This window comes from Bos grunniens, chromosome 6 (assembly GCF_055505025.1).
Source record: "Bos grunniens cultivar Pamir isolate PY7600 chromosome 6, Bosgru_T2T1.0, whole genome shotgun sequence".
In the NCBI taxonomy this organism is placed as follows: domain Eukaryota; kingdom Metazoa; phylum Chordata; class Mammalia; order Artiodactyla; family Bovidae; genus Bos; species Bos grunniens.
In genome coordinates, this window is record NC_141170.1 from 90,769,368 (window position 1) to 90,913,546 (window position 144,179).

Consider the following 144,179-nt stretch of genomic DNA (forward strand, 5'->3'; position numbering starts at 1 on the left):
CATTATTAAGTTATAAATCTTTATTATTGCTCAACCATATATTTATTCAAATTTTGTTTTTGGCACTATGGTGAATCACTAATTACTTATTGCTGCATATATTTTCACATTTATATTGGTTGCTCTTTTATTATCTTAAGGTGTCTTTTGAAAAGGTAACTGTCTTAATTTTCATGAAGTTGAATTTTTCATTTTTTCTTTGTGGTTCATGCCTTTTATGTTCTATCTAAGAGAACAATAGCTAACAGAAATTTTCAAAGATTTTCCCTGCTTGAAGTTTTATATTTTTACCACTATAACTGTGAGGCATTTCAAGAGAACTTTTGTGTATTATATATGACATGGTTTAATGTTTTCTTTTTCTTCAGGGATATCCAGTGGTTCCAACACTATTTATTACAGATTTTTTTTTCCAGTCATTGAATTGCTTTGGGACCACTGACAAATATCAACTGATCATATATGCACAGATTTTCTTCTGGATTCACTATTCTGTTCTGTTAACCATTTGATATGTCTATCATTTCATCAGGGCCATTCTGTCTTGATTATTGTAGCTTCATTTATTGTTGTTCAGTTGCTAAGTCATGTCTACTCTTTGCCACACCATGAACTGCACCATGCCAGGCTTCCCTGTCTTTCACTGTTTCCAGAGTGAAACTCACTCAAACTCACATTCTCAAACTTGCTCAAACTCACATTCATTGAGTCAGTGATGCCATCCAACCACCTAATCCTCTGTCACACCCTTCTCCTCTTGCCTTCATTCTTTCCCAGCATTAGGGTCTTTTCCAATAAGTCAGCTCTTTGCATCAGGTGACCATGGTATTGGAGCTTCATAGCAAGTCTTAAAGTCAGGTAAGGTATGTCTTCTTTGTTCTTTTTAAAAGTGACTTTGGTTCTTATGAAACACTTGCACTTTCATAAATTTTCAAATCAACTTATTAATTGCTACCAAAAAATGCTAAGATTTTGATTGAGATTGGGTTAGTTCTATGGATGGATTTAAAGAAAATTAACATGTTAACAATGCTAACTCCTCCAACCCATGAACATAGTGAATATCTTTATTTAGGTCTTCTTTATTTTCTATCAGTAATACGTTATAGTTTTTAGTGTGTATAGCTTTGCTTATATTTTATTAAATCAATTACTTGTTGCATTATATTTTTGCACTATTTTAAACAGAATATTTAATTTTCCAATTGTTTTTCTTTGTTATATAACAATGCAAAAGTTTTTTTTTTTTTTTGAGTAGGCATTCTTTGTTTTTTTTTTTAAATTTTATTTTATTTTTAAACTTTACAATATTGTATTAGTTTTGCCAAATATCTAAATGAATCCGCCACAGGTATACCTGTGTTCCCCATCCTGAACCCTCCTCCCTCCTCCCTCCCCATACCCTCCCTCTGGGTCATCCCAGTGCACCAGCCCCAAGCTCTGTGGGAGAGGGAGAGGGTGGGGAGATATGGGAGAATGGCATTGAAACATGTATAATATCATGTATGAAACGAGTCGCCAGTCCAGGTTCGATGCACAATGCAAAAGTTTTATACATTAACCTTGTAACACTTTGATAAATTAACACATTACTTTTAGTAGCTATTTTGTTAAGTCCTTGAGGATTTCCTATGTAAACAATAATGTTTTACTGAAATATGAACTTTTATTACATAATTTTTGTTGACCATTATGCCTTTTTGATATTCTTTTCATTATTGTAATACCTAGGACCTCCAATATTAAAGTTGAATGGTAACAGGGAGGGCAGGCAGGCATCCTTGCTTTATTCCTAATCCTAGAGAGAAAATACCAAATATTCACCCTTAATTATGAGGCTAGCTGCAGATTTCCCATAGATGGCCCTTAGAAGTTTGTGGAAGTTCTCTTTTTGCATGTGGGTTAAAGTCTTAAAAATGACTTGGTGCTGAATTTTTTCAAATATACTTCTGCATCTATTGAAATGGTCATATTTTTTCTTCTTTATATTGTGAGTATGGTGGATTACACTGATTGATTTTAAATGTCAAACTAATCTTACATTATTGAGGTGAGTCCAACTTAGTAATGATGTACTGGACTTTATACATGTTACTGGATTTGATTTTGCTAATATTTTATTGAGGATTTTTGTGTGCATCCTTATAAAAAGTATTGGTCTATAACATTTACTTCTTGAAATGTATTTGTTGAGCTTTGATATTAGGTTAATAGTGACCTCATGAAATAAGTTGGAAATTATTTCCTCTTCTATTTTCCTGAAAGAGTTTGAATAGAATTGGCATTTATTTCCTTAAATGTTAGAGATAATTCATTATTAAAGCCATCTGGGACTGGACTATTCTTTATTGGAACATTTTATACTACTTTCCTGCTTTCTAAAATTGATGAACTTACAATGATCTCTCATATTAATATATATATGTACACACACATATTTAAATCAAAGAACGTTTTTAACTATGAACAACTTTGTCTTTAATTATGAGACATTTGCTGAAGGAAATTTGCTTTTCCTTCCAAGAACATAAAATATTCTCAAAGGCAGGGTCAATGGCATATTTGTATTTGTTCTCTAGTGCTTAACAAAGTGTTCTATGCAATAGTGTTTATTTAAATGAATGATAAATGAATTAATGAAAAGATTAGTGATAATACCCATGCTTTAATCTATTTAATCCTCTCAAAGTTATGGTTTTCTCATCCATAACATGAATGATTCTATATGGATATTATTTAAGTTCCAGGCAGTTTGAAACCCCCTGAAATATATTTATGTCTTACTAATTTGAATATAAGAAAAGGAGAATACAACAGCAATTACTTTTTCATTCATACCCCCAAGACTTCCCTGTGCACAGATTTCGGCTTTTCTCTCCCTTTTTATCTCTTCAAGTAATTTTTAGTATTGATATCTGTAAGTGTGTCTCTAAAATATTCTGGATCTGTGGTTATTTTCTATTTTGTGTTTTAATCACAAAGTTTAAATATAAAGGTACTAAGAGAACATCTAATCAAACCTAATCACTGAGCAAAACAATTAATTGAGTCTCAGAGAAAATAAGTGTTTTCTACATCTGTAAGTAACCTCTTGCTAAATGCAGAAGATAATAGAATAGAAAGTCTACTAAAGATGACAGTACTACTAAGGTATTTGAAGTTTCATTACTCTCTTCACCCCTCATGCTCACTGATCTGTCGGAACAGAAATATTAAGACCAAAAAAGATTTATAAAGTCACTGTTTGTGGCAGTCTTGAGGGTATAAACATGTCAAACTATGTAAAATGTTTAAAACCACTTATAGTTTCTCCCACCCCAACACTAGTTTTTCCACAATAAGATCAAACAGTATATTTTATAATCATCTCTTCTTTAGAATATTATTTTCTCAGTGCCAATCTCAGGATATCTAAGACCCCATATTTTTACAACTAATTCCCACAGTGAAGTTGTAATTATATAGTGCTGTGATTTTATACATATGTATGTATACAATACTCATACATAGAAGTATAGGTTTTAGTGTAAAAACTGTTTCATTTCCCCAGCACAAATAATAACTCCCTTCCTTGAGCCATAGACTTTTACAGTTAATACATCTATTTATCTTTGTTTCTCTCATTTCTATAAGAGGAAGCAAATAGATATGTACACTTTGTTAAAGCTAACCTGAGCCCCTGCCTTCAACATTAAATCATTTTCTAAACAACCCTTCAGCATTAAATCATTTTCTAAAACAAACTGATTTTACTTAAATCCCTCCATGATTAACTGAATACTCTTTTTGAGGGTTCATTCATAAACCAGGGAATATATTTCGGTTGTCCAGTAACTACGTTATTAGGAAACTGCGTCTTGAGATTCCACAGATAGAAATAATTGGATAGGCAGCTGTTTCTGTGGAACGGAAACTCACAACAGAGGCACACTGACAATACTGGTGGCAGATAATTAAATTGTTCAGTTTATGTTCATTTGGAACGTTGCCTATCTTTAATATCATCTGACAGTGCTTTTAGTTGTGTCACAGGCTAATTGAGAGTGGTTGGTGAAAAATAAAAGCTGACAAAACATCTTCTTAGTTTAATAAACAGTATTGTGTGTAAGCGGAATGCAAACAGAAGGGCAGAAGAAAATGAAAGGATGCATCTGATTTTTCATTTTATATATATTTTGTATATAAGTCTAATATTTCTGATTTTTACCTTAGGAAGGAAATAAAAACAGAATGGGACTAGCTTCTGGTTTTTGTGGTTGATATTTTTCTTAATATTCTAATTTTAAAAGTTATTTATGATGTTCACAGGACTTCTATTTCTAAGAAATGTTCTAGGAGTGTGCGTTTTCCTTTTTGCCCTGCCTCCATGTCAGATTATAGCTAAAAGAGAGAAGAGATGGAAAAATAAGAGATGAATTTTGAAGAATAGAAACAAGAGATTCAAATACATAAATTACTATGCATTCATTAATATCATAAAATTTAAAATTATTTTCATACTTTGAAATATTTAACCAGGCTTTATTATTCAAACTCAACTGTCTTTGGGTTTAAACCGGGCTCTTATTAATAAAATAGGTCTCTTGGAAAGTTATGTTAATGCTTTAAGTCAGTAGTATATTAAGTATATTATGGTAATGTCCCACATTGATAGAGAGGCACCATCTTGCCCACAGGCATGCAGATGGTGAGTGCAGCCTAGTTTTGTCTCAGGTAGTCTTGCTCCAAGTCTGTGCCCCCGTGATAACAATATGCTGCCTCTCACATTGCAGAAATATTTAACATTACCACTCTGGTTACGCTGCCATTAATTCCTTTCACATGAACTTATCTTGAGTTCTGCATGTGTTTGTGGCTGTAAACTTCTCATTTCTGTATTTTAATATATACCTTTGGGAAATCTGAAGAAATAAAAAAAAATAAGAAATTTAGATGTTCAGCCATCTTGCTGCTCCCCAATTATCTATAGTAGGGGAGAGGGATGTTGCTAAACATTAAATATAATCAATTGTTTCCATCTTATTAATTATCAAATTTAAAACTGTACCTTAAAAACAACACTCAAAACATATTTTCCATATTGAGTAAATGTATCCCCTATTTAGAAAATTACCCGAGTGAAATATGTACACAAAATTAATACTGTCAAAATTAATATAGTTCTTTGAACATGGAGGCTTGGTGATAGTAGTTCATTAGGAAAATAATGCAATTATTTGTAGTAGCATTAAGATGGATATTAAAAATTATATTTCTATTCCTGTGAAAAATATCTCCTGGAACTTTAATTATGAAAGTAGATAAATTCTATTCTAATATAATTTAGAGATACAGCCCCTTGAATGATATATCCATTGATGTTCCATGGCATAAAAAAAATTAACACATAAATCAATATTGAAAGAAGAGAACACTATTCCCTAAAGAAATAACACCAAGAGAATGTATGTTTGAAATCTTTCTGTAAGTGATTAAATTGCCTCTTTGGAATTTTTATTGAGAAATAATAAAAAAAACAGTCAAGGAATGGCTTAAAAGGATAAATAATATTGTGTGGAAAGTTATTCATAAATAGCTAGTTTTTTAATAATATATTCATAGCTTCCATATTTCTTTTATACATGAGATAATGTGTGTAAAATGTGTCATGCCTAGTTGAGACTCAATCAAATTAGCTTTAGCAGCTGATTGTTTCATCATTTTTAGAGTCTTCTACTGTTTTTATTTAAAATAACAAGTTTTTAAATTCACTGCTTATTTTGCCCTCCTGGAAGTCAGTTTGTTCAAAGCTGCTAATTGATTGGTCTATTTTGGTTGTTAAAGTTGCAGAGAGACATTTTACAATTTCATTAGGAAAACAGTATATTCTTTTCCAGAATATCAAAGTATTTACTTTTCTAACAATTTCTAAAAGCACCCCATAAAAGAGAGCTATCTAAATTATTTTGAGAAGTTATATACATACTGCTATTAGAAACATAGTCCTTATTGCAATAATTTTGATGTTACAATTCTGACATTATTCTGCTGTTCTATACAATCCCTACATGTTTTCAGAAAAAAAAAATTCAAATGCTAGGTCAAAATTGACCTAGAAATATATTTACAGGAAAGTGAGTTTGAATATAGCCAAATTTCAATCAGACAAGCTATAGAAATAAGATAATTAGATTCCTCCTCCTTCCTATCCACTTCAGCAATTATGAAAGCATGGTCCTTATTTTCAGTTATGATGTATCCACTTGACAATCTGCATTATTGTAATTCACTCGGTCATTACTCATCTTCATTGATTAGCACAATGTCTGCTACTTAAGAACAGGAGGGATTCCTGAGATTTGTAGAGCTTCTTTCCCACCTACTTTCTTGCTTCCTTAAGACATTTTATGTTCAATTGTAAGCTGGCACCTGCATATTTGAGCATGAACTCCTTGGTTTACAGTGAAATAGCACATCCATTGGGATAATATTGCTTTGGAAAGGAGATGACAGGAGTCCTGTTGGTTTGGCTTTGATATAAATTACAGCCCCTGAAACCTTCAGTTCATGGCACATTTGTGAGGTACCTGCCTATATTTTCTCAGGATAGATAAGAAAACTTATTCGGATTCTAAAGGAAAAATAAAAATACTAAGTTTAGTAAATGCTATTTTTCTATAATAGGAACATGAACATGTTCTTAGTAAAACTGCACTCTACATACAATACCAGCAAACTTCCTTGCTTGCTGCTCCAATAAATTTTCTAAAGCCTAAAATTTTTAATTCTTGGTGTCAGGACAATGACTGAGGAAAATGTTAAAAAAAAAAAAAAAAAAAAAAACGAAAGAGAGAAAGAAAAAAAATTAGTTTTCAGGCTTTTCTCTGGGGATTGGGAATAACAGTACTGATTTTGCACATCTTCATGGGATTTAACACATTGTACCTAGAAAAGTAACTGGTAGATATTTTAGGTGATTAGCAAAATGAGTGACAAAGAACTTCTTGGACTCCCGCATCCAATCATCTTTCCCGTTTATTGCTCCATTGTAGACACTAATTCAGAAAGTATTCACCTTTCCAACCTCTACAGATCTAGTCATGTGATTACTTTCTGGTAAGTGAAGCATAAGCAAAATATGCTCAATGGTTTCTAGGAAACCTTTTTATTTCCTGATAAAAGAGATGGACATCAGTGCTTCTCCTCTCCCTTGGTGCTCTGAATTACATGTAATACTTGCTACTGCAGGAGCCATTTTCTGAATGAGAGGAAGGCAAAGAAAGCCAGAGAGGACTTGTGTTGATATTTGAGGTAGACAAACGATGTACCGCCCATTACCCACTTCAAGGAAGAACTGGCTGCTAGGTGTGGAAAGTGGAATCAGCAGTGCATGCTGCTAAGTCGCTTCATTCACTTCTAACTCTTTGCAACACCATGGACTGTAGCCCTCCAGGCTCCTCTGTCCATGGGATGCTCCAGGCAAGAATACTGGAGTGGGTTGCCATGCCCTCCTCCAGGAGATAGTCCTGACCCAGGGATCAAACCCAAATCTCTCTGTCTCTTGCATTGGCAAGTGGGTTCTTTATCACTAGTGTCACCTGGGAAGCCCCAGAATCAGTAGACAGGAACCAAACATCAACTTTTCAGGGACTAATTCAGCTGCTGAAAGCTGTCTGGCTGAGGTCACACTCTTCCAGTCACAGAGTGAGATGGAGTTCACAACCTAAGACAGATCCAGCTCTTCCAGGCTAACACAAAACCCTTTTCTAGGCAGTGTTCTGTGAGAATGGCTGAGATTTTCTTGGGCACAAACATTTCAGGCTTTATCTGCCCAATCCTGTTTGCTCCCATTTTTTCCCCTTAGGTGTTGATCCCCACATTATAAAATGTGGGGATTTTATAACCCAAATTTCATCTCAAACTCTGCTCCAGAGAACTCAACTTTCAATCATGAAAACAATGATACTCATCTACTTTCAGATATTTTTCATGTGAGAAAACAATTTATTCAAATCACAGTTACAAAGTTCACAGTTACCTGCTGTCAAATCATTCCTCGTTGTTAGAAGATACTTCCAGAATTTCCTTGTTTTTCTTTAATTCTCACAATAAATAGTTTTTATAAAATCTTATAAACTGTACTAAGGAGGAACATCAAATATAATTCGATCTAAAGTCTTTATGTTACTAATAAGAAATCTGAGGTACAGGAATATGGATGAAAATTGCAGTAGATCCAAATCAAAAGATCCAAGAAAGTGGCCATGCTAAATGATTTATTTAGTGATTTTTTTCCCCTAGTATAATGCAGCTCCTTCATTGCTTCCCCATATTTTACACTATAATCTAGAGATGTTCTCAAGTGTGGTCTTTAAATTAGCAGGGTCAGCATAACAGGGAAACTCATTAGAAATTAAAGGCAAATTTGGGAAGTCCTTCTTTGAATATATTGAACCAAAAATTCTATCAGGGAGGAAGTGAAGTTCAGTAATCTGTGTGTTAATAAGAGTTTATTGGACAAAGAGAAGGTTGAAACATATCAAGATTTCTAGCAAAAGGCTTGTGATTGTATTAGTAAAGGTTCTCCAGAGAAACAAAACCTATTAGGGGTATGTGTGTATGTGTGTGTGTGAGAGAGAGAGGAGGGAGGGGGAGAGAGAGAGAGAGACAAAAAGATACTGAGAAAGAAAAAGAGATTGACTCCTAGAGGAAAACATAGGCAAAACACTCTATGACATAAATCACAGCAGGATCCTCTATGACCCACCTCCCAGAGTAAAGGAAATAAAAGCAAAAATAAACAAATGGGACCTAATTAAAATTAAAAGCTTTAGCACAATGGAGAAAATTATAAGCAAGGTGAAAAGACAGCCTTCAGAATGGGAGAAAATAATAGCAAACGAAGCAACTGACAAAGAATTAATCTCAAAAATACACAAGCAGTTCATGCAGCTCAATACCAGAAAAATAAATGACCCAATCAAAAAATGGGCCAAAGAACTAAACAGACATTTCTCCAAAAAAGACATACAGATGGCTAACAAACACATGAAAAGATGCTCAACATCACTCATTATCAGAGAAATGCAAATCAAAACCATAATAAGGTACCATTTCATGCCAGTCAGAATGGCTGCTATCTAAAAATTTACAAACAATAAATGCTGGAGAGAGTGTGGAGAAAAGGGAATCCTCTTACACAGTTAGTGGGAATGCAAACTAGTGCAGCCGCTATGGAGAACAGTGTGGAGATTACTTAAAAAACTGGAAATAGAGCTGCCATATGACCCAGCAATCCCACTGCTGGGCATACCCACCGAGGAAACCAGAATTGAACACATACCCCAATGTTCATCGCAACACTGTTTACAATAGGTAGGACATGGAAGCAACCTAGATGTCCACTGGCAGACGAATGGATAAGAAAGCTGTGGTAAATATACACAATGGACTCAGCTCCTAAAAAGAACACATTTGAGTCAGTTCTAATGAGATGGATGAAACTGGAGCCTATTAAACAGACTGAAGTAAGTCGGAAATAAAAACACCAATACGGTATATTAATGCATATATATGGAAGATGGTAACAATGATCCTATATACGAGACAGCAAAAGAGACACAGACAAAAAGAATAGACTTTTGGACTCTGTGGGAGAAGGCAAGGGTGGGATGATTTGAGAGAACAGCATTGAAACATGTATATTACCATATGCGAAACAGATCACTAGTCCAAGTTCAATTCCTGAAACAGGGCACTCAAAGCCGGTGCACTGGGACAACCCAGAGGGATGGAATGGGGAGGGAGGTGGTAGTGGGGTTCAGGATGGGGGACACATGTACACCCATGGCTGATTCATGTCAATGTATGGCAAAACCACTACAGTATTTAAAGTAATTCAGTTCAGTTGCTCAGTCATGTCTGACTCTTTGCAACCCCATGAGAACTGCAGTTCGCCAGGCCTTCCTGTTCATCACCAACTCCCGGAATCCACCCAAACCCATGTATGTTGAGTCAGTGATGCCATCCAACCATCTCATCCTCTGTCGTTCCCTTCTCCTCCTGCCCTCAATCTTTCCCAGCATCAGGGTCTTCTCAGATGAGTCAGCCCTTCGCATCAGGTGGCAAAAGTATTGGAGTTTCAGCTTCAACATCAGTCCTTCCAATTAAAGTAATTACCCTCCAATTAAAATAAACAAATTAATTTTTTTAAAAAAGGACGCAAACCTCAATACAAAGCCCAGTTTCTAGAATGTAATACTACTCTTTTCTTTTGATTTAATTAATTTTTGTGGTTAGTTTCTATTTATGGTATGTGATCTTGATCTTTAAATAAAAGTTAAACAGACTGAAGACAAATATTAAGGTAAGAGCTGTACCTAAGGGATGTTAATATGGTAAAAATAGTGAGGGTGAGATACTGAGTAAAATAAACTCTAAATGCTCTCCAGATTAAAGAAAGAGAGAGAGAGATTGAGAAATTTGTTTTAAAGAATTGGTTCAGGTGAAGACCAGCAAATCTAAAATTTGCAGAGCATGCTGGAGACCCAGGGAAGAGTTGATACTTCAGCTCAAGATCAAAGGCAGTCAGCAGGCAAAACTCTTCCTCAGAGATCTGATTTGTTTTTTTAAAAATGTAATGTCGTTGATTTAAATTGTTGTGTTTGCTGTATAGCCAAGTGAATCATTTATACACACAGTATATCCGCTTTTTTTAGATTCTTTTCCCAAAGACAGGAAACTGTATTACACAGGGAACTTTGCACAGTCTGTTTTCTTTCAGTGTCTTTGATTGCTTGGACACGGCTCACTCACATTATTGAGAGTAACCTACTGAATTAAAAAATATCTTCATCACATCTAAAAATATATCTTTACAGCAATATCCAGACTAGTGTTTGGCCAAATATCTTGTTACTGGCATCTAATCAAATGGACATAAACTTAACCATCACAGGACCCTTTGTTTGAATGAATGAAACATATAGAAATTTGTGAAATCAAAAAAGTTCAAAGGTTGAAGAAGGAGGAATTCTTAGAATTTTTACAAACTATCAATTTCCATCACTAAAGGATCTTGAAAAATCTGCAAAGATTTGCTGATACACCATTTTAAAACTACAGAATTTGCCCTGTATAATGGGGCAAATCCCAGCTTTCAAACAACTAATGTAAGAAGGTATTGCTAGGCAAGGTCCTGAAGACCTTTCCTATACTCCATATTTTTACAAATGTATAATTTGTCACTTGTCTAAATATGTGGCAAATTCCTGCTTATCAAATGCTTCCCTCTACTAAGAGCATGTTTATTAAATATAGCAATTTATTAAACGTAGCAATTGCCTACATACTTTTGTTGGGTTCTCAACTAGGTTTTGCACTGACAAATTTTTATTTTTATTTTTTTATTTTTTTACTTCATTAGTATTGTATTTATTTCATTAGTATTCATATTGTATTAGTATTTTTTTATTTTATTTTATTTTTAAACTTTACAATATTGTATTGGTTTTGCCAAATATCGAAATGAATCCGCCACAGGTATACATGTGTCCCCCATCCTGAACCTTCCTCCCTCCTGCCTCCCCATACCATCCCTCTGGGTCGTCCCAGTGCACCAGCCCCAAGCATCCAGTATCGTGCATCAAACCTGGACTGGCGACTCGTTTCATATATGATATTTAGAAAAACCTCAATACAAAAAAATAGCAAAGGTAAATTTTCACACAATCCACATGTAAATTTTTTCAGATTTCAAATAAATGAGGCAATAATCAGTACAACTTTAATACAACAGCATGGCATCTCTTAACATTATGGAAAATACTGAAGTTATAAGCCTTTAAGTTAAATCCAGCACTCCAGATACAGAAATCGGTCACTGTGGGATTAAATAGTAATAGTTTCTGAAATGAAACCCTCTGGTACTAGAATTTGAAAATCATCTGTTTTGTCTAAATCTATACAAAAGCAGCAACAAAATATCTGAGGACATTCATATAAAAAAGAAAATTATTTTTACCAATCATGAGCTTTTAAATGCATCTTACATGAGAATTCAAGGCACTGTAGAGATTAATCAAGAATTAAAAATAGGTTTGATTGCATTCTTTTGAAACATTTTAATGAAGCAGTAACTGCTGTGTATAGATTTTTTTAAAACTCAAGAGTAGTTTGAAGTTTATTAGATAATGAAGCTAAATTCTGCCACATTCTTTCTTATATTTCCTATAATTGTGATGAGATAATCTGATTTTTTCTAAAAGTGATGTCTAGATTAACATTTTACATTATCTCTAATGACAATACATGGTAAGTGCTCTTTCCTTTTATTACAGGTGAAGGAGCAGATATTCAAACAGCCAATATGGTGTTAAGGTCAAACAACTAGTAAGAGAAGGCTGGATTTGAAATCAGGTTTACTAAGAGTGTTTCTGGACCTGGTTCTCTTAAATGCCAGTAACAGAACACACAAATCAATGTCTCCTACCTGGGCAACAAAGGATATGGAAAGAAGAAATGAAGTCTCAAAAAGAGATGAAAAGGGTTAAATCAGGATAGCCAACTGAACATATCTGTCCACCTCACATTCACCTCGTATTTCCTTGGAATAAAATAAAACAAAAATTTAAAGAATGAGATTACAGGAACTCCATTTTCAAGATAACAAGGTGAAGAGCCCTGCAAACCCATTCCTCAGTGAAACAAGCAAAGCTAATGATAAGCATAAAACTTGAGAAAAAAAAAAAGTCTCTAGAAATCGTTCTAAGGACACACAGCAAATGGAAACAAAAATTGTTCAAGGATAAAGTGAGTTTTTACTTTTCTGAGTAAGAACAGTGAAAGACAAGGCATTTGAGTTACAATCCTCTGCTTTTCTCCACCCACCAAATTCAGCTTGAGGAAAGCTCCACTGTAGGCAGATCTGGCCTAAGAAGATGGGGTTCCCTTTTCCTTCAGCTCCCAGTCAAGTGTTACTGTATTTCACAGAGGTATAAGCCATCAGTACTCCTCATCTACTTTAATTGCAAGTTAAAATAGCTAATTCCTGGTGAATGCCAGCTAATAGTTGAAGGGCCCCTTTCCCACTCAGTTCCTATTCATATGACAGAAGCACTACCCTACGTGCAGCATGCTGAGACTACTGAGGCCCCTATGGCCCTAACCCTAGCTCCTTCCTAGAGCAGATTCCATTCTCCAAGAGGCAAGCCTAGAAAACTAGAGGGTACTGCCCACCCAGAGCCCAGAGTAGTGGCTCAGAGATGTCCCAGGTAAAGAGGCAGTCCATTAAGAAGAGAGCTCTGAAGCCTTATCTAAAGGAGTTACTTTAGGTTCTTTACTTGAAATGAGTTCAAGCCAAAGGATGCTCTCGAAAATAACAGTTTCTCTTAATTAAGAGTGACAAGCTAAACCACTGGCCATCTAATTTTCCAGTGACAAGCATGGAAAGAAACAGTTGAAAAGAGTCCTTCTGGGGAGAGGAAAAAAAAAAAAACCTTAAAGTTTGGTCTTAAAAATGATCACTGTCCAAATTAACTGGACCAGATTGTAGAGCAATTTATGCTGTAGGGTGATGCTAAAAACGATAACCAATGAGTGATTAATAAAGCCTTATGAGCAGGGTGTAATAACAAAGGAAGCAGATGGCTTATCAGAAAGATCAGAGAAAGACAGGCAAAGAGAACCCTGGTAAAAATCACTGTTATCCTAGGCATGGGCCACGTGCCCAATGTTATGTCCTCAAAGGACTGACACCAAAGTCAAAGGTGCAAGGAAAATACTATACCAAGGAGCCTAAACAAATATGAAGTCACAAAACAAATATGAATACTAACAACCACCAGAACAGCCCCAGAGAGTAGGGAGGAAAATCATCATCCAGAATTGCTACAATGTATTATGTAAAATGGCTGCTGCTGCTGCTGCTGCTAAGTCACTTCAGTCCTGTCTGTCTCTGTGCGACACCATAGACAGCAGCTCACCAGGCTCCCCCGCCCCTGGGATTCTCCAGGCAAGAACACTGGAGTGGGTTGCCATTTCCTTCTCCAATGCATGAAAGTGAAAAGTGAAAGTGAGGTCGCTCAGTCGTGTCCAACTCTTAGCAACCCCATGGACTGCAGCCTCCCAGGCTCCTCCATCCATGGGATTTTCCAGGCCGGAGTACTGGAATCAAGTAACAAAATAAATAATGAGACATGCAACACATGATGGAGAAGGCAATGGCACCCCACCTCAGTACTCTTGCCTGGAAAATCCCATGAACAGAGGAGCCTGGTAGGCTACAGTCCATGGGGTCGCTAACAGTCGGACACGACTGAGCGATTTCACTTTCACTTTTCACTTTCATGCGTTGGAGAAGGAAATGGCAACCCACTCCATTGTTCTTGCCTGGAGAATCCCAAGGATGGGGGAGCCTGGTGGGCTGCCGTCTATGGGGTCACACAGAGTCAGACACGACTGAAGTGACTTAGCAGCAGCAGCAGCAACACATGAACCAGACACAGGAAAAAAAAAGCCTATGAGAGGAACCAAACAGACACCACCAAAAATGATTAGAACTGATGAGAGTTAGATAAAGGAATTCAGTTGCAGGATACAAAATTAACACACAAAAATAGGTTGTGTTTCTATATACCTATAAAGAACTATCAGATAGAAATTTAGGGAAAAAAATCTCACAATTACATCAAAAAGACTTAAAATGACTAGGAACCTTAGGAGGTGAAAGACCTATACTCTGAAAACAGTAAGACACCGATGAAAATAATTGAAAACAATACAAACAAATGGAGAAGTATGCCAGTTCATGGACTTGAAAAATTAATATTTTTAAAATGACCATACTCTCTGCAACCCTATGAACTGTAGCCTGCCAGGTTTCTCTGTCCATGGGATTTTCCAGGCAAGAATACTGTAGTGGGTTGCCATTTCCTTCTCCAGGGGATATTCCTGGCCCAGGGATCAAAGCCCTGTTTCTTCTGTCTCCTGCATTTCAGGCAGATTCTTTACCCACTGAGCCATCAGGGAAGTCCTCTACTCCAGGGAATTTTCCCAATCAGGGACTGCACCTACATTTTCTGCGCATCTCCAGTATTGCAGGCAGATTCGTTACTGCTGAGTCACTGGGGAAGCCATATATAAATATCTATCTATCTAATTATCTATCTATCTATAAACACACACAAACGCACAATACAAGGAATATTACTCAACCATCAAAACAAATTCTGCCATTTGCAACATCATGGATGCATCTAGAGGGTATTATGCTAAGTGAAATAAATCAAAGACAAATACCATACAATCTCATTTATGTGCAGACTCTAAAAACAAATGAACATGCATAACAAGACAGAAACAGACTCACAGACACAGAGAGAAAAAGCTGGCAAGAGGTTGCCAGAGGGGAAAGGATCGGAGAGATTAGTGAAACAGACGAGGGAAATTAAGAGGTACAAGCTTCCAGTTAAAAAATAAATAAGTCATCAGGGTGAGATGTACACCATAGGATATACAGTCAATGATATTGTAATAACATTGTATGGTGACAGATGGTAACTGGACTTACAGTAATCATACTGTAATGTATTAAAAAGCGGGAATGACTGTACTGCACACTTGCAACTAACATAGTGTTATAAGTCAATTATATCTGAATAAAAAAATAAAGAGGGGCTTCCCTGGTGGTCCAGTGGTTGAGACTCTATGCTTCCACTGCAGGGAGCATGGGTTGGGTTCGTTCCCTGGTTGTGGAACTCTACCAAATGGCCAAAAAAAAAAAAGTAATGCAGCTGGATATATAACATTTCGGCAAAATTTGGATTTTTAAAATAATTTTAAAGTAATTACTATATTATTTTGAACTATAAATTCCAAACTGGGGAAGATTTCAAACTTTTGTTCATTAATTCATTTACATATTCATATGGTATGAAGGGTATAAAATTATATTTAATGAGATTCTTGCTTCAGAAGAGTTTTGAAATAAACCATGCACAGAGCCAATCTCATTGTGGTAACAGCTACATTCTGTGTCAGACTATGTGTTACAGAAAGTTTCTATTCTAATTCATAATCTATTTATAACTTTTAATAATATTAGAGTATTATTCTGGGTAACAAAAGAATGTCATATAAGGGATTTCAAAATAATTGAAGCAGGCATTTTTTTTTCCTTCAAAGACTTATAAGCATCTTTGCTTCATTATTTTACTTCACAATTTCAACAGTGTTATTAAAGAATATCAGTACTTCAATTAACTATTACTGTCCATATTCATATTTTGATGTTCTCTATACAAGGTCTAACTGCAATCAAGTGTAGTTCTGCATACAGGCCATAGCTAAAGAAACAAAGTACATATATAAAACTTTGCCACACCAAATTTAAGAGCTATACAACCATGAGAACCAAAGTGGATGAGAGAATTAGCTGCAACAACAATTAATTATTGAGTAAATTGAATCCCAGGTCTGTTCCAATGAGATACTTACAAACAATGCAGATTATTTCTTTCCTCCCCATTTTTCCTTTAGAAATGCACATATATTTATTGCTAAGTCAAAGATTTACTCTAACTACATTTAGATGTCCAAAGAAAATGCAATTTATTTTGTGTGTTACTGATATAAATTTATTTATAGTTTCACATTTTTCAGTTTAGTGGGGAAAAAAAAGTATAAATGTTAGTTCAGTTGGGTAAGCATTGGGAAAGGAATCATTTAAAGAGTCCTTTTAGGTAAATGCTTAACCTCTTTAAATAAAAACGCTCAGAGGTCTACCCTGCTCCTTCCCAAGGTGGAAGGGATCTGGTAACCATGCATAAATATGCTGTGCTCTAAACAACCTTTCAGAGAAGGCCATGGCACCCCACTCCAGTACTCTTGCCTGGAAAATCCCATGGATGGAGGGGCCTGGTGGGCTGCAGTCCATGAGGTCGCTAGGAGTCAGACACGACTGAGCGACTTCACTTTATTTTTTCACTTTCCTGCATTGGAGAAGGAAATGGCAACCCACTCCAGTGTTCTTGCCTGGAGAATCCCAGGGACGGGGGAGCCTGGTGGGCTGCTGTCTATGGGGTAGCACAGAGTCGGACACTACTGAAGCGACTTAGCAGCAGCAGCAGCAAACAACCTTTACGACTTCCCAGGTGGAGCAGTGATAAAGAATCCACCTGCCACTGCAGGAGACCCAAGAGATGCAGGTTCAATCTCTGGATCCAGAAGATCCCTTTGGAGGAAGAAATGGCAACCCACTCCAGTATCCTTGCCTAGAAAATCCTATGAACAGAGGAGCCCGGCAGGCCACAGTCCATGGGGTCACAAAGAGTCAAACATGACTGAGGGCACACACACATTTTTTTTTTTCCATTTCAAATAACCTTTGCATTTTTCCTAGGGGTGGCAGGTATGGGTTCCTCGATGAACTGTCAAAAGTAACTATGGCTGGCATCTGGAAGTCTGTGGCTGGTCCCAGGAAATGCCCTGAAGTCTGGTTGTGAGGACCATGAGTACCAGCCCTAGCAGGCAGCCCACTGTGAATCCTTTGTATAAGAAGACTTTGAAAATTATGTGGTGTCTGAAAAAAATCCCCAGCTTGAAACTTTTTTTTTTGCTTTAAACTATGAAAATTTATACAAACATGTATAAAATATAAACAAGTTGTGTGAAGAATGATTATAAACCAAACAGTAATGTACTCACCATCCAGGTTAAAAATTAGAACATTTCTAACAGCCTGGAAGCCTCTTTGTACCCCTACAAACATCTTCCTTTTCCAACTTCTAGAGGTAGCCACTACCAGAACCATTGTGACAGTTCATTTATTTTTTCCTGAACAGATATAACATCAAAGTATACATTCCTAAACAATATAATTTATAGCTTAGTGTCCTGCTGTATCTCACTGTTCACGGAACACAGGGTAAGCAAGGTGAGAGTGGGGAAACTGGAAGAAAAGGAACTGGAGACACGTTTATTCTCACCTGACTGGACAGCAGCCATAGCAGCAGACACGCTTCACTCTCTCCTGCCCTAGTTGGCCCACTGACCCAGCTGAGACACAGCCATAAGGTAGCAGCAAGGGCTTTTCAGGTGGAGCTTATACGTATTTACAGAGCAAAAGTGGCCCCTGACTGAGTGGGTGCATTGTGATATGCATTCACTGTGTTGTAAGTGATCTCAGCTGTTGCAATAACAACCACGTATTTGGGAAACGTGGGGCGAGAGAGCCTGACCGCACCATCTTGGCTAATTTGTTCTTTGTCTACACTAAGCTTTTACTCCCTTTAACTTTTTTGGGAAATCATAAGACAACACTTCTATTATGCCTCTTGCTCTTAATTACTATTTCAAAATCCATCTACCTTGTCACACATACCTCTGTGTTGTTGTTGTTTTTCAAACTGGATTATATCCTTTTCTGCGAACATATCAAATAAAACTCTTAGGTAAATTGTATTTTCCATGTTTGTACATATAGAATTCAATTTTAACTGTGGATGGGCTTTTTAATTTTTTCTCTCAATTTTGTGTCATTAAAAACGCCACTGCTAGAAGTTCTTTTTAATTACAATATGGTACACTTACGCACCAAGGCTACAATTCCTGGGGTCGCAAAGATTTGGAGAGTACTGAGCACACACACGCTTTTCAAAAGTAGTTGTGTCAGGTTATACTCCTCCTAGAGGCTATGAGAAGGCAATGGCAACCCACTCCAGTACTCTTGCCTAGAAAATTCCATGTACAGAGGAGCCTGGTGGGCTGAAGTCCATGGGGTCGTGAAGGTCGGACACGAATGAGCGACTTCACTTTCACTTTTCACTTTCATGCATTGGAGAAGGAAATGGCAACCCACTCCAGTGTTCTTGCCTGGAGAATCCCAGGGATGGCGGAGCCTGGTGGGCTGTCGTCTCTGAGGTTGCACAGAGTCGGACACGACTGAAGCGACTTAGCTTAGCAGAGGTTATGAATGTTTCTGGAAGTTCCAAAGAGGCACGACAGAGCATGAGAAAACAGTTGTTAGATTTCATAAATAAATGAATATCCACATTCCCGCCGCAGACCAAGAGAGGGCTGTCTATAAAACATGCTATACATAACATATATAATACAAATGTAAATAGAGAAGCATATAAATACACTTACATACATACGTCTCTGCAGAGTCTCCCAGCCCAGGCCGCTCTCACACCTGCATTCCGCACTGGCCTTGGAGCTTCCTGCAGATGTCGCGGTACGCCGGGGTGCGGGATGCTCTCAGCACTAGGACGTGCATGGGGACTTGCAGGTGCTGCCGCGTGTGAAGAGCCTGACGTCAACCCGCATGCGCAGTGGCTATGCTGTTGTGCAACCATTAGCAGCTGGACGAGCCGCTCAAGGGCTTGGCGTGCGGGTGTGGAGGTGCTGGGCTTGGTGGACTGGCTGTCTCCACGTCAGACATGCCCACCATGGCCAAGCCATAGCCAGGGCTGAACGTCCAGACCCTGCGCTCCGCCTGGGCACCGAATACTTTGTCAGCACACCACCTTCTGAGGATGGACAGCGGCCTCAGTGTGTTCATGACGAGGACAGTGAGGAGATAAGAACTTCAGACTTCTCAGACTCATGCATCCTCCAGAAGGGGCACCAGCCAAGGGCAGGGCCTGGTGACAGCTACCCTGAGGCTGCCGAAACATTCCCGTTGTTGTAGGCCTCCAAACCTCCCCTGGTGAACCTCACCAGCCACTCACGCCTGCCTCTTGAGTATCCAAGTTCTCTGCGGACACCTCAGCCCCAGCTCTGTCACCCTCATCACCTGACGTCCTGCGGGGGATGATGGGATCCGCAGCCGGAGCCCCGGTGAGGCCAGTGTGCCCTGGACTCCTAGTCCAGTGAGAGTTCTCTGCCACAGTCATTGTAGAGCTCCGGCTGTGGGGCAGTGACAGCAGCCAGGGCAAGGACAGTCAGCCTTTGGTGATATCACCTCTGTGTACATCCACACAGCCACCAGCCTTGATTCAAGCCCGCCGTGCCCTTCACCATCACCTGTATTCAATTTAGCTTGGCCGATTTAATTGCCTTTTGCCTGTGCCCAAAGGAACAGAAGTGTCTGTGTTTTGAAAGCTTTCCCTGTAACAAGGGAAGTAACAGAAGAACTGAATCTTCAGCTTCTTAATCCGTGATGCACTTCCTCCATTGTAGATGGTCCTCAGAAACTAGTGTCCAGTGGTCTTGGAGATGACCTTCTGACATCCTGTACTTTAAGGTAGGCCTCACAACCTTGACATTTAGCTTTTAAAAATTACCACCTCTCCTGTAACTATCTCACTACTTGCATCCCCTCTCTTAGCTCTCCTTATGCACAGTCACCCACTAGCCTTATGCAAGGCTTCTGCTAGGAGCTCCCAGTCCACCTCCCTACTTCCCAAACACACACCCTCAGAGATGTAGGCCTGTAAATCTGGGTTCTACCAGAGCTCTCTGGACCTTTCTAAAGGCCCCTCTCCCTGTCTCCACAGGTTTAGTACGAAAGGGTAGGGTGGGGTTGCCAGGACATGTGTCCCAGTTACCCGACATACTTGTTTTGCCTTTCTCTCCCTTCCCCCTTCAATCCCCCACAGTATTTCAGATTGGAAGTGCTGGATTCAGGCTTTTGGGCTTTCCCTTCCCGTAGTTCTGCCCTCTAATCCCTATGGTAGTAAACATAATACCCAAGTGAAAGTGCATTTTTTTTTCCCTTTACTTAAAAAAAAAAAAAATATATATATATATATGATTTAAATATTCCAGACTAAAGGAATTTAGAATGCTCCTACCTTCCATCCCTTAACAAGGCCTGTTTTCAGGGAATGGTATAGGTAGAAAGAAGGAGATACTGCTCTATTTTATCTTCCTACTGCTGCACATATACCTGTATATAACCTCACTTTTTTTTTTTTAAGTAAATTGAGAGGTCCTGTCTAGAGTACTGTTGCTTTAGATGAACATTTTTGTGAAGGCTATGCAAATTTCATATGATTTTTTAAAAATGTAATATATTAGACTTCAGAAATGAGAACAGCATGTTTATAACTATTTTACTATTTATATATAAAATATATTTTGATGCATAAGGGGTAACTTAGAATTAGGCATGTAGAGACATGTAAGGACATCCTATAACGCACTACATGAGACTTAGGGGATTGCTGTAGAAATGTCTCACAAATCTAGAGAGTAATGAATTCATTCCCTCAGGGGTTTTCTCTGTTGTAAATTGTGACAAAGCAACAACTGACAGCTTTGTAAATGCCTGAATTATTTACGCTATCTAAAACCAAATTTTACTATAATAAGCTACTACTCTGGAGTTTGGATTAAATGGAAATGCAGTAAAGAAAAAAGTCCAGATGGATTTAAGATGCGTATACCAATCTGAAGGAGGGAGTTGTAAGTGGACAAAATGCCCTTCCTCATTGACCAATCAGACAGGAACACTAATCTACTTTACATAAAAATAAAAAAACACTTGGGATTTCTACTTTCCTGACTGGTAGGGATAAAATAAAACACATGGGGTAGCTATATGTAAAAAAAAATATATATATATAGATAGATAGATAGATGTATGTAAAATATCATGAGAAGAGAAAATTGAATCTAATTTCTGCCTCCACAGTATATTCAGAACACAAATAATCATCAATATAATTAAAAAGATAAATTGGAACATGCAATGCATTTGAGATCAAGAGGCTAGGAAATATTTAGTGAACAGAGAGAACTTAATAATTGATACAATAGAGGAATTATGATGTGTGTACATATTTGAAAAAATAATCATTATTTTGGGAATATTTTGTTTATATTTGACAATGTTACATTTAATAAGATAACAAGAGTTGCTAACATGGAGCAAGGCCCGTCTAGTCAAAGCCATGGTTTTTCCAGTGGTCATGTATGGATGTGACAGTGGGACTATAAAGAAAGCTGAGCGCAGAAGCATTGATGCTTTTGAACTGTGGTGTTGGAGAAGACTCTTGAGAGTCCCTGGGACTGCAAGGAGATCCAACCAGTCCATCCTAAAGGAAATCAGTCCATAGTATTCATTGGAAGGACTGATGTTGAAGCTAAAACTCCAATACTTTGGCCACCTGATACAAAGAACTGACTCATTTGAGAAGACCCTGATGCTGGGAAAGATTGAAGGCAGGAGGAGAAGGGGGGACGACAGAGGATGAGATGGTTGGTTGGCATCACCAACTCAATAGACATGGGTTTGGGTGGACTCCGGGAGTTGCTGATGGATGAGGGGGCCTGGCGTACTGCAGTCCATGGGGTCAAAAAGAGTCAGGCACTACTGAGCAACTGAACTGAACTAGAAATTAATTACTTTAGGCAGGCCCATATGTCACAAAAGCATTGCACATTTTCTCCAAGCCTGGATTAGAAGGGGAAAGATTTATTCTGGGAAAACTTTTGAGATAGTAAAAGTGATGTTGATGCAAAAGTTTGAATCAAAAGTGACTGCAGAATCTTCAAGGCACAAAGTTGCATTAAGAACAAATAGATGAATTTTCTTCAGTACTTATTCACGTATTTAAATGCAACAATATCTAAAAGGTATTCCTTCAACAGCCAAAAGAGTTCTTGAAGTGCAACAGGAACCAAATTCCAACAAGGCATTACCAATTGAGTCTACACACCCATGTATTAGTTCAAGCTGGTATAAAGAAATGATTAGTAAGTCACAATCTTAGAGTGCATGTATGAGGTCTAAATGTAAGATATAACCCAAAATTTAGTTTTAGTGTGAAAGATTGAAAATCCCCAGTGTTTTATTTCTTAAATATTTTTCAGGGTTAATATTTTAGTCCTTTAAAATCACTGTTAATTTTTATATTGATATTATTTTCACTACTAAAATATATCATCAGATTTTAAATATACATTTTCACCTGGAGAATCAATAATAATATTTTTTAAAAATGAAATAATCAAAAGGAACCCAATACTTTTTTCCCCTCTAAATTGGTCCTTATGTAAGTCAGCCTTGGTTCTCCTAGGCTGGACAATATTACAACCCTGATTTCTAATTCTAATAACTTATTTTCTGGGATATATAGCCAGTGACATGACACCCATTTACCACATGAGACCTTTCTTTTGAGATGTTTCGTATTACAAAGGGTCCACATGTAGGGGGAAAACTTGAAGAACACCTTATATGTCTACAAGGACAGAGGCAAGTAATATTAATACATTAAACCAGTACAATTGCAGGAATAGACCAGAAATGTCTAGATTCATGGTAGACACACAATAGAGAATGATATGGATTGAAGAATGATATGGAATAATGTGGATTATTAAAAGTCTCAATTGTTGCCATACTGGTCAAAATCATAATTTTATGTGAAATTTCACAATATTTTAAATACTTAATATAATTTAATTTTTGGATATTTGATAATTGAAAATATTTAGATTAGTTGCAATTAATTGAATCAGTTCAGTTCAGTCGCTCAGTTGTGTCCAACTCTTTGTGACCCCCATGAACCGCAGCACGCCAGGCCTCCCTATCCATCACCAACTCCCAGGGTCCACTCAAACCCTGTACATTGAGTTGATGATGCCATCCAACTATCTCTTCCTCAGTTGTCCCCTTCTCCTCCTGCCCTCATTTTTTCCCAGCATCAGGGTCTTTTCAAATGAGTCAGCTGTTCACATCAGGTGGCCTAAGTATTGGAGTTTCAGCTTCAACATCAGTCCTTCCAGTGAACACCCAGGACTGATCTCCTTTAGAATAGACTGGTTGGATCTCCTTGCAGTCCAAGGGACTCTCAAGGGTCTTTTCCAACACCATAGTTCAAAAGCATCAATTTTTTGGTGCTCAGCTTTCTTTATAGTCCAACTCTCGAATCCATCCATGACCACTGGAAAAATCATAGCCTTGACTAGATGGACCTTTGTTGGCAAAGTAATGTCTCTGCTTTTGAATATACTATCTAGGTTGGTCATAACTTTCCTTCCAAGGAGTAAGCGTCTTTTAATTTCATGGCTGCAATCACCATCTGCAGAGATTTTGGAGCCCAGAAAAATAAAGTCAGCCAATGTTTTCACTGTTTATCCATCTATTTGCCATGAAGTGATGGGACTGGATACCATGATCTTAGTTTTCTGAATGTTGAACTTTAAGCCAACTTTTTCACTTTCCTCTTTCACTTTCATCAGGAGGCTTTTTAGTTCTTCACTTTCTGCCATAAGGGTGGTGTCATCTGCATGTCTGAGGTTATTGATATTTCTCCTGGCAATCTTGATTCCAGCTTGTGCTTCTTCCAGCCCAGTGTTTCTCATGATGTACTCTGCATAGAAGTTAAATAAGCAGGGTGACAATATATAGCCTTGACGTCCTCCTTTTCCTATTTGGAACCAGTCTGTTGTTCCATGTCCAGTTCTAACTGTTGCTTCCTGACCTACATATAGGTTTCTCAAGAGGCAGATCAGGTGGTCTGGTATTCCCATCACTTTAAGAATTTTCCACAGTTTGTTGTGATCCACACAATCAAAGGCTTTAGTTGCAATTAAATATCCAAACACAAAGAACAAGCAAAAGCATACACGTTTGGCCAAAACAAAAATATTTTAAAACTGAATTCAACATTCCATCAGACAGATGCAGACAGATGCTTGCACTGGACACTAAAAAAATACTTTTAGTGTCATCTGCTCTATGGGCAAAGAAGAGACTATTTTTGAACATTGCTGCTATTTTTACACTAAAATTCTCAGCATTTAATTTATATCAGAGTTGCCTGGATAAGTTTGTAGGATACAATGAAAGATGCCCAGTTAAATTTGAATTTGATAAAAACAGTGCATTTTTTTTTAGTATATGTCCCAAATATAGCATTGGACATACTAAAAATTAATCATTTTATCTGAAATTCCATTCAGGTGTGTGTAGTGTACATTCATTTTCTAAATTTGGCAATTGTGCACCTGAGGGGCTTGTTAAAACCTGGGTTGCTGATCCCATTTTAAGAATTTCTGATCCAGCAGGTCTGGAATAGGTGCTGAGAGTTTGCATTTCTCACAGATTTCCTAGGGGATATTGATACTGTCAGTTCTAGAAACACGCTTGGAGAACCAATGCCTTAAAATAACATTGAGTCCATTAAAAAAAAAAAATGGACTTAAAGTTATTTACATCTTACCTTTGAGTCAAACATTTTCTTATTATTTCAAATATGTAGATTTTTTTTCCTAATGACTCAAAGTTAGTTGTGAATCTATATTCATGATTTCATTTTACTTTAGAGTCAAGATCACCTCTCATGCTTCCAGAAATATCTGCTAGGATCTTTGCCCAGTACCTTTGTTTCCCCAGGCATCTTAATGCTTGACTATAAAGTTTTAGTAGCTGAATTTAGCCTGAAAAGAGAATGAGTTTCTTGGGACACTAAACCATGACATCTGCTATCCTATACCATCATCTTTTTCCCTTATAAAATGTAAATAAGATATGCTAGCTATATTTAAAGGGGTGGTAATACCTTGACATATATGAATCATGATTATATTAATTTGGCTAAGCTGCTAAGTCGCTTCAGTCGTGTCTGACTCTGTTCAACCCCATAGACAGCAGCCCACCAGGCTCCCCCGTCCCTGGGATTCTCCAGGCAAGAACACTGGAGTGGGTTGCCATTTCCCTCTCCAAAGCAGGAAAGTGAAAAGTGAAAGTGAAGTCGCTCAGTCGTGTCCAACTCTTTGCGACCCCATGGACTGCAGCCTACCAGGCTCCCCTGTCTATGGGATTTTCCAGGCAAGAGTACTGGAGTGGACTGCCATTGCCTTCTCCGAATTTTGCTAAACATGAATCAAAAACTTTCCAGGAGCTTTTCAAAATTTCATCTTTAAAATGCAGCTTGCAAACTATGTTACCCTTATGTTTCTAAATATGTACACACTTTTTTCATAAACTGCCTTGATTTTGACAGCCTCACATCTTCTCTAACCAGGTGTTTTTGCTGGCATCCATTTGGCTGAGGCCATTTTTCGTCCCTGGAAAGAGGGTAGGAGGAATATTAGACTCTTTTGTCACAGGAAGTCTACATATTATCATAACTATTGAAATGTTGCTTTATTTCTTTTTGTCCCCAACTTCTTGTCACCCCTCTCATCTAGATCCTTTCTTATAGGGAAGTTCTGGTCTATATTATATACTTTTTTTGTTCTGATCCTCTGGGGTATGACTCTTTGCTTGTTTCTTAGTCCATGTAAACATCTCTCTTTTCTCCTCTGCCAATCCCCACAGCTGGAGTCATTTTGTCACTACCTGTAGCACATCACAGGCCTTCATAACATGGCCCAGAACCAAAGTACTGTCTCTGAGCCTCAAGCCTCATGACCTGTCGCTGAGCCCGTCACCTCACCTCCATCTGTGTGCAGAACCTCTGAACTGCAGAGCTGCTAGACTGCTCCTTTATGCTGTGTCAACATGCATGCCCACCTCTTGAAAGCTGCAGGCCCAGTGCAACAAGAATAACACTGTATACTCCTGATACTACTCTGCATTGCCTTGATTATGTCCTTTTCTTGTATTATTCCCCAACAACAGGAGGACACACTTCATGGTATGGGTCCTGCACATAAAACAACATACTGGACTCATGGAAATAACATGTTTAGGAGTGCAAGAGCAAATTGTTTCCTTTCATTGTACACAATTTTTAAACACAAAGAACTGGAGATGACTAACCATAATATATTTTGATCAATTCTGTTAGACAATTATGAATTAAATGGGGCCCATCCCTATGGTAGTGGGCTTCCCCAGTGGCACAGTGTAAAGAATCCACCTGCCAATGCAGGAGAGGTAAGAGACATGGATTCATTCCCTGGGTCATTAAGATCCCCTAGAGGAGGAAATGGCAACCTACTCCAGTATTCTTGCCTGGAGAATCCCATGGTCAGAGGAGCCTGGGTCTTAAAGAGTTGCCCATGACTGAATGAGTGAGCACCACCACCACCAATCTCTATGGTGGGTGCTATAAGAAGTTTTTTTGAGTTTAGTATCTACCTTTGTAGAATTTTCAAGAAAGGTCATCAAGCATATTCTAACTAGGCCCACAAAAAACATGTTTTTTCTTATAATAAAGATGCTGCTAAATAGCAGGAACAAATACATTACTCACCAAAAGCATGTGTGCCTTGGGTGTCAGGCACATAGCAAACTCTGGAGAAAAGATGTCATAATGAACTACTCAGATTTTATTCAATTCTGGTGACCATAGTTTAGCCCAAACAACAAAGTTGCTCTAAGAAAACATGCAAGGGACGCCATAAAGTGTTGGCTCAGTAGTCACAGTTGATAACATTAACCACATACAGTTTCCTTACACATCTGAATCCTCATTGAATCTGGAACTATTTTGCTCATTATCAGTTATTTCTACTTTATATCCTAATGGTAATTTTTATGACCTCTTTATGACTTCCTCCCAAGTAGGCTGTTAGCTCTTGAGCATAAAAGCCAGGAGTTCTTTATTCTTGTGCCCTCTGTATCTAGCAAAATGTTTGAACATATGATGGATACTCTAGAAATGATGAATGACTAATGTGACCCTAATCCCAGTAGAGTTGACTCATTGGAAAAGACTCTGATGCTGGGAGGGATTGGGGGCAGGAGGAAAAGGGGACAACAGAGGATGAGATGGCTGGATGGCATCACCGACTCAATAGATGTGAGTGTAAGTGAACTCTGGGAGTTGGTGATGGACAGGGAGGCCTGGCGTGCTGCAATTTGTGGGGTCACAAAGAGTCGGACACGATTGAGTGACTGAGCTGAACTTAACTGAATCCCAGGACCCACATTTTCATTATTTTTGTCCAAAGATTATTCTGTCAACTGGATGAACGGCTGAATTCCTAAATTACGAGTGCTTTGTTATGGTCTTGTCAAATGTCTCAGTTCCTTTTGTCCTAGGTTCCTATCTTGCTCTCCTTTCTCCTCCAGGAAACTAGAGATCTGGCATCCCATGTCCTTAAAATTACTATGAAACTTCTGATGCAGCCCTTCATATGCTTCTACATTCCTCTACACAGGAATGTATACCTCTATATCCCTTTATTTACATGAATGTGTTCACACAAGTTTGTCATTGAGGCACTGACATCAGTTGAATCTCCACTATGTACCAGTCTTTCTCAGATATCATATTAGTTCATCATAGCTACCATACCCAAATAACACTGACGGGAGGCCTAAGCAACATAATACATTGTCTCGCAGGTCTAGAAGCTAGAAGTCCACCGAGGTATTGCAAGATTGGTTCCTTCTGAGAGCTGTGGAGGAGAATCTGTTCCATGCTTATATCCTACCTCTGATAGTTTGCTGGCAATCTCTGGTCTTCCTTGGCTTGTAAAAGACTGAAGGTATTTTCTGCCTTCATCTGCCTTTCTATAGGGACATCAGTCATTGGCATAATGGCCCTTTCTACTCCAGTATGGCCTCAGCTTAATTTAATTACATCTGCAACAACCCTAGTAAGATCACATTCTGAGGTACTGGGGGTTAGGACTCCAACATGAATTATAAGGGAACATAATTCAACCCATAGAAGGTGTTATATATACTTTACCTTATTTAATCCTCATAACAAACCTCATGAGGTTAATATATTTATCTCCATTAGATAAAAATTGCCTGTGGGTTATATCTAACCAGAATTTTCAGGTGACATTGCTATGCCTGTGTTTGGAAAATGTATTTTATCTTATTCAGAGCATCATAAAATCAGTTTCCTGAGTAGAACTCCTGTCTGACTATGAAATGCAGCTATGAACTCTTGTGGTAATGTTTTTATTTGTTATTTGTCTTCTTGGCTGTACAGCTGCTTTGTGTACAGTCATGTGGGAAATTGAGTGACAAGATATATGAAATATAGGAAGTTTTCCTAAAAAATCATGCAAGCTGATCTCTACCTTTACTTCTAGCTTCCTTTCTCTTGTTTGAAGACATTTTTCACTTTTCATAAAGCCAGTTTCAAAGTACTGAATTATTTTACGAGCAGTATCATTGTTGATCTTGTATTTGAATTTAAAAACTCAATAAGTTTATATTTTAAGGCATATATGTTATTGATTTTTAATATCCCTAGTCACAAGTTTAGATTTAATGACAAGTTTGTTCAAGTAGTATTTGTTTAAGAACATACCTATATTGTTTTTTCATGACTGAACTCTCTAATCTTTTGTAAACATATCCTACTTCAATTTTTATTTGCTTCTTTATTTAATATTGATAATATATGGAACCAATATACAGTAAGCAAAGACCTAGTGAAGCAGAGTTTTATTACAGAGCATGAGATTTTTATCTCTAACTGCTCAGGTTAATAACTATAGCATAGAGACAAGAAGCCATTGGAAAGGAGCATTGTATATCAAGAAATGTTCCTCATGGACTACTCTAGAAGATGTTCTGCTCACAGATAGGAGTAATTGAAACCCTCTCCAACACAGAACAGAAGATTACAAGCACAGCACATTCACATATTAAGTCAGTTGCACTAGAAACCCTGAAGAATTTCATCATCATAAATTTGTGTAACAGAAATTAGATTTGGAAATAGAAGAGGCAAGAACAAATCTACATGGCTAGGAAAGAAAGTATTGATGAACTAAAATGGAAAAAAAAAACTGCATACAAATGAACTATCATAATAAAAGATGGTCATTCCAACAGAGAGCAACAGTAGCACTTCCTAGAAGAGTTGTCTCAGCTTCCAGCAGCAGAATCAACATGTGGGATTAGGAGGAGAGAGATGCCACCCAACTTACTTGTGACTGGGGAAATGATGATTAAAGCCAGAACCATACTGACTCTTGTTTTTTATTTGAGGTATATATTGTATTTATGAGTACAATACAACTATTAGTGAACTATGTACTTTTTTTTTCTAAAATGTAGTATTAGCTTTTCATTAGCTAATTTTTGTTGTTGTTGTTGCTTTTTTCTCACAAATGAGTAAAAAAGGAAGCATCTAAACTGGATTGGGATAAATTTTTCTAGTAATTTCTCAGGTAAGTATGGCTTTCTCTGATTACTCCTTCTTTCCTTTATTTCCAAATTAAACTATTTCCATGTTTAAATATTATCCTCCTTGTTCTTTTCTCATATTTAATTTATTTGTCCTATAAACTCATGCATAAATTTCTACAATAGCCCTTTAGCTGGGTTTCTGGTTTCTTGTGTCTTTCTCCTTCGTCTATTTAATACAGTAAGTTGTGTGTTGTCTTAAGTCAAGGAGTGAGGAAATAAGGGTAGAAGCGAAATAAGATACTCAAAAACCCAGATAGCTATCACACATTCAGAAATCATGGAAAATTTGAACAGTGTCCTTTGTATTTCAAAATATAACAGCAGAGAAATCCTCACTGAAGTTCCAGAGCAGGGATGGGCACCACTCCCTGTCAATCTCTGTTATTTTCTGCCTTACCACCTTCATTTGTTGATCCACACAGTTAGTTAAGGGATAGTTATTGAGCACCAACTGTATGCTATGGTGACTAGCAGATATGGGACCCCTACTCTCATAGAATGTATTCAGTTCAGTTCAGTCTCTCATTCATGTCTATTTGTGACCCCATGGACTGCAGCACGCCAGGCCTCCCTGTCCATCATCAACTCCCGGAGTTTACTCAAACTCATATCCATTGAGTCCATGATGCCATCCAACCATCCCATCCTCCGTCGTCCCCTTCTCCTTCTACCTTCAATCTTTCCCAGCATCAGGGTCTTTTCCAGTGAGTCAGCTCTTTGCATCAGGTGGCCAAAGTATTGGAGTTTCAGTTTCAACATCAGTGCTTTCAATGAATATTCAGGACTGATCTCCTTTAAGATGGACTGGTTGGATCTCCTTGCAGTCCAAGGGACTCTCAAGAGTCTTCCCCAACACCACAGTTCAAAAGCATCAATTATTTTGACACTCAGCTTTCTTTATAGTCCAACTCTCACATCCATACATGACTACTGGAAAAACCATAGTTTTGACTAGATGGACCTTTGTTGGCAAAGTAATATCTCTACTTTTTAATATGCTGTCTAGTTTGGTCATATATTTTCTTCTAAGGAGCAAGTGTCTTTTAATTTCAAGACTGGAATCACCATCTGCAGTGATTTTGGAGCCGAAAAAATAAAGTCTGTCACTGTTTCCTCATCTATTTGCCATGAAGTGATGAGACCGGATGACATGATCTTAGTTTTCTGAATGTTGAGTTTTAAGCCAATTTTTTTCACTCTCCTCTTTCACTTTCTTTAGTTCTTCTTCGCTTTCTATCATAAGTGTGGTGTCATCTCATATCTGAGCTTATTGATATTTCTCCCGGCAATCTTGATTCCAGCTTGTGCTTCACTCAGTCCAGCCTTGACATACTCCTTTCCCAATTTGGAGCCAGTCTGTTGTTCCATGTATAGAATTTGTAAGCTGGCTCAGAACATAGTAAGTTGGAAAATATCAATCTTTATATATCATGTTTTAATTTTTTTTTATAAATGCTATAATGGGAATTTATTATAGACTCTTAAGAGCTTATATGTTAAGGGTATCTAGTTCACATTTGGGGACCGAAATAGACTTTCCAGAGATGTGATACTTAAGCTAAGACCCAAAGCATTGCTGGGGATATTCAGGCACTCGAGCGAAGGCAAAAGTGTGTCCACTTTTCTGGCCCTTCTGAATTGGGGTGAAAGGGTGTGCAAACACAGAGGGAACACAGAGTATGGAGGAAACTGAAATGAGGTTCCTGGGATGAAGTGCGGAGTATGCTAGGGAGGGAGCAGTGGCAGGGCTGAAGCTGGAAAGATAAGCAGGGCCAGAATATGAAGTTGTGCGCATTCATTTCCTAATATTCTTGTGTTCTGAAAGTATGTTACACAGGCTCCTTGCCAGTTGGCTTCCAGGTAAGTTACGTGATTGAAGGTGCAATAGTGCAGAGCAGGAGATGAGAAGTCAGAGTGGTCTTTTCTCTCTTTCTCTGAAGGGGCTGCATCATCTTCATGATTCCAGCTTTCACCAGACCCTCCTCATCCATAGTCCTAACTCCTGTCAGACAAGTTCCTGCAGAATTTCCGTCTTCTTTTAGTAATTCTTGACTCTGAATTCAGACAATATCACTTGATCTCTTTGTTCATGCTGCTGTAGAGTGTAGTGGTTTCCTGCTGTTGCCAGTTTCTACCTGTCTCAGTATCGCCTATATTTCTTTTTGTTTCCCTCAACTCCTTTGTAATTGTTGATTATATTCACTTTCCTTTTTTAATTAACTTGGGTGGATTCTATTTTCCTGATTGGAACCTGACTGATAAAAGGGCCTTACAGATCACATTATGGTAAATAAGAGTTATTTAGAAGGGATGGAGATATATATATATATATATATATATATATATATATAATATTATATTATAATATATTATGTTATATATATATAATATGTTATATATATATATTAATAGGACTTTAATGATCACTCTATCTGATGTGTAAAGAATCAATAGAAGGACAAAACTTATGGTAGAAAAAAATATGTTAAAGTCTCCTGTGAAAATCTGGGGAAGAAGAGATGAACTGGATTATGAAACCTGCAGTAGATGAAGTCATATGGGTGGATTCCAGCCATAGAAGGAGGTGATCTCCAGTTCCTGATCAATTCTATGAGGTGTGAGAAATAAAGAGATTTAGGGGTGATTCACAACTTTCCCATCAGAACATGCAGATGAATGGTAATGCTGTTCACTGAGATGCAAACACAGAGGAGCAGGCTGGAGGAGCATGAGTGATGAATTCAGTGCAGGGATGCTGAGTTGCGTGTTTATGAGATACAGTGGAGCTGTGCAGTGCTACTAGATATGCCAGGCTGGAGCTCAGGAGAAAAGTCTGTCCTGAAGACATAAACAGTGTAAACTGTAATCGAAGCCACAGAAGTAGACAGTATTGCTTGGGGAATTTAGAGAGGTGGATCTTAAGCTTGATAAGGTTACAGAATTCTTACTTTCCTCCAAATTAATGCATGTAAGCACATACTGCTGTAAACAAAAAGAGCAGGTCAGGAGAAAATCCTTCAAACACCAATTTATGGAGGCTGGGCTGAGAAGGCTTAGTCAACATTTCTCTGTCTCCGCTTCTTATGCAAATATCCATTTTTAACTCACTCTAACTGCCCATCTTTCCAGCTCTCAGGTGTTTTGCTGAGGTTCTGTTTATAGCCTGGGACAAAGACCACTGGTAGACTTCTGAAGTCTTTTATTTGGTATAGAGCTGTCCTAGCCATACTTCCTTTCCCAAGAAAGGACCCTATTCCCACCCTTGCTTCTAGTGGCAGTTGTATCCTGTGACTACTTCGTATCCATGGAAAGTGAATAGAAATGATATGGACCATTCCTGGCCAGGACTTTTAAGAAAAACTTTTTGGTTCCTCCAATGTCTTATTGATCCCTCCTGATGGTACTGATGGTAATTCTAATCTGTGACTTGGGGACAACAAAGCCACAGAGTAGAAACAGTCCTACTCTCAGGATCCCTGTGTGAAGAGAGTTCCCACTAACTAGGACACTCATTTGGGATTGTCACAGGAGTAAGATACAACTTCCTTTGGTTTAGACTTATATTTGTTTCTGTCTTTTATAGACCTTTAGCCCACACCAACTAATATACTATATTATCTCTGATTTAAAAATTTTTTTTCTTCATTCCAACCATTCTTGCTCTGTGTCTTGAATCTAACACTCCTCGAGAGAATCCAGTTGGCTTTGTATTCATAGATCACCATCTGATCAAGTATTCATTCTGGCACAGATTTTCCTGCCAATCACCTGGTCCGTCTTATGTTCAGCTATAGGTGACTGCCTTAAGTTTAGTCACAGATGCTTGGAATTGATTCTGGCTATGATAACAGGGTCAAATGCCACTGCCCATGAAATAGTGTCTAAGCTACTTTTTCTGGCCACTTTCCTGAGAAAAAGAATAGCCATCTGTCCCCCATTTTCCATGGTAAAGTCCCAACTTATGCCTCTTTTTTCTAGTGTAATCATTAAGACTACTCCCCTTTTACTCTTGAAAGTGTTGCAGCTTGGAATATAAATTACATGAGTTCCCTATTCAGAAGAGGCACACCTCATCACAAATATTTCTCCAGTGCCAAACAAATAACCATGTGCAAACTCCATTTTTATGTGCAATACTGATATTCAAATACTTCAAATTTAAAACACTTCAGTATTTCTTGAACTTGGTCCCCTCATTTATCCAACCTCATTTTTTTATGCTGTCTAATAGATTCATTCCTTGTCACCTAGCCAGTCATCTTATCCTCTTCTTTGGACCTTGGATATTTAATCTATCCAACATCTATTTTCCTTTTTCTAGTAATACCCACCCCCTCCTTTCTTGGGCAAACACTTATCAATGTGTTTGGTCAGATGGTGAGCCTCTGTGCTCAACTACAGGTAATACTGATCAGAGCTTCACATTACCTTAGCCATTCAGATCCAGTGAAGCTTGGACCTATGACCTAAGCAGCATAATTACTCAGTACTATGACCCAGGGACGGCGGGGCCTGGTGGGCTGCCGTCTATGGGGTAGCACAGAGTCGGACACGACTGAAGCGACTTAGCAGCAGCAGCATGACCTAAGCAGCATAATAATTCAGTAATAATTACTCCTAAGACTTATGCTGAAATAACAAAGAAAGAGCAGCTCCCTCTCTGAGAGTAGAGAAAAGAGAGACTCCAGACAATCATATCTAAATACAAATCAGAACAATCCTGCTTCCATACTATCCATGGAGACTTTCAGTAGTGAGCTAATAAATTCATTCCTTTGAAACTTAAAAGAGAGTCATAATATATATCTCTAACTTGTTTCTTTGTGCCTTTTCTCCTGCTCTTTCTTCAAATTAAGGAATCTTCCATTTCATTCTTTTGCCAATCCAGTTTCTTTACTTTGAGATTGGGAAAAAGCATTCATCTGTCTTCAGAGATCCTTTCCTGACTAACTTCATGCCACTGTACTCAGTCATTTAATCTGAAAACACCTGCCTTTACATACAGGTTCAGATTGAAAGGCAACAGATGCTTGTTATTACATAGTAACTGGAGCACTGCTATTAAGGGGGAGGTTAGTAGCATTCCATTATGTACAACATCCTTTCTAATGAATTGCAACAACTGAACTAATCACTATACCACCAGTGTATATCAGAACTCTTTTGTTTGAACATAACAGAAGCTCAACTTGCAACAAGTTAATTAAGGAAGAATCCACTGGCTCCTGTAGCTCAAATGCTGGTAGTTATTTCAGTGAGGGCTGGAACCAGGGATTCAAATTAGTTTGTTCTCTTTTTTCCAATCTCTTAGCTCTCTTTCCTCATTGTGTTTGCTTAATGCTGCATATAGACCCTGTAAATGATGAGGAACATGGCTGCAGTCATCCTTCAGTTTTGCAACCCTAGCCATTAAATGCAATATTTCAAGCTAATAGTGAAGTAAGTTCAAGGGAATATTGTGATTGGCCAGATTTGAGCTTGGGCCCATCCATGAAACAATCACTGAGGCAAAGAGTATGGAGTTTCTTCATTAGCGGGGCCTCTGCTAGCCCATATGGCTCCATAGCCTTTGTACAAATGAGCAAATGACTTCCCTACTAGGTAGAGGTAGCCCTGCAGGTGAACAGCTTGGCAAGCAGATGGAGTCTTTATGAGAACTAGAGAAAGGTGACCTTTCTTCGGGCATTCACACCCCATGCCAAGGTACACAGCTTGGGGAGAGAAACATGGCTAGATTTCAGGCCCCACTTACTGCCTTGGCCAGACATCCTTAGATACAACAAACTGTATAAGAAGACTATGCTCATTGGTCATTGAGGATCATCATTTGTTGGAGCCAAGTAATGAGGTGGGAGTGAAATAAAAGCAGGGAAAAGTAACTGTGACTGCAGGACCCAGGTCCAGACATATATATAGAAGCAGTGGCTCCTCAAAGACTAAATATTAAAAAAAAAAAGAAAACATATCCTCACTTCACCATATCACTAATATATAATATGTCAAAGTTTTAATAATGTATTAAATGGAAAGTAGAAGTTACAACACTATCTAATAGCTAATAAGAGAAAATTGGAAGTTGTTTTTCAAAATATATAAAATGCAGATAGGAAACTTTTAAATTCTTTTTCATTTTTTTCCTTTAACAAGTAAAATTAACTAACTTAATTTACAAATAACCAATCTTGAATTCTTCTTTTCAAACTGCAGTGTACCATAACAGCCCTTCCCTGCTACCTGCTTTGTTTTTTGCTTTGAAATAGTCAGTGTAAAGCCTGCTACTAGGTTTATTACTTAACTGAAAGATGAGTTCCTGATGCTTGCTCTATCAAAGAGACCTTCCCCCCTAACCTTAATTAATTTATGTTAAAGTCTGGTCCTTTCAAAGTCCCTTTGTATAAAAGCTGTTATTTTCTATATCCATATTGCAATAGTAAGTACTTTGCCAATGGTAATATCTCCCATATTCAATTGTGTCTTTCATTTGTCAAGCAGTTGATGTTACATTTGCCCCCAAGGAGAAAATCAGATTCTCTTGTGTTTCACTAGCTATTTTGTCTTGTTTTCCTTCTTTTTTTGGGGGGGGGGGGATATACCATTACTCATAACCTCTTTCCCCTCTATTGTTCTTTCAGAGGCAGAGTTCTTAGAGGGCTCCATATTTTTATCATTACATTTTTCTGAATTTTTGAAATTTTTATGAACACCACAGGAAAAAATGTTCTAATACAGCTGCATGTTGGTTTCCTCAGAATACAAATGTTTTACACTTTTTTTTTTCAGTTGGATTATTTGCAGCTTTCTACCTTGTTTATAGTATATGTGATGTATGACATCTCAGATCCTGTTTTCTGTTTATTTTTTGGTTATGTGACCTCTGAAATGAAGGAAGATACATAATAAACTTGATAAATATTAAATGAATTATATAGTAATTCTGTAAGTTAAAATTCTTTCATAAAAATTACATGGATTTTATTTGCAAAACAGTAGATATGAAAGAGGAAACAATTTTTCTCTGTTTAGAAAATGTGACTGGAGCCATGAAATTAAAAGATGCTTACTCTTTGGAAGAAAAGTTATGACCAAACTAGATAGCATATTGAAAAGCAGAAACATTACTTTGCCAACAAAGGTCCATGTAGTCAAGGCTATGGTTTTTCCAGTGGTCATGTATGGGTGTGAAGTTGGACTATAAAGAAAGCTGAGCACTGAAGAATTGATGCTTTTGAACTGTGGTGTTGGAGAAGACTCTTAAGAGTCCCTTGGACTGCAAGGAGATCCAACCAGTCCATCCTAAAGGAAATCAGTCCTGAATATTCATTGGAAGGACTGATTCTGAAGCTGAAACTCCAATACTTTGGCTACCTGATACGAAGAACTGACTCATTTGAAAAGACCCTGATGCTGGGAAAGATTGAAGGCAGGAGGACAAGGGGACGACAGAGAATGAGATGGTTAGATGGCATCACTGACTCAATGGACAAGAGTTTGAGTAAACTCCAGGAGTTGGTGATGGACAGGGAGGCCTGGCGTGCTGCAGTCCATGGGGTCACAAAGAGTCAGACACAACTGAGTGACTGAACTTACTGAGAAAATATGAATGTGTGCATGCTAAGCCTCTTCAGTCATGTCCAACTCTGAGAACCCATGGACTGTAACCTACCAGGTTCCTCTGTCCATGGGATTCTCTAAGTGAGAATGCTGGAGTGGGTTAACATTTCCTCCTCCAGGGGATCTTCCTGGGATTGAACCAGTGTCTTTTTGTCTCCTGCATTAGTAGGCAAGTTTTTTTTTTACCACCAGCACCACCTGAGAGGTCAGAAAATATGAATAAAATAACATAAAAATGGAAATAAAAATTGTAAAACAGGCACAATTTTTTATCGTCTGTATGTTGCCTGGCAAAGAAGACACTTTAGTTGAATGCCTATAAAGGTGATTTACGAGATTCACACCTGATTATATTATGGTGTGTTAACTATTGTGAGTGGTAATGCAGGGTGCAGAAGTAACCAGTTAAGTATCTGTGCCATAGAAAATAGCAAAAGAGCTCCAGGCAGCTTTTGGAGAGACATTAATAAAATAAGGGGGAAAGCTCTGAAAGAGGCAAGGAATAGACTACCAAACCATTTGCCTAAAATATTTATTAGAGCCAGAACTGAATATGTTAAAATGAAGATAAGATAGGTAATTGTACATTTTAAGTTATCCAGATGTCATTGTGAGAAGTGTGGTTTAGGGACACACACATAAAAGTACCAAACAGTGCCATTGCTTAATGTTCATATAGGCAGGGACTTTTACCCTAATTTTAATTCCTTATATAAAAGCAATTTTTTTTTTTAAAAAGCATTCAAGAATATTTGATGATCTGTTTAAGAATTTTTAGAACTTGTACTCTTAGCCTTTATTTTCTTATCCTAGTTAATTATAATTCCACTCAGGCATTACCTCCCATTTATGTTTTATAACTACTTTGTGGCTTCAATATCACTGTGAGGTGTATCCAAGTATTAACTGTCTATTGTGAATGTTCTGTTTGTCTCTCTTCTAACTATGTTCCTAAAATAGGAGTGATTCATGCATGCTAGTTGATCTATTTTAAACCTATCATCTTCCGTACTTACAACATTTTGTAAAAGCCTTGATAATATTTTGTTGGCCACAATATTAAAATAGTGAATTGCAACATTTAAGCAATCTGTTGATTGTAAGGCAAGATACAATTGATTGGTTTCATCTATTGATTGTAACTCCAGCTAGATTAGATTTTAAAAATCAATAATCATTCTACAAAACAAAGAAAAATTAAACATACCATGTATACGAAGGTCAAGAGTAGCACCTAGACCACAGAAATAAATGGAACAGAGTCTCAGATTTCTCCTTAGCTGTTATTAAAGTCCTGTTATCTCTAGAAAGCAAAACATATGGTTAATTATAGCCTCTGAATTTTATTTGTTAAAGTTTAGTTTAACTGATTTTTCTCAGAATTGCTATAAATTACCAGTGGACAATGATTGGCTTGACTGTAACTCAGGTGTGCTTGGCTTTGATCACAGACCATCTTGAGTTAGTCAAAGAGACTGAAACAAAGTCATAGAAGATCATGATTGTGACAAGGAAATGGGCAATTCCAGAAAGAATGGGGCTATTGTTATAGTCCCTGGAAAAATTGAGGCATTAGAAAAAAATTATAATTATTACATACATTATAAGCTATATAAATTATAATTTTACACATTCACATAAGTATAAAGCATATAAACATGAATAAAATAAAAGAGATATAAATATATAAACTTATTATAATAAAAGGATATCATAATAGTAAATGGCTACACAGTAGGATTTAAATTGTATGAAGTTTTAGAGAATTTTAAAATAGCCCACAAAGGCACAATATATCACACTTATTAAAACAAGAAGCTAAATTTAAAATTTCAGCTGAGATGCTGAGATAAGATAAATTTTTTTGTACTTAATGAGTTATGGGATATACCAAAATACATTAGTCCTTAGTCCTTGGCTATTTCTCTTGATTAATCTGGATATAGCCCAAATTAATACAGAAGTTGGAGTGAGATTTGGAAAGGATATATTGAAGAGAGGTGCTTTTACATCCTACTCAGCCACAAAGGAAGGGTGACTAAAGTAGCCAGATAAAATACAGGATACCCAGTTAAGTGAAGGACTTACTCTTAGCCTCAGACATTTTGAACAACCCCAGTGGGACCACCCAGAAGTTATGCCCACCCTGGGGACTTAGAATATGTCCCTGACACAGGTTAAGAAAGCCAGAGTGATGTTAGCAGTAGAATGGTGGCCTGTGCTTTTTCAGAAGAAGAGAAGACCATAAGAATTGTCCATTTATAAAAATGGGCCACAGAAAAATGATTGCAAGAATGAATCCCTCTTAAATCCTGCCTAAGAAACTGTGTAAGAGTAAGTAACTAGAAGGCTAGGAGTGAAGGAGTAGGGAATAGGAGGATGAGAGGGCATCTCGAGGAGTGGGACAGATATAGGACCAATTGTGTGGTCCACTCAGGCATTGTCCAGAGAGTCCCAGTAACCATTCTTGGAGCTTTCCAGGAAAGCAACTTGAAGACCAGCGTTGATTTTTAACCTATGCCAGGCTCAAAGACTATACAGATTATCTTATCACTGTTCTAATTAACAGGAATTTTCTGTATTCCATTACCGCAAATCTAACTCCCCAAAGACTAAAAGCATGAAGTAAAATTATGAATGGAATAAAGGGGGAAAGCCAATCATACCCCTTCATTAAAAAACAAACAAAACAAAGCTCTACTTACTACTCAGCAATACTGGTGGAGAAGGGAGGAATGGTTGGGGCTTGTGGGGAAAAGTTACCAGAAACTTTACTTTTCAATGAGTCATGAAGATTTTAGCTGTTGCACTGGACATTTATAATGAAATTATTAAAAGGGTTTCTGTGGAATAAAGTTATCATATGATTTTTAAGTTAACAACCAGGAAAGTTTTCCATGGATAAATGTTGAAAGGACAATGAGAATTCATAAAGTTGCATTGATTATATTTCTTTAGCCATGTTTTTTCAACCCACCAGTAACATGTATGTGTTTACTGTATTTCAGAATGCAATTATAAAAGTCTTATGAAAGATTAATTTAAAATAGCATAGAGATTTAACATTTTGGTGACTTGTTCTTTAGTTCCTAAGTAAGTCATGTCCAACTCTTTGTAGACCCCATGGACTACAGTATGCCAGGCTCCTCTGTCCTCCACTATCTCCTAGAGTTTGCTCAAATTCATTTCCACTGAGTCAGTGATACTATCTAACTATCTCATCCTCTGCTGCCCCCATTCTTCTTTGGCCATCAGTCTTTCCCAGCATCATGGGTTTTTCTAATTAGCAAACTTTTCGCATCAAAAGTATTGGAGCTTCAGCTACATCATCAGTCCTTTCGATGTGTATTCAGGGTTATTGCCTTTAGGATTGACTGATTTGATCTCCTTGCAGTCCAAAGGATTCTCAAGACTCTTCTCCAGTACCACATTTCAAAAACATAAAGTTCTTTGATGCTCAGCTTTTGTGGTCCAACTCTCATATCCATGAATAACTACTGAAAAAAACCATATCTTTGAGTATACGGACCTTTGTTGGCAAAGTGATGTCTCTACTTTTTAACACACTGTCTAGGTTTGTCATAGCTTTCCTTCCAAGGAGCAAGTGTCTTTTAATTTAATGGCTGCAGTCCCTGATTGCCATGACTTTGAAGCCCAAGAAAGTCTGTTTCTACTCTTTCCCCTTCTGTTTACCATGAATTAATGGGACCAGATGCCATGGTCTTAGGTTTTTTTTTTTTTTAATATTGAGTTTTTAATGTGTTAAAATAGCATAAGGATTTAACATTTTGGTAACTTACTATATCAAAATACTCATATAAGAAAATTTTTATTTTCTTTAATTTTTAATTTTTACAACACAAATTTCATCTCATTTTTAGGTTGGATAAATTTTGATAAGGGATGGTAACAAGCACTCTTTTGTTGGGGAATTGGCTATAGAACTTTTTTCCTATTAGGTGTCTAGGAAATATTTTCTTCAGTTATAGTAGAAACTGATGACATCATAATCAGAGGAACAGAATGTTACAAGAAACTGCATACTGTTCACACTGATAAGTCTGCCACTATTTCTTAAGGAATTACTTTTCCAGTGGCAGACTCTTTGGAAGGTGCTTTGGGTGTCTCACGCTGATACACATATTTCTGTTCACCATCTCCTCTGCTGCTCTGTGCTATGATACAGCCATTTTCAGAGAGTCAGCTCATCTCCGACTTGATATATATAGCTCAAAAATACAGTTAAAAAAGTAGGTTGTTTTATGGTGACAGAGTGGTGCTTTATTGCATAGGACTCTTAATAGTTTGGTGGAAAATGCAGGTTCAGAAAGGAAATTCAGTGGAATTTAAATGCATTATCAGGTTTTACATCATTTTAGTTCATTTGATAAATCAGTGCAATTTGCAAACAGGTACTACATCTAAATGGGAAAACATTTATTCAGCAAACAAAAAGGCAACTAGAAAAACAGTGTGCTTGGAGTAAATATTTTATTAATAAGAATATATAAGATTATTGTGTGATATAGGATAGGTTTTTTGAGGTTATTATAGTCAGACCTTAATTATGCACATATTTAAATTTATTGTAAACATATTAATAAAAGTTAGATAAATAATGTTTTAAATTGGTAAAGTCCCCTGGAATCTTCTTATAAATATACTAAAATTATGGATCAGATATTAAAATTAATCATCATTAATAAATTCTGAATAACGATGAATTTGAGCCTCCATTAATCACACATGAAGCAGGAAACATTTAGATTTGGTATTTTTAAAATGAGAACTATCCTTTTTAATGTCCACACACAGTGCAAAAAACTGGCACTCTATTTTCCATCATGTCCACCTGTGGTGCCACCGTCAAAATGATGTCAATATTTGTTGTAGTATTTATATCATAAGCAGCTCACCTGACTTACCCATAGACACACATACTTTAAAGCCTGCATTGTACAGTCTTATCTATCCCTTGACATGATGTTACATCTAGTTTTTCCAGGCAGTAGTCTTCCTAATGGGGCTGTATCAACTCCAAGATTAAGAATTGCAAAAATGAAATTTAAAAGATATCTTTTGCTGGCTAAGGCTCCTCTGTGATGTGTTTTTGGCCTGGATTTCATTGTATGTTATATAATTATAACAATTATACAGTAGCAAATTAAACTTAAGAATACAATTTATATAAGAACATGGAAATACAACATCTCTATTTAAAAGAATGTCATGGGCAATTTTTTTTTTCCTATTGTCAAGTGACTAAATTTAATCTAAGACATGGTATATCTGTTCCAAGAATCATTAAGATTTAGGGGAAAATACTTTAATATCTTTAGAGACTAATATGATACTAAGCTTGTAGTAGCATGGTTTCCTCCTATTTGTCTTCTCAGAAAATAATACTAAATCCTTTGGACGCAAGAACTGAGAAGCAGTTATCTACTTGTTTTATCCACAGGTGAGAACTCAAAATGCCTCTCCTGTAGTAGAGCCTCAGAGAGCTCTCTTTCTGTGAGATGAAACTTCTGGTTTATAGAATAGTAAGTAGGGCATATATGTGAAGGTAGCAAATTATGATTAGCTTTAAAGAAAAGGTAGAATAGTTGAGTCATTATTTTCTAGTTTCTAACTGCTTGGCACACAATATTCATGTTAAGGGCTAAAAGGATTCATCAATTGATCAAATATTAAAATTAACAGCAGTGATTTTATTTTCTTCTCAAATGTGTGAATCAGTGCCTCTACTTAATAGGTATTTCACAATCTTGACAAAATACTTTTGAGCTTCAGATCTCCTCTCAAATTAAAACTATAGCCTTATTGCTCTAGAATGTGTTTTCTTTGTACAATCATAGGATAGAAACAGGACTAAACTGGTAAATATGTATTTGTCTAATACTCTTATTTTATAAATAAGTTATGTGAGATAAGTGAGAATTAATATTTAGATGTTAGAAATATGTACATTTTCTTCAGTTTATATTTTAAATTATGATAGTGAAAGATAAAATGTCATGTTTTCACTATTGATTTACCACCAGTACAGCAACTGTCTCTGGAGAACGTCTGCCATTTATCCTTTGTTTTTAATTCTTCATAATATCAAGAATGCATTCTACTTATATGTTTCTAGATATAAGGATATTTGATCACTAAACTAATTTAAGTGAATAATAATAGTGTGATAACATGAGGATTCTTTTTTTCAGCTTGGGCAGTGCTCATTTGTGACATTGGGGAATCTTTCCCATTTTTCTCTGTCTCAGGTTGACTAAACCATGTTATTAACTAATTGTCATAATGTTTAATATTTTCTGAATGATGAAAGAAGTTGAAGACAACACAAACAGGTAGAAAGATATATTGTGTTCTTAGATTGGGAGAATCAATATTGTTAAAATGCCCATACTACCCAAAGCAGTCTACAGACTCAGTGCAATCTCTGTCAGATTACCAGCTGCATTTTTCATAGAACTAGAACAAAAAAAGATTAAATTTGTATGGAAACACATAAGACCCTGAATAACCAAAACAATCTTTAGAAAGAAAAATAGAGCTAGAAGAATCACGCTTCCTGACTTCAGACTGTACTACAAAGCTACAGTAATCAAAACAGTATGGTGCTGGCACAAAAACAGATCATGGAATAGGATAGAAAGGCCAGAAGCACACTGACACACTTATAGTCAATTAATCTACAACAGAGGTAAGAATATGCAATGAAAGACAGACAGTCGCTTCAATAAGTGCTGGGGAAACTGGACAGTTTCTTGTAAAAGAATGAAATTAGAACGTTCTCTAACACCATATACAAAAATAAACTCAAAATGAATTAAAGACTTAAACATAAGACCATGTACTCTGAAACTTTCAGGGAAAAACATAGGAGGAACACTCTGACATAAATCACAGCAATAATTTTTTTTTTTTTTTGGATCCATCTCCCAGAGTAATGGAAATGAAAAACAAATATAAACCAATGGGACCTAATTAAACTTAAAAACTTTTGCATAGTAAAGGAAACCATAAACAAAACAGAAATACAACCTTCCAACTGGGAGAAAATATAAATATATTTTGTCACTGACTTCTGACCTGAAAAGTTTCTGCATAAAAATAAGCTGATAGCCTCATGGAGGTTCTATTGTATCTGAGTATTTGTTTTTCTCGTGTTTCTTTGACAATTCACTTTTATGTTTAAATTTTGCCTTTTTAATTATGATATGTCTTGGTGTGGGTCTGTTTGGGGTCGTCTTGTTTAGGACCTTCTATGCTTCCTGTACTTGGGTATCTGTTTCCCTCCTCAGGCTAGGGAGGTTTTTAGCCATAATTTCTTTAAATACATTTTTGACCTCTTCCTCTTTGTTTTTCTCTTCTCCTTCTGAGACCTCTGTAAGGCAAATGTTGGTATGCTTGCTGTTATCGGAAAAGATAATTGTAAACCATTTTCATTTGTTTGAAATTTTTCTTTTTACTGTTCCGGTTACCCAATTTCCATTATTCTGTCTTTGAGATCAGTTATGCATTCTTCTATATTGTTTAGGCTGCTATTGATTCCTTCTCATGTGTGTTATTTCAGTTATGCCTGATTCTTTTTTTATGTTTTCTAGTTTCTTGTAAAAATGCTCATGGTGTTCATCTATTCTTTTCCTTGATTCAATTAACATTCATATTACTAATGCTTTGAATTCTTTATATAATCTGTTTCTGTTTCATTAACTGGTTTTTTTTAAGAGATTTTCTTGATGCTGTGAAAGATTGAGGGCAGGAGGAGAAGGGGACAACAGAGGATGAGATGGTTGGATGGCATCACCAACAGAATGGAAATGGGTTTGGATGGACTCTGGGAGTTGGTGATGGACAGGAAGGCCTGGCATGCTGCAGTTCATGGGGTCACAAAGAGTCGGACATGACTGAGGGACTAAACTGAACTGAACTCTAGGTCTTTCAATTGAGACAAGTTCCTGTCTTCTCATTTTGCTTATCTTTCTCTGTCTTTATTAAATTAGGTCAAGCAATTACCTGTGGCAGTCTCAAACTGGTGTTCATACATAGGCACATCCCTATACAGTCTGTGTGTGCCTAGTAGCTTTGGTGGGAGAGCTGAATGTGATGAGAGCACAAGTCATGTCTTTTACTCATAATGTGCTGGCAGCTATTACCTTGGTAGGAGATAGGGCTGGAGGAAGAGGGGCTACAGCTGGAGGTGTGGGGCAGGGTCAGGTCTGAACTACTAGAGCAGAAGCTCTGAGGGTTGGGTCCAAGGTGCACTGGTTCCTTTTAAGTGCATCTCTTCCCGCTCCCAGCAGAAGACCCTCAGCCCCAAAGAGGACCAGGGCTAGAGCAAGAGAGGCTGGAAACATCATTTGGTTTAGGTCAGGGTACAGGGTGTGGCAGTCAGGCCACTGTCAGAAATATGGAGTGCTTCTGATAGCCACTTACGTAATTGCCTTTTCATATGCTGCTTAGGGTTTGAGTGACCGTAGTGTCTCACAACTAAGCTGTTTCCTCAGTCAAGGCAGCTTTCACTCCATTGTGGAGCAAACAGTGCTGGACTCTGCTTGGCTCAGGTTGGGATACCATGAGGGTGGTTGTGGGCTACACAATTTCAATCCTGCCTCTTCACTCCCTCCCTCCTGTTTTGGGTTCAAAAAAGCATTTGCACTGAAGTAGGTTCCAGACTTCCCATAGCCCTGCTGCTAGTCCCACTAGTCCTCCAACCAGCCAAGGGGTTTGAATTCCTTTTGTCAGATTCCCTGCCTGGGCACCCAATGTGTGGCTTGAATCACTCACTCGCCAGCCAGGGTCCTCATCCAGGTAATCTCCCTTTTCCCCTGAATCCCTCCCAGGGGCATGTGTCCCAGCCTAATCACTTTTCTTCCCTTCTTACCTGACCTTTTCTAGTCCCATGGCAACTGCTGAGTTTTCCAAATTTACTCACATATTGAGTGCAGCAGTTTAACAGCATCACCTTTTAAGATTTGAAATAGCTCAGCTGGGATTCCATCACCTCCACTAACTTTTTCCATAGTAATGCTTCTTAAGGCCCACTTGACTTCACACTCCAGGATATCTGGCTCTAGGTGAGTGGCCACAGCATCAGGCTTATCCAGGTAAGACCTTTTGTATGTAGTTCACCTGTGTATTCTTGCTACCTTTTCCTTATCACTTCTGCATCTGTTAGTCCTTGGTGTTTCTGTCCTTTATTGTGCCCATCCTTGCATGAAGTCTTCTGCTGATATCTCCAATTTTATTGAAGAGATCTCTAGTCTTTCCCATTCTAATGTTTTCCTCTACATCTTTGCATTGTTCATTTAAGAAGGCCTTCTTATCTCTCTTTGCTATTCTTTGGAACTCTGCATTCAGTTGGGTATATAATTCCCTTTCTCCCTTGTTTTCCACTTCTCTTCTTTCTTCAGATGTTTATAAAACCTCCTTAGACAACCAGTTAGCCTTCTTACATTATTTTTTTTTTCCTTTGGGATGGTTTTGGTCACTGCCTCCTATACAATGTTAAGATACTCTGTCTATAATTCCTCAGGCACTGTCTACCAGATCTGATCCCTTGAATCTATTTGTCACTCCCACATATATTCATAAGGGATTTTACTTAGGTTACACCTGATGCCTAGTGGTTTTCCCTACTTTCCACAATTTAAGCCTGAATTTTGCAGTAAGCAGGTCATGATCTGACCACAGGGAGCTCTGGATCTTGTTTTTGCTGACTGCATAGAGCTTTTCCATCTTTGGCTGCAAAGGATATAATCAATCTGATTTTGGTATTGACCATCTGATGATATCCATGGGTAGAATCATCTCTTGGGTTGTTGGAAAAGAGTGCTTTCTTTCATCAGTATGTTCTCTTGACAAAACTCTATTAGGTTTTGCCCTGCTTCCAGTTGTACCCCAAGGCCAAACTTGCCTGTTACACAAGGTATCTCTTCCTACTTTTGCATTCCAGTATCCTATGATGAAAGGACATTTTTTTGTGTGTGTTAGTTCTAGAAGGTCTTTTAGGTCTTCATAGAACTGGTCAACTTCAGCTTTTTCAGCATCAGTGGTTGGGGCATAGACTTCGTTTACTGTGAGGTATGGTCTGCCTTGGAAATGAACTGAAATCATTCTGTTGTTTTTGAGATTGCAACCAAGTACTGCATTTAGGACTCTTGTTGACTATGAGGGCTACTCCATTTCTTCTAGGGGATTCTTGCTCACATTAATAGAAATAATGGTCATCTGATTTAAATTTGCTCATCCCTGTCCATTTCAATTCATCAATTTCCAGGATGTCAATGTTCACATTCTCACCCTGAAAACAGTTTTGCTCTTGGCTAAAAGCAACTGGTAATAAAAATCCCTTCCATTCTCACAATGACACAGGGTCAAGATTATAGAATCTTGAATTCTGATCAAGAGCTATTGTACAGAACTGCAATATCTTGCAAATAAAGGGACTAGTCATTTCCTGGGTTGTAGCCTGTGTAATAAGGGATAAGCATCTTTAGCCAGAATTTTAAAGAGAAAATGTTAAAGGATAGAGAAATCTTTTAAAATCCCAGTTCTGTATAGAGCAGTTATTGAGGCAGGAGAGATGAAAGAATCCCAGAAATTTGTATTGAAAGTTCTAATACTACATTGAATACACAGGAGAGTTATTCTGGGCATTATAGGATTGAACAATGAAAGATAGTGATATAAATGAAACCAGAAGAGAGAGATACTCAGAGATTTCTGGCTAAAATTTAGTCCTGTTAACTCAAGAAAGAGAAAATAGAAAATTAATATAATTGCCAAATTAAATACTACTTGCATCTTGTTAAATATGCATTTATGTTTGAGTTAATACTTTGTAGTAAACAGTGTAGTTTCTTCCGGTATGTGTTTGTGAGGTCCTGGATTGAAAGAAAATCAAATATCACTAAAATAGTCGTATATATTGGGTAGTGAAAGTGTAAGTTGCTCAGTCATGTCCGACTCTTTGCGACCCCATGGATAGTCCAGGGAATTCTCCAGGCCAGAATACTGGAGTTGGTAGCCTTTCCCTTCTCCAGGGGATGGTGTAACCCAATAAACAGTTTTACTCAAGGGTCTGGTACCCATATTAATTAGCAGTAATTCCTTTAATATAGTGATAATTTAATTACTTATTCTATGCCTTATTCTTGGAGAAGGAAATGGCAACCCATTCCAGTGTTCTTGCTTGGAAAATCCCATGGACACTGGAGTCTGGTTGGCTACAGTCCATGGGGTCACAAAGAGTCAGACACAACTAAGTGACTGGGCGTGAGCATGTCTTATACTAAGAAAGTGCTTTGAAAATCGTTACTATTGATCACATAATTATGGAACATTCAAGTTATCTTCACTTAATCCTTGCAGCATCTCTTGTATGGGAAGAGGGGGGTCAGTTATTCAAGCCATTTGCTAAGGAGGCAGCTGAATGTTTGTGTGACTCTGTCACTCACCCAAGCACATCTGACTAACAAGAAGGACTCAGGGTATTTGAAATAGGCCTTCTGACTCTGTAATATGAGCTATTGATACTGCATGGCTGAATTTCTTATTATTCCTCATCTTGCATATGGAAAAGAATAAGTGCAGGTTTTAAATGCACATAGCATTCTGGGCAGAGTGCCAGGGCTTTAGTTCATGGCAATGCCACCATTCCCCTTATCCAGACAGTTTTCTTTCTGCAGAGCTATTCATGACAGAGAACATTGTCTACGCTTTTATAGCTGGTGAGGATTGAATAAGGTATTCTCAGATATAGACTTGTACTTTATCACTAAATGAAAATAATTGCAGTCACAGCAGTCAAGCACACGAATTGTGTTTCTCAGTTCTGTCATCTGTTAGATCAAGTGGTGTTTTATTTTTTAGTTTCTTTATAATTTTCAGAAGCCTATGCCAGGAAAGAAACATTTTGACTGGTATAAGTCAATAAAAGATTGCTAGGCAGAAACATACAGAATGTGTGTGTGTGTGTGTGTGTATACCTGTGTCGATATATTCATATATTACTTCTATAATTGTGTAACTTTTCCAAAATTTAAAATACACTGAAAGAGGAATTTTGAGGAGAATGAATACATGCATATGTATGGCCAAGTCCCTTTGCTATCCACCTGAAACTATCTCAACATTGTTAATCAGTTACATTGCAATATAAACTAAAAAGTTTTAAAAAGTAAAACGCATTGAGATATATATCAGGCCAAAATTTCCATTACTAACTCTGCCTCTTCCTAACACTGTTGAATTCCCAAAGGCAAAGACTGCCAAGAGAAAATTTTTAATTATGTAATTTAAACATAATAATAATTTTTCTTAAAGGCATGTTGATTTTTCCAATGAACATAAAAACAGATGGACAACTTCTAAAATAGTGACACACTTTTAAGATAGAAGTGAATTTTGTGAGGGCCATTTATGCATCAAGAAATATAGTTAGAAGCCAAAACCTCATTTTCAGATCATTTTCCCTGCTCTCCTTCCATAAGGCAGATACCTGTCATTTATTCTCAATAGCTTTCTGCTATTATCTTTCCAGAAAATGTTCACCATGCATATCTATAGATTGGAATCTGGGTTTCTTTTATCAGTGCCCTTACTCTTCTAACAGTCAACCCCCTCATACTATACCCAGAGTCAAGGGCTTGGGGGAAGCTTTTCTTTTAAAGGGATATGTCATTATTAGACACAGTAATATGACATGAGATTGATAGTGGGGCTAAGGTGTTGCTCACTGCAGATGTGGAGAGATGTAAACACATCAAAAGAGTGGCTCTTAGTTGGACCTAAAACTTGTAATACTGAGTATTATGCTGGGGGTTCTCTTTTTAATTTCAATTTTTAATCTTTATAGAAATCCTCCTACCAGATTAATCACACTTTTTTTTAATCTATTCTCAAATTCAAAGTCTGCTAAATGATCATTTCAAACTGGTCTGTATCAGTAATCAAGGGTGTGGATCACAACAAACTCTGGCAAATTCATAAAGAGATGGGAATACCAGACCACCTCACATGTCTCCTGAAAAACCTACAGGTCAAAAAGCAACAGATATAGAATCTGACATGAAACAACTGACTGGTTCAAAACTGGGAAAGGAGCACAGCAAGGCTATGTATTGTCACTCTGCTTATTTCACTTATATGCAGAGTGCATCATGAAAAATGCAGGACTGAATAAATCACAAGCGGGAACCAAGATTTCCTGGAGAAATATCAACAACTTCAGATATACAAATGATACCACTCTAATAACATAAAGTGAAGAGGAACTAAAGAGCCTCTTAATGAGGGTGAAAGAGGAAAGTGAAAAAGCTGACTGGCTTAAAATTCAACATTCAAAAAACTAAGATCATGGCATCTGGTTCCATCAATTCATGGCAAATAGAAGGGGGAAAAGTGGAAACAATAGCAAAATTTATTTTCTTGTGCTCCAAATGACTGTGAATGGCAACTGCAACCATTTAATTAGAAGATACTAGCTCTTGGAAGGAAAGCTATGACAAACCAAGACAGTGTATTAAAAAAAAAAAAAAAAATCCGAGACATCTCTTTGTCAACAAAGGTCTGTATAGTTAAAGCTATTTGTTTGCTTTTTTCCCATTAATCATGTATGGATGTGAGCGTTGGACCATAAGAGAGGCTGAGCACTGAAGACTAATGTTTTTGAATTGTGGTGCTGGAGAAGACTCTTGAGAGTCCCTTGTACTACACAGAGGTAAAACCAGTCAATCCTAAAGGATATCAACACTGAACATGAATTGGAAGGATTGATGCTGAAGCTGAAGTTCCAACACTTTGGTCACCTGATGCAAAAAGCTGATTCTTTGGAAAAGCCCCTGATGCTGGGAAAGATTGAAGGCAAAAGGAGAAGGGAGTGGTAGAGGATAAGATGGCTAGATAGCATTATTGACTCAGTGAACATGAATTTGAGCAAACTCCAGAAGATAGTGGAGAACAGAGGAAGCCTGATGTTCTGCAGTTGACAGGATCATAAAGAGTTGGATATGACTTAGCAAGTGAACAACAACATTACCTTCACAGATCAGATCAGATCAGTCTCTCAGTCGTGTCCAACTCTTTGTGACCTCATGAATCGCAGCACGCCAGGCCTCCCTGTCCGTCACCAACTCCCGGAGTTCACTCAGACTCACGTCCATCAAGTCAGTGATGCCATCCAGCCATCTCATCCTCTGTCGTGTCCTTCTCCTCCTGCCCCCAATCCCTCCCAGCATCAGTCTTTTCCAATGAGTCAACTCTTCGCATGAGGTGGCCAAAGTACTGGAGTTTCAGCTTTAGCATCATTCCTTCCAAAGAAATCCCAGGGCTGATCTCCTTCAGAATGGACTGGTTGGATCTCCTTGCAGTCCAAGGGACTCTCAAGAGTCTTCTCCAACACCACAGTTCAAAAGCAGCAATTCTTCAGCACAGTCCAACTCTCACATCCATACATGACCACAGGAAAAACCATAGCCTTGACTAGACGAACCTTTGTTGGCAAAGTGATGTCTCTGCTTTTGAATATGCTATCTAGGTTGGTCATAACTTTCCTTTCAAGGAGTAAGTGTCTTTTAATTTCATGGCTGCAGTTACCATCTGCAGTGATTTTGGAGCCCCCCAAAATAAAGTCTGACACTATTTCCACTGTTTCCCCATCTATTTCCCATGAAGTAGTGGGACCGGATGCCATGATCTTCGTTTTCTGAATGTTGAGCTTTAAGCCAACTTTTTCACTCTCCACTTTCACTTTCATCAAGAGGCTTTTGAGTTCCTCTTCACTTTCTGCCATAAGGGTGGTGTCATCTGCATATCTGAGGTTATTGATATTTCTCCCGGCAATCTTGATTCCAGCTTGTGTTTCTTCCAGTCCAGCGTTCTCATGATGTACTCTGCATATAAGTTAAATAAACAGGGTGACAATATACAGCCTTGACGAACTCATGTCATAATCTGAATATATTGTGTTTGTTGTTCATTATTTCTCTCTCTTATACAATGATTGGACTAAAAGACTTTAATCAAAAACCGTTTGCCCTGTATGACATCTTTGCGAATTTAGCAAGTTATCTAGAATGATGCAGCCTCTGCACATCTGCAAAATTAGACTGATAATAACACTATTGTGAAGATAAAAGTAATACTGTACATAAGGCTGTGAGCATTGGCCGACATATAACACATTAAAGACCATTTCTTACTATTCTGCATTCTCACTATAGTGATCAAATTGAAAGCATTACACTGTCTTTTCTAAATTTCTAAAATACTGTTTGTCACTTTTCCCTTCATCCTTTTCCTATTTTCTTAGAAGACATGTTTCTTAACATAAATGAAGTCATCTTATGTCCCAGTTTAGAACACTGCTTTCACCCTTAGAATGAAACCCAAACTCCTTAAAATGGCCTAGATAACCCAGCAAGATCTGGTTATTTATTGCCTACTGTTTACGACTTCATTTTATACCATTCTTTCCTTTTCACACTGTCTTCTCTTTTGTTCTTAAATATGACAAATTCTTCTCCCATATTTTTTTTACATTTTTCTTTGCTTACTGTTAAAGGAAATACGGAAGTCGAACATATTTACTTTTTTTTATTTGAACAGATTTATTAAAAATTGAAGCATATACTCTGAAAATAAAATGAATTTTTAGAAATAAATATTTAATTATGGTTGAGTCAAACCAAGTCAATAGGGAGAATAAGTAAGTTGTAAGAAATATTTGGGAAATACAGCATGCAAAAGAAAAGAAATCATAAAAAATGAAAGAGCAATTGAAGTATACTGTTCTCATAGGACATTTGAAAATAGAGAGGGTGTAGGTACATCAGTATTTCAAGAGGCAATGGCATAAAGTTTTCCAGATTAAAGGAGCATACCAAGCATACAAAAGATAAATAAAAGCAAGTTGACATTTATATGTGTCACAATGAAGCTACAGAAGCTGGGAGATGAAAATAAAGAAGTCACCGGAGAAAATAATAGATTACTTTGAAGAATTAGTTAGTTGGTTCGACTGAAAGGAGTTATTTCACCAATAGCAGATGCCAGAAGACAATGGCATGATCATTCCTGAGTAATACATACATGCATGCACAGGTTTTAATTGAAAGAACTAAAGGTTTATTTCCATCTTTTGAGAGCCAACATCTGGTTCACTTTGATCATTGCTTTACTACTAGTATCTAGATTGGATAATAGAAACTCCAATGCTGTTTTCTGGATGAATGAATCAGTCAGCAATCAATTGAAGGATCAATAACTGTTATTATATTAAAAAATAATGAGCAAGTAGCAGTCACAAAATTTACAACATTCTAATGTCACTTGCCCCATCTCCTCCTGAGATGGTACGTGACACTTACAAATTTGCAGTTACTTATGACCAAGAAGCTTGGAAAACTTTTCTCCTTCTGACCCACCTTTGCAAAAACAAAGACTACTTCTTCCCAGTGTGAAGATGTTGTAAGACAGATGCCAGAGTGTCCGATAGCCTCTGTAGAGAACAATTTGAATTTATGAAAACCTTTTACAGAATGCACTCCAGTGTTGTTCATCACTAAAGATACAGATTCTTTTTTATGTTAAGAATCTAAACATTATAATTCTAGTCATTCTAGTTTTGCACTACTCTTAGGAGTTAAAATATAGTCAATTTTCAATCTGTGAAGGAGTTTAAGTATAAACATGTTTGTTTTTAGAGACTTTACTCATGTATCTATAGTTGTGTTTCTTCTCTATCCCCATGATTCTTATTCATTTAGGTCTATAAGCTGATATGTCATAGAATTGTGTTTTCTAGTAATGTATGCAAATGTGTAAAAGAAATATCTGCCACCTATGTTTGATATTTTATTATAAAATTAAATCTTTTATTTGCCATAGATTATATCTTGATTTGCCTATTTATTAAAAGTCAACATACTTTGTTATTTAGTTTTAGGTTTACATGAAATTAAACAGAAAATAGAGTTCCTATATATTCCCTCTCCCTCATTTATTATTTACATCTTTCTTAGATGTGGTACACTTGTTATAGTTGATGAATGAATGTCAATATATTATTATTAAAGTTCATGGTTTACATTAGGGTTCATTCTTAGTGTTGCACTGTTCTGTTTGGTTTTGACAAATGCATAATGCCATGAATCCAGCATTACACAATCACATACCATGACAACATCATATTCAATAGTTTCTCTGCCCTAAAAAAACCCCTTTGCTCTACCTATTCGTCACTCTCAAACCACTTCAATTCTTATTCTTTTAAATGTCTCTATTTAGTTCAGTTCAGTTCAGTCTCTCAGTCGTGTCCCACTCTTTACGACCCCATGAATCGCAGCACGCCAGGCCTTCCTGTCCATCACCAATTCCCAGAGTTCACTCAGACTCATGTCCATCGAGTCGGTGATGCCATCCAGCCATCTCATCCTCTGTTTTCCCCCCTTCTCCTCCTGCCCCCAATCTCTCCCAGCATCAGAGTCTTTTCCAATGAGTCAACTCTTCGCATGAGGTGGCCAAAGTATAGGAGTTTCAGCTTTAGCATCAGTCCTTCCAAAGAACACCCAGGGCTGATCTCCTTTACAATGGACTGGTTGGATCTCCTTGCAATCCTCTATATCCTCTATAGTTCTGTCTTTTCTAGAATATTATATAGTTGAAAACATACAGCCTTGTCATGCTGGCTTCTTTCATGTATACATACACACACACACACACACACACATACATACATTTAATATTCCTCCATTTCTTTTTTGTGGCTTAATGAATACCTCATTTCTTCTTTTAGCACTGAGTAATATTCCATTGTATGGATTTACAACAGTTTGTTTATTTACCTGTTGAAGCATATGTTAGTTACTTCCAAGTTTTGGTAATTATCAATCAAGTTTCTGAAAATATTTGCAGGTTTTTGTGTGGACATAAGGTTTCAGTTTGTTCGGATAAATACCAAGGAATGCATATGCTGGGTGATAGAGTTAAGACTGTTTGACTTTGTAAGAAACTGCCAAACTGTCCTCAGAAGGTGCAATACTATTTTGCATGCCACTAGCAGGGACGGGGGAGCCTGGTGGGCTGCCGTCTATGGGGCTGCACAGAGTCGGACACGACTGAAGCGACTTAGCAGAAGCAGCAGCAGCAGCAATGAGTAAGAGTTCTGTTACTCTACATCATCATCAGCATTTGTTGAGTTTTTTTTTTTTTTAATTTTAGCCATTCGAATAGGTATATAGTTTTATTATAATTTAAAATTTTCTAATAATAATATTTTACTTCTTTTTTGTAAATTAATTTATTTATTTTAATTGGAGGCTAATTTCTTTACAATATTGTAATGGTTTTTGCCATACATTCACATGAATATTACTTAGCTATTAAAATGAATGCATTTGAATCAGTTCTAATGAGGTGGATGAAACTGGAGCCTATTATACAGAGTGAAGTAAGCCAGAAAGAAAAACACCAATACAGTATAATGACGCATATATATGGAATTTAGAAAAATGGTAACGATGACCCTATATGAGAGACAGCATAAGAGACACAGATGTAAAGAACAGACTTTTGGACTCTGTAGGAGAAGGCGAGGGTGGGATGATTTGAGAGAATAGTACTGAAATATGTATATTACCATATGTGAAATAGATCGCCAGTCCAGGTCTGATGCATGAGACAGGGCGCTCAGGGCCGGTGCACTGGGACAACCCTGAGGGATGGGATGGGGAGGGAGGTGGGAGGGGGGTTCAGGATGGGGGACACATGTTTACATCTTTTCATATGCTTATTTGTCATCTAATTTCTTTGGTCAGGTATCTGTTTAGATATTTTATGCAAACATCATTTGGGTTGTTTGTTTCCTTATTGTTGATTTTTAAGGCTTTTTTGCATATTTGAATGTAGTCAATGAGATATGAGTTTTGCAAATATTTGGTTTGCAGTCTGTGGCTTGTTGTTTCATTCTTTAATAGTGTATTTTTCATATCAGAACTTTTTAGTGATAATGCAATCAAACTTAACAAAATTTCCTTTCACAGATCATGCTTTTTGAGTTGTTTCCTAACAAGTCATTGCCAAACCAGAGATCACCTGGATTTTCATCATTATTGTCTCCTAGAAGTTTTATAGTTTTTGTTTTAGGTCTCTAACTCATTTTAAGTTAATGTTTTTGAAAAGTTTAGGGTGAGTGTTTAGGTATTTTTTTGCGTGCAGATTTATTTTTTTATTTGTCCTTCAACAAGACCTATTATTTTGTTGATTGGAGCTTTCTTTATTTCCTGCTTAAGAGAGTTACCTGTACTAAATTGTTGTGGTTAATTGTATTATATTACCATTGAAACCATTTCATAAATTAGAAGTTGTATTTGTTGGCTCAGGCTGCCCTAACAATATATCATAGACTGAATGACTTAAAATACAGGAAAAGTATTTTTTTTTTCACAGTTCTGGAGCCTGGAAATCCAAAATTAAGGCTTGAACAGGATTTGGTTTCTGAAGAGAGCTCTCTTTTTGACTTAAAATGGCTATGTGTTCAGATGGCAGAAAGAGAGAAATTTCTCTCTTCCTCTTATAAATCTACAGTTCTATTGGATTATGGCCTCACCCTTATGAAGTCATTTTACCTTAATTAATATCCTATCTCCAGATGTAATCACATGAGGATTAGGGCTTCAATATGTGAATTTCAGAGAAATAAATAAAATTCATATAGCAAACATGAATATTACTTACTTACATATATTATACAATTTTAAATCCAAACTGTTTGTATGAAAACTTTATCACTATTTAATTGAATGGGGGGGATCTATATCTTTAAGTCAAATGAGATCATCTTAAGAATCCCTATTTTGCAGATCACTTAGAAAATAATATATCATTTTTTCATCTATTAGTGTCCTCTTTGATTTCTTTCACCAGTGTTTTATAGTTTTCTATATATAGGTCTTTAGTTTCTTTAGGTAGATATATTCCTAAGTATTTTATTCTTTCCGTTGCAATCGTGAATAGAATTGTTTCCTTAATTTCTCTTTCAGTTTTCTCATTATTAGTGTATAGGAATGCAAGGGATTTTTGTGTGTTGATTTTATATCCTGCAACTTTACTATAATCATTGATTAGTTCTAGTAATTTTCTGGTGGAGTCTTTAGGGTTTTCTATGTAAAGGATCATGTCATCTGCAAACAGTGAGAGTTTTACTTCTTCTTTTCCAATTTGGATTCCTTTTATTTCTTTTTCTGCTCTGATTGCTGTGGCCAAAACTTCCAAAACTATGTTGAATAGTAATGGTGAAAGTGGGCACCCTTGTCTTGTTCCTGACTTTAGAGGAAATGCTTTCAATTTTTCACCATTGAGGATAATGTTTGCTGTGGGTTTGTCATATATAGCTTTTTTTATGTTGAGGTATGTTCCTTCTATTCCTGCTTTCTGGAGAGTTCTTATCATAAATGGATGTTGAATTTTGTCAAAGGCTTTCTCTGCATCTATTGAGATAATCATATGGTTTTTGTTTTTCAATTTGTTAATGTGGTGTATAACATTGATTGATTTGCAGATATTGAAGAATCCTTGCATCCCTGGGATAGAGCCCACTTGGTCATGGTGTATGATCTTTTTAATGTGTTGTTGGATTCTGATTGCTAGAATTTTGTTAAGGATTTTTGCATCTATGTTCATCAGTGATATTGGCCTGTAGTTTTCTTTTTTTGTGGGATCTTTGTCAGGTTTTGGTATTAGGGTGATGGTGGCCTCATAGAATGAGTTTGGAAGTTTACCTTCCTCTGCAATTTTCTGGAAGAGTTTGAGCAGGATAGGTGTTAGCTCTTCTCTAAATTTTTGGTAGAATTCAGCTGTGAAGCCGTCTGGACCTGGGCTTTTGTTTGCTGGAAGATTTTTGATTACAGTTTCAATTTCCATGCTTATGATGGGTCTGTTAAGATTTTCTATTTCTTCCTGGTCGAGTTTTGGAAAGTTGTACTTTTCTAAGAATTTGTCCATTTCTTCCACGTTGTCCATTTTATTGGCATATAATTGTTGATAGTAGTCTCTTATGGTCCTTTGTATTTCTATGTTGTCTGTTGTGATCTCTCCATTTTCATTTCTAATTTTATTGATTTGATTTTTCTCCCTTTGTTTCTTGATGAGTCTGGCTAATGGTTTGTTAATTTTATTTATCCTTTCAAAGAACCAGCTTTTGGCTTTGTTGATTTTTGCTATGGTCTGTTTTGTTTCTTTTGCATTTATTTCTGCCCTAATTTTTAAGATTTCTTTCCTTCTACTAACCCTGGGGTTCTTCATTTCTTCCTTTTCTAGTTGCTTTAGGTGTAGGGTTAGGTTATTTATTGGACTTTTTTCTTGTTTCTTTAGGTATGCCTGTATTGCTATGAACTTTCCCCTTAGGACTGCTTTTAAAGTGTCCCACAGGTTTTGAGTTGTTGTGTTTTAATTTTCATTCGTTTCTATGCAAATTTTTATTTCTTTTTTGATTTCTTCTGTGATTTGTTGGTTATTCAGCAGGGTGTTGTTCAGCCTCCATATGTTGGAATTTTTAATAGTTTTTCTCCTGTAATTGAGATCTAATCTTACTGCATTGTGGTCAGAAAAGATGCTTGGAATGATTTCTATTTTTTTGAATTTACCAAGGCTAGATTTATGGCCCAGGATGTGATCTATCCTGGAGAAGGTTCCATGTGCACTTGAGAAAAAGGTGTAATTCATTGTTTTGGGATGAAATGTCCTATAGATATCAATTATGTCTAACTGGTCTATTGTATCGTTTAACGTTTGTGTTTCCTTGTTAATTTTCTGTTTAGTTGATCTATCCATAGGTGTGAGTGGGGTATTAAAGTCTCCCACTATTATTGTGTTATTGTTAATTTCTCCTTTCATACTTGTTAGCATTTGTCTTACATATTGCAGTGCTCCCGTGTTGGGTGCATATATATTTATAATTGTTATATCTTCTTCTTGGATTGATCCTTTGATCATTGTGTAATGACCATCTTTGTCTCTTTTCACAGCCTTTGTTTTAAAGTCTATTTTATCTGATATAAGTATTGCTACTCCTGCTTTCTTTTGGTCCCTATTTGCATGGAAAATCTTTTTCCAGCCCTTCACTTTCAGTCTGTATGTGTCCCCTGTTTTGAGGTGGGTTTCTTGTAGACAACATATGTAGGGGTCTTGTTTTTGTATCCATTCAGCCAGTCTTTGTCTTTTGGTTGGGGATTGGAAGAATAAATATAGTGAAAATGAGTATACTACCCAAAGCAATTTATAGATTCAATGCAATCCCTATCAAGCTACCAACGGTATTCTTCACAGAGCTAGAACAAATAATTTCACAATTTGTATGGAAATACAAAAAACCTCAAATAGCCAAAGCTATCTTGAGAAAGAAGAATGGAACTGGAGGAATCAACCTACCTGACTTCAGGCTCTATTACAAGGCCACAGTTATCAAGACAGTATGGTACTGGCACAAAGACAGAAATATTGATCAATGGAACAAAATAGAAAGCCCAGAGATAAATCCACGCACCTATGGACACCTAATCTTTGACAAAGGAGGCAAGAATATACAACGGATTAAAGACCATCTCTTTAACAAGTGGTGCTGGGAAAACTGGTCAACCACTTGTAAAAGAATGAAACTAGAACACTTTCTAACACCTTACACAAAAATAAACTCAAAATGGATTAAAGATCTAAACGTAAGACCAGAAACTATAAAACTCCTAGAGGAGAACATAGGCAAAACACTCTCCGACATACATCACAGCAGGATCCTCTATGACCCACCTCCCAGAATATTGGAAATAAAAGCAAAAATAAACAAATGGGACCTAATTAAACTTAAAAGCTTCTGCACAACAAAGGAAACTATTAGCAAGGTGAAAAGATAGCCTTCAGAATGGGAGAAAATAATAGCAAATGAAGCAACGGACAAACAACTAATCTCAAAAATATACAAGCAACTCCTACAGCTCAACTCAAGAAAAATAAATGACCCAATCAAAAAATGGGCCAAAGAACTAAATAGACATTTCTCCAAAGAAGACATACAGATGGCTAACAAACACATGAAAAGATGCTCAACATCACTCATTATCAGAGAAATGCAAATCAAAACCACTATGAGGTACCATTTCATGCCAGTCAGAATGGCTGCGATCCAAAAGTCTACAAGCAATAAATGCTGGAGAGGGTGTGGAGAAAAGGGAACTCTCTTACACTGTTGGTGGGAATGCAAACTAGTACAGCCACTATGGAGAACAGTGTGGAGATTCCTTAAAAAACTGGAAATAGAACTGCCTTATGATCCAGCAATCCCACTGCTGGGCATACACACTGAGGAAACCGGAAGGGACAGAGACACGTGTACCCCAATGTTCATTGCAGCACTGTTTATAATAGCCAGGACATGGAAGCAACCTAGATGCCCATCAGCAGATGAATGGATAAGAAAGCTGTGGTACATATACACAATGGAGTATTACTCAGCCATTAAAAAGAATACATTTGAATCAGTTCTAATGAGATGGATGAAACTGGAACCTATTATACAGAGTGAAGTAAGCCAGAAAGAAAAACACCAGTACAGTATACTAACGCATATATATGGAATTTAGAAAGATGGTAACAATAACCCTGTGTACGAGACTGCAAAAGAGACACCGATGTATAGATTAGTCTTATGGACTCTGTGGGAGAGGGAGAGGGTGGGGAGATTTGGGAGAATAGCATTGAAACATGTATAATATCATGTATGAAACGAGTCGCCAGTCCAGGTTTGATGCACGGTACTGGATGCTTGGGGCTGGTGCACTGGGATGACCCAGAGGGAGGGTAGGGGAGGGAGGAGGGAGGAGGGATCAGGATGGGGAACGTGGGTATATCTGTGGCGGATTCATTTCGATATTTGGCAAAACTAATACAATATTGTTAAGTTTAAAAATAAAATAAAAATAAAATAAAAAAAAGAAAATAATATATCATTTTTTCAATGTAAGTAATTAGAAAGTGTGTGTGTGTTTACTTCTTTTACCTCTTTTATCCCATCTATAAATTCTTGAAGAATCACTGATGATCTTCAGTGTTATTTAAATATTGACCCAGAAAATTCTTAATGCCAAACATCAGTGAGTGAACTGTACCAGGGACTAAAGTGTCCTCCATGGACCTGGTAGTCAGCAAGTTTTTTTTTTTTTATTTACTGGGCACACATGCAAGCAAGCACAATTAAAATATTTGCAAGGAATAAGGAAGACTTCATTTCTGCAAACTACTTTGAATTTAACATATGTTAAAAATCATAGTATATAACAATAAGAATTTAAATCATAGTATATAACAATAAGAATAGTAACCATAATACTGAGTCACAGTATCCCTGGGTTTTTAGAATATTCTTTATATTCATTGTTAAAAACTTTTTTTTGTAATGGTCGATGAACCTGGTTATGAAATGATATATGTTCATACTGGTAAATCATGGGAAATATATACCCATGTACAATGTCCTTGCCTATTTTCTAACTAAATTGTATGGTTATGATTTATAAGCACTTAACTTGAGGTAATAGGAAGAGTACTGATGGGTTTTGTAAAAATTCTAAACTTGTATCTTGCTCCATGTCACCTTAGATTTTCATTTGACTTGTCTGGTACTCAATCTGAGTTAAATAAAATGTCTTCAAAGCTGAAATATGTAGTTTTTGGTTTTAAAGAATTATCTGAGAGATATGCTGATTACTGTGTACTGAGCACTCTGAACATGAAAGGGAAAGGATGAGAAGTCACTGGACACATAAAGCAGAAAGTCTTCCAGAAATTTTATAGTTGCCCCACCACATTGAAAACAATCTGATTTGAAAAAGGCAGTAATCAATGACTTGCTAAATACTTGAGGTTATAGAATCCAGTAGTGCCAGGTACAGTTTTATTAGCGAGGGCTGGAATGGTTATGGGAAGTTTCATAGAGGAGATGACAGACAAGATAATACTCCCTCCCCAAAAAGATGTCTTTGCTCTAATTCCTGGAACCTATGAATATGTCACCTACAGGGCTGTGATCATTAATTTTATGTATTAACTAGGCCAGGGTACTGAGATATTTAGTCAGTCTAAATGTTACTGTATTTTTTTTTTTTCATTTTTAGATGAGATTAACATTTAAATAAGTAGACTTTGAGTAAAGTAGATTAACTTTTGTAAGTCAGTAGGCCTTATAATCATTTGAGGTCTTAAAAGACAAAATGATGGAACGTTTTCCTCTAAGGAAGATGGAATTCTGCCTTCACAATGCTTTTGGGTTCAAAGTATAACTTCAGTTCTTACCCTGGTTCCCAGCCTGCTGGCCTATCCTGCAGATTTCAGATTTGCCATTCCTCACAATCCTGTGACCCAGTTCCTGATTCTTTAAGATGAATCTGTGTGTGTGTGTGTGTGTGTGTGTGTGTGTGTGCACGTGCGCACAGGAACATACCAGTAGGTCTGATTCTCTGGAGAACCCTAATACAGTGGCAAAAGGGATCTGGAAAATGTAGTTAAGAACAGAGATCTTGAAACCTTGAGATGGGGAGATTATCTTCAGCCATCCAGGTGGACCTGATCTAATCACATGGGTCCTTAAAATGGAAACACTTTCCTGGCTACAGCTAGAGGTTTATATGAATATGGAATAAGAGTCAGTGACCAGCTTTAGAGATGAAAGAGAAGCCATGAGCCAAGGAATGTAGGCAGCCTCTTGGCAAGGAAGTAGGTCTTTTCTGGAACCTCCATAGAGGAATATAGCCTTGTTATGCCATTTGGTACAAAGACCCATGCAGAGCATTTAACCTAAAAAACTGTAGATAATAAATGTGTGGTGTTTTAAACCACTAAGTCTGTGTTTCAGTAGTAATAGGAAACTAATACTGGGGAGGTGTGATTTATAGCCTGAATAGGACATGAATAAGCATTGTGTAGGCAACACCCACTCCAGTATTCTGGCCTGGAGAATTCCATGGACTATATAGTCCATAGGGTCACAAAGACTTGAACAGGACTGAGTGACTTTAGCTTTCAGGCAGAACTGAATTGCATGCCTGATTATGGAGTGTTCTTGTACTAGAGGAGGCTGGCTTGACTGGAGTGGAGGATAAAGCTTCTTTTAGGCATCAGCCTTCATGTTATTGCAGTGGAGGCTGATGCAGCTAACACTCAAGTCAACAAAAGATAGCATCCTTCTTAAAGCTGCCATGGGTGCAGAAGGGCAGATGAATGAGAACAGCAATTTTGCCACTTAACTTCCTAAGACCCCAGTTGTCTGAAATTGCAAGTTTTTACACATAATCATAGATCATGATGTTTAAGGCTATAAAGGCTATAAATAGGTTGCTTGGTCTAGGCCTTTGTCTTCATGTAACCAGTTACTATCATCCTAATGAATAAAGCGCTTCCCTGGTGGCTCAGCTGGTAAAGAATCTGCCTGCAATGCTGGAGACCTGGGTTCGATCCCTGGATTGGGAAGATCCCCTGGAGAAGGGAAAGGCTACTCACTCCAGGATTCTGGCCTAGAATTCCATGGACTGTATAGACCATGCAGTCACAAACAGTCAGACATGACAAAGTGACTTTCACTTATGAACAAAATACTATAACTGAGACCCAGAGGAGAGCCATCATATGTCTAATGTGGTCCCACTAGTTATCAATTTTAGACTCTAAAATACAGATTCAAGAGCACATTTTTTAATTTGTTTTTTTAATTGAAGGATAATTGCTTTATAGAATTTTGTTTTCTGTCAAGCATCAGCATGAATCAGCCATAGATATACATAAGTCCTCTCCCTCTCAAGAGCACATTTATGTAAGAATCTTCAATAAAGGAGACTCACAATTACCAAATATATAGGTTTAAAAAGTATATTAATATCTTTTCCTCTAATATAAAGCATTTTTGAAATTTCACTCTAGTTTTTCATATAGCTCATCATACATAATGGTTTAGTTTTTCTTTGTAAGTAGAAAAATTTGGGATTTCCCTAAATCCCAAAATATGTGAAGAGCAGAAAAACTACTTGAACTCTATGACTGACTGCTTTTCTTACCTGAACTTTTTGACCAATGATTGCTGATGATTTTTCAATAATATTTATTGTTTGCTTATTCAGCCATGGGCATGGTAGAGAATAATCTCTTGAGTAAATGAGTTAAAGGTATTAATCCCATATATCAATGCTTGTCAGTGTTATAAGAGCAATCTTTAACAGCGAAAGAATGACAGCTCTAGCTTTGTGCGTTGTGTTGAGAGAGGATGCCTAAAATATGCTAATGCAAGCTTGCAGTTACATTATTATTTATGGCATAACATGCTGATCTTAAGTATGATTATAAACACCATTATGTATTAGGTGCAGTTCATTTTGTTTTTCTCATTTGGTTTGAGGACACATGAGATTATATATCATCAGCATGCAGCCAGAATTGTACCTGAGTTTGTTGGAACGCTGAGTTTATTTCCTTTAGAGAGACTTACTGTTCTTAAGAATAAGAATATGATCATTCAAGAGTTACTCCTTCCTAAATGTTTAATAAGATGCCAGGAATCACAAGGGCCAGTTACAACACCCATATCTGGCAATGTAGAGTGGCAAGAGGACCTATGCAAAACTGGGTATAAATTTATTTCTCTCAGTTGTTTCATTTCTCCTTCCTTGTTTCTTCCTTTCTTACTTCCTTTTATAAATATTTACAATGTTCCAGGCTGTTATTAGACTATAGCTATTATATAGTTATTGAGGTATAATCTCTGCATTCAGAGAGCACATAGTCTAGTCATACACCACTGCTGGCTGTATAAACTCACTTAAGATGCTTGATTTCTTTGAGCACCTAGCACTGAGTGTGACACTATTAAAGAACAAAAGGGAACTATCCTCTTTATTGATCCTAAATTCTTTGCTAAGATGTGCATACCTCATGGGCAATTCCTCCCTCTTTTCTTATACCAGTAGTTTTGAATGATGGTGAGGGGAGTTGGAAAGGAGGAACTTTCTCTACTCCTGAGGTTTCCTTCTTTATGCTAAAGGAGCTCCTTTAGCATAACATTCTAGGACTTTTTCTGCCACATCATTCCTTTATCCCTCGGTAAAGAGATAGGGTGAATTTAGAAGATGATGCTGGGGTGAGGGGCTGACCCTTTGTCCTTACTGTCTTGGGAAGCATGTATCCTGTGCAGATGTGTCATGCTGTAAGTATTCAAGGGCCTTGTTCTGGCCTTTGTGTGCAGTGATCTCGTTTTGCCTTTGTCATGGTAGGAAAGTCAGTTTTGATGTTTTGTTCATTATAAGAAAGCCCAGTTACCCTCCATTAAAAGCTGCATTTTCTGTTATGAGTAATAAAGATGGTATTTTGGTGCCCATCTGCCTTTCTCAACTGGTTCAGAACTCTGGTGGGGAAGAGTAGAGATGCTGTTGTGCCACTGTGAATTCCATTAAATGATAATTATTGTTTCCTAGGGACTCTTTTGGAGAAAATAATTTTTTTAAATGCCACTTTATCCTAATGATTGCAGATGCTGGCATAATAGAAATAGGCTGAGGGTCACATGCCTCTCTATTTTTCTCTGTGAGAGAGTAAGTGTTGCCTGATTCCTCTCTCCCAAAAGAGAGGTTATAAAAGATCGTGATGAGGTTACTTCTTTATGTTTCTCCTTTCCTTATTTAAAGGTTAATGTCTTGGTTCCAAAGGAATTGTCATAGTTCCCTACATTAATTTTCTTAATTACTATTTTAAATGGAATTGTATTTTGGATACATAATATTTTCTAAATTTTCATACTTTACTACACCCCTCAAGATATCCACATTTTGTAGATTAAGAAATTGCCAGGGAAAAGGAAGTCACTTGCCTAATGTCACACCACAAAACTGTGAATTTGTTGGTGGATATGGAATTAGCCATAATTAGAACTCATCAGTAAGCTCCCTCATGAAATTCACCTGGAGACTCATCAGTAGGTATAGCTGAAACTTTTGGAAATGTAGAACAGGAAAATCAGCTTCTTTTTCTGCTTATTATAACTGAATTTTTGAGACCTTTAACATAATACTTGGTATTGTTCTTTGGAGCCAGCCCTGACTGGTAATTGTATCAATAGTCCTGGGAAAGATTAAAGACTTTAAGATGCATTTGCTTTGGCTAAACTTGCTAACTTATCATTAATTTTTAGTTAAAAATTAATGATGAAAAGATTTGAAAATATTTCTTCTAATTCATCAAGGTCATGTTATGGAGTAATATGCTGGAACAAGCTCATAATAACTTATAAGCGCCAACTTAAATTGTCAGAAATAGTAAAAGACAGTTTTTAAACATAACTATTACTGAAAATTAAATTATGTAAACTTAAAATTCAAAAACTGTGTTGAAAATAAATATCAATGTTTATCACTTCTTAATTATTTTAGTATATTTAAATATTACTATGCTCTTGAGGTTATTTATGTATCTCATGGAAGAAATACTGTATAATTGTGTGTTATGAAATATCACTTTCCAACTTTGCATTTAGTGATTTCATATTAGTATCCTGAATTTAGTCACGTTGGGTATGTTTACACAACAGAAATTAGCAAATGTTACAAATCAGGACTTGACTATTGTTTTGCTGATTGTCTGGACTTAAAGTGATAGAGAAAATGTTAATAATGCAGATTAGATTTCAGAGTATGTGCCATCTGTTGCTCTTACATTGTGACTAGCATATTTGAGAAAATACCCTTTCAGTATTAAAAAAAATACCTTTCTTCTTTCTCTCTCTCTCTCTCTGTATACAGACAGATATATACTGTCTGTCAAAAATTTGCTCACTGCATTGATGAATGAGTAAAGTTCCCACATTTGTTCTCATTATTTCACCCTCATACAACTTAAAAACTAAAATGTCAATCAACTTTCTGTGTTAACTGAAATTGTCATTTGGCTGTGGATACAAGAGTTCAGCAAAAATCAGTGAAAACATACCATGAGAATTGATTAATATGGAGTTTACAATAAAAATATTGTGCATTTCATTATTTTTTATAAATTGTGACTTTTTGTTGTTTGTTATTATATGATTTTTTCCCAGAAAAATGTGTGTAGTAGGTTAAATAGTAGCCCCCTCAAAGTATGTCTTAAATCCCAGAATTTATTATAACATAATGTGGCAAAGCTGGGAGGAATTGGGGGCAGGAGGAGAAGAGGACGACAGAGGATGAGATGGCTGGATGGCATCACTGACTCAATGGATGTGAGTCTGAATGAACTCCAGGAGTTGGTGATGGACAGGGAGGCCTGGCATGCTGCGATTCATGGGGTCACAAAGAGTCGGACATGACTGAGTGACTGAACTGAACTGAATGTGGCAAAAGAATGAATATTAATTAGTATTATAAATTATGATTAAATCGAGCTCTTGAGAGGAGGAGCCCTAGGAAGCTAATATAAGGTGTGATGAAAATATATTTTATGGCCGTATTTGGCTTTGGGTAAATGAAAGCAGTCTTGAAGTGATCAGGATTCTCCCAACTTCTGGTTACTTAAATTGTCCTTTGTTTATGCTTCTAGGCAATTCATTTTTACATATGATCCAAGAGTTAAAATAAAGCTCATTTACTTTAAAGTCCTAATCTACTCTTATTGTTGTTTAGTCACTAAGTCAGGTCCAGCTCTTTGAAACCCCATGAACTGTATGTAGCCTGCCAGGCTCCTCTCTCCATGGGATTTTCCGGGCAAGAGTACTGGCATCAGTTGCCATTAACCTTCTTCTAATGTGTATGTGTGCCCTACCCTCAAAATTACTGAGAAGTGGCTGCCCAGATGAAATATTCTTCATTCCACTTATCAAACTACCGAAACCCCTCAAGGGAGGGTGTTTTCAATTTCCTCTTACTCATGTAACCTTTCAGCCGGTCTCTCATCCGTGTTCTTTTCTTTGCTATTCCTTGCCCTTAAACAACTTTACAGCCATTTATTACTCTGAACCCATGGCTCCTCAGTTCATCAGTTTTGACCATTGCAGTATTTCCTTGCTCTGCATTATTACTGTTCTGAATAGTGTAACACCTTGAAATTATGAAGGGCCTTTGAATCTTTGCAGTAGATTGATTTACTAATTTGGAAGTTATTTGCCTTCTCCATGATTCTATTGCTTTTCTGTCATGTTTCAACTCCCTAGCTTGTTAGCCTCTGTTCTGATAAGCCTCTCTATTCTGGTTGTCTTGGTGATGCCTCTTATATTTGGTTTCTTTTGTGTTGACCTGTGCTCACTTGATTAATCTCACTTATGAAAGATTAGAAATGTACTACTAGAGATGAGAGTTGCTTTTTTTATTATTATTATCATTAAACCAATATTGTCTTGTATAAAATCTCAATGCACTAAAAAGATGGTTCTCCCATGTGAAAAACAAAACAAAGTGGACAAAAAAGCATTTTAGCCAAGATTTGTCGAGTACTCCACCAGTATGCCTGTGTTTGGCACCGATTAAAAACCGAAAAGAAAAAAGTGAGTAAGACCCCAGTCTCTTGACCTTTATCTTTAAGAACTTAAAAATATTTTATAAATTCCTCTAGATCTTTTATTTGTATCAATTCCAGACTGTTCACCATAGTTTCCTTAGGAAAAATTCTTGATTCACTGTAGAAAAAAATGACTAATTGTTTAGGAAGTTTCCTTCAGTACTAGCACATTTATAAGGCAGCTCACATTATGCTTGTAGCTCTCTGTAGGACCTGTGAGCATTTGCGGTTTATAGAGAACCCTCTAAAGAGGTTCCAGCATTTCATCACTTTCAAACCACTTCCTTTGTTACTTTTTAAATGACCATGTTCAAATTCTCATTGAAGTACAAAATGTGATCTTTTCAGTTTTTAGTTTGGCAGTCATCACTCCAAAGGCAGAGAAAAGCAATATTTTAAGAAATTTACCATTTCCTAATTCTTTTCAATTCATTGATCAATTTACAGTAAGCTTTGTTTTTCTCCTTTATTATTTCCTATGATTTCAAATTCAGTAATAGTCTAGGAAGTAGTGCTCTGCTGTTTAGTGTTTGTGGTTCCCTTCAAGAGCATAAAGTTGTCATTTTTAATTATATCCTTTGACTTTTCTACCATATAATTTTATTCTTAATTCATCCTTTTCTGTGATAAATTTAAAGGAACATGAGCTACATCAGAATGCTTTCATAGAACATTATATAAGTTTATGTAAACATCTCACAGAAGCTGGAAATATGTTTTATATTAATAGAATACCTTTATTGAGTTGTAATTTTTATAACTAAAAAAAAAAAAATTGCCACACCATGGGACATGTGGGATTCTAATTTCCCAACCAGAGATCAAATCTGTGCCCACTGCATTAGAAGTGCAGAGTCTTAATGATTGTTTGGCCAGGAAAGTACTTGGTGTGTAACTGATAAACAATAAACTTCAAATGTTTAACTTGTGAAATATGCATCTGTGTGTGTTTGTGTATATAAACAGAATAATGAATATATTTGTCACCTCTCCAAATTTCCTCATGCTACTCTTTTATTTCCCTTTCCCAGCACTTTCCATCTATCCCTTATCCCCAGAGAGTCACAGATTTGTTTTTTCTATGTATAGATTAGCTTATGTTTTCTAGAATTTTAGAAAAAAAAATTACAGTAGGTACTATTTTTTTGCCTGGCTTCTTTCCCTTAGCACAGACAATTTGAAATTAATTATATGTCATTGTTTATATCAGTTTTCCATAACTTTGTATTGCTAAACAGATTTCCATTAAAGGGATATACCAAAATTTGTTTATTAATTTATCTGTTGATGGACATTTGGGTTGTTTCCAGTTTGGGGACATTTTTATGAAAAAGTTGATGTGGACACTTTTTATGGAAATGTTTTATTTCCTAAGGATTGAATGACTGGGTCATATGGTAGGTATATGTTTATAATTTTAAGACGCTGTCAAACTACTTTCCAACATAGCTGTACTATTTCCACCAGCAGTGAGTTCTGATTTCTCTGCATTCCTTGACATTACTTTGTGTTTTCATTTTCCTTTTCCATCATTTTCCTATGATTACTGGTGCTAACCATCTATATGGGCTAATTTGTCACTTCTTTCAGTGTCTGTTCAAATCTTTTGTGTATTTTAAATTAAGTTGTTTACTTATTATTGAGTTAAGACTTTTCTTTATAATTCTAGACACAAATCTTTCATCAGATATATGCTTTGCAGACATTGTTTTCCTAATTTATGCTTTTCATTCTTCAAACTCTTATTTCACAGAGGAGAAATGTTTTATGTTTATGAAGTCTAACATATAAATAATTTTATTTTATGAATCATATTTTATACCTATATTTAAGAAAGCTTTTCCTAATTAAAGATTTGTTTACTTCTATAAGTTTTAGATTTACATTAAGTTAATAAACTACTTTTAGTGCAAGGTATACTTTGAAGTATTTTTTAAATAGCTCTCTAGTTTTCAGCACAGCACATTTTTTCCAGTTGAAAAAATCTATTATTTCTTGACTGAATTGTTTTAGCACCTCTATCAAAAATCAGTTGTTCATATATTTCCTAGACTCTATTCTATTGGACTGATCTTATCTTTAAAACCACACAACTTAGATGGGACTTGAACCCAGCCTAAACCTAGATTGGGACTTGAACCCACAGACTGAGTCTCTTAACTGATTGGGAGTCACACTCACTGTCTTTTAGATAAAATCTCTCTCACCTGGTATCAGGACTTTCTGAAGCTCAGGTTCTCCGTGTCTGGTCACAGAAAGAATTTAGTGATAGACAAAGTGATAGGTAAGAAGTAGATTTGTTTAGAGAGATAGACATTCCATAGACAGACCTAGGTCTGTCTCAAAAGGTGAGATCAGGCTTTTGAGCAGGGCATGGAATTATCTTGAAGTGAGAGTGGCTATGGAAGAAACGCACTCCACAGACAGAATGTGGGCCATCTCAGAAGATGAGGGACCCCAAAATGGGGGCAGTGATTAGTTTTTACGGGTTGGGTGATTTCATAGACTAATGAGTGGGAGGATTATTCCAGCTATCTTGAAAAAAGGGTGGGGATTAACAGCAACTGGGTCACCCCTCCTTTTTCGTCTTTTACGGTGACCTTGGAACTATCATGGCACCTGTGGGTGTGTCATTTAGTGTGCTGATGTATTACAATGAGTATATAGTGAGATTGGAATCCTACTGGAGGTGGAATCTTCTGCGATTTTAGACTAGTTGATTCTATCCAGTTTAGGTTGTATTCTTAAGGGCTGTGTCATTCTTTGAAAGTTATGCCCTAGCCCCTTCCCTCCTATTTCAAATTAACTTTTATTAACTAACTAGAATTGGAATATTTTAAAAATAACTTTATAAAGATTTAAACAAATGGCTTGCATTAATGTATTTTATTTTCTTTCTATGGTTAGAGTTAGGAAATAAAATCATTTTACAATAAATTCTAATATTACAATAATTTGAACTAATAATATTAAATTATTCCTCTTTTAGTCTTGCTCATTCACTTTTTGGCAGTTTCCAGACTCCCCCTTCCCCAGCTTGGCATCCGTACATAATTGTTCAAGGTTCAGACATACTCTAGCTTGCTCTTCTTTGAAATAAAAGATCTAGTTCTTCTAAGAAGAAACTAATGCTAAAGAAAAAACCAATCTCTTGATTTGTAAAAAAGGAGCTAATGATCTTTTATTCTACCCATCATTCCAGTATGTACATTTAAATTTATCATGATTTATTGATACATACTATGCACCGTGAAGTTTTACATGTCAAACTATAGCTTCAGCTAATTTCTTCATGTCAAACATAATAATATCATTAAGTACTATAGAAATCCTTTGGGCACTAAAGGGAATTTTCATGCTTTTGTAATCATGTCATATGAATAGTTTGTCATTCTGCTTATCACAGAGCCAGTCAAAATTTGGGGAATAACCTCATTAAATGAGGAGCATATAGAGTGAGATACGTGATATTTACCTTCTTTTTTTTCCCCCTGAATATTCAATTGCCTTTTTTTTTTTTTAACAAAAGAAATAAGTCAAAATTATCTTGCTGTTCCTTGGGGATGATAGAGAGTAATTTTCAGAATGGACTAAACTATGTAGAAATATATGTAGAAATGGCAAAACATAAAATTGTCCTTTATAAGAACAAACTAGGTACACATTGCACCAACGTACAATCTGTCCCCCTAGCCATAGTAGTTTATATAGAACAGGATGTGCAGCTGTGTTTTCATAACACAGCGCAGTTCCATCATCCCACACAATGCTAGCTACTCTTCTACAGGGCCTGTAATATGCCTCTAGATAAACCACTGGCAGTCTTTGGAATTCTACCTTTTTTTCCCATGATATAATTATTTTTTCTAACTACTTCCTGTATTATTCCAGTTCTACTTTCCTACTAATCCTTATTACTTTAATCAAAATGACTAAATAAAGTTTGAGTCATATGTTTTATATTTTATAATACTGTTCTTAATCTAATGTTCTTGAATTAAATTTATTTTTTAAGTTGGAAAGTTTAATTAAATCTGAGGTTAAATTCCTTTTGTTTAATGCTCACAAAGAGACTTTGAGCTCAGTATTTCCAAAATATTTCGATTCCCACATATAATAGAGTCCATCATTCCCTCACATGGATACTGTTGATCTATATTCAAAATAGATATTCATCTTATGTTTGTTGCATGCTGGCCCACATTTATCCATTCACAATTATTAGATTTTTGGTTTTAATAAGTAAAATGAGTCTTCAATTAAATTATTATTTAAGTGAGAGAGCCACAAATATGCTTTTTTTTACAGTACTCCTACATTATAGTAAATATGATAAATGCAAGTTTCAGAATACTGCTACTTTTGGAAACAAATTAAAAACAGTGACAAAAACAATCATATAACTTTTCTTAGTTCAGTGAACTCCAGGTTATTATCATTTTAGGCCTACTAGTGAGACTGTAACAGGAAAGGTTAGCTCAAGGCATATGTAATAATCTTCTAGCAGCATAATTCAGCTGTCCTGGTTGAAATACAGTGACAGAATCCTTCATTAAATATATGAACCAAGGGTTGAATTAAAAGTATTGTGTCTAGGGTACTACTCTGAAATGTATAACCTGCTGGGCAAAATATGATACTTTGAATAACATGTATCACTGATGAAAAATTATTTCTGACATATTTAGTCTTAGCTAACAAACCCACAAGAGCAGATGGAGCTAAAGATAATGGAAGAAACTGAGGTTGATTGTGGAGTTTGAACTTCAGCTAACTAACCAACCATCTCTCAAGTAGGTAATCCTGATTCATTCAGTTCAGTCGCTCAGTCATGTCTGACTCTTTGGGACCCCATGAATGGACAGCACTCCTGTCCATCACCAACTCCTGGAGTTCACGCAAACTCATGGCCATCGAGTCAGTGATGCCATCCAGCCATCTCATCCTCTGTTAGCCCCTTCTCCTCCTGCCCCCAATCCCTCCCAGCATCAGAGTCTTTTCCAATGAGTCAACTCTTCGCATGAGGCGGCCAAAGTACTGGAGTTTCAGCTTTAGCATCATTCCTTCCAAAGAACACCCAGGGCTGATCTCCTTCAGAATGGATTGGTTGGATCTCCTTGCAGTCCAAGGGACTCTCAAGAGTCTTCTCCAACACCACAGTTCAAAAGCAGCAATTCTTCGGCACTCAGCTTTCTTCACAGTCCAACTCTCAACATGACCACAGGAAAAACCATAGCCTTGATTAGATGGACCTTTGTTGGCAAAGTAATGTCTCTGCTTTTGAATATGCTATCTAGGTTGGTCATAACTTTCCTTCCAAGGAGTAAGCATCTTTTAATTTCATGGCTGTAGTCACCATCTGCAGTGATTTTAGAGCCCAAAAAAGTAAAGCCTGACACTGTTTCCACTGTTTCCCCATCTATTTCCCATGAAGTGATGGGACCAGATGCCATGATCTTCGTTTTCTGAATGTTGAGCTTTAAGCCAACTTTTTCACTCTCCTCTTTCACTTTCATCAAGAGGCTTTTTAGGTCTTCTTCACTTTCTGCCATAAGGGTGGTGTCATCTGCATATCTGAGGTTATTGATATTTCTCTTGGCAATCTTTATTCCAGCTTGTGCTTCTTCTAATCCTAATCCTGATTAGGATCACTTGAATTAACCAACTGCCCTTAATGTATATATTAAAGTTAACTTATACACACACACGTCACTCACCTTAAGCATTTTAGGGTACATTATAGCCATTTAGCGGAGAAGATAATGGCAACCCACTCCAGTATTCTTGCCTGGAGAATCCCAGGGACAGAGGAGCCTGTTGGGCTGCCATCTATGGGATCACACATAGTTGGACACGACTGATGCAACTTAGCAGCAGCAGCATAGCCATTTAGGATTTCCCTGATGGCTCAATGGTAAAGAATTTGCCTGCCAATGCAGAAGATGTAAATTCAATTCCTAGGTTGGGAAGATGCTTTGTAGGAGGAACTGGCAACCTCCTCTAGTATTCTTCCCTGGGAAATCCCATGAACTGGTGAACTTCGTGGGCTACAGTCCAGGGAGTCACAAAAGAATTGGACATGACTTAGCAATTAAAAAACGACAACAGTACAGTAAAAAGTCCATGCTACAGTTTCGTCCCGATTGCATGCATGTTCAGTCACTCAAAGTTTTGTATTTTTCACAGTCAATTGTAACCCATTATCTGTAGAGTCATATCTCAATCTTTCACCTCACAGTGATGGACGTCCAAGATCTGTTGTCATCCGTCTCACAAATCTTAACTGCCACCACTTCTCTAATGATCTTTTTTTCTTACCTACATGACTCTTCACAGTGTCATTTTTCTCTGATTGTCAATATGCCTTCTCTGTCTCCACAAGTAAGCTCCCTTATTATTAATACACCAATGACTTTTTTTTTTTTTCTGTTCTCTTTTACACATTTTCTTGTGGCTAACTATGCACTTTCTGGACCTCAGCAACCACCCATGTGGTAAGTGAGGAGGCAAAGTAGGGGAAATAGCAGGTGCTTTCAGAAGGAGGAAAGGCAAGGTAAAGAAGTATAAGGATGTAGACTGTCAATCTAAATTACAGTGGCTTAATTCATTCAGGGATTTAATGTCTGGTACAAAGAGCAATTTGGGGAAATACCACAGGCTGACCAAAAACTAAAATGGAGGAAAAGCAAAGTTTGAGGAAGTCCTCAAGTATTAAGACAAAATATTGACTTTATATGACTATATAGATGATATAGGAAAACTTAGAGGCCCTCTCCAAGTATATCTGTAAATTCCATGGTCCTAATCACATAAAGATGTTTTATGGGAATAAAGTGTATGAATATCATAAAGATCACTCTTAAGTAAGATATTCTGAAATTAACAGCCTTTCCCCTAAGACATTTACATGTTTTCACTGAGAGGAAATAAATAGCACGCATATTCCATATTTAAAATTCATTTCATGGAAACCCAGATGGCTTGTCCTTTTAAGATATATATTCCTACTCACAAATTAGGGAGAAAATAGTCACAAATCATGTAAAATAAAAATTTCCATGGCCATAACCCAGGGGATTGGGATGTAGATGGAGGCCCAAAGCCACTTCCCCAGAAAAATATGAGAAATTTAGGTTACTCCTTTCCCACTTATTGCCTCTTAGTCCAATCCCTTTTTGCCTCCTCTCTAATCATCATTATCAAGCAACTACTGCTCAGAGCACAGGATCCTTTGACAAAACTGAAATGCCCCCTCTTCACGAAGAGAACTGAAATCTGTGTAGGATGTTATTTAGTTCTGACAGTAATTAAGTCACTATATGATACCCTTTGATCAGTTCTGCTTGTTGTTTAAGCATTTTGTTTAATTTGAATAGATGAATCAGAAGTATTGGTTATCCCAGAAAGAATAGGGTCTTGATTTTGGCAGATTTTAGAACAGGAGACTTTAAGAGAAGTAGAAACTATAATTTAGAAGCAATTTTTTCCCCAGAGTTTCCCTGAACGGAGAGATCTACCAAGTGAAAAGCTGGAGCAAGCAAGCAGCCATCACTATTGACAAATATAAACTCTAAGAGCTCCTGATGGGTTGTTCGCAAGAGTGGATTCTATTCTCTAGCTCATTCTTCAATGAGGGGACAGTAATTCTGTCTATTTGTATTCTATGTTTAGGACTGGTTCCAAATAGGAAAAGGAGTATGTCAAGGCTGTATATTGTCACCCTGCTTATTTAACTTATATGCAAAGTACATCATGAGAAACACTGGGCTGGAAGAAGCACAAGCTGCAATCAAGATTGGTGGGAGAAATATCAATAACCTCAGATATGCAGATGACACCACCCTTATGGCAGAAAGTGAAGAGGAACTAAAAAGCCTCTTGATGAAAGTGAAAAAGGAGAGTGAAAAAGTTGGCTTAAAGCTCAACATTCAGAAAACTAGGATCATGGCATCTGGTCCCATCACTTCATGGGAAATAGATGGGGAAACAGTGGAAACAGTGTCAGACTTTATTTTGGGGGGCTCCAAAATCTCTGCAGATGGTGACTGCAGCCATGAAATTAAAAGACACTTACTCCTTGGAAGGAAAGTTATGACCAACCTAGATAGCATATTCAAAAGCAGAGATATTACTTTGCCAACAAAGGTCCATCTAGTCAAGGCTATGGTTTTTCCAGTGGTCATGTATGGATGTGAAAGTTGGACTGTGAAGAAAGCTGAGTGCCGGAGAATTGATGCTTTTGAACTGTGGTGTTGGAGAAGACCCTTGAGAGTCCCTTGGACTGTAAGGAGATCCAACCAGTCCATTCTAAAGGAGATCAGTCCTGGGTGTTCACTGGAAGGACTGATGCTAAAGCTGAAACTCCAGTACTTTAGCCACCTCATGTGGAGAGTTGACTCATTGGAAAAGACTCTGATGCTGGGAGGGATTGGGGGCAGGAGGAGAAGGGGACGACAGAGGATGAGATGGCTGGATGGCATCACCGACTTGATGGACGTGAGTTTGAAGGAACTCTGGGAGTTGGTGATAGACAGGGAGGCCTGGCATGCTGCAAATCATGGGGTCGCAAAGAGTCAGACACGACTGAGTGACTGAACTGAACTGACCTGAACTGAAAGTTGATTTAAATTTTGAAAACATTTATGAATAATACCTATACTAATATACCTGACTATATGAGAAATTCCCTAAATCTTCTTATTTCTAGCATTATAACCTCTGTGTGAAGCATTTGCATTTCATTAGGAAAGATTCATAAAATTAGCCTCATTTCAAGTATTTTGATTAAAAATTTTGAAAGATTTAAATTCTAGCCTTATTTAATAGTCTTTATCTGATATTGAAAATTGCTTGGCTTAATTTATTTTAAACTAAGATATCATAGAAGATTTGCCTAAACAGTTGTCTGGTTCTTTTTATATGATATTGAGTATTAACTCCTGAAGTCAACAAAAGCATAATTTTAGAAGGAATGGACTTGAGTGGCTGGTATAGTGGATATCACGCTAATTTCACTACTAATACATGGCTTACCCACTAGAAATTTCCATTTCCTGTGTGTTCAGTCCTGACTTCTTTGCAAATATTAAAAATATTTTAGAAGTATCGATGCTTATGAAGACTTTAAGGCTATAAACAAGCACGATATTTCAAATAGAAAGGCTTAAGTTTTTATAATTAAATTTTCTTTTGAAACTAGAAAGAATTTCTTTGCAAATTTTAAATTTTGCAGCACACAATTTATCTTTAATATGTAACACTGAAAAGTCGTTAAGTCCTTGTATCTCTTGAGACATATTTATCTTTGTCTACTGCCCCAAAGAAGTTGCCCTCCTGATGCATGTGTTAAAGGTAAATTGGTCTATGAGTTATGACTCATTTGTAGTGGTGATATCTGTTAGAGCTTCTAATTAGAGACAGATGAAACATATTTATATCTGTATATAGCAGTTTGGTCTTCTTTTTGCTCATTTTCATTCTTTGCTTATGAATAATGATATTTATCACTCAAGTCTGAAATTGAATCTCTCTGGAACTACAAATTGTTTTAGGAAGTTGTGTATTGAACTTAATTGATAATGAGAAAAAGTTTCTTATTTTCCAAGAGAGTGGATACAGACTTTTCCATTATTCTTTCTGTAGTTACCAAGTCCATGTCAAATCTCAGACTAATGGCAACACATTGACTTTTAACGCTCATCTATTTTGGGTATGACTGTAGTACACAGTATGGTGTCCTGTGTCAGGTCACCTCTGAGTCTTATTACAGCTGTAAGGGACTCTTCACTGAAATGCTGAGCTCTTTCATAGGTCTTTCTCTAAGCAGCAGAGACAGTCATTCACGGCCCATTTGCAATTAAGTACTGATGCAGGGGACGATATGGAACAATAAACAGTAGAAATCCAGGGTTGGTAAATACAAACCCCAGCTTCTAACGCTTCCCACAAAAATTTTGTGTACATACAGTAATATTTATCGGATGTTCCCAAATGGGATTGAGCTTCAGTTGCTCATAATGATGACAAGCTCAGTGTTCTCTCTTCTACTGTCTTTCTCTTATTCTTTTTCTCTGTCTCCCCATTCTTTCACTCGAGCTCCATAGGATCACCTCCCAAATAAAATAACAAAATATCTGTGCTTATCTCAGGCTCTGCTTTCATATGAACTCAAACCAAGATGACTGACTAAAATGAATTATTTTCTGTAATTATTTTTTTGTGGTGGAAGTAACCTTTTTTGATCATATGTGGTTACATTTAATTTAGACTTTACAGTTTTGGGCTTTAAGATGAACAGTTTTTAATCACATAGCAAGAATGAGAGCATTGGTTTGAGTTTTTGCTCAGGTTCTTAGTGTATGACTTTGAGTAAATCATTTTCCTTCTCTGAACCACAAGTTTACTTCTTGTAGAGTGGGGTTATAGTAAGTGTTGTACAATTAAGGTTAAATTAGTTAATTTATGAGAAAATTTAATAAGTACAAAGGATTGTATAAACATGAAGCTTTGTAGCACTAACATAAAAATCTTAAAATATTGCTTTATAAAGTTTTGTAGTTATTGATTTTTGTTGTTCAGTTGACAGGTTGTATCCGACTCTTTGTGACCCCATGGACTGCAGCACACTAGGCTTCCCTCTCCTCACCATTTCCCAAAATTTTCCCAAGTTCATGTCCACTGAATCAGTGATACCATCCAAACATCTCATCCTCTGTAGTCCCCTTCTCCTCCCTTCAATCTTTCCCAGCATGAGGGTCTTTTCCAATGAGTCACCTGTTTGCATCAGGTGGCCAAACTATTGGAGCTTCAGCTTTAGCATCAGTCCTTCCAAAAAGTATTCAGGGTTGATTCATCCTTTATTTCTATATTTATGTATATATTTCTCTAGTAAGCTTAATTTTATTGTTAAATGGATATGTATCTATTATATTATATATACAAACAACTCTTTATGTGAATTGTGGAAGTAGCATAGTGTAGAAACTTATTAGCTCAGTAATTGAAAAGTTGAGAAATATTTTCAGTTCTGGAAGAATATAAGATTCTTTCTCTTCCTTTCTCTCTCTGTCTCTTCCCTCATGTCCTCTTCCTTCTATGTTTTTCCATCTCTCAGCTACTTTGTCTAATTTTACTTAATTTATGCTTAGATTTTTCTGCATAACATGGAACAAGAGTCTTCTCTATCTACCATCTTATATTATCAAAACGTATCAAATTAGGAGAGATTTCTTGACAGTTTCAGAAAAATTTCAGGCATAAATCTTAATTGCCTGTTTGGATGTGTCCATCCTTGATCCAGTTATTTCAGGGGATAGAAATATCTGATCTTCTGAGCTAGCCAGTCCTTTTCCTCCATATCTCCTCCCCATCCTCTCCTCTTCCCTTTCAGTAAGACAGAAAAATATATTTATACATTTATTTACTTTCCTTCTTCCTTCTAAAGCGTTAGGGATGAGAAACTTGGTAATGTCACCAAGCTTTTATCCCCCTTACTTACCCTGGGAAAAATGATGATCCTGAGTGTTCAAATTTATGAATGAATTTCTCAAAATGTAAGTTTCTTTGTATAATAAACATGTACATCCCTATCAAGTTACCAATGGCATTTTCACAGAACTAGAACAAAAAGTTTCACAATTCATATGGAAACACAAAAGACCCCAAATAGCCAAAGCCGTCTTGAGAGAGAAGAATGCAGCGGGAGGAATCAAAATTCCTGACTTCAAACTATACTGCAAAGCTACAGTCATCGAGACCATATGGTACTTGCACAAAACCAGAAATACAGACCAATGGAAGAAGGTAGGGAGTCCAGAGAGAAACCCACACACCTATGGGCACCTCATTTTTGACAGAGACAAGAATATGTAATGGGGAAAAAGCCTTTTCAATGGTGCTGGGAACACTGGACAGCCACGTGCAAAAGAATGAAATTAGAGCACTTCCTAATACAATAGGCAAAGATATACTCAAAATGGATTAAAGATCTAAATGTAAGACCAGAAACTATAAAACTCTTCGAGGAAAACATAGGCAGAACACTCAATGACATAAATCAAACAAGATCTTCTATGACTGACTTCCTAGAGTAATGGAAATAAAAACAAAAGTAATCAAGTAGGGCCTAATTAAACTTAAAAACTTTTGCCCAGAAAAGGAAACTACAGACAAGGTGAAAAGACAACTCTCAGAATGGGAGAAAATAACAGCAAAGGAAACAACTGACAAAGATTTAACTTCCAAAACATAAAAGCAGCTCATACAACTCAATACAAGGAAAACAAACAACCCAATCAGAAAGTGGAAAAAAACACCTAGAACAGACATTTCTCCAAAGAAGACACATAGATGGCTAATAAACACATGAAAAGATGCTCAACATCTCTCATTATTAGAGAAGTGCAAATCAAAATTATGAGATACCACCTCACACCAGTCAGAATAGCCATCAACAAAAAGTCTACAAACAATAAATGCTGAAGATGGTGTGGAGAAAAGGGAATGCTATTGCACTGTTGGAGGGAATGGAAATTGATACAGCCACTATGGAAGATGGTTTGGAGATTTCTTAAAAAACAAGGAATAAAACTACCATATGACCCATTAATCCCACTCATAGGCATATACCCTGAGGAAACCAAAATTGAAAAAGACACACGTACCCCAATGGTCATTGCAACACTATTTACAATAGCTAGAACATGGAAGCAACCTAGATGCCCATCAGCAGATGAATGGATAAAAAAAGCTGTGGTACATATATACAATGGAATATTACTCAGCCATAAACAGGGATGCATATGAGGCATTTCTAATGAGGTGGATGAACCTAGAGCCTTTTATACAGAGTGAAGTAAATCAGAAAGAAAAATATAAATATTGTATACTGATGCATATATATGGGATCTAAAGAGATGGTACTGATGAATTTGTTTGCAAGGCAGCAATGGAGAAACAGACATAGAGAACCTATGGATATGGGGTGAGAGGGGAAGAGAGAGTGAGCTGTATGGAGAGAGAACATGGGAACTTACACTACCATATGTAAAGTAGATAGCCAACAGGAATTTTCTGTATGACTCTAGGAACTCAAACAGCAGCTCTGTGACAATCTAGAAGGGTGGGATGGGAAGGGAGATGGAAGGAGGTTCACGAGGGAGGAGACATGGGCATACCTATGGCTGATTCTTGCTGAAAACAACAACACAACAAAGTGCTGTAAAACAATTATCCTTCAATTAAAAAATAAGTGGCAAAAAAGCAAATATGTATGTACTGGAGTGCAAATTGGAGGCAAATTTTGAAGTATCTCAAGAAGAATGTCAAATTATTCCTTGTGGTGTACCTTTCTCCGTCCATAATTTTATCAGGTAATTCTACATTGGATGACTTCTTGGAAAATCTTCAGAAGTCCAACTTTGTGTCTAGAATGGTACAGGGACACAGAGACAAAAGGATTTCAAGATGGTATGTATTTAGAGAGACTATATATAAATTCTTATTGATGATTGGTGTGTTATGAGCCACAATTTTTAAATTTGGCTAGTTAGCACTCTCCTTTCTCTCAAGCCTGGCTCACTGTACATTGGACAGACACTGCTTTATTCAGAGTTCTTTTAGTTTCATAGAGACAACACTGGTGATTAATTGTTCTATCCCATTGCTCAGTTTTGTCTCCTAGTCATGAGTAATAAAAAGCAGAATTTTATCTAAGCATATTTATTGTTCCTTATATGCTAATAAGTTATATTGGCAGAAACAGAACTATTTTCCACTTTAATGCATTCTTTTCCTGGACACACAGGAAAATTATACTTCCTTGCTGTTAGGTTGTGTGGCTGTTTTGACCAAAGAGATATGGATAGTTACAATGTGTGTTGTTTCTTGGCTTGAACTTTTTACAAAATTATTCATAACTCCAGGTCATACCTTTCCTCTTGTGGTGAAACTGGAGGCCAGGTATTACGGATGATGTGATAACTACAAGATGAAGGAGCATTGACTGGCCCATGTTAGACTTTTCACACGTGAGATACAAATTTTTGTTAAACCTCTAAAATTCCAGAATTTATCTGTTGCAATAGCAAGGGTTGCATACTCTAACACGTTTGACATTAGCCTAACCACTATAGCAAAGAAGGCAATGGCATCCCACTCCAGTACTCTTGCCTGGAGAATCCCATGGACGGAGGGGCCTGGTGGGCTGCAGTCCCTGGGGTTGCTGAGAGTCGGACACGACTGAACGGCTTCACTTTTCACTTTCCTGCATTGGAGAAGGAAATGGCAACCCACTCTGGTGTTCTTGCCTGGAGAATCCTGGGGATGGGGGAGCCTGGTGGGCTGCCATCTATCAGGTCGCACAGAGTTGGACACGACTGAAGCAACTTAGCAGCAGCAGTAACCACTGTAGACTTACAACTAGAAATAGATAACATTCCATTTGATAATAGGCCTTAGGATCTCACCATTGCTTTTTTGTGATCAATTTACCAATAAATGCCCTTATGAGGTAAAATTTCATCTAGTTTTTATCATGAAAGTTGCTTGCTTCCTCTAGAATTTCTGTTCTCACACATGCTTTTCCACAGTGCTACCCTCATCCTCCTGGGTATACCTCCAAGCCTTGGAAGAATATTGGATCAATTTCCTTGCTTATTGGAAAATATTTGACTACATGTCCATTCCATCATTTCTTTTCTGAGTTCATGTCTTCCTCAGATGACACCATGGATCCTTACTTCTGTCTTCATCTTTAAATGCTTTATTAGCTCCTCAGTCATCCCATTAACATGGACAATAAGTCAGAAACTTATAACCCATTAAATTAAATAATTTTGTTATTTTAATTCAAATAGAACTTAAACTCAGTCAAAACAATCATCAAGGATATCTAATGTTAAAATAGTTTTGCATTAATATACTTAAAATATTATTTTTGAATAAATATATAACATACTTCTTTATTCATCTGCTTTAACAGTTGCAGTGCTATTAATCCAGTTACCTCAATGTACTGAAGGAAATATTGGCACCTCTTGAATTTCTAATTTAAGTTTGTCCCCTGTAGCTTCAGCTTTATATTATATTTACAGCCGTGCTTTCTTCTTGCATTGCACACTTTTTTTTTTTTTCAGTTTTTCAGGATTATATATCATCTCAGCTTTTTCTTTTTTCCCCAGTGTCAACGTTTCTTAGAAAATCCTTTGTTTATATCATCATTTCTTTAATTCACCTTTATATGTCAAAGCAACAGTTTCTTTCTCGTTTATTTTGCTAATGTTTAATTATTTTACCTTATTTTTTCTATAAAAATATTTATGGGTTGCACCTAGATTTAATATCGTCTCTTACACACACTTTCGCAGAGGAAGTAGTTTATTGTATGTTATCTTATTCCAATCTTCAGTGACCCAAGTGTGTAAGCTTTGCTCCTCAGGTTCTGTTGTAATAATGTTTGGTTCAGATATCATGTTACTGTTTGTCTTGTTTTTCTGTTCTTCATAGTGCTCAGTAGAATATATCATTTCTGGCAAATTCTTGTTTGTTAAGTCAAACTGAAGTAGAGAAATTCATATTTATACTAATTACTGGAGTAATGATCAGTTCAGTTCAGTTCAGTCGCTCAGTCGTGTCCAACTCTTTGTGACCTCATGAATCGCAGCACCCCAGGCCTCCCTGTCCATCACCAACTCCCGGAGTTTACCCAAACTCATGTCCATTGAGTTGGTGATGCCATCCAGCCATCTCATCCTCTGTCGTCCCCTTCTCCTCCTGCCCTCAATCTTTCCCAGCATCAGGGTCTTTTCAAATGAGTCAGCTCTTGGCGTCAGGTGGCCAAAGTATTGGAGTTTCAGCTTCAGCATCAGTCCTTCCAATGAACACCCAGGACTGATCTCCTTTAGGATGGACTGGTAATGACAGCAATTGATAAATATGTCAAAATCTTGTCATAAAAACAGTATTTATTTTAAAAAGAGAGAAAATATAATGCACATCACATTATACTTTATTCCAGCAAAAGAGGCAACTGAGTTGGAACATTCTTAGCCAGTAGACTTCTGAATGCCACAATCCTCATGGTTCCATGAAGAGATTGGTGTAATGTTTAAGCTCTTCACTTCTGGAGCCAGCCCTTCTGGATTCAAAATCCTGCTCCAGACTTGCTACTGTGAGATAGTAGGCAAGGAATGCAATTCCCTATGACTCAAGTTTTCATCTTTTGTTTTTGTTTTTTCATTTGTAAAATGGAAGTAGTTACATTATATGAGGATATAGTATTTAATATATGTAGTACATAGTAAGCAGTGTATAAGCATTAACTATAGTTTCAAATCTGTATTGGCTATTTATCTTGCAACTGTCCTCTTATGAGCATAAATAAACAACTAAATTTGCTCAGTTACCCATATAGATATTGTCTGCAAAAACCTGAGGCAGTGACCTCCAGAAAGTTCACATTGTATTTTGATTTAAGAAAGAAAAAAAAAAAAAAATCCCTGGTGGCTCAGAAGGTAAAGCATCTGCCTGCAATGCAAGAGACCCAGGTCTGATCCCTGGGTCAAGAAGATCACCTGGAGAAAGAAATGGCAAGCCACTCCAGTATTCTTGCCTGAAGGATTCCATGGACAGAGGAGCCTGGTGGTCTACAGTCCATGGGGTTGCGAAGAGTTGGACACAACTAAGCAACTAATGGCACCCCACTCCAGTACTCTTGCCTGGAAAATCCCATGGATGGAGGAGCCTGGTGGGCTGCAGTCCATGGGGTCGCTAAGAGTCAGACACGACTGAGCGACTTCACTTTCACTTTTTCACTTTCATGCATTGGAGAAGGAAATGGCAACCCACTCCAGTGTTCTTGCCTGGAGAATCCCAGGGACGGGGGAGCCTGGTGGGCTGCTGTCTATGGGGTCGCACAGAGTTGGACACGACTAAATGACTTAGCAGCAGCAGCAAGCAACTAACACACAAAAGGATTTTTTTGAAATTTGAGCTTTAGGATACCACTAAGAGAATTGCTTGGGGACGGGGGTAGGTAGAGAGGAAATTGGTTAAATTGCATACAGTTTTGACATTTAGTTAATACAGTCAAGCATGGTGATATTTAAGGCAAAGTTTCCTGTCTAGGAATGAACATCCATCATGGGTGGTTAGTGGTCATTTTTAAACAACTTCTAGACATTTTTTTTCTTGCATTATCATCCTCTGTATCATCCTATATCCATTGTCTTTCTGAAAGCCACTGTGATGATCATCTCAAGACTAACAAAGTCTTCCACATGAATACTCTTAAACTTGAGTATCTTTACTAAAGTACATAAGATCCAGAGGGCAGTCACTGTTACACTAGCCACTTCTTTCAGCATGCTAGTGTTCTTATAAACTAGGGGACTGATGTGTTACGTTTATCAGGTATAAATACTCCTGCCAGGCCCAATTTGAAGCTACCAATGGCTTAAAAAATGGGTCATCAAATGCCAGAACATTTAACAATTGACTTGTAGGAACTGGTCAGAGCTGGTACCCTGCCTAATGCTGATATTTCTCTTTATGTATAAAGGCTCTTCACTTTCAGAGGTTCATAAATGTGAATAAGAGTAAAGTTTTGCCTAATATCAGCCTCACATTCTACAGTTCTTGAGGGCCCAAGAAGTAATTTATATAGCTTCTGAAGAAATGAAAATAATTTCTGGACAAAGTGACACTAGAAGATTTTCTTCAGTGTCCCTTCATAGAAAAGCCCATATCATAATTGCAGAGCAAGCTCAAAGGGACAGCAGCACATTCTTGAGACTTTTGCAACCAAGATCTTGGCCATAGGGATGAGGATAGCATCTATTATTTCCTTCCCTTCCTCTGTGCTACAAAAAGCACAAGAAAAATAACAGAGGTTGAGAAACTTAGAATACTTTCTTTAGATACTTGGCCCTTCCTTTCCAATACACCTACAATTCTTCCTTCAATATTCTGAGGAAAATTTTGAAATAATTAAACTACAATTTAATGCATTGCAGCTGTATTACTAGATTTGCTTCACAATCCTCTTTTAATGACTCCTTCAGTTTTCTATTCCCTTTTCCCATTTATATTTTAGCAGTCTTTGCCTTCAAACAGAAAATGAGTTGGTGCTAACAACATTAACAAAAATACTAATATTATATTCATAAGAATACAAAATTTTACAAGAAAAGATTGTTCCATTATACCTTGCTTACAGTGGGGGAGGTTTAAGTTCCTTTCCACAGGAACACAGCAACAATGCTACCTGCCTTGCTAGTTTAGTAAAACATGTGCAAGGTACTTTTTACATGACATTCATCAGGTGAAGAGGGGAGAAATTAATGCTAAAGTCTGTAAGAAAAAAAAAAATTATATTCTGAGATTCCCAATAGCAGACTTATTATTCATGTTCATATATTTCAGATATTACTTAGGGATATTTGGTGGTTGCCAATTCACATGTTCTTCCTATGTTAATATTATGCTCACTTGATTCTGAGCACTGAAGCTGAAAACCAACCAATCAGTTTAAGGGCTGAGGGAATAATGCACAAATAACATCATGCTGCTTCTTCTGTGTACATAGTACCTTTCTCTAGCTAACACAGGACACTTGGGACATGTTACTTTGCTAATCTTTGTGATAGCTGATTTAATTAATTACTTGGATATTGCTTCATTAAAGAGGGATGTAGGGTCCCAAGGGAGGTGGTCATTTATCAACTCCATCCTAATATTCAGGCAGGGAGATAAATGATCACTTTAAGATTGTTTTGGGAGGTTTGGCAAGCTCTGACCAAAGAAATAAGATGAGATTGGGATGAAGAAAACTGAGACACAACATATTGATAAAACTACTGCTTTGAAACATATATTGAATGAGAAAATTAACATATTAAAAGTAAAATTGTCTCATCCAAAGACCTAATTCTGGTGAAAATTGTTTATTGATCAAAATAGAAAAAAAAAAAAAAGGATAAAAAATTAAAACTATGTGAACAAAAAAAGAAACAAAAACCAAAATCCCTGAAGCAACTTTCAAGCCTTTGGTATGTGATTTAAATCACCAAGAGGGATACTTCAGTAATTAAAGATGTATTTTGCATTTTACCATTCTTATCAGTGATCTGAGACAATAAACATTCAAGCTGACCTGGAGATAATTACCAATGTATCAGTAAACACACTAATTACAGTGGTTATCTAACTGTGTATAATTGGCCAGTATCACTGATTGGCAACTTTCTGTTCTATTTGGTATGGATAATCTCATAACGTTTTACTCAATTCTTCAGGATCCAGCTAACATTATTCTATAAATCAGAGATCTATATTCCTTAGAAACACTTTCTCTTCCATTCTTAACAATGTACAGATCAATTTTCAGGAGTCATTCTGACTGAGCAATTTGATTGCATCGTAAGAGGTTAAAACTCCTCTGGCAAGATATGCTGATTTATTGGTTTCAAAATGGAAATGAAAATTCTAAGTGCTGGATCAGCAGAAGCAAGGCACAGAAAGCTAGTGACCTTTAGGACTCTCTTGAGATTCGGTGTTAAGGTGGCCTGATCCCAAACTCAAAGAAGAAATTGGCTCCTTAGGCCTTAAACAACTTTTGATGCTCTAAATTGCAAATTCTGTGGCTAGGCTTTCAGGGGATATTCAGGGTGTGTTATTTGGTACTGCTGAGTTCAACAAATCCAGGAGGAAAAATGGGAATGACATATTCACATTTTAGTCTATGCAAATAGTTCTCCCCACAGCAGAATTGCAATTAGACTTTTATACTGTAGAACTTTGCAACACTGTAGCCCTTCTTGGACATCCTTCACTTACATCATACTTCCACTCTGTTATTTGCCAAAACCCCACTCATCCTCAAAGTCCTACTCTAGCCATAGTATCTCTCTTCCTCACTCTGTCCTTTAAACATCTCATAACATGCAATTTCAAATGCTATTTCACATTATTAAAAATTTCATATATTTTCTGTCTGTATCACACAATTATTCTATATGTATAGCAATATTGCCTTATAATTTTGATCATTCAACCTTTGGTCCCAGTTTTAAGGATTAAAAAATAATCTTGAAGTAAAGAAAGTAGGTAACATTCCTTTGCTTTATTTTCTATTGATGGGTTAGAAGTAACCCATGTCCTTAAGAATTCTGAGCTATTTTGTACCTGGAAACAATCATGTATTCTTTTTCCTGAATGGTAATGCCCTTGTTTGTCTTTTTGGAAAATTCCTACTTAGGCTCAAAACATGATTTTAAAATTAACTCTATTTCTTGAGGCAGTGCTCATCAGTATACTATGATTTAAATATTATCTGTAGCAATTTCTGGGCTTTCCCAGTGGCTCAGAGGTAAAGGAGATACAGGCAGGAGACTCAGGTTCAATCTCTGGGTCAGGAAGATCCCCTGGAGAAAGGAAATGGCAACCCACTCCAATATTCTTGCCTGGAGAACCCCAATTCATAGGGTCACAAAAGGGTCAGACATGACTGGACAATTAAATAACAGTGATTTCTGTTGTATCACGCATTCACATATCTCTCTTCATCACACTTGCACTTGCTATGAGAAAGGGCTACATTTTTAAGACAGTATTTGATACTTAAGAGGAGCCTAGCCAGCTGAAGTTAATAGGGTCACAAAGAGTCAGACATGACTGAGAAACCAACACACACACACACACAAACATACACACATGGCCTCAAGAAGGTGTCTTAGGTAAAGGAATGAATGGCATACATGAAGTCTGAAAGAAGGAAATATGAGAGAAAAATAAGAGATTTGTCTTAATGATCCTAGATTTCAGGGTCCCTCTGTCCCTGTGCTTTCAGAATAACTACACAGTAATGATCATATCTAAATCTAACAGATGACAGCATGAGTTATATTCTGTAGCTCTGAAAGCTAAGCTCCTTACCTGGGAGAATAATTTAATTCAAATTTGGGGATACACACACATACATATCATCATGCAATCTCTTAATAGTCATAGTCCTGTATTATTGTAAGACATAACCAAATTGGATGTTAGAGTCTGCTTTTGAGGTGTTTTCTATCTAAAGGTTTTATTTATATAAACACTTGTTTAAAGCTTAAGTAAATTTTATTCAGTCCATGAATCATAGATTGCTATACTTTGATCTATAGAATAATTAAATGATCCAAAGCAGTTTCTAAAAATGAGAAACCAGTAATTCAATATATTGACTAATAAATAGCTTTTGGTCACTTTTTTAGCTGAGAAACACCTAGTTAACTTGCAAGAAGGTGGAGGATATTAGTAGTAGCACTTATCACTTCCAACTGACAAGCCATTCTACAAATGTTGAAACTTTGTAACAGGTTACAAGGCTTTAAGGGGTAAGTCAGGTCTCACATTGAGAGTTCTTGGAGACTCAGCCACACCTTCATTATGATTATTATAACCTAGTAAAGTCTACTTCTTTCTTCCAAAATGAAAGAGACAAGAGACCAATCTGTGAGATCGTGTACATTCATACTAGAATGTAACACAGGGGGAAAAAAATATATATATATATATATTTTTATATATATATATATGTGTGTATGTGAGAGAAAGAGAGAGTATAAAGTTTTCAATTTTATTGCATCAGCTACTTCATCATGGAGGAAGTGGAACAGTAAGTTGCTGTTATGGGGATGAATCACCTAGGTGATGTATATTTGAATTTTAACTGAACAAGGGCCTCACTTTGCCTCAACTTTAAAAATTTTGTTTTACTATTAAGTGGTTCTGATAGAAAGTTCTCATTTCTAGTCCTGTAAGCCTTTTTGTGTTATAAATGAAATTGTATCTTTTTTTAATTGAATGTCTTTCATTTATATATTTATCGATTATCTGCTAAGCATTAGAGTCTGGAACGTGGTGCAGTTCTTTTGTGAAATAATCTAATCACAAGTAAGGATTTTGTTTCAAGATGGCAGAGTAGAGGATGCACACTCACCTCCTCATGCAAGAACATCAAAATCAAAACTAACTATTGAACGATCATTGACAGAGGATGCTGGAACCCACCAAAAAATAAACCGCATGTCCAAGGCAAAGGTGAAGTCACAACAAGATGGTAGGAAGGGTGCAACAAAAATAAAATTAAATCCCATACCAGCTGTATGGGTTACCTACCAACAGGAAAGCAAGTGTACCACAAAAGTTCTTGCACCGCTGTGAAGGTTCTAATCATGTCAAGCTTTTGTGCCTGGGGATCTGACAAAGCAAATAGCAATCCTGAGGGAAACTGACTTTGAAGGCCAGCAGATTTGATTGCAGGATTTCCACAGGACTGAGGGAAACCACAATTTTCCTCCTCCTCTTAGGGGACACACACAAAATCTTGTGTGTACCAGGACTCAGGGGAAAGGAGCAGTGATCTCATAGGAGACTGAACCAGACCTGCTTGTTAATATTGGAGGACCCTCTGCAGTAGCATAGGTCAGTGGTGACTAACCACAGGGACACGGGCATTGGCAGAAGTGGTCCTAGGACCACAGGTCTGCTGTCAGAACCTAGGACCACAGGTCCGCTGTCAGAACCCTCCTAGAGGTTGGTCACCATTAGCCCTAGCATAGACCCTGTAGACTCCATGGCTGGGTTGCCTCATATCAAACAACTAACAGAGAGAGAACATAGCAAAACCTATCAGCAAAAAAATCAGATTAACGTTTTGCTGAGCAAGGCCCTACCCATCAGAGCAAGACACAGTTCTACCCACTGCCAATCTCTCCCAGTCTCTAAGAAGCTTGCACAAACCTCTTAGATAGCCTCATTCACCAGAGGGAAGACAGCAAAAACAAGAAGCTACATTCCTGAAGCCTCCAGAACAAAAACCACAACCACAGAAAGTTAATCAAAATGAAAGGACAGGATTATGTCCCAGATGAAGGAACAAGATAAAATGCCAGAAAAACAACTAAATAAAATAGAGATAGGCAACATACCAGAATAAGAATTCAGAATAATGATAGTGACGATGATCCAGGATTTTGATAAAGAATAGAGGCAAAGATTGAGATGATGCAAGAAATGTTTAACAAAGACCTAGAAGAACTAAACAACAAACAGATGAACAACGCATGTGACATGAAAAATACACTAGAAGGAATCAATAGCAGCACAACTGAAGCAGAACAGATAAGTGGCCTGGAAGACAAAATGGTGGCAATCACTGCTGTGGAACAGAATAAAGAGAAAATAATGAAAAGAAATATAGACAGCCTAAGAGACCTCTGGGATAACATTAAATGCACCAAGGTTTCTATTATAGTGGTTCCAGAAGAAGAGAGAGAAAGGACCCAAGAAAATATTTGAAGAGATAATAGCTGAAAATTTCCCTAAGGTGGGAAAGGAAATGCTCAACCAAGTTCTTAAAGCACAGAAATATCCATTTTTATCCAGGCAGGATAAACCCAAGGAGGAACATGCTGAGACACATAGTAATCAGACTGACAAAAATAAAACACAAAGATAAAATATTAAAAGCAAAAAAGGAAAAAAAGACAACAGAAAAGGGAGGTACCATAAGGTTAACAGCTGATTTTTCATCAGAAACTGCAACTAGAAAGAAATGGCACAGTATATTTAAAGTGATGCAAAGGAAGAACCTGCAATGAAGAATACTCTGCACATCAAGTCTGTCATTCAGATTTGACAGAGATATCATAAGCTTTACAGACAAGCAAAGATTAAGAGAATGCAGCACCACAAATAAATGCTAAAGAAACTACTCTAGGGAGAAAACATAAGAAAAGGAAAAGACCTACAAAAACAAATACAAAACAGTTGTTCAGTAGCTTCAGTTCAGTTCAGTCACTCAGTCATGTCTGACTCTTTGCAACCCCATGAATCACAGCACTCCAGGCCTCTCTGTCCATCACCAACTCCCGGAGTTCACTCAGACTCACGTCCATCGAGTCAGTGATGCCATCCAGCCATCTCATCCTCTACTGTCCCCTTCTCCTCCTGCCCCCAATCCCTCCCAGCATCAGAGTCTTTTCCAATGAGTCAACTCTTCCCATGAGGTGGCCAAAGTACTGGAGTTTCAGCTTTAGCATCATTCGTCCAAAGAAATCCCAGGGCTGATCTCCTTCAGAATGGACTGGTTGGATCTCCTTGCAGTCCAAGGGACTCTTAGTCATGTCCAATTCTTTGTGGCTCCATGGGCTGCAGCACATCAGTCTTCCCTGTCCTTTACAGTCTCCCAGAGTTGTCTCAAACTCAAGTCCATTGAGTTGGTGATGCTATCGAACCATCTTATCCGCTGCTGCCCCCTTCTCCTTGAGCCTTCAATCTTTCCCAGCTTCAGGGTATTTTTAATGAGTCAGATCTTCGCATCAGGTGGCCAAAGTATCAGAACTTCAGCTTCATCATCAATTCTTCCAATGAATATTCAGGGTTGATTTCCTATAGGATTGACCGGTTTGATCTCCTTACAGTCCAAGGGACTCTTGAGAGTCTTTTCCAACAACACAATTTGAAAGCATCAATTCTTCAGTGCTCAGCTTTCTTTATGATCCAACTCTCACATCCATTCATGACTACTGGAAAAACTTTGACAATACGAACCTTTGTCAGCAAAGTGATATCTCTGCTTTTTAATATGCTATCTAGATTTATCATAGCTTTACTTCCAAGAAGAAAGTGTCTTTTACTTTCATGGTTGCAGGAACCATCTGCAGTGATTTTGGAGCCCAAGAAAATAAAATCTGTCACCGTTTCCACTTTTCCCCCTTCTATTTGCCATGAAGTGATGGGATCAGATGCCATGATCTTAGTTTTTTTAATGTTGAGTTTAAAGCCAGCTTTTCACTCTCCTCTTTCATCCTCATCAAGAGGCTCTTTAGTTTCTCTTCACTTCCTGCCATGAGATTGGTATTGTCTGCATATATGAAGTTGTTGATATTTCTCCTGGACATCTTGATTCCAGCTTGTGATTCATCCAGACAGGCATTTCACATCATGTACCAGGTGGCACTGTGGTAAAGAATCCAGCTGCCAAAACAGGAGACACAAGACCCAGGGTCCAATCCCTGGGTCAGGAAGATCCCCTCTAGGGGGAAATGGTAACCTGTCGAGACCAGCTTGACAAGAGGGTTTCCGAAAGTGCGATATGGTGAGAGAATGAGAAACGAGACACAAAAATTGAGATAAAAGTGAGGATGGGGGACCAGCACTACTCCAAGGGGAAGGTGCCGAAACAGAATCCAAGTCAGCTTTATTATACTTTCAGCCGTGAATGAAAGAATATGCGGGGAGTTAAACTATAACATGTGGCCTTCAGGACCAAAGAACAAAATGATCATTAGCCATTGAGTAATTAGGAAACAGTAATCAATAACAAATCAGTAACCAAGACTAATATTCTTATCTATAGATTTGCCACCAGATACGTAAAACATGTGACTCTGAGACACCAGTTGAGAAACAGTCTGGGGTCGGTTTTCCGACCCCAGGATCATATCTTGTTTTCAAGATTATAAACTGTTCCCTCTGGACTTGTTCCAAGAATCTCATACCTTATAGCATCCAGTTTATCAATAATTATAAATATCCTTTGTGGCCCTTGCTGAGACCTGCTTTTCTTTTATTCTTCCTGTCTCCTATAGCAACCCACTCCAGTATTCTTGCCTGGAAAATTCCATGGACAAAGGAGATTAACACCATTCCATGATGTCACAGAGTCAGACACAACTGAGCAACTGAGCATGTATGAACTCTGCATAAAAATTAAATAAGCGGGGTGAAAATTACACAGCCTTGTCTGAATTTTGAACTACTCCATTGTTCCATGTTTGCTTCTAACTGTTGATTCTTGATCCACAAACATGTTTCTCAGGAGACAGGTATGGTGGTCTAGTACTCCCATCTCTTTCAGAATTTTTGTACAGTTTGTTGTGATTCACACAGTCAAAGGCTTTAGCTTAGTCAGTGAAGCGATTTTTTAATTATGTTGCTTTTTCTATGATCCAATGAATATTGGCAATTTGATCTCTGATTCTCTTTCATTTTCTAAATCCAGTTATACATCTAGATGTTCTTTATTTACATACTGCTGAAGCCTAGTGTGAAGGATTTTGAGAATAACCTTGCTTAACATATGAAATGAGCACAATTATTTGGTATTTTAAACATTCTTTGGCATCACCCTTCTTTGGGATTGGAATGAAAATTGACCTTTTCCAGTCCTGATGGCACTGCTGAGTTTTCCAAATTGGCGGACATATTTGGTGTAGCACTTTAACAGCATCATCTTTTAGGATTTAAATAGCCCAGCTGGAATTTCATCACCTCCACTAGCTTTGTTTGTAGTAATGTTTCCTAAGCGCCACTTGTCTTCACACTCAAAAATGTCTGGCTCTAGATGAGTGACCTGACCACACCATCATGATTATCTGGGTCATTAAGACGTTTTTTGTATAGTTCTGTGTATTCTTGCCACTCCTTCTCAAGCTCTTCTGCTTCTATTAGGCCCATACCTTTTCTATCTTTTATCATGCGCATCCTAGCATGAAATATTTCCTTGATATCTCCAATTTCTTGAAGAGATCTGTAAGCTTTCCCAATTTCTTGTTTTCTCTACTTCTTTGCGTAAGAAAATGATAATAGGAACATGCATATCAATAATTACCTTAAGTGTAAATGGATTAAATGCACCAGTGCATGGATACAAAATAAGGCCCATACATATGCTGTCTACAAGAGACCCACCTTAGACTTAGGGACCCATACAGACTGAAAGTCATGTGTTAGCAGGGATTCCATGCAAATGGAAATCGAAATGCTGGAGGAATAGTACTTCTATCAGACAAAATACTTTAAAACAAACTGTTACAGGAGACAAAAAATGATGCTACATAATGATCAAGGGATAAATCCAAGAAGATATATAAATATTATATAGTAAATATATACACAATCATGGTTGTAAATATATACACAATCATCAATGGAGCACCTCATATGTAAGGCAAATACTAACAACCATGAAGGGAAAAATCAACATTAACACAATAATAGTGGAAGACTTTAACACACTACTTTTACCAATGGACAGATCATCCTGGCAGAAAAATCGTAAGGAAACACAGGCTTTAAAGAACATATTGAATCAGATGGATTTAATTGAAATTTTAGTAGCATTCCATCAAAAACGTCTCAAGTGCACGTGGGACATTCTCCAGGATTGGCCCTACGCTGGGCCACAAGGCAAGCCTTGGCAAACATAAGAAAATTGAAATCACACCAAGCATCTTTTCCAACCTTAATGCTGTGAATTTAGAAATACACTACAAGAAAAAAAAAAAAAAACCTTAAAAAAAAACACACACACACAAACATAGTGGCTAAACAATACGCTACTAAGCAACCAGTGGATCACTGAGGAATGCAAAGAAGAAGTCAGATAATAACAAGGGAAAAAGAAAAAAAAGACGACAATCTAAATCCTATGGGATGCAGCAAAAGCACTTCTAAGACAGAAATTTATAGGAATACAATCTTGCCATCAAAAAAAAGAAAAATTTCAACTAAACAACTAACCTAACATGCGAAATAACTAGGTAAAAAAGAACAAATAAAGCTTCAAGTAAGTAGAAGGCAAAAAGAATCAAAGATCAGGGCAGAAATACATGAAAAATAAAATAATAGTAAAGATCAATGGAACTAAAAGCTGGTTATTTGAAAATATAAATAAAATTGGTAAACCTAAAGGTTTATCATCAAGAAAAAAAGAGATTACTCAATTAAAACTAGAAATAGAAAAGAATATATTACAAGATCAGTTCAGTTGCTCAGTTGTGTCCGACTCTTTGCAACCCTATGAACCGCAGGATGCCAGGCCTCCCTGTCAATCAGCAACACCTGGTGTCCACCCAAATCCATGTCCATCAGGTCGGTGATGCCATCCAGCCATCTCATCCTCTGTCGTCCCCTTTTCCTCCTGCCCCCAATCCCTTGCAGCATCAGGGTCTTTGCCAATGAGTCAACTCTTCGCATCAGGTGGCCAAAGTATTGGAGTTTCAGCTTCAACATCAGTTCTTCCAATGAACACATAGGACTGATCTCCTTTAGGATGGACTAGTTGGATCTCCTTGCAGTCCAAGGGACTCTTACGAGTCTTCTCCAGCACCACAGTTCAAAAGCATCAATTTTTCTGGCTCAGCTTTCTTTATAGTCCAACTCTCATATCCATACATGACCACTGGAAAAACCATAGCCTTGACTAGACAGACCTTTGTTGACAAAGTGATGTCTCTGCTTTTTAATATGCTGTCTAGGTTGGTCATAACTTTTCTTCCAAGGAGTAAGTGTCTTTTAGTTTGATGGCTGCAATCACCATCTGCAGTGATTTTGGAGCCCAAAAAAGTAAAGTCTGACACTGTTTCCACTGTTTCCCCATCTATTTCCCATGAAGTTATGGGACCAGATGCCATGATCTTAGTTTTCTGAATGTTGAGTTTTAAGCCAACTTTTTCATGCTCCTCTTTCACTTTCATCAAGAGGCTTTTTAGTTCCTCTTCACTTTCTGCATCTTTACTTTCTGCATATCTGATGTTATTGATATTTCTCCCAGCATTCCAGCTTATGCTTCCTCCAGCCCAGCGTTTCTCATGATATACTCTGCATATAAGTTAAATAAGCAGGGCAATAGTATACACCCTTGACCTACTCCTAATCCTATTTGGAACCAGTCTGTTGTTCCAAGTCCAGTTCTAACTTTTGCTTCCTGACCTGCAAATAGGTTTCTCAAGAGAGGCAGGTCAGGTGGTCTGGTATTCCCATCTCTTCAGAATTTTCCAGTTTATTATGATCCACACAGTCAAAAGCTTTGGCATAGTCAATAAAGCAGAAATAAATGTTTTTCTGGAACTCTCTTGCTTTTTCCATGATCCAGCGGATGTTGGCAATTTGATCTCTGGTTCCTCTGCCTTTTCAAAAAGCAGTTTGAACATCTGGAAGTTCACAGTTCACGTATTGCTGAAGCCTGGCTGGGACAATTTTGAACATTACTAGCATGTGAGATGAGTGCAATTGTGCAGTAGTTTGACCATTCTTTGACATTGCCTTTATTTGAAACTGGAATGAAAACTGATATTTTCCAGTCCTGTGGCCACTGCTGAGTTTTCCAAATTTGTGGGCATGTTGAGTACAGCACTTTCACAGCATCATCTTTCAGGATTTGAAATAGCTCAACTGGAATTTCATCACCTCCACTAGCTTTGTTCGTATTGCTGCTTCCTAAGGCCCACTTGACTTCACATTCCAGGATGTCTGGCTCTTGGTGAGTGATCACATCATTGTGATTATACGGGTCATGAAGATCTTTTTTTGTACAGTTCTTCTGTGTATTCTTGCCACCTCTTCTTAATATCTTCTGCTTCTGTTAGATCCATACCATTTCTGTCATTATTGAGCCGATCTTTGCATGAAATGTTCCCTTGCTATCTCTAATTTTATTGGAGAGATCTCTGTCTTTCCCATTCTATTGTTTTCCTCTATGTCTTTGCATTCGTCACGGATTAAGGGTTTCTTATCCCTACTTGCTATCTTTTGGAACTCTGCATTCAAATGGGAACATCTTTCTTCTTCTCCTTTGCTTTTCACTTCCTTTCTGTTCACAGCTTTTTGTGAGGCCTCCTCAGATAGCCATTTTGCTTTTTTTCATTTCTTTTTCTTGGGGATTATCTTGATTCATGTCTCCTGTACAATATCATGAACCTCTGTCCATAGTTCATCAGGCACTCTATCAGATCTAGTCTTTTAAAACTATTTCTCTGTTTCACTGTATAGTCATAAGGGATTTGATGTAGGTCATACTTGAATGGTCTAGTGGTTTTCCCTACCTTCTTCAATTTAAGTCTGAATTTGGCAATAAGGAGTTCATGATCTGAGCCACAGTCAGCTCCTGGTCTTGTTTTTGCTGCTTGTATAGAGCTTCTCCATCTTTGGCTGCAAACAATATAATCAATCTGATTTTGGTGTTGACCATCTGAGGATGTCCATGTGTACAGTCTTCTCTTGTATTGTTGCAAAGGGTGTTTGCTATGACCAGTGTGTTCTCTTGGCAGAACTCTGTTAGCCTTTGCCCTGCTTAATTCTGTACTCCAAAGCCAAATTTGCCTGTTACTCAGGTGTTTCTTGACTTTCTACTTTTGTATTCCAGTCCCCTATAGTGAAAAGGACATCTTTTTGGGGTGTTAGTTCTAGAAGGTCTTTTAGGTCTTCATAGAACCGTTCAACTTCAGCTTCTTCAGTGTTACTGCTACTGCTGCTAAGTCACTTCAGTTGTGTCCGATCTGTGCGACCCCATAGATGGCAGCCCACCAGGCTCTGCCTTCCCTGGGATTCTCCAGGCAAGAACACTGGAGTGGGTTTCCATTTCCTTCTCCAGTGCATGAAAGTGAAAAGTAAAAGTGAAGTCGCTTAGTCATGTCTGACTCTTTGCGACCCCATGGACTGAAGCCTACCAGGCTCCTCCATCCGTGGGATTTTCCAGGCAAGAGTATTGGAGTGGGTTGCTATTGCCTTCTCCTTCAGCGTTACTGGTCGGGGTATAGACTTGGATTACAGCGATGTTGAATGGTTTGCCTTGGAAATGAACAGAGATCATTCTGTCATTTTTGAGATTGCATCCAAGTATTGCATTTCAGACTCTTTTGATGACTATGATGGCTACTTCATTTGTTCTAAGGGATTCCTGCCCAAGTAGTAGATATAATGGTAATCTGAGTTAAATTCACCCATTCCAGTCCATTTCAGTTCGCTGATTCCTAGAAAGTTGACGTTCATTCTTGCCATCTCCTGTTTGACGACTTCCAATTTGCCTTAATTCATGGACCTAACATTCCAGGTTCCTATGCAATATTGCTCTTTATAACTTCGAACCTTGCTTCTATCACCAGTCCCATCCACAACTGGGTGTTGTTTTGGCTCCATCCCTTCATTCTTTCTGGAGTTATTTCTCCACTGATCTCCAGTAGCATATTGGGCACCTACCGACCTGGGGAGTTCATCTTTCATTGTCCTATCTTTTTGCCTTTTCATACTGTTCATGTGGTTCTCAAGGCATGAATACTGAAGTGATTTGCCATTCCCTTCTCCAATGGACCACATTCTGTCAGACCTCTCTACTGTGACCCATCCATCTTCGGTGGCCCCATGTGGCATGGCTTAGTTCCACTGAGTTAGACATGGCTGCAGTCCATGTGATCAGATTGGCTAGTTGTCTGTGATTGTGGTTTCAGTCTGTCTGCCCACCGCAGAAATTCAAAGGATCATCAGGGACTACTACAAGCAACTGTATGTCAATAAAATGGAAGAAATAGACCTATTCTTAGAAAGGTACAATTTTCCAAGACTGAACCAGGTAGAAATAGAAAATATGAAGGGACCAACAGAAGCACTGAAATTGAACTGTGATGTAAGAACTCCTGACAAACAAACGTGCAGGACCTGATACCTTCACAGGTGATTTCTATCAAATATTTAGAGAAGAGCTAATGCCTATTCTTCTGAAACCCTTCCATAACATTACAGAGGAAAAAATACTCCCAAACTCATTCTATGAGGACATCACCCTGATTCTAAAAACAAAGATAACACACACAAAAACAAAATAACAATCCAATGTCACTGATGAACATAGATGTAAAAATTCTCAACGAATACTAGTATTCTAAATCTAATATTGCATTAAATAGATCATATATTATGATCAAATGAAATTTAGCCTAGGGATGCAAAAATTTTTCAGTGTCATCAAAAATCCATGAACAATAAATGCTGGAGAGGGTGTGTAAAGAGGGGAACCCTCCTACACTGTTGGTGGGAATTTAAATTGGTTCAGCCACTGTGGCAAATGGTATGGAGGTTCCTTAAAATAAAAATAGAGCTACCGTGTGTGTGTGTGTGTGTGCGCGCGCGCGCACGCGCGTGCGCTAAGTTGCTTCAGTCATGTCCAACTCTTTGAGATCCTGTGGACTATACCCTGCCAGGATCCTCTGCCCATGGGGTTCTCCAGACAAGAATACTGGAGTGGATCAGTATTGCCTACTCCAGGGGATCTTCCCAACCCAGGGATCAAACTTGCATTCCCTGCATTACCACTGACCTACATCAAAAAAGCAAGGGAGTTCCAGAAAAACATCTATTTCTGCTTTATTGACTATGCCAAAGCCTTTGACTGTGTGGATCACAATAAACTGTGGAAAATTCTGAAAGAGATGGGAATACCAGACCACCTGACCTGCCTCTTGAGAAACCTATATGTAGGTCAGGAAGCAACAGTTAGAACTGGACATGGAACAACAGACTGGTTCCAAATAGGAAAAGGAGTATGTCAAGGCTGTATATTGTCACCCTGCTTCTTTAACTTCTATGCAGAGTACATCATGAGAAACGCTGGACTAGAAGAAACACAAGCTGGAGTCAAGACTGCTGGGAGAAATATCAATAACCTCAGATAGGCAGATGACACCACCCTTATGGCAGAAAGTGAAGAGGAACTAAAAAGCCTCTTGATGAAAGTGAAAGAGGAGAGTGAAAAAGTTGGCTTAAAGCTCAACATTCAGAAAACTAGGATCATGGCATCTGGTCCCATCACTTCATGGAAATAGATGAGGAAACAGTGGAAACAGTGTCAGACTTTATTTTTCTGGGCTCCAAAATCACTGCAGATGGTGATTGCAGCCATGAAATTAAAAGTCGCTTACTCCTTGGAAGAAAGGTTGTGACCAACCTAGGTAGCATATTGAAAAGCAGAGACATTACTTTGCCAACAAAGGTCCTTCTAGTCAAGGCTATGGCTATGGTTTTTTCAGTGGTCATGTATGGATGTGAGAGTTGGACTGTGAAGAAAACTGAGCGCCGAAGAATTGATGCTTTTGAACTGTGGTGTTGGAGAAGACTCTTGAGAGTCCCTTGGACTGCAGGGAGATCCAACCAGTCCATTCTGAAGGAGATCAGCCCTGGGATTTCTTTGAAAGGAATGATGCTAAAGCTGAAACTCCAGTACTTTGGCCACCTCATGCGAAGAGTTGACTCATTGGAAAAGACTCTGATGCTGGGAAGGATTGGGGGCAGGAGGAGAAGGGGACAGCAGAGGATGAGATGACTGGATGGCATCACTGACTCAATGGACGTGAGTCTGAGTGAACTCCAGGAGTTTATGATGGACAGGGAGGCCTGGCGTGCTGCGATTCATGGGGTCTCAAATAGTCGGACACTACTGAGCGACTGAATTGAACTGAACTGAACCAGTTGTTCAGTCACTCAGTTGTGTCTGATTCTGTGACCCCATGGACTGCAGCACATCAGTCTTCCCTGTCCTTCACCATCTCCTGGAGTTTGTTCAAATCCATGTCCATTGAGTCGATGATGCCATCCAACCATCTCATCATCTGTTGTCCCCTTCTCCTCCTGCCTTCCATCTTTTCCAACATCAGGATCTTTTCTAATGAAGGAAACCCCTATATCCCTAGTATGTGGTCAAAGAGCATAAACTTACAGTTATAAATACTAGGGACATACTTATAACTGAAAGCTTAAGCCTTTTGACTACCTTCCTCCAATCCCCCCCTACCCCCGCCACCCCCGCACTCTGCCTCTAGGTCTGATGTCTTTTTCTATGACGTTCTTTGTTTTAGATTTTTCATATAAGTGAAGTCATATAGTCTTTGTCTTTCTCTCTCTGACTTATTTCACTCAACATAAGACCGTCAAGATCCTTCCATATTGTTGCAAATGGTAGAATTTCCTGTTTTTTTTTTTTTTATGACTGAATCATCCATTATATATACCACAATATCTTTATCCATTTATCCATCAACGGTTGGTTTCCATGTCTTGGCTACTATAAACAACACTGATTTTTTTATTTTTCTTTACTGATTCTTAATGATAGAGAACTTCCACTTTCATTTGTGGGCTAACCAATGATTCACAGGAAGTTTCAATGATAATTATATTTTTAATTGTTACAAATTAATACAAATCTCATTAGAGACCCAGTGTTTGATTGTGTCTATTTTCTTTGTGTATGCCAATCTTTTCTTATGAACTCTAGAATAGAGCAAATGTTATTAGTTCATTCTATCTGATAGAAATTAATAATTATTCTCCAAAATTAATTGATCAAGTCATACCAAATTTGCATTATGAAAATATGACTTATGAGGGAAAGGTGTGTATTTGAAAGTGTGCAACAAGTACAAAACATTGAGAACCTCCCATCCAGAAAGTAACTATTGGGATCTTCCCAACCCAGGTGTTAAACCTTCCCAACCCAGGAGTTGAAATATTATTTGAGCAGTCACTCATACAAGTTTTGAAAGTCATTTTTAGTATGAGTTTGTTAAGCCATGAGAATGTTAAGCCACTGAGAATCATTTATTCTGGAACTTGCTTTTTACTCTCTTAAGTATCTTTGTATACTGCTGGTTTCAAAGGAGCTTTTTCCTTAACATTTCTAGTTTCCTACACTGGGTATAATTCAGGAAACTATTTGTTGCCTAATATGCTGTCTTCTAAAACAATTCTCAATCTGCCAGATTCTCCTGGTGAGTGAGATAGGGAGGCATTTTGATTTCTAATCTGTTGGATACAGTTTATATACAGCACCTTCATTTTCTAGATGTGCCTGCAGTGGCCTGAGAGACTAGATCTTTGCAGTGACCCAACTTACTGCTCCCTGGGAATAATTCATCCATTCATCCAACTAGAGAATTGGTTGATGAAGTATTTACTTTCAGTATAACTAAAGCTTTCTTTTTTCCTTCTGAGGAACTCAGACTTTGTAGGTTTGCTTGCTTTCCCTGCATAGGTTTTGATTTTTATATGTCCTAAACTCTCATATCAACAATTATTTGTATAGATCCCCTGTGAAAAGATTAATGTTTTAAATGGGTTTGTGACATTTATTTATTTATTCATTCATTAACTGAAGTTAATTCAAAACAAATATAACTATGACAAAGGGAATCTGTGCTTAGTAAAGTCAGAGAAAAGTGAAAGAAAATTTTATACTAAAAGGTACAGAAAAGCAGACGTCATTTCTGGTATCCCTCACACAACCCCTTGAGTGCCTATCATATAATACAATTTCAGTATATTGTAAAAATACATTGAATTAACACTGTTTTCATTCTTTTCAGACTATGCATGCTATTCATTGTAACAGGAAACTGAATGAAGTAAAATTTATTGACAACAGTGTCACTTGTATTTTTAAAGATATTTATATGAAATAAAAAACAATGATTAGAAATAACACTTTACTGTATTCTTGAAACACAAGAGAAAAATTAATCAAGCAAAAAAATTGAAATTGATGGTGGATTAATTTTAGGCCCCTCCCTTCCTCCCCCTCTCTCTCACTCTCCCTGCTTCCCTCTCTCTCTCCCTTCCTTCCTTCTTTCTTTTATCTTTGTTTCTCTTTCTTATATCTGAGAACCACATTGTTAATTTCTATACCTATACATGCTGCTCTTCTCTAGTCAGAAACAATAAAGGACAAAAATGGCAAGGACATAACAGAAGCAGAAGAGATTAAAAGAGGTGCAAGAATACACAGAAGAATTATACAAAATATGCCTTAGTGACCTAGATAACCACGACAGTGTGGTCACTCACCTAGAGCCAAATGTCCTGGAGTATGAATTCAAGTGGGCCTTAGGAAGCATTACTAAGAAGAAAGTTAGTGGAGGTGATGGAATTCCAGCTGAGCTATTTCAAATCCTAAAAGAAGATGATGTAAAGTGCTACATTCCCTGCATGGCTAAGTCACTTCAGTCATGTCTAATTCTTTTGGACCCCATGCACCTTAGCCTGCCAGGCTCCTCTGTCCATGATATACCCCAGGCAAAAATATTGGAGTGAGTTGTCATTTCCAACTCCAGAGGATCTTCTGACCCAGAGATCAAACCCGTGTCTCCTACATTGGCAGGAAGGTTCTTTAACACTAGCGCCACCTGGGAAATTGCACTCAACAGGTCACCAAATTTGGAAAACTCAGTAATGGCCACAGGGCCGGAAAAGGTCACTTTTCATTCCATTCCCAAAGAAAACCAATGTCTAAGAATGTTCAAAGTACCGTACCATTGCACTCATTTCACATTCTAGCAAGGTTATGATTAAAATTCTTCAAGCTAGGCTTCAGCAGTATGTGAACTGAGAACTTCCAGAAATTCAAGCTGGATTCAGAAAAGGCAGAGGAACCAGGGATCAAATTGCTAACATCCACTGGATCATAGATAAAGCAAGGGGAATTCCAGAAAAAAAAAAAAAAAATCTACTTCTGCTTTGTTGATTATGCAAAAGCCTTTGAATATGTGAATTACAACAAATTGTGGACAATTCTTAAAGGGATGAGAATACCAGGCCACGTTACCTGCCTCCTGAGAAACCTGTATGCAGGTCAAGAAGCAGCAGTTAGAACAAAACATGAAACAACAAACTGTTTCCAAATAGGGAAAGGAGTACATCAAGGCTGTATATTGTCACCCTGCTTATCTAACTTATATGCAGAGTACATCATGTGAAATGCCAGGCTGGATGAATACTAAGCTAGAATCAAGATAGCTGGGAGAAATATTAATAACCTCAGATATGCAGATAGTAGTACCACTCTAATGACAGAAAGTGAAGGATAGCTAAAGAGCCTCTTGATGAAGTTGAAAAAGGAGAGTTCAAAAGCTGACTTAAAGCTCAACATTCAATGTATGAAGATCTTGGCATTCTATTTCATCACTTCATGGCAAATAGAAGAGGAGAAAGTGAAAAAATGGATGGATTTTATTTTCTTGGGCTTCAAAATAGCCAAAGATGGTGACTGTAGGCATGAAATTAAACTACCCTTGTCCTTAGAAGAAAAGCTATGATGAAACTAGACAGTGTATTAAAAACCAGAGACCTCACTTTGCTGACAAAGGTCCATTTAGTCAAAGCTGTGGTGTTTATAGTAGTTCTGTATGGATGTAAGAATTGGACTATAAAGAAGACTGAGCACTGAAGAATTAATGCTTTTGAACTGAGGTTCTGGAGAAGACCCTTGAGAGTCCTTGGACAGTAAGGAGATCAAGCCAGTCAATCCTAAGGGAAATTAACTCGGAATATTTATTGGAAGGACTGATACTGAAATTCCAATAGTTTGGCCACGTGATGCAAAGAGCCAACTCATTGGAAAAGACCCTCATCCTGGGAATGACTGAGGGCGGGAGGAGATGGGGTCAACAGGAGATGAAATGGTTGGATGGCATCACCAGCTCGATGTACATGAGTTTGAGCAAACCCTGGGATATAGTGAAGGACATGGAAACCTGGCATACTGTAGTCCATGAGGTCACAAGGAGTTGGACGTGACTTAGCAACTGATTATCAATATGCTGTGCCAATTTGTTCTACTTCCTTTTGCATCCCAGAGGAAGTTTAATGTGAACTGCTAAGTTCATTTCCTTTTTAATTGAAGACTTCCCTGGGACAAGCTGTAGGCACCTGAGAATGAGAGCTCATGCATAGAACAAGTCTGCACGGTAAATGCCGTATTGTACTCAGCATTGCTCTTCCTTCAACCACAGAGCAGTGTCATTGGACCAAGAGTTTTAGACTGACTTGCTTCACTTAAGATTTATTACATTAGGCCCCAGTAATATAATATTCCTGTGAGTTGCATTGGAAATACCTGATGCTGTAATCGCCTCAGTACAAAGAAACATAATAAAAGCCATGTCAATAAAGGACACCTTGTTATTCAGTAGAATTGTGTTACATGGACATCTTCATTTAAATTTATATAATATATACCATATAAAGCATGAAGATTTTTAAGGTAAGCAAGCAACAAAGGTCATACATTCAGTAACATCTTTAGAAAACTTGTTTTTGTGTGTGTGGTAAATACACCTATATTTCCACCTCATAGATTCAGCCTATGAATAAATTATTTATGAATTATTTTAAAGAGATTTTGATATACTAATCACCTAAATATGTCTGACGTCAGTGCATAATTATTATTTAGAAACATTCAGATCTGATTGGTTCATTGAAAATTTTGTCACACAAATCTGAAATGACAGATTCATTACCTGAATGTATTCACCCCTAAATTTTTGTATATATTAGTGTCATTATGTCACTTCTCTGGAATAGTAAAACATATAGTTATTATTTTTGCTCTTCTTAAACATTATGTTCTATATAACATGCTCCACAAATACTTCTTTACTACCACTCCTGAGACGGAACATGTTTTCTGGGAAAGAGTCAAGATTTTGTTTTCTTTGCTGAACTTCTGTTATAAAAGAAAATCATATATCAAGGATGAAAGAGATTACAGTATTTTTGATTTGAACCTCTACTTTGAAGAAGCCCAGGTCACTGTCAGATGGACTACACCTACAATTTCTTTATTAAACTAAAATAGTGGGTAAGGTGGATGGTTGCTAAGGGTATTGACTTTCTCACAAACTTAAGAGTCTCCCAGATTGTCATGCTGGAACTCTGTATTTACTCAGTCTACTCCTACTGCACTCTTGCATTGCCCATTTCAAAGGTCCTTTTTGGACTGAATAACATTAGATGAGATCCAGAAGACCAGAAAAGAAATGTTTAGGGACATGCCCCACTTGAACTCTTGCCTCAGATGCCATCAGATTTAAGTTCTAATCACTTTTTCTTTGATAAACTTTATATACTAAGTATTTTGAATCATTTCTCCAGTTGCTGTGTTTTGGACTATTTGCAATTATTTCACAATATAATCAATTCCAGATTTGTCAACACTTTATTTGTAAACCCTTGTTCTTGATATTTTAAATGAAATAGTCAGTAAAAATCAAAACCTGCATTTTTCTGCCATCTGAGTTTTTGTGCTAGATAATATATTCAGTGTTATTAGGAAAAATTATGTGTTTCATGAACTGACAGTGAATTAAAAGGAAGGTATTGATTTTATTTTTTCAAAGTGCTTAAAAATGAAAGTATGGGGGAAGAAATGATAAAAACAGTTAATTTTATCAAAAAGAAATTGGTTGTATATCTTAATCAGAGCTCTTGTGATTAAGCCATTCAAATTCTTGAAGAAAAAGGAAAAAAAAATCAGGAGAATTAAAAAGGGGAAGGACTTCAGAATAAGCTTTCTAAGATATTTCATGGAATCTGAAGAAAGACATGTATCCAGATCTCCTTAAGAACTGAACCTGGTTATTATTTTTACTAAATGTAATTATTAATTGCAATTAAAATGACTAATCTGTTAGGATTTTACTTTCTCCCACTGTTGTGGGTCTTGAAGTTGCTGTCTCTGCTCTTTATTACATTTTGATTTATTTTCTCCTTTTTTTTTTTTTTTCTGAAACCAGTTTTCTCTCCATTTCCAAGAAGACTTACAGAGGCTATTGACTTTGAAAACAACCTACTGATCCTTAAGGGAGAAAAGCATGGTGAATGTGTCTGAACTGAGTGCCCATCTCTGGCCCAATCAGCAATGACCAGAGGTAGGTTTCACATAATGCAAACATGACAGAAGGTTGTCTAATACTAAAGTTTTCAGAAAAATAAAATAGATGATAGGTTGAAAAAACATCACAAGATCTCTATTAATATATCAATTGTCATAATAAAGTAACAACTACCTGTATTAACGACCCTTTGCTAATGATAGTTCTGTTTGAGCCCTCTGTCAAGAAAATGATTTGATTACAGTGAGGGATGACCTCATACAGAAGCAAAGCATCGTACATCTTGACTATATGACTAAATTATGATCAAGTAACTCCTGTTTGTTTTTTATGATAAAATTGGAACATTCTTTAGTGGCCATTGTATTAGTCAGAATTGTAAAGAAAACCGATAAGAAAGGGGATGGAGAAAGGGAGAAAGAGAAAGAGAAGGGATTGATTTGAAAGAATTGGCTCATGCCATTGTTAGGGCTGGTAAGTGACAACTGACAATTCCTAAGGGCAAACTGGTTGGTTGGTGATTCAGGCAATATCTGATGTTACAGTCTGAAGTCCAAAGCCTGGGAACTTAGGAAGAATTTTTATTTTGGCATTTGGAGGCAAGATTCCTTCTTCTGCAGGAAACCTCAGATTTTTCTCTTAAGCATTTCATTTAGTGGATGAGGCTCACCTACATGATGGAGGGTAATCAGCTTTACTTAAAGTCAACTGATTATAAACGTTATTTACATCTTAGAAAGTACCTTTACAGAAAAATCTAGGTTAGTGTTTTGACCAAACAACTGGTCACCGTGATCATACCAAATAGACACATAAGATTAATCATCACAGCCATGAAGCTTCCTTGTTTTTCTGTATTAATGCTAAGCGTCAAGTTCTGTATTACGCTAAGCATCTAAGTTCTCTCAAGAGAGTCTGCTTCTGTTGTTTCTTTACCTTCTTGCCGGGGTCCAGCCCCAGTGGATCCAGGGAAATTCAAAGGAGAGACGGCATCGGTGAATACACTGGCTTTAATTAGATATTAATTAGAGATATAAAGAGTAATAGAATGAGGATAGCTCAGCAGGAAAATTCAGTGGAGAAAAGAGGCTGAGTAGCTCGGTTTACACGGGAAACCAATAAAACTTCAAGACAAGAAGCTTGCACCACTTACATAGGCCACAGGCGTCCTTCCGTTCTCCCGAAGGAGAGGAGACACTGAGGCCTCCCTGGTCAGATCTTAGAAGCCCAGGCAAAGTTAGTAACCTTGGTGGGCTCTGTGCTCCAGATGGAGACTCAGCCAGAGTTTGAGAGAGAGAGCAACATGGGGAGACCAGTATTTTGAGGAACGGATCCCAATTCTTTATTTTCCAGAGTCTGTTTTTATACATTGAGGTGTTATACAAAAGTCACGCAGGGTCAGCAGTCCTGACTTTTATTAAATTCAGGTGCTTCATACAAATGTATACAGAGGTCTTAGGGGTGTTACATCATCTTCTGGCCAGGGGGGCCTGCTGACAATTTATGACCCTCTCCTTGTGACAGCGGTCAGTCAACACTTATTTCTCCAGGGGTGATTATTCTTAAAACAGATGCCAACCAAATAAAGTTACATTCCTATAGGGTGAGGGTGTAGTGGGTTTTAATTAAGGAAAGAATTTACTTAGCCTAAGGTCTAACGTGATTTATATCAAAGGTTAATACTTATTTCTTCTGTATATTCATTAATGTGTGTAAGGGCAGGGGATGTGGAGACTTAGCAGCAAACATTGGTTCAACAAATGAAAAACCCTTCACCAATACAATTTCTAATCAGCCCACTATACTTATACTAATAGTTTTCTAACTTCTCTAAGGAACCTGTTTTTAGAAGGTTTAAAGCATCTCATGCCTCTCACGGTTGGGAGGCTGTGAGCAATCACATGTGGCCAGACAAGCCTGTCAGGCAGGCTAGAGAACCTTCAGAGGTTTGTAAGTTTGGAACACTCCTGTCACGCCCAGGAATTATTATTAACTGGAGCTCTAAGTTAACTCCTTCTCCAAAAGAGGTGGTGGGGGACAGCCCCCCATAAAGTCAGAGGTGTAGGTGAGAGCACAAAGTAGTAAAGTAGGCAGACTCTGGTTTTGGAGGTAGATGCTCAAGAATTTCCAGGGGGACTCCTGAGGCTCGATCCCGCCTTTGCGTATGTCGAGCCTCCTTCCTCATGACCTTTGCCATGGGCGGAGCGCCTCACGCTGGCCCCCAACACCTTCTTGTGATGATATTTCCTAATCTTGGATCATTCAGTCTGTTTTCATATTATCTTTAGGAATGACAAACCTGACAAAAATTTCAAATGCTGTCTGCATCATTCGCAAACTATTCTCATACTCTTGCAACAAGTAAAATTTGCCTCATTATACTGTATGTGACAGTGGTAAAGAAAGGAAAGATGACTTTGGATTGCAATAAATTAAATACCTCTTCCTTTTATTACTACAACTAGCCAAGCCAAAGACTGGGGGAAAACATGTCAAACTGCCAGGAGTATTGAGACTAAATTCTCACATAAGAGTGAAAGATCACAGGAAACTATTAGAAAAAATATTACAACTACTGTGGGGAAATTAAGGACATCAACAAGCTAGAAAAACAGGATAGAATAACTGAGAAATAAAGAAAATATAGAAAAACTAGCATGAACAGAGAGTTATAGATTCATGTTGTTGAAGTCCATTAAAGAAATTCAGAGGTTACGCAAGAACTAGATTGTATAAACTGATGGTTCAAGTCTGTGTGTGCCTGCTAAGTAGCTTATGTCGTGTCTGACTCTTCTGCGACCCTACAGACTGCATCCAGGCTCCTCTGTCCATGGGGATTCTCCAGGCAAGAATACCGGAGTGGGTTGCTGTGCCCTCTTCCAGGGGTTCTTCCCAACCCAGGGATTGAACCTTAGTCTCCTATGTCTCCTGCATTGGCAAGCAGATTCTTTACCACTAGCATCATCTGGGAAGTCCAGATTCAAGTACAATCTCTATTTAATTGTTAAACAATGAAAATCATTTAATCTTAATTTCAGTCATTCTCTTAAAATTATTTCTATTGAGCAATGTTTAGAGTTGTACTAAAGATAAAGATGAGATTTTGAGTCCTGAATTTGAATTTATCATAAATCAAGTGCATGAAATCAGAATTTCTTCAAATATATGAAATGTTTTTAGCTATAAAATAGAGTTCTTTTAGATTCATTAAAGGGTATGAGTAAGATCAGAGAAGGCAATGGCACCCCACTCCAGTACTCTTGCCTGGAAAATCCCAGGGACGGTGGAGCCTGATGGGCTGCCGTCTATGGGGTCGCACAGAGTCGGACACAACTGAAGCAACTTAGCAGCAGCAGCAGCAGCATGAGTAAGATATTATAAAGTTCTCAAGCCTAGTTCCCTTCAGATCTTTTAAAAGGACATGCTTCTATTTGTTGTCACTATTATAAATGTATGTTATCAGTTAACACACACTCAATTTAACTGAACTGTGTAACCCATAATGAGGACACCTGTACTCATGCAACATGCTAGAAAGTCCTGGAGCTGGGATGTTGAAAGGCTCAGTTCATTTATCACAACATCCAAAGTATTTATTTTTTTCAAAAAGTTGATTCTTGCTGCATTATATTTATATGAAATCTCTCATAACTCTGTCTCATGGTTCCATCTCTATGTTCTAACATAAGGCCCCAAAAAGGAATTTTTTAAAGGCTATACCTTTTAAAATGCCCTTATATGTAGACTAGGGGAGATAAAGCTCTATGAGCAAATAACCATGTTGCACATTTAATAAACTGTGAATATAGAACACACATGAGTAGAGTTTCCTGTACTAATCAAATAAAATCATAAAATGTTAATGAAACATTTAATGGTCTACATGATCATTATTCTACAGCATTGTAATTGGGTATAAAATTGTAAGCAACTGACATGAAAATCAATAATCAAAACGGCTTTTTGTGAGTTTGAATTCATACACTGTAACTCCTTTTTCATAAGGACGTGATGAGAAGCTGCTCAGGCAGTGCTGAGAGTTCTGATGGTTCATGTGATAACAACAATTCATAGTTCATATCAGTTGTAGAAAAGAAAAGAAGATTCATCTGCAATTCTCACACAAAATAAACCATTAGAGTCTGTAGTTTCCTCTATGTTTGTTTCCCCATTTACCTTCTTCCTCAAACTATTAAACCAACGTTTTCGCAACTCCCCAAAAGGTTTTATGTTTTGAGGGAAGAACAAAGGGCTGACTTGTACCACAGGACCAGAGTGAAGCTGAGCCAGAGTCTGAAGAGTGGGGTAATTAAATTGGGTAGGTAGAGGATGAAATTTTAGACTAAGAACCAAGGGTGGGACTTAAAAGGGAGAGAGGCTTGGCCTAGGAAAATGCTCTAGGGATGGATATGAGTAGCATAGGATCTGGAGGAAGAATGTGCAGTTCAGTTCAGTCACTCAGTCGTGTCCGACTCTTTGAGACCCCATGAACCACAGCATACCAGGCCTCCCTGTCCATCACCAACTCCCGGAGTCTACTCAAACCCATGTTCATTGAGTCGATGATGCCATCCAACCATCTCATCCTCTGTCGCCCCCTTCTCCTCCTGCCCTCAATCTTTCCTAGCATCAAGGTCTTTTCAAATGAGTCAGCTCTTTGCATCAGATGGCCAAAGTATTGGAGTTTCAGCTTCAACATCAGTCCTTCCAGTGAACACCCAGGACTGATCTGCAGTAGGAAGCACAATATGCTCAGGTAGCTTATAGATTCAGAGGCAGTTAGATTTAAAATGTTCTTACACTAATATCTTTGATTTTAAAGAAAAAAATCTTGGAAAACAGTGTCAGAGAGTGGGATGCATGTTGGGGAACACTGATAGCCTTTCATCGATATCGCAGAGATATAAAGCAAGCAGAAGTAAATACCTATATTATGAGAGGGTAAATAAGAAGGATTCTGTAATGAAAGAAAAATAAAATGATTTGCAGAGATTGGAGATGAAAGGGACAATAAACTGGGGAGTACTTGTCTCTTAATACCTGGGTCCCCAAAAAAGGACTGCCAAATAGTTTCTGTGTTTTCTAGGCATACTGTTAAGCACTATTCAGAAGGAATAAAATTTTGTTTAACATTATCTTGCATTTTTTAACATGTACTTTGTACAACATGGCTTAAATCAGCAGGTTTACAGGGCTGATTGAGAGCCTTGAGATTTTTTTTTTTTTTCCCCCTGAAATATAGACCTGAGAAAAGGTGGGGAATGGGCGAAGTCCAGAGGACACTGGTTAGGAGTCAATGGCTGAGGGATGGAAGATACTGGGAGTAACAGGCCAGAGTAAAAGTGAAAGTCGCTCAGTCATGTCTGACTATTTGCGACCCCATGTACTATACAGTCCATAGAATTCTCCAGGCCAGAATACTGAAGTGGGTAGCCTTTCCCTTCTCCAGAGGATCTTCCCAACCCAAGGATCATACCCAGGCCTCCCACATTGCAGGCAGATTCTTTACCAGCTGAGCCAACTGGGAAGTCCAAGAATACTGGAGTGGATAGCCTATCCCTTCTCCAGGGGATCTTCCTGATCCAGGGCCATAGCTGAACAAAAAAGAAACTGCCCAACTTTTCCAGTGAATGTGAGTGAAACCAGATTGATATAGTGGTAAGAAAGTTTGGCACAGGCAAATCTGCCTTTCCATGTGCACATTAAATGTTAACACTGAGGATTCTTGCCTATTGAGAAAACATTCATCTTTTAAATCTGAGTTGCAAACTGCTATATTATGATATTTGATATTTAAAATATAAAATTTTAAATATTTGATATTTACAAATTAAATTTTTATTTTATTTTGGTGTATAGTTGATGTACAATGTTATGTTAGTTTCAGATGTACAACAAAATGATTCAGTTATACATGTACACATGTTATTATTTTTCAGATTCTTTCCCATATAAGTTATTACAGAATACTGAATAGATTTCTCTGTGCTGCTGTACAGTAGGTCCTTGTTTATTATCTATTTTATATAGGATTGTATACATGTTAATCCCAAACTCTTAATTTATCCATGCCCCACCACCTTTCCCCTTTGGTAACCATAAGTTTGTTTTCTATGTCTGTGAGTCTGTTTCTGTTTCATAAATGAGTTTGTTTGTATCATTTATTAAATTCCATATATAAACAATATCATATCATATTTATCTTTCTCCTTCTGACTGACTTAGTATGATCATCTCTAGGTCCATACATATTGCTTAAATAATGTTTGTGAAAGGGATGGTCACTATTGTTTTAGTTTCACATCTGTCTTTGTAATGAGACTGAGCATATCTTATACTTCTGAGTTTCCTGTTTTGAGCCTATTATATCCCTTTAGGCTTCTTGTCTGTTTCACCCACCTGGGTTCTTTACACATTTTAAGGTTAATCACTAGCCTTTGTTTTACCTATAACAATCTCCTCCCAATCTGTCAACCATCTGGGGTTTTGTGCATGTGTGCGTGTGTGTGTTAAGTCACTTCTGTCTTGTCTGACTCTGTGACCCTGTGGACCATAGCCCTCCAGGCTCCTCTGTCCATGGGATTTTCCAGGTGAGAATACTGGAATGGGTTTCCATGTCCTCCTCCAGGGGATCTTCCCAACCCAGGGATAGAACCCACATCTCTTATGTCTCCTGCATTGGCAGATGGGTTCTTTACCACTAGCACCATCTAGGAAGCCTGGACTTTGCACATATTATCCTCTAATGCCTTTCATTTCTCCTTTTTAACTGCTTCAGATTCTCATCCTTTATTAAAGCCTAACTCAGTTATGCTCTTTGTAATCAAACATGTTTTTATTACTCAAATATCATGAATTCCTCTATCATTTATTATCTCTCTACCATGCATCCATTCTGTTCCTTGAGGTATTAGGAATGTTTTTGTAACATAAATTCAGAATTACAGATAGTATTGAATATGATGCTAGCTGTGCCTAACACACATCTGTCTTATTTATTGATTAAATGTGCTTGCCAAGATCTTTAAAAAGTGGTTGCCAACATGCACTATGCATTATGTGTTATGTAACTCATTTGTCAGCACATTTTATTTTGTTATAAAGTCTCAACAAGGCTTTATTATAGTTTCACAATCAATTTCATTAAAAAAACCTAATAGAAAAGACTAAAAAATGTCCTTATTAGTAGAGTTTACATACTTGAACTAAATGCATTGGAATGCTCCTACTCCCATTACAACAAAATTATTGATTTACCTTGAACTTTTTATCTTGCTTGCTAACTAGATGTTTAGCTTAAATTATCCATAAATATTGCTGTTCATTTTATAGAGAATTCCTAGCACACACGTTTAAGTCATTCCTTCAGTACATACATCCCATGGCATATGATGCCATTCCAGCTGGTTTCTATGGAGTTCTTTCCCATGGCTACTCTTGTGCTGGTCATCATTGTGGTAGAAGTGCCAACCAAATGATTATAATTTATATAATTTATAATTTGGGCATGGGAGACATTTTAATGCTGTCTTAATTGAAGTAAAGGCTGCATACAAAGAATGAAAACATAGAAATGGAACCAGTTTTATGCTCTCCTCCCCCAACCTTTCATTCTTCAACCTTGAACTCTGGACACAGAAAAAATTGGTTAAGGGATTGATAATGGATGCCATAGATGTGATATAGATAGTATTTTTGAAACAGAGGTTTGACCATGGCCAAGTTATTCGATTCAATTGTATGTGTAGGTTTCTCAATTTAAACAGGGAGTTGTAAAAAGTAAGCTTACCTTAAAAGATTATCTGGATGAGTAAGTCCCCTAGAGAATGTCCCTCTTGGCCCTTGGCCAAAAGAATAAGTAAGACCAGCTTCAGACCAGGACTTATCCATTCTTTCTTCTTTCTCCTTAAGACCAACACAAAGCCTGTTTGGAGCAGAGGGACATTTAATCATTATTCATCTTCCTGAGGCTTTGCATTATTTGCTCTGCTGAAGCTGACAAAGTTTAGTATTACTTGGGAAATAAGAAACCTTAATGGCTATATCACAAGGGCTTCTTTAGCATTTGTTTAAATTTAACAAAAATTTGAGCCAAATAATATTTAAAGCCTACACGTAAATATATCCAATATTATTTATTTTCCAAAGCATCCACATTCATGTATTTTGCAGTAACCTTTCCATTCTTGGGTTAACATCTGCTTTCATTCCAATCTTCCAGAATGGGAAATTGACAAACAGTACTTCCTCAATTTCCTAGACAACATTGTTAAGACAGCACTTTTTAAATGAACATATGCATACAATATTTTTAAAATGTCAAATCAAAGAGCTGTTTTTCTAAATATTAAATGACAAATGTATAGTCTATGCAAGGATAAGGCATTTATGCTTTCTTAACTTGTTATTCTCAACCCTCTAATTAATCTTGCTTTTTAAATATTTCTTTTGCAGAGAACTCATAATTTCAAACATATATATAGTTAACAATTTTAATATATCTTTATTTATTTGTATAGCTTCAACTTGAAGATATATATATATATATAAAGCCTGTCATAGTTTCAAGTGATTCATTTAAATCCAAGCTGTGGGGCATATATAACCATCAAATTTTATCCATGAAGAACTATCAGAGACATTTATGTTTCTAAGTATCATGGATCTCTCTCTCTGCAGGTCACCATCAAATTCTCCAGACATCCCTCAAAATACACAAATGGACTGGATGTCAAAGCATAGGCTTTTTCTTTAAAAAGGCTTCTGTTAAAACATTTTATCAGAGTTTACGCTTGTTACAGATTTCATCAAAGCTCTCTAACAATTTTTCTCAACTTTGTTCTCTTTCTCCAATTCCCTCTGTGTAAGTTTAGAATGCTTAACTGATAGGTAAGACTTTAAACCTATCCAAGTATAATACAAAAAGAGTACCATTTAATTTACATGGCCTCTAAAAAGGTAAGGACTATAAATTGCCTCTCTAGAGATTCTAATATATTAGTAAGACTTATGCTCAGTGATTTAAAAAATTATATTAATGTGAAATCTTTAATAATAATGAGAACTCATTAAAATTTTATATAATCACATAATTCTAATACATCTACTTCATTTTAATTTTTATCTTGCATGGTTTCTTTCAATTCCTATTAATATCCATGGTTTACACAAATATATTTATATAACAAATGAAACTTTGCATTTTCTTCCTTTTAGTTTAATATTTCTACATCAGATTGCCTTACATCAATGGCATAAAACTTCCCAAAAGGAGATTTTTAATTTCTACAAAATATTCTATAGAGATGATGTAACTCATTGAATTAATTCACCTCCATTCATTTTGGAACATTTAGATTATTTCCAACTTTTGTTTATTTATGTCAATATAGTTATACATCATTTGTTTATTTTTCTTAATATAATTTTCCTATGTCTAGGTGCTGAGACTAAACTTGTAAACTCTACCTTTTTTTTTTTTTGAAAAGTGCTGTCAAATTGCTTTCTAAATGGAGAACAACAAGTTATTCTGCCACCAGAAAAAATGCCTGTGTTCATGTGATAATACTCTTACAACCCTGGATATTTTCAGAATATTTATTATTTTGATATAATATAAACTATCCAGTGTCTATTATTGGCTTGCTTATGTTCTATTGATTTAATTATAGTAAAAATGCAGATATCCACTGACTCATATGTATATGGACAGCATATGATTATTTCTTACCATTTATTTAGGGGGATAACTTTCTAAAATAATTTATACTTAGAAGAAACATTTTTAGGTACATTGTTGCTTACAAGTGTCTCTAGAGAAAAGGCACAGATTTTATTTTATAACTATGTTTGTCTAAAAACTGACTTTATTTCCTATTTTCTTAATATATATATTCCCTATTTTCTTAATATAAATAAAAATGAAAAAAAAAACTATGCATATGATATTAGGCAATTCATCAAGTCTCAGTACAGAAGTATATCAGAAGAAAGAAAACATAGATCTGTGGCCAAACACTGGAGGCTCTAAGAACTTTAATCACCAAAAAGGACCCATGAAAATAATTATGTCTTCAGATTCACAAACACTGTAATTATGATCATAATTCAGTGTCTCTATTTTAACTCACCATATTTGGTAAATATCTTATTGAATCATATGCAGAGGCCTCCTTGAAAGAGAAAATGTGGGCATGGGCATTTCAGGCTAACGGGGAAAGGAGTCCAGAAGAGGCAGTAGAGCTAGGAGGTAATGAAAAGAGGGTTCTTAACAAAATGCTGCTCTCAAGTCTCTGTGCATATATTTCATGAGCCATCAAACAGAAATAATAGTAGCACATATCTCATAATGTTATGATGATGATGAAATGGAAGAACTAGAGATCAAATCGCCAACATTCCCTGGATCATAAAGCAAGGGAATTCCAGAAAAACATTTACTTCTGCTTCATTGACTACACTAAAGCCTTTGACTGTGTGGATCACAGTAAACTGTGGAAAATTCTTAAAGAATGGGAATGCCAAATTATCTTACCTGTATCCTGAGAAACCTGTATGCAAGTCAAGAAGCAACAGTTAGAACTGGACATGGAACAATTAACTGGTTCAAAATTGGGAAAGAAGTATGTCAAGGCTGTATATTGTCACCCTGTTTATTTAATGTTGATGTACATCATGTGAAATGCCAGGTTGGAAGAATCACAAGCTGGAATCAAAATTGCCAGGAGAAATATCAACAACCTCAGATGTGCAGATGATACCACTAATGGCAGAAAGTGAAGAGAAACTAAAGAGCCTCTTGATGATGGTGAAAGGGAAGTGAAAAGGCTGTTTGTTAGTTAGTTAGTGTTAGTTACTTAGTTGTGTCTGACTCTTTGTGATCCCATGGATCGTAGCCCATCAGACCCCTCTGTCCATGGGATTCCTCAGGCAAGAATACTGGAGTGGATTGCCATAGCTGACTGGCTTAAAACAACATTCAAAATGCTAAGATCATGGCATCTGTTCCCATTGCTTCATGGCAAATAGAAGGAGAAAAAATTGGAAGCAGTAACAGATTTCATTTTGGGGGGGCTTCAAAATCACTGAAAATGGTAACTGCAGCCATTTAATTAAAAGACACTTGCTTCTTGAAAAGAAAGCTATGACAAACCTAGACACTATACTAAAAAGCAGAGACATCACTTTGCTGACAAAGATCTGTATAGTCAAAGCTATGGTTTTTCCAGGAATCATGTATGGATGTAAGAGTTGGACTATAAAGAAGGCTGAGCACCAAAGAATTGATGCTTTTAATTGTGGATCTGGAGAAGACTCTTGAGAGTCCCTTGGACAGCAAGGAGATCAAACTAATCAATCCTAAAGAAATTCAGCTGAAAATATTCATTGGAAGGACTGATCCAATGCTTTGGCCACCTGATGGGAAGAGAAAATTCTTTGGAAATTTTCAAAATTTTGAAAATTCTTTGAAAACTCTTGTGCTTGGAAAGCTTGAAGGCAAAAGGAGAAGGGGGTGGCAGACGATGGAATGATTAGATAGTATCACTGACTCAATGAATATGAATTTAAGCAAACTCTGGAAGATAGTAGAGGATGCAGTCCATGGGGTCACAAAGAGTCAGACATAACTTAGCGACTGAACAACAAAAACAATGATGATGAAATGTTACTGTTGAGAATGTTCTCTAAACAGTTACTGCTGCTCAATGCCTGTGAGTTAGCTACCTAATTTTCAAATTTCTAGATCATAGGAATTATGGCATTTTCTTGTACCTCAACACATTTCTAATCTCCCTCACCTACAGTGGCTATTTGTCCTGTTTATGTGGGACAGTTCTGGTTTATGACTATTTACTCGTGTTATTATAAATACCCATCTTTCCTTTTATGTGCAAAAATCTTTCATTTTGCACAATGATTTATATGATCACCTCAGCCTGTTTATTTCCTCAGCCTGTGTTAGATACTTAACACAATCTAATACACTGTGTATGTATTCACATGTATTTATGGTCTGTCTGTACTAGATATAAACTCCAAAGTCAAGAGTTTTTCTTTTTAATAATTGTTTAGTGTTCAGAAAAATGTCTGATAAATAACAAAGGCTTTAAAAATATTAGTTGAATGAATGAACTAATAATCTTAGTTATAGTGGAACTATATCAGAGTTTGATGTTTATGAAATACCCTTGCTGCAGCAAGGCTGGTGTGAGCTTTGGCGAAGTCATTCAGGGTACCAAAGTGGGAAAAGTGATGGAAGGAGTCTGGTTAACTGGAACCCAAGAGAGAATTGCCACAATCTCTAAAGCAATGGAGAAGATGACTTCTGGAAATAGCTTTGACATGATCTCTTTTTAAACTATTGTTGTTACTGATATTTGCCTTCTATTTATTGTTAAAGTTGCCTTGATCATTTTTCTTCCAACATAACTGAGGATTATAACAATATGTTAAGGTAGAATCAACAATGTGGTTTGTACTAAGCAGCATTTATTTCCCCCTCTAATTATCTCAAATACAGACTATATATTAGTCATAAAGATTATACTCTAAGCAGTGTACAACATGACAACTTGATGGGCCTTGAAAATAATAGCAAAGCAACTAAAAAGCTATAGTTTGTGTTGTTATCATAACTGTAAAACATTTATTGGGATGCTGTTGATAAATTGTGTTGATGAATTCCAGAAAGAGTTTGAGAAATGACTATTAATAACTAAAATGCTTGAAAGTATTGAGGTTAAAAAATATCGTCCCACCCGGTGGGACGATATGAGAGAATAGCATTGAAACATGTATATTCCTCTATGTAAAACAGATGACCAGTGCAAGTTTGATGCATGAAGCACGGCACCCGAAGCGGGTGCTCTGGGACAACTCAGAGGGGTGGGGTGGGGAGGGAGGTGGGAGTGGGGTCAAGATGGTGGGACACATGTACACCCATGGCTGATTCATGTTGATGTATGGCAAAAACCACCACAATATTGTAAAGTAACTGGCCTCCAATTAAAATATATAAATTAATTAAAAAAATTGTAAACCAGTAAAAAAAAAAAATAATGTACGTAAAAGAATATAAAAAACATAATATAACTCAACCTTTACTGAATGCATACTGTGTTCCAGATACTAAGATAGACACTAGGAAGATACACTGCCATCAAAGGGTGACCAGTCCAGCAGGTGAGAGAGACAGGTGTAGCTTTTTTCCAGTGTGACTCGTGCTGTGATAGGGTTATGCAAAGAGTTATTGAAGGAGCAAATTTAAATACACACTATATGGTAGTTGATCATTGTTTGGAGTTTCCACTAAGGAAGGTTTAAGTCAGGGTACTAAATGGAAGGATTTAGTGTTAGGGTTGATCTCCCAGGCTTCCTTATGATAAATTGTTTTAGTATAGTATCACAGGTATTAGAGAATCATATTCTCTAGGAATTTGTATAGAAAAAATAAACCCATAATCTATTTGCACCAGGAGATAGAAATTAAAATTAAATAGCATTTCAAAATATCTTTCAATCTTTTAGTTCTGTGAAATACATGAGTTGTCTCTTAGGGTACATACTTGTGAACTTATTTACCTAATGTTCAGGGCTAAGGAAGAAGTGTTTGCATATTTCTGCATGGAGGGTTTTTACTGTTTTATAGACTTTCCATTGCCTCAAAAGTGATGGCCTTTCCAGGAGAACCTAGAAATAATCTTACTAATTTAGATATCTTCTTAAACAGAATTACCTTTGCATTGTATCAATACTCATATTTAGGCAGTGAAATGACCTTTGCATTTTATTGGTATGTCAGGGGCAAGTTTAAGCCTTACACTCTATGGAGTCTCTTTAAAAGAAAACACAGGGTTTCAATTTATATTTCTGAACACTAAAATAAACTCATCTTACATAAATGAACAGTGTCATTGGCTGTAATTTGCATCTCAATGTAAATGTCATTTCCCTGCTCACTGTTGAAGCTTTAAGTTTAGGCTCTGAAAAAAGTGCTGTCTGTCCCTGTTACTGCAAGCTACGTTTCTGACAGCTCTAGCATTAATGGCACCAGATTGCTTGCACCAGATTCGCTTGCTTGGGAACTTAAATTTTGTCATCTTCCACCCTTTATTTTCCTGTTCTCAAACAAAATCCATTCTAATGGGATTTTAAAAAGTTATGTTTCCAAACTGAGGAGAGAACTTCCTTTTCGAATTAGATGACAAGGTACCCCAGAATTTATTTAGGAAGTGCAGCCTGCACACCTGTAGATTCTATGGAGGCAGGAAGATGGATAGAAAATTACTCTTTTCAAGACATTACATGTACGTTTAAAATATTGAAAAGTACAGATAAGCTGTCTGAACTAAGACAAAGGGACATTTGATTATGTATTTTCTCTGGATTATGGAAAAACAAACTTAAATTATATTTTTAAACTTCAGAAGTACATAGCATAATATATTGTTATTGGTTTTAATGTAATCGATTTATTACAAGCAGGGTGTTTGTGTCATTTAGTGACTTTTCCCGTACCCTACTTCTTGAAATAGATAATGGGCAAAAACAGAGCATGCAGAAAGCTGAAAGCTCATTCTGTGGAAGGATGTTACTATAGTGATGGTAGCACAGGTTTGAAGACTATTGTAAAGGCAGAAGATGATACTGAGTAACAACATACACGAGAAAGAAAATAGATAAAAGCAAAACCTATGCCATTTTTGGTTATTGGAAATGAATTAGTTTAGAAATAACAAGAACAGGAACGTTGTAAGAGTGTTTCAAGAGAAAAAATGGTGGCCATAAAACTGGTACCCCCGTATCTTTAGGATAAAGATATATTATCTTGATAATATTCTTGAAAGTTCTTTCCATTATAAGTAGGAAAGTAAGTAGATGGAACCAGATTACTATACTACACTCACTACTTCTATTTGGACAAACAGTTACATTTTTCTCTAAACTTTACACTGTTTTAACATATGAAAGTAGATGATGGTTGAGAATCCTAGTGTTTTTCTTTTCCTTTATTAAATATGGCTCAAAAATCTCTCTCTTCTTGAAGAAACTTCAGATGTCTTAGGCAGAACCACAGGGTACAAAAGGCTTCTACCATGACTTTTCTAGAAGCTTGAGTTGAAAACCTATTATAGGGGGAAAAAGGAGAAAATCAGGTTATTCAATGTTTAAATGAATATAAATGAGTAAACACCAAGCTTAAGATATCACTAGATTATCAGGTTTATGATCAACCTTGATCAGAACTAGAAGACATATATTAAAAATTGGAAGACTATTTTACTCTTTATAGATTATTTTCACACTGGTAAAAGTAACACAAATCTCTTATTAGCAATTTGTATTTTGTTTCTTCATAATTCAGTACCAGAACTTTTAGTTAGTCTGGTCTATTCACTTGTTATTTGCCAATTCATCACCTATTTGAGGGTGACCCTGACAATTATCACACAAGAAAACATTAGAGAAAAAAATAAGGCAGTTGGAACGAAGGGGAAAAGCTTATTTTCCCCTTTATTTTGTTAAAAAAATATAAGAATTATGAATCAGAATGTGTCATGAGGCTTCTAAAATGAAAATGTTACCACAAATGCAATTTTAACTCTGTAATCACAAAAGATTCTGATGAGTAAGAGAATGGTTAGTTTCCCAGAAAGAACCATCTAACTGCATGCACAAGCAGATCTCAGATAAATTTGGATTTGAAAAATCAGAAAACGGCAAAGCTTGTTGCTGTCAGTCAGTGACTAAGAATAAAGATCTTTGATATTTTGCATCTGTTTTTGGTCAATAAAAATAGTCTTAAAAGAGGATATATAAAACCAAGAGAGGACAAATACTCAAATGGAATGAAAAAAAGGAAGAGAATATTTACATACTTTCTATATGAATTTAGCCTTGGGTTGCTCAACCTAGTTGAATTATATTCCAGGTCAGGAAATAATTTATTTCCTTTATAATTTCTACCTTTTTATACTGTTCATGGGGTTCCTGAGGCAAGGATACTGGAGTGGTTTGCCATTCCCTTATCCAGGACAGCAAGGAGATCGAACCAGTCAATCCTAAAGGAAATCATTGGAAGGACTGATGCTGAAGCTGAAACTCCAATACTTGGCTATCTGATGCGAAGAGACAACTCTTTGGAAAAGACCTTGATGCTGGACAAGATTGAGGGTAGGAGGAGACGGAGGCAGCAGAAAATGAAATGGTTGGATAGAATTACTGACTCAATGGACTTGAGTTTGAGCAAACTCTGGGTCAGTGAAAGACAGGGAAGCCTGGTGTACTGCAGTCCATGGGATTGCAAATCATTTAGCAACTGAACAAGAACAGTAATAATTTTTCCATTGTGAAAATTTAAAACATTATAATGGGCTATCCAAGAGATAATGAGTTTTTACCCAAAGAAAATTTTAAGCAAAAACTGGATACTGATCTGAATGAGATAGAGTAGAGGAAATTCAGCATCAAATGGCAGTTGGACTATATTATATTAAGATGTCTCTCTTAAGTCCTAAAATTCTAAACAAAGAAGAATCTCTTGAAATCATCTCTTGTCTAAAGAGTTTTGGCCAATTCTTATAGGTCTTCTAATACTATTTTCTTCTACTCTTATTCCCTTTAAGATGTAAAATCTTTTTGGTAGACTATAAATTAATGTTGTTGCTTTTTTAGGAGTTGTGCCCTAATAAGATTAATATGAATTTTGAGTTACATCTGATTTGAAATACTAATATATAGGTCTATAATTTGTTTTATATATTGTTTGATTTTATCTTGGTTCTGCTCTTCTCTAATTGTGTAGTTTTGAGTAAGCGACATAAACTTCTAAATTTCCATTTACTCATCTATTAAATAAGGATGAAGCACAGTGTGCTGCAGTCCATGGGGTCACAAAGAGTCAGACACAACCGAGTGAACAGCAACGCTTTCCTCAGGAGGTTGTAGTGAGGATTATATGAAATAATGCATGAAGTCGTGACCAGTACAAATAATTGTGTCAATAAATGTTGAGGTCTAATTGCTAACTGGGCTTCCCAGGTGGTTCAGTGGTAAAGAATCCACCTGTTAATGCAGGAGATGTGGGTTCCATCCCTGGGTCGGGAAGGTCCCCTGGAGAGGAAATGGGAACCCATTCCAGTATTCTTGCTTGGGAAATCCCATATACAAAGCAGCCCGGCAGGTTACAGTCACTGGAGTTACAAAGGAGGTGGACACGACTTAGTGACTAAACAACAACAAATTGAAAAACATTTAGTTCTTCTGACTCTCAACTTTTTCAATTGTGAAATAGAGTAAAGGAGAATCGTCTCACAGAGATGTAGTTAAGATATAATGAGATACAAAAAGCACGTGACACAGAACCTGCCTCATAGTAGTAGTTCAACCAATGCTAGTGTTTTCTGCCCACTTGAGGATTTTTAGGACTGCTGGTAATGTTTGCCATATTCTTCCATATCTTATCTTAGCTTGCATAATTTGTACTTCCTGTTATCCTGGTCCTGGCTTATGACAGTGATTCTTACTCTTTTAGGGGGCTTTAAGCTCTTTTGAGAAGTTCCTGAAAGCAATATCTCCTCTTTTCAGAAAAATACACATCCAAATCATATATATATATATATATGTATATATACATATGTATAATTCCACCTATTATCAACTAGTTTATGGATCCCTGAAATCAGTTCATGGGCCTATAAAATTCAAGATAAATACCATGGTCTACAGTATATCCTGGTTTTGCATGAAAATACACAAGTAATCAAAGTGGGATCATCTGTTGTACATTGCTATCTGATTGAAAGCACATCAGCCCTGTATTCATTTGAGTTAGTTATCTAGTTTAATTTCAGGGATTCCAGAGAGCTCATACAGAATGTTTACTTTGGGGCATGACTAATAAATGGGTTTGCAAATAGGTACTCTTCTTAAATACTAAATGATATTAAAATGAGATGAGGAAAAGCTTATACTGTGAGAAATGCCATCAAGAGATTAAAGAAATATCAACTTGGTTAAATAAGGGGCTATAGAAAAGGTAAAAGAGAAATGAAGAACTCCAAATTAATAAACATAGAAAACAAACATGTGCATACATATTCATGTAATAACCTACCTAACTCAAAGCAACAAAATGCAATTTTCCACTTTTCTGGTTTAGTGGTTTGATTGAACCACTCTTTGAACTTCTGTCTTCCTCAGCCATCACTGATCTAATTGCACAAGTTAAGCTCTCAAAAACTTAAAATATTTTAAATTTTGGAGAAAAATGTAGCTGTGTTAGATGATTTTCTAATGCTTTAGTATTTTACTAACAAATAGTAGAATTTTTGGACACTCAGTACCCCTCTCCTTGAAGTACTGATTTTAAAGGTACTATGAAAAAAACTATCTGTAATAAATAGACATAATATATAAATGTCTATTTCCCAGACCAGGAAAATGTAACAAGTGTATTTGAAACTATTCAAAATGGTAGAGTTCTTCTAGAATAACTTCATAAGTGACCTGAATGATGAATTCAGATCCTCACTTTTCTCATAATATGATTATGCTGTATCTTGCATTAGGTAAACATCAAGTCAAATTTCTGAGACTGAATATTATCTGAATCAGACATTATGGAATTCTGCTTTATTGTAGAACATACCTAAAAAAATCTATCCAGTTCAACATATTTTTAGTACCTTGGGTGCTGTGCCATGCTAAGTCGCTTCAGTTGTGTCCAGCTCTTTACAAACCCATGGACTGTAGCCTGCCAGGCTCCTCTGTCCATGGGATTTTCCAGGCAAGAATACTGGAGTGGGCTGCCATGCTCTCCTCCAGAGTATCTTCCTGACCCAGGGATTGAACCGGCATCTCTTCTGTCTTCGGCATTGGCAAGTAGGATCTCTATCACTAGTTCCACCTGGGAAGCCCATGCCTTGTATATGATGGTATATGCTGTCAATTGCCTTTAACACAAGTTCAAGAAAAATAATTACTTTCAATATATTAACTTCTTCCATTTGTAATGTCTTTACAACTTAGAGCTTTAGAGTTTACAGCAAAGGAAATAAGCATTATATTGTATATGGCCAAGTTCTAGAGTCAAAATGGATTAAAATTCTGGACCCGTCATTACCGCTTCTGGGGCTTTACAAACCTGTGTTTATGACTCTGATCCTTAGACCCTGGCTAGGGTCAGAGTGAAAGAACTGGCTTCACTGAAGAAACAAATTGCATCACTTAGGGCATAAAGGGAATCTGTTCAGTTCAATATAACACTAAATTAGAACCTAAAGTATATGTGTAAACTAAGTGATACCAGTTTGCTTTTGAGTAATTATTTAGGTAGCTGGAATTTAATTGAAATGAGGAATTTTTACGTTTTGTTTGAGGTACCATTTCACACCAGTCAGAATGGCTGCGATCCAAAAGTCTACAAATAATAAATGCTGGAGAGGGTGTGGAGAAAAGGGAACCCTCTTACACTGTTGGTGGGAATGCAAACTAGTACAGCCACTATGGAGAACAGTGTGGAGATTCCTTAAAAAACTGGAAATAGAACTGCCTTATGATCCAGCAATCCCACTGCTGGGCATACACACTGAGGAAACCAGAAGGGAAAGAGACACGTGTACCCCAATGTTCATCGCAGCACTGTTTATAATAGCCAGGACATGGAAGCAACCTAGATGTCCATCAGCAGATGAATGGATAAGAAAGCTGTGGTACATATACACAATGGAGTATTACTCAGCCATTAAAAAGAATACATGTGAATCAGTTCTAATGAGGTGGATGAAATTGGAACCTATTATACAGAGTGAAGTAAGCCAGAAGGAAAAACACCAATACAGTATACTAACGCATATATATGGAATTTAGAAAGATGGTAACGATAACCCTGTATACGAGACAGCAAAAGAGACACTGATGTATAGAACAGTCTTATGGACTCTGTGGGAGAGGGAGAGGGTGGGAAGATTTGGGAGAATGGCATTGAAACATGTGAAATGTCATGTATGAAACGAGATGCCAGTCCAGGTTCAATGCACGATGCTGGATGCTTGGGGCTGGTGCACTGGGACGACCCAGAGGGATGGTATGGGGAGGGAGGAGGGAGGAGGGTTCAGGATGGGGAACACATGTATACCTGTGGTGGATTCATTTTGATATTTGGCAAAACTAATACAATTATGTAAGGTTTAAAAATAAAATAAAATTAATTAAAAATAAAAAAATAAAAAAAAATCACTGCTCATATTCATTAGCTTTATATTTCTACATGACTTCAGAATTTCACACCTCTGTAATAAGTCTACATGAGACTCATCTGGATATTTTTTTCAGTTGTCCTTTTAAAACTTTGCTACTCAGAATATAGTCTGGAGACCAGCAGCATCTGCTCACACAGGAGCCTTCAGAAATGCAGAATATTAGGCCCTTCTCAAGACAACTGGATTTGAATCTATATCATAACAAAATTACTAGGATATTTGTATAGACATAAAAATTTGAGACACTGTCTTCATTGATAAACATCTTCCTTGTATACATTACTAGACATTAGTGTCCTATACATTACTATTAATTTTATTATTTTTATTTTTAATATTTTTTCTTTTAAAGAGTTTCACCTATATTAAGAAACAGAATGCAAAGTTCACACAACTTTAAAAATGAAACAGAAAACTTCAAACAAATTTCATACTTTATCAGCCTAGAGCATCCAAAGAAAAATTCCACATTTTTCTACTTTTAGGAGTACATAGTAAGAAAAGATTTAGAAGAATTACAAAGCAAAGTTTAAATCCAAAACACCATCCAATCACAGGTGTCTACTGAAAACTCAAATAAATTCTGACTTATCAGCAGAATTTTCTCTTTTCTACTGTAAAATAAGAGAAAAGTTGTTTTAGTCATATCTGATAACTAGTCACATATTGATTCCCACTAGTGAATTTCAGTGACTAAGTTTTTTTTTAAAAAATCAGACCAATATATGGTTCCAGAGTTTCTGGAAAAATTAAGTTTTAGGTAACTATATAATGTACATTATAGTCATTTTATTTTTTTAATTTAAATTTATTTATTTTAATTAGAGGCTAATTACTTTATAATATTGTATTGGTTTTGCCATACATCAACATGAAGCTTCCACGGGTGTACACCTGTTCCCAATCCTGAACCCCCCTCCCACCTCCCTCCCCATACAAAATATCCATCCCAAGGGAAGAATATGCCCAATTATTTTCACAAATCTCTACTTGGTTTGGTAAAATCCTACCTGATTACTGAAAAGTTCTTCTGCCTAGTGTGGGAAATACCACATAAGTGATTCTCCTTGGACAACGTATTACCCTGAAACATTTCCACCCAGTATCATAACCACTAAATAGCAGGAAAAATGATATTTTATCAACAAAATAAAGAGCAAAACCACAGGTACATGTATCAATCAGAAAAGAGGCTGCCAAGGAAAAAGGATGGCTGAGTCTGAGGCTTTTAATTAATATGTGTTTGATACTCAACAATTCATTTTGTCACTTTGAGGTTCCCTAGCAGATAAAGAATAGGCAGGTAGGAAAGACAAGGAAAAAAATAAGCAAAAGAAAGTCTCAATCTTGAGAAAATGCTGTCATTGTTTTCCTCTTGTGAATTAGAAAATGCATATTTTCTAATTTGATTTTTGCATTTTTGCACGTAGAAGAACTTGTTCCAGATTATAGTTTGTTCTTTAAGAAAGGAGCTACTTTAAATATTTCTTGTTTGGTACATTGTATCTTCAAACACATATAGAAACCATTGCCATTTGGGATTATAGTTTTGAAACCCTCTATTGGGTGGGGTTAGAATGGACTGCGGAGAAGGCAATGGCACTCCACTCCAGTACTCTTGCCTGGAAAATCCCACAGACGGAGGAGCCTGGAAGGCTGCAGTCCATGGGGTTGCTGAGGGTCAGACACGACTGAGCAACTTCACTTTAACTTTTCACTTTCATGCATTGGAGAAGGAAATGGCAACCCACTCCAGTGTTCTTGCCTGGAGAATCCCAGGGATGGTGGAGCCTGTTGGGCTGCTGTCTATGGGGTCACACAGAGTCAGACATGACTGAAGCGACTTAGCAGCAGCAGCAGAATGGACTGAGGGAAATGTTATGAAAGAAAAGGCAAGATATAATAAATATTCATTTTTTTCTGTGTTTAGGTAAGAAGATGCTTGTATTTTCATTATGGTTTTATACCTTTTACATTATTCTACTTGACCATAATAGTAGGTCATTAGTCAAATCTTGTTAGCATGTTTTACAGATAAGTGAGTTAAAGCTCAGTGACTTCATATGACTCAACCAAGGTCACAACAAAGATTAGAATTTGATATTCAGGTCTTCTCATAGCCAGTTTTGCTATTTAGGCCTACTATAGTGATTCTGAAAAAAAATAAAACAGAAGTGACAAAATATTTAATACTAATAATCACTAATTCTGTGTTTTCTATATGCCAGGCACTGACCTGAAAGCTCTAACTAGTTAATCCTTTTGCTGCTGCTGCTGCTGAGTCGCTTCAGTAGTGTCCGACTCTGTGCGACCCCATAGACAGTAGCCCACCAGGCTCCCCCGTCCCTGGGATTCTCCAGGCAAGAACACTGGAGTGGGTTGCCATTTCCTTCTCCAATGCATGAAAGTGAAAAGTGAAAGTGAAGTCGCTCAGTCATGTCCGACTCTTAGCGACCCCATGGACTGCAGCCCACCAGGCTCCTCTATCCATGGGATTTTCCAGGCAAGAGTACTGGAGTGGGGTGCCATTGCCTTCTCTGAGCTCTGTATGGGATCCATATTGCAGTTGTGCAAACTGAGACACAGAGAGGTTACATAATTTCCCCTTATTCACTTAGCTAGAAATTAGAAATTAGCTGAGCTGAAATTTGAACTCTGGATATCTACTCCAAAATTTCTACTTTTATTCCTTACCGACACAGTGTTGTGTGTATCTTTAGCCCAGTGCCTGTCACACAGATTTCTAAGTAACTGCTAACAGATATTTCTATTAGAATCTAAAATACACTCCAATTTGTGTAACAGAGAATATTTTTGAAATAATAGCAATTACATTGTGGGAAAGAAAACACACTGGGACATTGAAAGTTACATATATAATTTATTGATGTTTATTTCTTAGCATATAATTTATACATATATATGAAATTAGCTCTTTCTAAAACTGAAGTCAAGAGAATAATAAATCTCTCTTGAATACTATCAATACCCACACAATGAATACTTCTCGTATGTCAAAATAACATACAACATCAGACAATGCAGAGTAGAATCTCTTTTCCTGTTTGAAAAATAGCTATGTTCCTTGAGAGCACAAAATCTAAAAATTACTCTTTGTTAATAAATTGGAGTCAGTTTTAGATGTTCCTTATCTAAAACGTAAGTGCTTTTTAACACCATACATTTATGTATCAAGAACCTGACAATAAGAAAATTAAATAACTTGCACATTCTAACAGTAAATGACAGAACTCAGAATCTAGTCAGTCTGGCTTTAAAGTCTGAGTGGAAAGCTCTGTAAAAACTGGGGATTAAAACCTGCTTCAGATTCTCTTTTCTTAAGAGGTAAAAGCAGAAGTTCATCATGAGACATCCTGTGAGCTGTGAGGGACTATGGCTTGGCCCAGAGCTATTTATTCAAGTTTATGTCTACAAAATAAGTCCCTATTTCTTACCCTTGCTGTGTAAAGAAGTGCAATGACACATACATATTTGCTTAGTTTTCTTCATTAGTTTTCTGGTATTCCCATGTATTTGGGAAGTGATAAGTCATGTATGGATGTGAGAGTTGGACTGTGAAGAAAGCTGAGCGCCGAAGAATTGATGCTTTTAAACTGTGGTGTTGGAGAAGACTCTTGAGAGTCCTGTGGACTGCAAGGAGATCCAACCAGTCCATTATAAAGGAGATCAGTTCTGGGTGTTCACTGGAAGGACTGATGCTAAAGCTGAAACTCCAGTACTTTGGCCACCTCATGCGAAGAATTGACTCATTGGAAAAGACCCTGATGCTGGGAGGGATTGGGGGCAGGAGGAGAAGGGGACAGCAGAGGATGAGATGGCTGGATGGCATCACCGACTCGATGGACGTGAGTCTGAGTGAACTCAGGAAGTTGGTGATGAACAGGGAGGTCTGGCATGCTGCAATTCATGGGGTGGCAAAGAGTCGGACACAACTAAGCAACTGAACTGAACTGAACTGAAGAATTATATAGTTATTAGTTTTATTTCATAGCAAATTAACTAGTTGGTGAAAAAAAAACTTATTTTTTTTTCTATTCTGATATTTGACAAGGTTATTTCTGAAATACGTGTTCATACATGCAACATGCATTAAGTTCTTTATCAGTTCTGACTTGAAAGCTAAATTTTATCTATTTCATTATACTCATTTCCTACATAGAACATTGTAAGCAAGAAGGTAAAATTCCATAGAAGTGAACTCAGTCCTGCATACACTCTTTTACTCAACTGTGATAGTATACTATGATAGTTTGTGAGTGCCAGGATAAGAGTTCCAGGACAAACATTTTTTCATAAAGTAAAATAAAACACAGATATAATCATTCCTTATCTTTGTACAGCATTTTATAAAATATCATCCCTTCCACATGCATCTTCTTACTTGATTCTGATAACAAATCAATAACATAGTGGAGAATAAATTATTCAAGAGTTTCTTTTTTTCTCTTCCTCTTTAAAAATTCTCAAGAATTTTTACAAAAAGTACAATTCAGATGTTTTGGTAAATGCACAAAATTTGGCAGGCACAGTACTCTTTTCTTTTAAAAAATTAAATTTTAAATCCTTAAATATTAAGAAATATTGCATAATAGTTCTATGATGTAAAATGTTTATACTTCACAATAGATGTAGTAAAATGCCACAAATTTATTCTACCTTTTAGTTTTCAAGTGAGAGTTGATGAGAAAATTAACGTAGTATTATATCTAGAAATATATTTCCAAAATTCCATTACCACCTGAGTTGGAGTAGAAACAAGATACTCGGTTTTTGGCTGACAAAATTTTATTTGATGAAACTTCGATTTCCTCCTGAAATACTGGCAGATATGATCACATCAGGCCTGCAGTCCTGCATGACAGCCAACTCAGAGCTGCTTATCAGCTTCCTCCCTCCCAGAGTCAGAGGCTATCTGTTTACCATGCCTGTGGAGCTCCTCTGCACTCAAGCCAAATGTCAGTTGCTGCCATATGTAGATTGTGCAATTAATATACCTTGTGAAATTTTACTTTTTTCATATGAAAAATTGGATATATTGATATTTTATAAGGATGTCATGATGGTATAATGTATTTTGAAACACTTAGAAAATCTGCTATGCTAAGTAAACTCAATATACTATTAAGAACTAAAACTTTTCTTAGATACTCATTTTATCATTTCTAATAGAGGATATTCAAAATCTTTCTCTGCAATCTAGGTCATCACTGTGCAGAACAATTTGTGTGAATTAGTAGATTATTTTTTTCATCTTGTTTTTATATCTGAGATTCTGAAAGAGGAATACTTTTTATCTCCATAAACACTAATATTGGTAGGTCCATCAAGCACTCTTAATAAAAAACACTCTGTCGCAGTAACCAACTGCACATTTTTCCTTTTAAGAAGCATAAACTAAATGCTGGCAGAGGGAGAAGAGGCACTCACAGAATGGCAGCAGATGGCTTGCTGCTTACTCAAGCTTGTTTTCTTTCCTCTGTTGCTGGGAATGTTGAAGAATATCGTGAAGAATCGTGATTCCTGCTCTCTGCCTTCTAGGCCTGGCCCTTTACTCTGCTGTTTTGCCAGAACTTGTTAGCTGATTCATTTAGATTGCTCTGCTACAAAGTAAAGTTTGATTTTCCACATATATGTCTACTCATTTCTCTCTCTAGATTCTCCAGTTTCTCTGTAAGTTAAGCTTCAACCAAAATTTCTTTGGTGTGTGCATAGGCTTTCAGTTTTTTTTTTTAATTGATTCATTTATTTTAAAAATTGAACTGATAAAAAAATACAGAAAAGCTGCAAAAATAAAGTCTGAATAATTTCCTATGGTCCTCACCTCACTGACTTGCCCTGATGTTAACATCTTCGTGCAACCACAGCACAGTGGTAAGAACAGAAAAGTAACATTGCTACAATAACTGTTAACGTATTGACCTGATGTGACTTTCTCCATTTTTGCCACTGTGGGCCCTTTTTTGCTCCAGGATTATGTTGTTGTGATTTCTCCTTAGCCTCTTCTAGTCTGTAACAGTTCCTCAGCCTGTCCTTGTTTTTTATGACCTTGACACTTTTAAAGTGCACTCACAGATCAAGTGTTTGGCTTTCTTTCAAGTGGTATTTCTATCATCCTCCCAAGACACTTTGTGTCCTCATGCAGGTTTTTTTAGTTCCCCTTCCTCTCAGTTTGCTGGAATAAGTGCATTTAGGAAGATGTAGCTGCTTGGGAAACTCCTTGAAAAGAAAACAAGGTAGAATGTAGTGATAGTTTAGAAAGGGAAGAAAGAACCAAACTCTCTGGTGATAATGATAATTAGGTTTAAAAAAAAAAGAACGTTTGAAAATATCAGGTAGTCAATGGATCAAATGAAAATGTCTTGATATCACATAGAGTATTCTTTGATTAACTATTGGAGAAGAATCTCTTCAGAGTGCCTGTGACTGTACATCTGAAGAACAGCCTTTGCTTGTGAAAAGCTGAATGTTTATTAGTGTGGGAGATATCTGGTAAAGAAATTGGAATAAACTGCCCTGAAGTCCTGTTGTTGCTCTGCCTAAAGGAATGAATCTTGTTAAAATAACACAGTGTACACTTTATTTCTGACTTTTAAAACATGTCAGATAGCTCTTATAAACTGTGAAGAGCATCATAGTTAAAATGAGAAATGTTCCTCCATCTTATAAGAACAAGTAGGAAAGAGAAAAAGTGCACTAGAAAATATGGGTACATAGAACTTGTTAGTTGAAAAGTGTATTGCACGTGCCTCTCAAAAAGGAATAGGTCTATCAATCTGCTTGTAGTGAGGAAGAGGAAGACATGCTGTCATTAATATTTGGCCATAGAAAAGGGAGGTATACCATATTATTTTCTTTTTTAATGGGCTGATTTTTAAGAGAGTTTCCTGTGACTCATAATGATTAAACACTTCTATAAGGAGTTGCTAGGACTTCTCTGGTGGCTCAGATGGTAAAGAATTTGCCTTCAATGCAGAAGACCCAGGTTCAATCCCTGGGTTGGGAAGATCCCCTATTGAAGGGAATGGCTACCCACTCCAGTATTTTTTGACTGGAGAGCCCCATGGGCAGAGGAGCCTGGTGGGCCACAGTCCATGAGGTCACAAAAAGTCGGTCACAACTGAGTGACTAACACACACACACACACACACATGCATGAGGAGCTGATATCATACTTCTGAACTTATGGGAGAAAAGTGGATTTCCCCTCAAACCCATTTTATTCTGTCATTTGGAAACCCCTGTATGTAGTAGGTACTTGACATCTGATAGTGATGCTGCTGCTGAAGTAACATAATACATTGGAAGGAAGAAAGAAAGGGTTCAGTGCCAACTGTATGTGAAACTAAGTGGTGTTAACACAGTGCTTGGAAAGGAGACATAAGGGGAGACTGCAGAGATGAAAAGAGTGTGACTATAAAGGTGTGTGTATCAGAACAGCAATAACTTATCACTTATTTTGCTTATGCCTTCCTTGGTGGCTCAGATGGTAAAGAACCTACCTGTAATGCAGGAGACCCAGATTCAACCCCTGGGTCAGGAAGATCCTCTGGAAAAGGGAATGGCTACCCACTCCAGTATTCTTGCCTGGAGAATTCTGTGGACTGAGGATCCTGGGGGTCTACAAGTCCATGGGATTACAAAGAGTCACACACAACTGAGCAACTAACACTTCACTTCAGCCCAAGTTATGGCCAAATCATTGCAATTCTCATTATCACTTACTGAGAGATTATATGTGAAAAAAAGTGCTTTGAAATCATACTACTACCTAAGTTTATTGAGATCAAAATGTGTTTTCTTGATTCTGTGTACTTCAGCCAGGAGAAAGAGTGCATTTGCTTTCCCTTATAGATGGAGGCACAAAGATAGTGCTGTAGAGTTCTGCCTAAGACAGAATCACCTAGCATACAAAAAGAAAGGCTATCATTCAATTCCCTGGTGGCTTAGGCGGTGAAAAATCTGTCTGCAATGCAGGAGACCCAGGTTTGATCCCTGGGTCAGGAAGATCCCTTGGAGAAAGAAATGGCAAGCCACTCCAGTATTCTTTCTTGGAGAATTCCATGGACAGAGGAGCCTGGTGGGCTACAGTCCACGGGGTTGCAAAGAGTCAGACACGACTAAGCAACTAACACACATCATTCAATTGAGTTTTTGTGATTTGACCTTGGAGCCTCCAAGGAATATGGCTTATGATTGCAGGGTTTTCTGGCTGAGAAAACTCAAAGACTAATATTTTTGAGATAATGTAAAATTTTTCCTGTTGTTAAACAAGGCAAATGCTGCTAAAAAAAGGAAAGAAAAAAAAAAGGCCTCAGTGTACCTAAACTAAGTCTGTTATTATGACAATTAGTGCTCCAAGTTCCTAGTTTACTTCCCTTGTGCCATCTTCATTTTCATGCTATGCATTCATATTCACATGTGTTCTTTTTTTGTATACATAATGAGAGGCAAAGGACAATATATAACTAACATTGAAGGAAATTAGCCAATATTTCAAATACACATTGAGTTAGTACCCTAACAGTGAAAATAATCAAAATTACTGTAGTTGTGACCAAGTTAAAAGCAAGGCTTTTAGTAAATACTTCCTGAAACTGTCAATTAACGTAAACTTTGCATCCAGTTTCATATGCATTAGTTTGGATAATTTATTTTCATTTGATTTCTTCATGAGTTTCATAAGGAAAATGTGTAAGAACTTTCTACAACCCCAATGAAGGGTCTAAAAACTAATTTTCTTACTTAGAATCCAAAAATTTAAGATCCCAAACCATATTTTTTTGGAAAACTAGGCAGACTCCAGTCTAACCAGATGATTTCTTATTTCATTATTTTTTCATAAACATAAAAATCCATGCTAGTTAAGGACTTACTACTGATTAGAGCTTTGAGTTAATTATTAAGCTGTTTTTTAATAATGCATTTGTAACTGATTTCCAAACAAACCTAGTTCTCTCATATTGTGAAAATGTGCTTCATTATGTTCCTTAATGTGTTCTGAGTTTTTTTTTTGTTTTAAAATTTTATTGAACTTTTTCAGTAAACAAGTTATGTTTTGCTTTTTAAAGAAAATAGAGCATAATTATTAAATTTAAGTTTACCTCATGGTTTGCTTATCATAGCATATAAGTCTTAAGGAGGCAAATAAAATAGTATAGATCCAGATGGAAACACTGAATAAAGTTGAGCTCAAGAATTATCTTTCAAGAAGGTGACTTTTTCTAGTAACTTTAAGGCAAAATGGATAGGGTGTTGTTTAGTCGCTAAGTCATTTCCGATTCTTTGCAAACCCATGGACTGTAGCCCACCTGGCTCCTCTGTCCATGGAATCCTCCAGGCGAGAATACTGGAGGAGGTTGCCATTTCCTTCTCCATTTTCTATCAACTTTAAGGCAAAATATGTAGGGTGACTTTCTGTTATAGGATGATGGCTCATATAAAGATTTGACTGAGGTTATCTGTGTTTGAAACTGAGTAACTCAGAACAATGATTCAAGAATTATTATCATATGTTCAGATAAAGCATTTGATGACATACTACAGACACCCAATAATAAGTTTAATGACACATAATATTTATGGAGCACAAATGAAGAGGCACACACTATACTGAGCACTTTTTAAATCTGCAAAAGACCCAGAATAGTCCTTCAGGAGGGAAAACCATAGTTTTTATTATAGCTGGACATGACTAGGGACTATTCATTGGATTCTTGGCTTTCATGTGTCTTCATTGTAGTTCTGTGATATCTATATGAGACCTAGTAACTATTTCACATAATAAGAAATGAAAAGTTTCTCCAAGTTTAGCTCTTCTACACATTAGAATGGACTACAAGTCAAAACTTTACTTGGGTTCTGTTACATTTTTCAATGATTTTGCTTCTGTTTCTACTTATAAGCATTATAACTCTGATGAAATATATAATTTCAGGGAAATCTCCAGCTTCAACTCCAATCTAGATGTAACGCTGTAAACTGCTGCTGCCGCTGCTACATTATTTCAATCGTGCCCGACTTTGTGCAACCCCATAGACAGCAGCCCACCAGGCCCCCCCTGTCCCTGGGATTCTCCAGGCAAAAACACTGGAGTGGGTTGCCATTTACTTCTCCAAGGCATGCATGCATGCATGCTAAGTCACTTCAGTTGTGTCCGACTCTGTGCGACCCTATGGACAGCAGCCCACCAGGCTCCTCTGTCCACAGGATTCTCCAGGCAAGAATACTGGAGTGGGCTGCCATTTCCTTCTCCAGCTATAAACTGAGACTTGGGTTAAGAGGGATAACAGGTCACTCAGAAGGAAAAGAAGTATTCTAGAGGAGTTTATTGATTAAAAGAGATATTCAGAAATGAAAAGTTATGATCTTTAATTTCAAGGAGATCCAGTGATGGACTTAGTATGTCAAAGACTTTTTTTTCCCCTGTCTTAACTGAGGTAATGACATTTAACATTATATTAAGCCAATATGCACAACATACTTTGATACATGTATATATTGCAAAATGTTTATCACAGTAAATTCACTGGCATCAATCACCTCACATAGTTAATTTTTCTTCTTGTATGGGAACTTTTTTTTTAGTATAAGTATATATTTTGAAAGATCTGTTTACAGTTAAGAACTGAGATAATGAAAAACATAACAAGGTTAGAGTTACAGGTTTACCATACATGTTTCTCTTGAGACCATATAGATTGTTTTTGAAAGATGCACGTGCATGCTCTACCTTCTTGTCCCATCCTAATTTTTGTTTGTTACATTAGTTGTACTTGTTTAAGTTTTATAACATTTACATTGTTATATAAATGTTAAACTAAGTCCTATAATGGTTTAAATCTAGTTGTATATTTAACTGGAGTTTAGTGCTCACCATGATTTTTTTTTTTACTTTCAAATATACAGTTCAGTTCAGTTCAGTCGCTCAGTCGTGTCCTACTCCTTGCAACCCCATGAATCGCAACACGCCAGGCCTCCCTGTCCATCACCAACTCCCAGAGTTTACTCAAACTCATGTGCATTGAGTCGGTGATGCCATCCAGTCATCTCACCCTCTGTCGTCCCCTTCTCCTCCTGCCCCCAATCCCTCCCAGCATCAGAGTCTTTTCCAATGAGTCAACTCTTCGCATAAGGTGGCCAAAGTACTGGAGTTTCAGCTTTAGCATCATTCCTTCCAAAGAGCACCCAGGGCTGATCTCCTTTAGATAGACTGGTTGGATCTCTTTGCAGTCCAAGGGACTCGCAAGAGTCTTCTCCAACACCACAGTTCAAAAGCATCAGTTCTTCGGCGCTCAGCCTTCTTCATAGTCCAACTCTCACATCCATACATGACCACTGAAAAAAACCATAGCCTTGACTAGACGGACCTTTGTTGGCAAAGTAATATCTCTGCTTTTCAATATGCTGTCTAGGTTGGTCATAATTTTCCTTCCAAAGAGTAAGCGTCTTTTAATACTATTGTTATCTCTAGTCACCTTGCTGTACATTATATCTCCAGGACTGCTTTGTCTTATAACTGGAAGTCTGTGTTTTCACCCTCTTCATCCATTTCCCCTACCCTCATCCCTGCCTCTTGCAACACCAATTTGTTCTGTGTCTGTATCTACAAGTTTGTTCGTTGTTTTTTTTTTTAAGATTCCACATATCAACAGAATCATATAGTATTTTTCTTTCTCTAGCTGACTTACTTAACATAATGCCCTCAAGGCCCATCTGTGTCTTGGCAAAAAGCGGTGTTTCTTTCTTTCTTTTGTGGTTGAACAGAGCATTAGAAACATAAATGATAAAGAACCTATTGCCTGGAAAATTTGGGTAGGGTCTAGGACAGAAATAAAAGACAAGCATTGAAAAATGGGATTTATGTACCAAGTAGGCACATAGGAAGGGACTATGGAAAAGGAATTAAAGTGCATTTTTAAAAGGTTGAATAGCATTGTATGCCTGGATACAATTATTTTTTTTTAAGTTTTTTTCTGGGGAAAATTAAATTGAATTCAGTTTTGAAAGAATTTTCTGTACTATGTCAATATAATTGGACTAAATATGCTAGGCAGCACAATTATTGAATATATATTTTTATATTGATAATTTTAAAGTGGGCTTTCCTGGTGGCTCAGATGCAATGCAGGAAACATGGGTTCAATCTCTGAGTCAAGAAGATCCCCTGGAGAAAGGAATGAGAATTCCATGGTCAGAGCAGTGTGGTAGGCTACAGTCCATGGAGTTGCAAAGAGTCAGATGTGACTGAGCAGCTAACATACACGCACACAATTTTAAAGTTACACAAAAATAAAGATATCAATGAAATATATTTTGTGTCCACATTAATACACAACTCCTGAGGAATTTGTGTGTTGTTGCCTACTTGCTTGCATAATATTTACCTAGTTAGTTTAACACTGCAGACAGCATTTTTAATATTTTATTTAATATTATAAATATGTTTACATTTTAAATTCTTTATTAAGATAATAGACATTTCAATAAAAGATTATCATAGTTATATTTATATTTTAGAAAGTGTGCACATAAATCAAATAGACCACCAATTATTTCTCCAGCAAAAGTGGTTTATTCAAGATCAGAAAAGAGTTGCAGTTTGAGGTCTATATCCATATCAAGGAATGTGCAGTCCCCTAGCAAAAATGAAAACTAATTTACAGAGTGGAAAAGAAAGTTGAGGAAACTATATTAAACAAAGAGTCCAAGACTTTTCATTGGCTTAGTTGTGATAGTTTCATTGGCTAAGTTCTGGCCGGGCAAGAAGTCTTTCATTTCCCTGTTGGGCTCCACAAAGTGGTAGGGCATGAGAGCTCCCTCTCTGGTCCTCAACTCTATTTAACTCAGGTTTCTGTTTATTAATTTTTGACAAAAGATAGGTCCTATCTTTATAATGGAAGAAATAGAGGTGGAAACAGGAGCTCTAAGTGATTTTTGCTGTTCAAGTAAGAAGCGTTGAGGGGTTTTAGGAAAGCAGGCTAATATGAACAGTCTTGAGAAATGTTTCAGAGAGAACTTAATGACTAGGAAGTACAAGAAAGAAATGGACAAAGAGGATGTGAGCACTAAAGATAAATATCTAAGTGTCATTGATCAAAGTGATAGTTGCCTAGAATTGAAGCATTGGAATTTGAAATGTGAGTAGAGTAAAATCAATTAATTGAAATAAATATCTTTTTATGCAAAGTGGAAAAATTGTGCAAGGAAAGAGAATATTTTATGACCATTTACAAACACAAGATATCCAATAACATCTTTTTTAAATTATTTTAAGGCAAAATAGTAATTAATAGACGTCTCAAAACTGTAGTTAATTTAAAAATTACCTATAGAGTAAAAAATATTAAGAAGCTAAGGAAATAGAGAAATCTGGGAGAAAACCAAACGACATATGTCAATGAGCTCACTTTCAGTGCCCTACATACTCCAGTGACTACAAGACTTGGTTATGTGCGTCCCAATTTGAGTGTGCCTGTGTATATTACTACCACAGATACAGCTTCTGCTCAGCAGCTATTTGTTCATAAGATATATTTTGGTGCAGTAAAAACATATTAGCCTAATTGTATTCTTTGATTCCAGGGAATTGTCCTCTGTTTTATGACTCTTCTAGTTTCTCTATGATCCTATCAAACAATAAAAGAGCTCCCCAGAAAAGCATGAAAATCATAACCTAATTTTAGTATATAATCTATTATCTCTTTTCTTTGAGGTCATTAGAATGTTTTTACGAAGCACTTATATAGGATTATTTTAAGGTTTCGTGAAAGTATAGAAATTTGCAGTGGGTTAAACCAACACTGGACTTAGAAATAAAATCCTTGCATTTGAGCTTCTACCTTGCCACTGAGTTTTTATAAGGTTCTGAGCCAACCTTTTCACCTCTTCAAGCCAAAGTCTCCTCATTTTAAAAATGGAATAAATAATTCTCCCTTAAAACATTTGTTAGAGGATTAGGGCAAACGACCATTTGTAATAAGCTGTTTGTAAATGTGTGCCACTTTTCATGTACAAGGCATTTTCCTCTTATTACCTATACTCATTCCTAGTGTAGAAATTGTCTAGCCTGTCTGTGATCCAAACAAGTTAGAGCAAAACGACATTATATTGCACAATGGAGAGTGTTAGTCCATGTTCAACAGCTCTGAGTGCTAACACCAAGGAAAGGCCACCCAGCAGGCTCTGTCAAAGTATCCCCTTCCTGGAAACATCTGAGCACAAGAACTAGCTTGGAGTAGCCTTCCATGGAACCATAGTCCGTTTGCCTTTTTGCTTCTATCTCTGTGCAGGGTCATTTATGCAGTTCATTTCTGAAATCTATGCTTAAAATTTTGAGACTATCTCAAAATGAGCAAGCTTTTTTTTTTTTTTTTTCCAGAAAAGCCATCATCAATTTGGCAATGGCACAAATCAGAATGGTTTGGCAAAAGAAAAAGTGCTTGGCCTATATTTTTCCTCTCACCTTATTTAATAGCCCATATATTAAAAAAATATGTCTGAGATTCTACCGGGATGCCCCTTCTGAGTTATGCCCATCCCCACAGATTTCTATGGTGATATCTGGATAAGTGCTTCACACATTTAAGGCTTTATTAGCCAATGTTGTAAATAAATAAATTACCTAGGATAACTCCACAATATGAAACCAGGAGATTCGGCTCTTATATCTTGGAGAAGATTAGCTGTCTTATGCCTTGATTATAAATGTTGCCCTCCGGGTGTAGGGAAAGTAGGATGGAAAGACGCAAAAGAGAGAACTTGATGGTACTGGGGATGGCTGCCAGGAACTGAACAAGGCAGATGATGAACTTTGCTTTACCGAGTAATGCTAACTGATATTAAATTTGGCCCCTGAAGTGGTCTTGCCTCCCAGGTTCTTAATCCCTCCATGTTGTATGTGTGTGTGTGTGTGTGTGTGTGTATGCGCCCGTTTCTCTCTTGTAGCCAAATTTTCCTGTAACAAACTCATACTTGTGCAATATAAGGAGGATGCTACTGAAAAAACAAAAATTTTAAGCTCCTAAATTGGGCTTTTAAATCATAATTAAGAGGAAACAGTTGGGGAAGAAACATCCAGAATTTTCAGTAAGGCTGGTGAAACTATGAGGCTTTCCAGGATGTTATGGGTTTAAAAAGATAATGCTCAAAGTCAGATTATGTGACTCTGTGAAGAAAATAAAATTGCAGATAGAATGTAATTAT

The 144,179-nt window shown here is 37.0% G+C and overlaps 1 long non-coding RNA gene across 1 annotated transcript; it reads left to right on the forward strand.

Annotated features, from left to right (window-relative positions):
• The first annotated feature begins 19,310 nt into the window (after window positions 1–19,310).
• Window positions 19,311–108,818, forward strand: LOC147370988 (uncharacterized). The gene is made up of 2 exons (XR_015165677.1): window positions 19,311–20,224; window positions 108,598–108,818. It is a non-coding gene; the product is annotated as an uncharacterized LOC147370988 (long non-coding RNA).
• Window positions 108,819–144,179: the final 35,361 nt, after the last annotated feature.